Source organism: Aotus nancymaae, unplaced genomic scaffold (assembly GCF_030222135.1).
Source record: "Aotus nancymaae isolate 86718 unplaced genomic scaffold, 86718_ANA_hifiasm-v0.15.2.pri h1tg000011l, whole genome shotgun sequence".
In the NCBI taxonomy this organism is placed as follows: Eukaryota; Metazoa; Chordata; class Mammalia; order Primates; family Aotidae; genus Aotus; species Aotus nancymaae.
The window spans coordinates 79,323,930-79,434,767 of NW_026988422.1; the positions used below are offsets into that span (position 1 = coordinate 79,323,930).

At 50.5% G+C, this 110,838-nt stretch overlaps 2 protein-coding genes and 1 pseudogene across 2 annotated transcripts; 2 read left to right on the plus strand and 1 right to left on the minus strand.

Moving 5' to 3' along the window:
• The first annotated feature begins 6,266 nt into the window (after window positions 1–6,266).
• CUNH14orf132 (chromosome unknown C14orf132 homolog) lies at window positions 6,267–53,882 on the plus strand. The gene is made up of 2 exons (XM_064375198.1): window positions 6,267–6,446; window positions 51,830–53,882. Exons 1-2 carry the CDS (start codon window positions 6,420–6,422, stop codon window positions 52,052–52,054), a joined length of 252 nt encoding a protein of 83 aa, XP_064231268.1. The 5' UTR covers window positions 6,267–6,419; the 3' UTR covers window positions 52,055–53,882.
• A 577-nt stretch (window positions 53,883–54,459) lies between these two features.
• Window positions 54,460–66,677, plus strand: LOC135274207 (sphingosine-1-phosphate transporter SPNS2-like). The gene is given in 14 exon segments (XM_064374534.1): window positions 54,460–54,644; window positions 54,889–54,907; window positions 56,024–56,182; window positions 59,886–60,033; window positions 60,254–60,324; window positions 61,732–61,874; window positions 62,166–62,318; window positions 62,413–62,431; window positions 62,433–62,603; window positions 62,940–63,005; window positions 65,263–65,361; window positions 65,447–65,610; window positions 66,055–66,101; window positions 66,596–66,677. Coding segments are annotated over 13 exon segments (1,440 nt in total). The 3' UTR covers window positions 66,098–66,101; window positions 66,596–66,677.
• A 1,697-nt stretch (window positions 66,678–68,374) lies between these two features.
• On the minus strand, window positions 68,375–87,230 carry LOC105709157 (myb-binding protein 1A-like; annotated as a pseudogene).
• Between the last annotated feature and the right edge of the window lie 23,608 nt (window positions 87,231–110,838).

Genomic DNA, 110,838 nt, shown 5'->3' on the forward strand with positions numbered 1-110,838 from the left:
AAACTAAAAGACATTATGCTAAGTGAAATAAGCCAGACACAAGAAGAAAAATACTGTGTGATCTCTCTTACATACACAAACTTTTAAATGAGCACATAGAAACAGAGTAGAGCAGCGGTTACCAGGCACAGAGCCGGGAAATGGGAAGCTGCAGGTCAAAGGAGACAGAGTTGTACTTACGCAGCATGCGGAAGTCTAGAGAGCTGATGCACAGAAACAGGACTGTGGCTCCTCAGATCAAACCGTATACTGGACATTTGCCAAAAGAGTAGATTTTAGTTACTTTTACCATAAAGAAAGAAAGATCAACAGAAAGAAAAGAAAAGGTAACTCCATGCGATGATGATTGTTAATTTGCTTGACAGCTGTAATCATTTCACTACGTATGTGCAGATGAAGAGAAATATATCAAAATGTCATGCTGCACACTTAAATATATACAGTTAAAAGGTCAGAAACAATGAAATTAATAAATAAATTTTTTTAAATGAAGAAATGCCACGGACTGAGAGAAAATATTGCAGTATATGTATTTGACATAGTACTCGAATCCAAAACACATACAGAACTCTTAAAACTCAATAATAAAAAGACAAGTAATCCAATTTTTAAAAAATGGGTGAAAGATAAGAAAAGAAAGGAATGGTCAATAAACACATGATTCGATGCTCAGTGTCATCCATCTTCAGATAAATGCAAATTTAAGCCATAATAAAATACTGGTTTACACCTGTTAGAATGGCTAAATTAAAAGCAATGAAACTACCAAGCGTAGCAGAGAATGTGAGGCAATTGTAGTTCTCATATACGGTTGGGGGAATGTAAAATGTACAAACACTTTGTGAAACAGTTAGGCAGTTTCTTATACACAAACAACTAAGCAAACAAAATATCTATACAAATTCCGACACCCAAATGTTCATTGATGCTTTGTTCATAATAGCCAAAGACGGGAACAACCCAAATGCCCATCTGCAGAATTGATAGACAAGCTGTGCTATATCCACACATCAGAAAAGTATTCAGCAGTAAAAATGGAACTGCTGATACGGGCAACATGGGTGAGTCTCAAAATCATCATGCTGAGCAAAAAAAGTCAGACGAAGGAGAGAGTACAGTTGTATGATTCCATCTATAGACATTCTCCACAAAAGGATACACCAATGGCAAATAAGCATCTGAAGAGATGTCCCACATTGTGAGCCTTTCCTTAGGAAACTACAAAGTAAAACCACAATGAGATATCATGTCACACCTATCATAATGGCTAAAATCAAAAAGTTAGGACAATGCCCATATTAGTCAAAGTTCTCCAGAGAAACAGAACAGAAATGTTCTTATATATTCCTGGAGATATATAAGAGGAGGTTTATTACTAAGAGTTGGCCGAGAAGTCTCAGAATCTACCATCTGCAAACTGGAGACCCAGGAGAGCTGGTGGAGTAATTCAGTCCAAATCCGAAGGCCTGACAATTGGAGGAGCCCACGGTGCATATCTAAATCCCAGTCTGAGAGCAGGACAAGATGACATGAGATGTCCCAGCTCCAGCAGTGAGATAGGGGGAAGAAAAAAAAAGGCAAATGCCTTCTTCTCCCACCTTTTTGTTCTAAGCAGACCCTCAACTGAATGACGCTAATATGGTTTGGCTGTGTCCCCACCCAAATGTCACCTTGAATCGCAATAATCCCCATGTGTCAAGGACAGGGCCAGGTGAAGATAATTGAATCATGGGGGTGGTTCCCCCATGTTATTCTCATGGTAGTGGGTAAGTCTCATGAGATCTGATGATTTTGCAAATGGGAGTTCCCCTGCACACGCCTTCTTGCCTGCTGCCTTGTAAGATGAAACTTTGCTTCTCTTTTGCCGTCTTCCATGATTGTGAAGCCTCCGCAGTCATGTGGAACTGTGAGTCCATTAAACCTCTTTTCTTTATAAATTACCCAGTCTCTGGTATGTCTTTATTAGCAGCGAGAGAACAGACTAATACAGACACCCACCCATCTTGGGGAGGCCAATTTACTGTGCTGAGTCCACTGATTCAAATGCTTACCTTATCCAGAAGCACCTTCAGGGACACACCCATAAATAATGCTTTATCTGGGCACCCGAGAGAAACTGATTCATAAAATTAACTATCACAACACCAAATACTGGCAGGAATATGGAAAAACCCCTCCTACATTGCTGGTAGAAATGTAAAATGTTACAGCCACTGTGAAAAACAGTTTGGCAGTTTCTTTGAAATGAAAACTGTAACTACCATATGATCCTGGGCCTTTATCCCAGAGAAGTGAAGACATGTTTATACAAAAAGCCATACACCATGTGTGTAGCAGCTTTATTCACAAAAGCCAAAAGCTAGAAACAACCAGGATGTCCTTGGACAGCTGAATAGGTAAACAAACTATGATAATGATACATCCATAACATAGAATAACACCCAGCAATGAAAAGGAACAAACAATTATTGATACAGGTAACAATCTGGATGGACCTTCAGGAAACTATGTTGTGTGAAAACTGCTGAGCTCAAAAGAGTATAAACTGTATGTTTTTTTTTTTTTTTTTTTTTGAGACTGAGTTTTGCTCTTGTTGCCCAGGCTGGAGTGCAATGGCTCAATCTCAGCTCACTGCAACCTCCACCTCCTGGCTTCAAGTGATTCTCCTGCCTCAGCCTCCCAAGTAGCTGAGAGGCACCCGCCACCACACCCGGCTAATTTTTTGTATTTTTAGTAGAGATGAGATTTTACCATGTTGGCCGGGCTGGTTTTGAACTCCTGACTTTAGATGATCCACCCACCTCGGCCTCCCAAAGTGCTGGGATTACAGGTGTGAGCCACTGTGCCTGGCCCACTGTATGATTCTTTCATAACATTCTTACAATAACAAAATTATAGAAAGGGAGGGCAGATGAGTGGTTGCCCTGGTTAAAGAGTGGATGGGGCAGGGAGGAAGTAAGTATCCTTGTAAAAGAGCAAAGTGAGGGATGCTTGTGGTAATGGAAACGTTCTGTATCTTCATATCAACATCAACAGCTTTGGGCTGACAGTGTACTCTAATTTTGCAAGATGTTACCATTAGAAGAAACTGGGCAAAGTATACATGAGATCTCTGTATTATTTCCTACAACTGCATATGAAACTATAACCATCTCAAAATAAAATCTTTAAGAAAGGAACCATGAAATGATTTCAGCAAAAGATTTGTGAGATCTTTATATAGAAATGTTAAAGAAAAGTTAAGCATATAAAGAGATGTGCCATGTTCTTAAAGAGAAATATTTGTTATGTGTAAGATGTCAATTATCCCCAAAAAGAGTTAATAGAATTGTGTTCAAGTCCAGGTTATTTGCAGGGGACTGACGAGGTCACCCTAAAATGTATCCAGAGAGCAAAGAGCCAAAGGTATTAAGGAAACTCTTTAAAAAGAACGCCGTGAGGAAACTTGCTCTCTCATACATGAATTAGCACGAAACTAGAGTATCTAGATTAGAATAGCCTTAGTGTGAGACAGATGAACAATGGAACAGAACAACCTAGAAACAGACTTGTGTCTAGATGGACGCCTGACAAATTTCGTGTTGCATATCAATGGGAAAGAGCTGATCTAGTTAATATGGGCTGGGATAATTGAACATTAATATGAGAAAAATAAAATTGCTTCCTTACCCCCACCTCACCCACAAAATATCAGTTATACAAAACTAAACTGTGAAAAAAAAGTAGTTAAATGTTTACTAAAATACTACAGGAGAATATCTTTATGGTCTCAAGTTGGGAAAGGATTTATTAAACAAGTGCTAACTATAAAAGAAAATATTAATAAATTTTGACCAAATTAAAATTATTTACTTCGGTTCATGTGAATATATAATAGAGTAAAAAGAAATGTAAACATGAAAGATGATTTTAAAAACCTATAACTAGCAAGATGAGTGTCTAAAACATATACTTTTACAGAATCAATTAAAAAAACAAGCAAATTTTTGAAAGAAGCACAAAAGACCTGGTGAAAGGCATTTCTCATCAAAGGAAATGAAACTGGTCAATAGATGTATACAAGATGCTTAGTATCGTTAGTAATCAGAGAAATGAGGATCGAATCCGAACGAAACACTACTTCATCTTCATCATGTCATACTTGCAAAACTTAAAAAAATCCTAACAGTACAAAGTGTTGGTGAATTGTGGAGCACTAAGAACCCATGCCTACTGTAGGTAGGATAATAAACTGGGCCAAACCTCCTTGGAAATCGGAAATTGGAAAGCAATGGGCATGAATCAATAAAAGTACAGATGAGCTGACCACAAGACCCAACTGTTCCATTTCTAGCATATTCCATGAGGACCCCTTGCACCTGTGCATCTGAAGACAAGATCGAGAATGTTCATGGCAGCGTTTTGTTTTTTGCATTATTAGAAAATCTGGAGATGACCAATGTATCCATCAAAGGGCTAGTGCATCAGTAAAAACTGTGATAAAGTCATACAAATGGGACATTGCGTAGCACTGAAAAACAGTAGACATTGGCTACACAAACAATGCTGAGCAAAAAAAAAAAAAGAAGACACGGAAGAGCACATCAAAGAGCAATTTAATTTTTCTCTACAGGGTTAAAGCCGGTAAACTATAAAGGTGAAGCTACAAAGAAAAGCAAGAGAACTGACATGAGTGAATACTAAATGGGATGGAGGTGACCCTGGAAAGGGGGCAGGTAGGAGATGCCTTTGGAGAGCTACACCCCAGGACTTGAAGACTGTTTTTTACTGTTCCATTTTTTAACTCATGCAGAACTACATTATTTTTCAAATTGCACACACACAACATATACGCCCTTTTATTGTGAAGCGTGAGACTTTACAGTGAAAGTACATAATATTTCTTACAGCAGACGTGGAGCCCCGGACAGTCCTGGGCAGGCTGCTCTGCCATTGGCCACAGGAAGCATGGGACGAGGTAGATGGCTCCACTAGGCTGGGCAGTGGCGAGCACAGTACTGGCTAAAAACAGGGAGGGGAGGGAGGGCCAGGGAACTGGGAGGTTTAGAGACCAGAGGAGGAAGGGAGGAGGCAAGCATGATGGGAAAGGTGAAAAGAGAGAAGAAAGGAAAAAAAGGGGAGGAGGAAGGAGAGAAGGAAGAGGAGGAAGAAAAGGAGGGAGAAAGGAAGGGAAGGAAAAGAAAGGAAAGATATAAAGACTTACTGAGAGCCTTTTTTGGGTCAGTGAGGTTCTGGTCCCATTCCCACAGACACAGACCCTACTGGGCCCCCAGCTGCGGGGGACCTTGAACAAACCCCTCTACCTCCCTGTGCCACAGCTTCCTTGCCTGTGACAAAGTCTAGGAGTCCCAGACTGCCCCCGACACAGAGGCTCCTGATGACCATGAGTGAGAAGTGCCTGGGAGAGACAACACCCAAAGGGACCAGTCATACTCACTGAGACCCCTTAGACCACAGCTGGTTCTCCCAGTGAGCCCTTGGAGGACAAAGCGTCCACTTGTCACCAAGTCTAGGGTGTCCATACATCACCCGCCTCCCCCACGCACACAGAGCAATGGGACCCTGTGGGCATCTCTGTGGTTCCCCTCGCTTGCACTGTGGCATCTGCATGGTTTCGGATACTAGTTTGAGGAGAGGGCCAGGGAGTACCCGCCGTGCAGTCCTCGCAGACGCCACTCACAGCCTCGTCTCCATGGGATGATGAGCCATGTTAGGGCTCTCGATTACTGGGGACACCGAGTTCCCTATGTTGTTTAATTATTCAGTTCTGTACTCTCATTTCACAGATGAGGAAACTAGGCTCGAAGACACTTTGTTGCCCAAGATGCACAACAAAGCAGAGCTAGGATGGAACCTCGTTATGCCCAGTTGCCGACCGGGAGCACACCGGACTCTGGGAGGAGCGCTGGTGTGGAAAGCCGGGTCCCTCCGATCTTGGTCCTCAGGCACTGGTAACACGCCAGCCTCAAGACAGCGCTGCCCACAGCCCCGGGCGGCTGGGCTCAACTGCACGGGGAGGGGCGCCCACAGCGCAGGACTTGGGTCCCAGGCTGTTTCTTGCACCAACCAGCGGAGAGGCCTCGGGCCTCAGTTTCCCCATCCGCCCACGCAGGGAGGCCGTTGTGAGCCCTAGGGGTTTCTCACGGGCCCCGCCCCGGGGGTGGGGCCGGGAGTGATCACGTGGAGGGGCGCCCCGTCCCCCGAGCCCCGCCCCTCCTCGCCCGCCCCCGCTCTCGGGGTCCTCCGCCCAGTCTTCGTCCGGAGTCAGAAGCCCAGAGACAGCCGAGGGCGCCGTGGGGGCTCGGGACGCTCACGGCTCCCCAGATCCCCGCCAGCCGTGCAGGAGGCGGACCCTCCGCGGTAGCGGCAGCAGCGAGGACTCGAGCGCGGGCGGCAGCAGCGGCGGCGGCAGCGACACCATGGATCTCTCCTTTATGGCCGCGCAGGTAACTGGGCGCCCTCCCCACGCGCCCCAGGCCGCCAAGTTTGGGGAGGTTCTGGGCCACCGTGTCGCCCTCCACGCCGGGGCTGGACCGTGGCGCCCGCCCGCTATCCGCGTCCCGATCCTTTGTCCCGAGCGGGGCATCCTCACCTGGTGAGCGCGTCGGGGGAGGCGATCGCGGCTTTCCAGGGTGGGGCGGGAGGGGCGCCCCGCACCCCCGCGGCTCCAGCTGTTCCCACCGGGGCCCCTCTCGCCGGCGGGGAGGCTGTGAGGAGCCTGGGCAGCCCGAGTCACCTCCCTGCCCATCCCCCACTGCTGTCCCCCTTCTGGGGTCCCGGAGCCCTCCAAGGCCGGGGCAGCTCAGACACGCGGGAGCGCAGACTGGAGGACCGTCTCTCTCTTCCCCAGTGTTTTCCCGAGGCGCGGGTAATCTGTCTCTTGCTGGTGACCTCGGGCGTCCCCTCTGACGCCGCCTGAGGAAGGCGCTGAGACCCGCTTTGTGACCGTGATCCGCCAAGCGTCGAGGCTCCTCGGTCGTTTGTCCTGTTTTGCTTTGTGTAGAGTCTGATGGGCCACCAGTGCCCAGCGCGGCCAGAACCCTCCCCGATACAAACAGGTTCCCAATGGCCGGAAAGACAAATGACCTCTCACAGCTTGAATTTTGCTCCAGCAGAATCCCCTGGAGTTCTGGGCCTGGGTGATGATTCTGTTTCTGTGCCTTTACTCTCTTGAGCCAGAACAAAGACAAACCCCGGATTTCCCCATCAGTCTGTGGCCCTAGAGAAGACCCAGAGCTGGCTCCAGGGAGGGGCTGAGTTTGGCTTGGGAGACTAAGTCCCAATCTACCAAAGCCGCATCTTTCACCTTCTCTGGTTGTGTTGGTTGGTTATGGTGGGAGCAGAGGGGTCAGGGGACCACCGAGGGTACTTTCTGTCTCCAGGATGTGTGGCAGGGACCCCATCTGCTGCTGTGTTCTTTTACAGGGATTGAAGTTTGAGGGGACACTTTCTTTTTCCCCAAGCTTCACCTGTGGTGGAAGCCTGATTGAAAAGTGACAGCAAAATCCAGACTATGTGTGGCCAGTGAGTCTGCAAATGGAGGCATAAAAGATGCAGAAGCCCCAAGTTAGCTCTGGGGGTCTAGATCCTGGCTCCCCCACAGACTTAAGTTTTCCATGTTGCTAGTTGCTCTTCTGATCATCGCTGCCTCCCCTCTTTTTTTTTTTTTTTGCCTGATTTTACATCTCCTGTGCCTAAATCCATGCTTATAAATATTGTCATGTAAACATCGTTTTAGATAATGATGGTTTTAGCTACACGAAAACTAAGGAGGCTTTCAAGGAGCTGTGTCTGCCTTGCCTTCTGGATCCCACTGCACCTCCGGAATTTCCATGGTTACAAGATAAATTGATCCTCGGTAACCCTGGAGCTGACTGGAGCATCAGTGGCTGCCATAGCAACTAGACAAAATAAACATGAAGCTTTTTAACATCTACAGGCAGAATCTGCCCAGAGACCAGGTTCCTATTATTCTTTTTTTTGTTTACAATGCACATTCCACTTGGTCAATGTATTCTCCTTGACACGTGTTTGACGTTAGTTACATGCACAGTACTGTGCTGGCTGCAAGGAACAGAAACATGAAGTATCACACACATGAGAACAGATACTAAGGTTTGCTGGGCACCTACCACATGCCAGACACTTGGCACTTTGCATATTTTATCACAGCAAATCCTTACAAGTCCTTGGCAGAGACCCGGTTTTACAGGTCAGGACACTAAATGAGATTAAATAATTCGCCCAAGGATATGCCATTTGTAAGGAGGAGAACTGGATTTCAAATCTGGGCCTGAGTATCTGCAGAGCCGCTGGGTTTTCCACTGTATTGCTTCATCATGAGAAAGATACGATGTAAGGTACAGGACAAATCTATTTCAGAAAGATTTATCTCTTCTCCTCCCGCCAGGAAGTGGTCTTACCACTATGCCTTTCTAGTAGATTGCTTTCTGCTATTGATTCGTCCCATTTATCCCCGTAAGGATGGGAACTGTTACTTCCCTACCTGCAGCACTTGGCGGTGCTTGGCTGGAGCAAGTGCTCAGCCCCTGCTCCAGGTGTGCCCTGCGGCCACCAGGTGTGTGTGACAGTCACTGTCTCCCTGTGCAGTCTATCCCTAAGCAGTGGGCAGTTTGCAGAGAAACGTTGGTGCATCCATCCATTTACTTGCTCAGCAAATGTCTAGTACCTGCCTTGTGACAAGCTCCATGACAGGCACTGGGACAGGGATGCTGTGGGGCAAACTTGAATGGGACGTAGATTTTCTTTCTGTGTGTTTATAAAATCTTGGAGAAATGATGCACCTGGCCAAGAATCCAAAGTGGGGAATGGCTCAAGTGCTGGGTTGAAGAAGGTGCCCAGCACATAGTAGCTTCTCAAGTATTTGTTAGAGGATTGGATGAGGACAAGATGTGTGTTCACAAAAAGACATGAACAGGAAAAGACAGTGAGTTGGAAGTGTCAAATGCCAGTGCCACTGAACAGCTGTCATCATCAGGACTTGGAGAATGGGGGCTGTAGATGGATTAGAACTATAGGCAGATAACTCCTGGCGGGCCTGGAGTTAAGACTGTTCTAGGTGGAGAGGTATCGAGGTAGGAAAGCCCAGGAAGTATTCACAGAGTCCTTCAGAAAGCTAGAGGATAGGGATGCAGCAGGGCTGGGAGAGAGAGGCCAGGGCCACATTATAGAAGGTGTTGACTGCTGGGATGAGAAGTTTGCTGCAGTGAGAATCAGTAGGCAGTGGGAGCCATTGCAAGTTATTGAGCAAGGGAATGGGATATAGTTAAAGCAGTCCCTTGGGAAAACCCCAATCCATGCAGGGAATAGAAGCTGGAGGGATGCCTGGGGCTGGGAGTGCATGCTTTTGTGATTAACTAAGTCAGTGAAACCAGATCCGCGTGACTCCAAGCCCACGATTTTTCTTCCCCATGTTGTTAAATGGGATTCCTGTTATTGGCTTAAGAAGACCCAGAATGCATAAGCCATATTAGAAAGATTTTCCACTCAGAAGCTAAGCATTAAATAGATATCCTCCTTGGATGTACAGAGTAGACACCAGTTATCTGGCAAATCCTCTTACGCAGAAGTGCCCTCCTTGGTGAGGTACACATGGCTGTGTGAGGGTATAAGAGAGGCTGCAGGCACTGAGGGTGTGCTTGTGGGCCCCACCTTACCTCTGAGCCCTGGAGGCTCCCAGCTGCCCTCTCCCCAACCCTGGAAACACCCCAGCCCACTCCACACAGTCCCTGAGTCCCGGGAGACTCTGGAAGATGTGAGCAGTGAATAAGGGCATTCATTTTTCTACGGCCAGGGATGGTCAAGAGGACAGGACCACCTAGACGCCCGGTGGGCTGGGGACAAGGTGAGAATCACAGCCTTTCAGGACTGAGTCCAAAATCCCTGTGTTGTTGGTGGGGTCACCCAGGTTTAAAGACAGCCTCCATGCATTCCCTCACTCCCTCCTGGACACGCTTGCTGCCCACCACTTCAAGAGTGGGAATCTCATTCTCCTCCCCTTAAATCTGAGACTGGTCTTGGTGAAGAGAAAGTCTAGTGGCTTTCTTGGTAAAGAGAATGCAGTATTGGTGACATTCTGTGGCTAGGTCCTAAAAAGCCCTAGCTTCCACTTGGGCCTGCTGGGATGCTCACTTGCTCCAGGGGAAGCCCACATCATCTGAAAAGTGCAGTGACACTGAGGCCATCATGCTGGGGGAAGGGAGTGAACATTTCAGGAACCTTCTGTGTGCTGGGCCGACACTCATGACAGGGGAATGGGATGGACGACAGAGGCAGGAGGGCTCCTTCACTTGTTCTTACTGTAGACTCTCCTGTGAAAGCATGCCTCGGGTGTAAGAGCTTAACCTTATTTTTGTCTTGCACTGTCCCGTCCCGATAGTGAGTGGTTTCAACCCAGTGGTTCTCAAATGTTGTTGCCATCAGAATCACCTGGGAGCTTTCAAGAGTCCTGCTGTCCAGGTCGTACCTCCGATACTCCTGTAGGTTCTAGGGGCGGGGGCCGGGCACCAGCACTATCCTAGCATTTCTCAGCTGATCCCAGTGTTCCATTAAGGGTGAAACTCTGAGTGTAAGCCCACCCTATAGGATACATTCACCCTCCCACTGCCCCCTCCCTAGATGAAACAGATCCCTGGCTCTCTGGTCACCCTCAGGTCATTAAAAACTCATGTGGTCCCTGGAAGTCATCTAACACAGTATGGATTCAGCAACTTAAAATGTTTGGACCCAGAATGACATAGCCTTGGAACTTGCTTCAACACTAAGCTTCTCCCTCTCTCAAGACCACACCTGCCAGAGGTGGGAAGCCTGCATTTGAGGTGGGCGCCTTTATTATGCACATCATCGAGAAAGGGAGATTTGGATGGATAGCCAGTGAGGCTCAGCCGGCAAACAGAGGACCAGGAGTGGAGCCACATCCGCCGAAGCAGAGCCAGGTTTCCATGTCATCGCGGCACCTTGTACAGCCCTGCAAGAGCTGGAGGGACTGGGGACCCTCCATGGATCAGCTTCAGGGAATCACCCATCCTCTGATCCACCCAGGTAGTTGTGTTTGTATACATTTTAATTTTGTTATCATTACTCTTTTTTTATTTTGAGGCAGGGCCTTGCTCTGTTGCCCAGGATGGAGTGTGGTGGTGCGATCATGGTTCACTGCAGCCTTGATCTCCCAGGCTCAAGCAATCTGCCCGCCTCAACTGCCTGAGTCTCTGGGGCTACAGATGCATGCCACCATGGCTGGCTAGTTTTTTAAAAATTATTTTTAGTAGAAATGAGGTCTCACTGTGTTGCCCAGTCTGATTGAGAGCTCCCGGGCTCAAACAATCCTCCTGCCTTGGCCTCCCAAAGTGCTGGGATCACAGGCGTGAGCTATTGTGCCCAAACATGTACATTTTTAAACAAATTCTTGAAGCAGTCTCTATCAGTTTTCTAGGGCTATGATAACAAATTACTGCAAACTGGGTGGTTTAAAACAACAGAAATTCATTCTCTCATGATTCTGGAGGCTGAAAGTCCACAGTCCAGGTGTCAGCAGGGCCAAAGTGGTCTCTCTGAAGGTGCTGGGATGGCTGGAATCTGTTCCAGGCCTCTCTCATAGCATCACGGTGTTACCTGCAGCCCTTGGCATTCTTTGGCTTGTAGACACATTGCTGTGGTTTCTGCCTCCATCGTCACTTGGCATTCTCCCCGTGTGTTTCTCTGAGTCTCTTCTTATGAGGACACCAGCCATATTGGCTCAGGGCCTATCTGATGACCTTAACATGATTACATCCAACATTTGGAAGCAGAGTCTCTGCAGATGTAATCAAGTTAAGATTTTGACATGTTCAAAGGACCCAGGGGTTAGAACTTCATTCTACCTATTGAGAGGACACAATTCAACCCATAAGAGGTTCTGAAGACCCATAAAGCATAAGCATCTTGGCCCTCATATTAGCAGCTGTTGATCTTAGAGCAGCAGTGAACAGATCACTTATTTAAACCTCAGTTTCATCATCTGTGAAATGGGGACAAAACTGTGTCCTCGTGGAACTATTGATTTAGTCACTTAGAAAATGTTTCCTGTGTGTCAGGCCTTCCCTGCATGGAGTGCTGGGGGGAAGGCATGTGCCTCAGAGCCTTCCAAGTGATAGATAATAAGATGGGGTAAACACAGCGGCCCCAGGAGCCCAGAGGTCAGGGAAGCCTTCTGGGAGTTTTGACTTGAACTGAGTTTGAGAGACGCATGGCTGTTATGCAGACATAGGAGTGAGGGTGATTTGGGCAGAGGGAACTGTGTGCACAAAGGCAAGAGAGCTTGAAACAGTATCTCCTGTTGGGAGTGGGAGTTCCAAGTGGCCATTTGGAACAGAGAGGTCAGGTGGTGAGGGGCGGGCATATGAGGCCAGGAAACCCGGAACTAGCCAGATGACTTCATGGCGTGAAATGGGATGGAGTGGGGGCTCGATGCCCTGGCGAGCTCGGCCAGGCTGGCCTGGAGGAGGCTCTGGAGCTCTAGCCCCTTGCTCGTGCCATACAGAAGCACAGGCATAGGGCCACAGGTGCTTCTAAGAGAAAGCTGAAATTCTGATTTTCTTATGCACTCTGGGTTTTTAATGTTAACAACTAATTAGAAATTTCTAACAGACCTACCAATCATGGTGTGGACTGTTTCTGTTACTGCTTATGGCTTCATTCACTTAATGGCTTGACACAATCACTTATTGTGCTCACGATTTTGTGGAATCAGAACTGAGGAAGGGCTCGGCTAGACAGTTTGTTTATGCTCCGGTGGCATCAGCTGGTACAGCAGGCGCTGGAGTCTAGGCTTCCAGCATGTAGCTTCCTCAGAACTTGTCTGGTGGCTCCAGGCAACTTGACCACTCTCTCCTCTTGGGATTTCATCCTGCAAGGGCTTTTTCAGGCAACTTGGGCTTCCTCCCAGTATGGAGGTCTCAGGGTTGTTGCTCTTCTTGCATGGTGCTGGCTCCCCCGAGAAAGAGTGTTCCAGCAGTTCCAGGTTAAGCTGCAGGCTTCTTAGAACCTAGCCTAGAAGTCCCAGAATGTCATTAACCCTACATTTTTTTAGTCAAGATAGTCTCCAGGCGAGCCCAGATTTAAAGGGAGGGAGTCAGATTCCAGCTCTTGATGTAGCATGTGTCTGGGAGGGAGGGACAGAATGGATGGTCATTGTGCTTGGGGACTGTCTACTACCTGGACCAAACAGAACAGGTGTGTGATCTGGATTCATCCCAGGGCTGCTGGTGTATTATCTCTAGACTAAACAGGGCTGTGTAGACCTTGGGAAAACCTTAAAATACTGCCAAGCCCAGTAGAAAAGTTAGTTATTACTAAGGGGGTAGGCCATGACTTTATTAGGTTGAACCATGTGAAATTGCTGACATTTGACTGTTAACGATCATTTTATTTGGTTCAACTTCATATGATGCCCTTCCCCATAGCTAAGACAGTTTTAAGAGATAACAAAATCATCTCTCCAATCCGAAGAGATGTCTTGTGTGTCTTTTTTCCCCTCCGTAAAAAATAATTAAAAAGTCTGCTCGGGGAGATCCAAGTAAGCTTCCTGTGTTTGAGGAGCTGGGAATACGCTCACCTCTCTGTCTTTCACCTGTCTCTCGGAATCTGGCCCTTGCTAGTTGGGAGGATTCAGTCTCACCTGCATATTAACATCGTGTTAACACTGGGCCTGTCCTTCTGGGAGACAGCACACGTGTATCTAATCACAGCTGAGATGCTGCTCCCCTGCTAATTCCTCTTCTCTTCACCCACAGGACCTTGAGAGATGCACAGTTAATTTGCATTTTAATCATTTTTCACGGAGGGGAAAAAGACACAAAAGACACCTCTTCGGATTGGAGAGGTGGTTTTATTATCTCTTGAAACTCTTAGCTGTGGGGAAGGGCCTCATTCTGACAGATACACAAGAAACTAGCAGAAGTTGTCCGTCCCCAGAGGAACATATCACAGCCCAAAAAAGTAGAATTCCAGGGAGTTTGGCAGTCTGCTTCTTAGCAGTCAGTGAGTGCTTCTTTTTCTTCAAGCAAGAACTATCGTTAAAATACAAATTGTCTATTATCGTCAGTGTTTTTAATCGAAGGGCCTGTTTGGTGGTACTTCAGGTTTCCATTGCAAAGATTTAAATATTTTATCCTTCTAGTTAGACCCGCTTCAGGAGAGGCTATAGGGCTACATTCTATGCAGCGGTGTAATGAGCAGCTAAAGAAGAAGTAACATTCCAGTGATTTTTGTAGACCAAATTTCTAGTGTTTTAAGATTTCAGACATTTGGCTTGAAACAGTGGAATCTCACAGAACTAAGAGAACTGGGACATCTGCAGGTGGGTGGCAGGTCTCCAGTGAAATGCTTGAGTGTTCAGGGAGCACTTGCTGTGTGCCCTGTCCTGCTCAGGTCCTGTACCCCAGCTCTTTCTACATTGAGTGATGGAGACCCATCTGTGTTCACTCCCTCCTCACTGTGTCCTCTGAAGACACCCTTGTATCTTCCATCACAGCCACCATTCAACAGATGCCTTTGAGGTACCAGACAAGCACTGTGCTGAACAATACACAGAATCTCACTGAATCCTTACAATGATCCCACAGAATAGGCATGTTCAGATCCATTTTATAGGTGTGGAAACTGAGGCTTGGAGGGCACACAGCTGGGGATCAAACACAGATCTCTGTGTCACATCAGCCTATTATTACTATTATTATTTTTTTGAGATGGAGTCTCGCTCTGTTGCCCAGGCTGGAGTGCAATGGTGCGATCTCAGCTCACTGCAACCTCGGCCTCCCGGGTTCAAGCAATTCTCCTGTCTCAGCCTCCTGAGTAGCTGAGATTACAAGTGCATGCCACCATGCCAGGCTCATTTTTGCATTTTTAATAGAGACAGGGTTTCACTGAGTTGGTCAGGCTGCTCTTGAACTCCTGACCTCCGTTCGCCTTGGCCTCCCAAAATGTTGGGATTACAGGTGTGAGCTACTGTGCCCAGCCCAGCCTATTATTTTTAAGACCATTTTTAAAGAGAAGTTTTAGGTTCACAGAAAAATCAAGAGGAGGGTACAGAGATTTCTCATATGCCCCTCTGCCCCTATTCATGCACAGCCTCTTCCACCATGAGCATCCCCACCAGAGTGGTGCATTTGCCACAATCGATGAACTACATTGACACATCAGAATCCTCCAAAGTCCGTAGCTTACTTTAGCGTTCACTCTCTGTGTTGTACATTCTGTGGGCTTGGACAAACATATAGTGACGTGGATCCACGTTATAGTGTCATATACAGTGTTTTCACGGCCCTGAAAGTCCTCTGTGCTGCAGTTTTTCACCTCTCCCTCCCCTCAATCCCTAGCAATCACTGATCTTTTTACTGTCTCCACAGTTTTACCTTTTCTAGGCTATCACTCAGCATGTAGCCTTTTCAGATTGGCTCCTTTCACTTAGTAATATGCACTTGAGGCTTGATAGCTTTTTCCATTTTATGTTTTATTTTATTTTTTATTTTTTTGAGATGGAGTTTCACTCTGTCACCCAGACTGGAGTGCAGTGGCATGATCTCTGCTCACTGCAACCTCTGCCCCTGGGTTCAAGTGATTCTCCTGCTTCAGCCTCCCGAGTAGCCGGGATTACAGGCACCCGCCACCACTCCTGGCTAATTTTTGTGTTTTTAGTGGAGATGGGGTTTCAGGTTTCACCACGTTGGCCGGGCTGGTCTTGAACTCCTGATCTGCCTGCCTCGGCATCCCGAATTGCTGGGATTACAGGTGTGAGCCACTGTGCCCAGCCTGCTTTTTCCATTTTAGTGCTGATAATATTCTATTATCTGGCTGTACCACAGTTTGTTTATCCATTTGCCTATTGAAGAACATCTTGGTTGCTTCCAAGTTTTGACTGTTCTGTTTTTTTTTTTTTTTTTTTTGAGATGGAGTCTCACTCTGTCATCCAGTCTGGAGTGCAGTGGTATGATCTCATTGTTATTATTTGTTGAAAGTCAGTTTTTTAAAATGGTTTAAATGTAAGAAAAATTAAAGCAGCTGTATGGCTTTTCCCACTTCTGCATTACTAAAACAGTCTTTCAGACAGAAGGGAAATGATACCACATAGAAACACGGATCTGCACACAAAAAAATAAGGGGCACTGGATATAATAACGACATGGGAAAAGCCATACGGTTGCTTTATTTTTCTTACTATTTAAACCATTTTAAGAAACTGACTTTCGACAAATAATAACACCCATGTCATTCCTATATCCAGTAACCTTCGTTTTTTTTTTGGTGCAGATCCATGTTTCTATGTGGTATCATTTCCCTTCTGTCTGAAAGACTGTTTTAGTAATGCAGAAGTGCTGGTGATTCATTCTTTCATCTTTTGTATGGCTAGTGGGAGAAAGGCATTGCTTTTTAAAGTTTCTTTGAATGTATATATTGTATATGTATATATGTATATAGTATATATGTATGTATATGTATTATGTATATTCAAAGAATAGCAATGGTATATATGTATATATATTATATATATTCCAATAAATAATAGCAGAATATATATATATAGTTTTATATATATATATAGGTCTCTCTTCTCTCTCCTCTCCTTTGAGGCTAATACACATATATTAGGGCTCCTAAAGTTATCTCACAGCTCACTGATGCTCTCTTCATTTTTTTCAGTCTTTGTTTCTGTTTGTGTTTCATTTGGACAGTTACTGGTATGCATTCAAGTTCACAAGGTTTTCTCCTGCAATATCTAATCTGCTATTAATAAAGCCCTGCCCAGTGTCTATTTGATACTAGATGTTACAGTTTTCATCTCTAGAAGCTGATTTGGATCTTTTAAAAATATATGTCTTCCATTCTCTTCTTAACATGTTCATTGTTTCCTGTAGCTTTTTGAACATATGGAATACAGTTACAACTATTTTAATGTCCTCACTTACTAATTCTAAATACGTCAATTCTGGATTGGTTTTGATTGATTGCCTTTTCTCCTCACATGGTTCACATTTTCCTGCTGCTTTACATGTCTGATGATACCTGGTGGGATGCCAAACACTGTGACTTTTACTGTGGTGAATTTACTGTGGTGTATGCTAGATATTTTGTATCCCCATAAATAGTCTTGTGCTTTGTTCTGGGATGCAGTTCAGAAACTTGAGAACAGTTTGATCGAGCCATATTTCATCTAAGAGTAATTATTCCCCATCACTAAGGCAATGCTCTTCTGAGTATTCTGTCTACGCAGTGTCCAATAAATGATGAAATTTTCAAAATGGCTGATGGGAACAGGCAGTATTTCTGGTCCTGTATGGGTGCCAGACACTGCTTCCTGTAATTTTGGGGTGATTCTTTCCCTGCCTAGGGCAGTTTCTACACAAACATGCACTCACTGTGTCGTCTGTTGAATGTTGGAGTGGTCCCTCTCTGAAAGCCCAGGGCTCTCTCTCTGGGCAGCTGTCGTCTCTCCATACCCTGCCCTGTGGTCTCCAGCTGCCTCACTCTCCCAAGACTCTCATTTCCGTTCTTCAGCTTAGGGAGTCCATTGAGTCCTGCCTGAGTTTCCTGCTCCGTGGCCTGGAAACGTTCCACTGGCAGTAAACTGGAGCACCTGTATGGCTCACCTTGCTAATTTCCCGTCTCTCAAGGGTCACCGCCCTTCATTTGTCTGATGTCTGGTGTCTTGAAAACCATTTTCATGTATTTTATCTGGTTTTTCAGTTGTTTCAGTTGGGAGGGTAGATCTAGTCCCTATTACTCCATTTTGGCTGGAAGTGGAATTTTCTTAAGCCTGTGTTTTTAACAGCTATATTTCTACCCTTCCTCCTTTTCTCCCATTGTGGGAAAAGGAATGTTAGCACTTGAATCTAAATCTGGACCACTACCCCCACCTCCCAGCTATGGACCTCTGGTGCAGCCAGGACTTCTCTCTCTCCCTGTCTCCCAAATGCTGCAAAATGTGAGTAATATACATACATACTCTACAGGTCAGGTGGGCCTGGGGAACAACAGGTGAGGAAGCCAAATCCTGCATGGACCAGCCGAGCTCCTTTCCAGTCTGCCGTGGCCACTTGGAGTTCTTCCAGGTGTCCTGTGACAGGATGTTTCATGAGACATTGAGGGAGCCAGTCTGTGATTCAGGCGTGAGGTCTGCATACTAGGAGCCAGAGTTGGGCTATTCAGTGTGCAAGGATGGGTTCTTTGGGCCTCCATCCCAGATACCTGGACCCTGGGAAGCCTTGTTCTCCCGAAGGATGAAAGCGAGGGGAAATGGTGGGAGCAGGTTGCTCCAGCCTGAGGCCCACCCAGTCTGGCAGCCTCCTGTTTAGCCAAGAGCTGGAACATTGTTTATTTCCTCCAGACCTCGGGAGGATCCCTCATCCATCTCCTTGGCATGAAGCTCTGGAAGTTGATTAGAAATTTATTAAGACTTGGTTTCCAGTAGCTTTGGGGAACACTTGAGGGGGACTGACTAACGTTCCCTCCCAGGCACCCTGCAGCCCCGTCTCTCTGCACCGAGTCTTAGCAGCCCTTCCTGCATCTCCTGCCTTCTCTCTGACTTCCTGCCAATCCTTCTTCCCCACTGTGGAGGTTCCACCTGGGCCCTCCTGCGTATCCTAATAATCAAATCAATCAGGCAGGGCCAGCCATGCAGGCAGGCTGTGTTGAGGAGTGTGGGAAGCCAGAAAGAATTGATTGCCAGCCTTCATCGTCTTTGTCATCCTTGCCAACAGCATGAGAGCACCCATTGCATACAGAACGTCATTCTTAGGCACGAAGACCTGTGAGGCAGGAGCCCCACCCTCTGGTGAAAGAAGACAGATGCTGTAGCTGAATCTTGAGCACCTGCTAAGAGCCAGGCCCTGTGCTGCACGGCCAGCCTAGGAAGGCAACACATTCAGCAAGCCCGTTTTAGAGAAGAGGATACTGAGGCTCAGAGAGCCTTAGGGCCTTGCCCAGAGTCATCCAGGTGAGAAGAGGCTAAGCTGGGGTCAAGGCTAGATCTGAGCCCAAGGCTAGATCTGAGTCACAGCTGGTGGATTGTAGGGTGTTGGGGTGAGATAGAGGCAGATCTGAGCCCAGAGAGAGTGGTTCTATGTCACAACCCCTTCCAGCCTGGCTGTCTCTGCAGCTTGTGTGGGCAGAGTGGATTGTGGCTGAAGCCAGGTGTCCCACAGCTAAGACAGGCTGGTGCCAGAGGTGGGGTGTAGGGAGCCCACAGGAGGCCAAAAGAACTGAGAGGGGCATTGGAGGATGGGAAGCTTACTTTCTCTGAGGAGCCGTCCCTTCTTCTCTGCCCCTGCAGCTCTGAGCAGCTCACCAGCAGGGCATCCCTCCCTCCAAGGTTCCCTTGAGGGCCAAGGTTCTCATCTCATTTATGTCACGATTGTTGCTGCCCAGCCCAGGGCTAGACCCAGTAAATATTTCATAAACAAATCAAAGAAGAGCAGGGAATCAATAAAGGAACAAGAAAAAAAACTTGACAGAAAAGCGTGTCTTGCATCAGCTTGCCGGGCACCTCATCTTTGAGTCTGGATTATAACTTTCCCCAAGGCCAGCGGTCCCGACAGCACCAAGCCCCTGACTCTCGCCCACGTCCTCAAACTCTCCCTTCCCCAGCGCCCCTCTCTTGTCCCCCTGCCAAGTGTCTGCAGCATGCTGGACCCAGCGCTACAGGCATTCCCTGCAGCACTCCACTTCTTCCTCTGAACAGTCCCATGCTGTGAACCTGTGATCATTCATTTCACTCAGGAGGAGAGTGGAGGCCAGACAGGGTAAGATACTGGCTCAAGGTCTTACAGCACAGAGACAACGGGGCTTGCATCTGGAGAGGGCTGACTCCTCTAAACCTGTGGACTTCTCTGAGTTAAGGTGACCAAGCACCCCAGTTTTTGCAAGGCTGAGAGGCTTTCAAGATGAGACTTCCAGTGCTGAAACCAGTCCCAGGCCAACTGGTATGGCTGGTCACCCTACCCAGTGCCATCTGGGATTTAGAGGGGCTTTTTGGATCCCTTGGGGAGGACTGAAATGTTGTTTCAGAGTTTTGTGGGCCTCACTGTATTTTACTAATATTCTTTAGGGAGGGGAACATCACACACCGGGGGCCTGTCAGGTGGTGGGGGGGTAGGGAGGGATAGCAGGGGGTGGGGGGTTAGGGAGGGATGGCAGGGGGTGGTGGGTAGGGGAGGGATAGCATGGGGTGGGGGGTTAGGGAGGGATGGCAGGGGGTGGGGAGTTAGGGAGGGATAGCAGGGGGTGGGGGGTTAGGGAGGGATAGCATTAGGAGAAATACCTAATGTAGATGGCAGGGTGATGGATGCAGCAAACCACCATGGCACGTGTATAGCTGTGTAACAAACCTGCATATTCTGCACATGTACCACAGAACTTAAAGTATAATAACAAAAAGAATGAATGGGGATGGTTGAAACTGTTTCCAGAATCCACATCTTTCCCCGGCCCATTTAATTCTCAAGTATTAACAAGCACTGAGGTTGGGACAGACACTGTTCTAGGCACTGGAGACACTGGGGAACAAGCACCAAAGTCCTTGCTCTTGCTAATGGTGCCCTGTCCCGACAGCTGGTCACCTCCTATGAGAGATGACCAAGGAGTGAAGACAGCACAAACCCCCTGCTGGCCGCTCACCTCTGTGTCCCAGCAGCCACGTGGTAGGTGCCCAGTAAATGTTGACTTTGATGAATCCATCAGGAAGGCAGCAGAGGATGAGCAGAGCCTGAGCAGACCCTGGCCCCGGGAAGGGGACTCTCCGTGGGCTGGCCAGGCCCAGCATGGAGCAGGCAGGCCGCCTCCTCTTCTGTGGTCCTAGAAATCCCAGGCTGAGCCCTGACAGCAGCCGGTGGTCTTGTAGGAGGAGCAGAGCCCCACCTTCATGACGGCCCCGGCCTGTGCAGTCTCCAGCGGCCACCTGTCACCCAGAAGCCTCCCAGTGTTACAGGACAGTGTTAGCCAGGTCACACGGCTCACCCCGTCAGTCCCCAGCAGCCCACTGGGGGAGGTGCCAAGAGAGGAGGGATGTGGTTCCACCCACAGTCATGAGCCTTGGTGAGGGACCACTCAGGGAGTAGAGCCATAGCCCCCTGCAGAGCACGAGAGCCTCTGTCGCATCACTCTCTTTACCCATCTGTCTGCCTCGCCTCTGCACAGGAGACCCTCAGGGCTAATGGAGTAAGCTGTGCCTCTCTTGTAGCTCCAGGGCCTGGCCCGTGGAAGACCTTAACAAATGCCCACAGTAAGTTGGGGAACCTGATGGGAGTTCTGACTTGTCTGTTTGCACTCTTCTGAGACCCTGGCCAAACTGCGCATGTAGAACCACGGACCAGAATGTGCCAGAATCCCTTCCCAGCATCCCTTATGCAGTGTGAGCCACCCACTGTGTCTGTACCTTTAGCAACGGGAGGCTCACCACCTCGCCAAACAGTGACTGCCATGCGAGCCAGGTCTCCTGGGCTACAGCATGGCCCTGCCACAGCGCTGCCAGGTAAATCACATCATGCTCCCCAGCCATGGCATTCACAGTTGTGCAGTGCCCTGATGGTAGTTATGATAAGTTGCCACAAGTCTCAGGACTTTGCCTCTTAAGCGTGGTAATGTGGCACCTAGTAAGTGGTCAATAAATTTTAATTATTCACGATGATCTCCTCTCTTGAGCCAAAAACCTTCCTTTAACTCTGCCCGTTGGTCGTAGGAAGCGAGTCTGATCCTGCTTGTACCTGATCACCTGTGTAGTGATGGCACCAGGGCCATGAAGATCCCTGAGATGGGGAAGCAGGAGGCCTGAGTCCCCAGCCTGGCTCTGCCGCTCATGACTTGGGGCTGTTTGACTTGGAACAAGATGCTTAATTTCTTGGAGCCTCAGTTTCCCTTTCTGTTAAATGGGAACAGTAGTAATAGCTCATTGTGTGGGTGGGAAAATCAAATGAGATGGTGAATGAGAAAGAACAACTGTGCAGGGCAGCACAGACACGAGCAATTATTAACTTTGAACCAAAACTCTGTATCCTCCCTTTGTATCGTCCCCTTTTTGAACTAAACATAGCCATTTTCCTCAACTGTTTTCCCAAATGCATATTCTCTCTAAAAATCTTCACTAGGTCAAGCTCCAGCCTGTCAGTGTTCTTATAGAACAGTTTTCCCAGAATGAGACATGAAACTCCAGGAAAATCTATTACCTCCTTGGATCTAGCCCTGATACATTCATTAATACAGCCAGTGAGAGCCAAATCTTGCCTTGTCTAATGCAAACCCTTTGACTCATCCTGATCGGAGACCTCTCCTTCCTGAATACTGCTGTTCAGCCACGGCTCTCCTCCAGGATTTTTACAACTGATGTTTTTGAAGCTTAGCACACATATGTCAAGAACTGAGAGGGGTTTGCAATTTTACCTTGCCTTCAAGTTAGTCTTCCAAAATTTCAAAGATGCAGAGAGAAGACATGAGACAAAGGACATTAATACACTGCAGCAAGCAGCTTGGGCTTCGTGTTTACATCAGTGCTTCCCTCTCCGCAAGTCCTGTGGGGCGACGTGGAGCAGCGCGGGTGGGTTCTGTGCACACTGTCGGTTTGTGTGACAGCTGAGGAACCTCAAGCTTAGGAAACTCCACTCTTTTAAGGGAGACTGCTAGCACACCTGCCCAGCCTCTGCCTCAGAGGGAGAGATATAACTATCCCGGTCAGGAAACAGATGTGCCCTCTGCCCCAGAGGAGACATCGTCTCCTTTTTCAGGGCTGTTCACTTTACACACATCTTGAAAAGATAGTCCAGAACAGAGACTGTCAACTCCTCCACTCAAAAGGCATGCAGAAGAGGAGAAACCTGGAGAATTGCCTTCCAGCAATGCACGTATACGTATCCCTCACAAAGGCAGCTGTGTACATCTGGGCCTGCATCTCAGCTTGGCCACTGCTGAACTGTGTCACCTTGGGCAAACTCCTTAACCTCGCTGATCCTCCGTTTTCTGCAGCCTGTAAGAGGAGGTATAATTTCCATCTTCCAGACATGCTGTAAGGGAGTCTCTGAAGTAGTGTTCGTGAAGCCTCCTCACCATGCCTGGTATGGAAGAGACCCTGGAGAGGAGGCGGCGGGACCGAGGTCGCTGTGATTTGTAGCCCATCCTTCTCACCGCTTAAATCTTTCCTTCGCTATCCCTCCCTGGCCTAGTCCTCTGGCTCCTGTTTCTTCCCTGCCATGTGGGGAAGAATCACTTGAGTAGCTGGTGTTGCAAGGCCTGGAGCAGAGATCTCAGAACCTGGGGCACACCTGGGCTCTGGGACTGGGTGTTACTTTCTAAGCTAAGCCTCAGTGTCCCCCTCTGTTACAAGGAATCCACCCCCTGGGATTTAAGAAAGAATTAATGGAGATAATAAACATGAAATGTTTGGAATGTTCCTGCAAGAGACAGTGCTCAGTAGAATTATGATGCCATTTGGGTAGGTTGAGCCTCTGGAATGTGGTGTAGGCCATTCTAGCTGCTCCCCCGAGGGAACTGATTAGAAAAAGCAAAACCATTTGCAAGGCTTTTGTGGCTGGCTCAGCATGCTGCTGGCATGCAGCAGTGATTGGCTGTGCATCTGGCATTCACATGACGGGGCCCTCTGTGAGCTTCCTGCTTGGGGAATATAGAATGTCCAAGGTGCCCTGCAAAGGGGTCGGGTAGTCAGCTGTGCCTTTTTGGTCACACATATTGTATGACCCTAGGAAGAGGATAGTGGTGAGGAACCTCCCTCCACTCTCTGGGCTCCACTGAGGGACTCAACACAGCATGGTGGTCAAGGGTTTGAGATGCAGTCAGACAGACCTAGGTTCAAATCCCAAGTTTGAAACCAACTGGGCAACGCAAGCACATTACCCATCTTCCTGAGCTGTTTCCTCTTTGTAAAGTGGGGATAATGACCTCTCCTGTTTCATGGAGGTGTGAGGATTAGGTGAGGCCTGTGTGTGCAGAGGCTGGCCAGGAAATGGTGCCTACAATGACATTGCACTATTTTCTGTCTTTTGGTCTGCAAAATACAGGTTGAGTGGGGGGGGACCATAAGATCTCTTACTTCATAGAGAGATGGAAAAACTGGAACTGCAGTCAGAGAACCCTGGTCCGAATTCTTTATAGCGTCACACAATTGATCTGCACTTCACCTGTCAGTGGTGCCAGCTCCCCACACCTCCTTCTGTGATATACGGCAAAAACACTAGTCACCGTACCTGACACAGGACTTTGGTAAGTGCTCAAGGTCCCTCCCAGCTCCAAGGCTGTCAATCGCCAGGGTCACTGGCCTCAGAGTATGCTCCATCTAATCAGGGCTATAGCTAGTATGAAGGTAACTCAAACATCAGACACTTGATGGGGCCCACAACACGCACCTGCAGGATTCTGCTGTGGTTTGAATGTTTGTGTCTCCTGCAAAACTCATGTTGAAACTTAATCCTCAATGCAATGATATTATACTGGTCAGGAAACAAATGTGCTTTTAGGAAGTGATTGGGCATTGAGGGCTTAACCCTCATGAATGGATTAATGCCTTCTGAAAGGGCTTGAGGGGGTGAATGCACCCCTTCTGTGCCTTCCACTTTGCGAGGACACAGCATTGCTCACTCCAGAGGATGCAGCAGCAAGGCACAAAAGCCAAGAGGAGAGAAGCCCTCAGCAGACGCCAGACCTGCCAGCAGCTTGATCTCAGACTTCCCAGCCTGCAGAACAGTGAGAAATACAATTCTATTGTGTATAAATTGCCCGGTCTGTGGGATTTTGTTATAGCAGCACCAATGAGCTAAACTAAGACCGGTTCCAGTGGCTGGAGCTGCCCGTCGCTCTGTTCTGATGCTGAGGATTAGACCTCAGGGCATCTGCTGGAACGGTTGAGGCTGAAGGAGCTCGTGGAGCCCCGGCGGCACACAGGGTGAACCGGCCCAGCAGCAGGTTCCTTTTTGCCAAACATTGCAGGAGTGATGTCTTCTGCAAAAAAGAATCCATTTGGCCTCCTGCTGATGAATGATGTCTACTGGCCCTTGGAAGTAGAGTCCGTTTCTTATACCTTTAGTCAGGAAAATCACGTGGTGCTAGTAGACTTCCTGGGGGAGGATCCTGCAAGCCTCCTGTGTTCCACCTGGAAGGAAGCTTGCCTCCACCGCTGGACCCTTTGTGGAGAACAATCTGAAGGCACTGAAGCTCCTTCCGTCTCTTGGCTCCTATCACAGAGGTTGGAGAAGTTAACCTCCAGGTGCCATTGGTCCCTGGAGTCACCATAACCGTAACTGGCCATGCCCACCATGCTAACGCCTGCCTCGCTGTGTGCCAGGCTCTCTGCTGAATGCATTACATGGAGCAGCACAGCTAAGCCTCACACCACACTCTGAAGTAGAGATTTCAGTTCAGCCCAGTTTTTAGATGCAGCAACTGAGGCTCAGATTTGAACCGGCCACCTGGCTCCCACATGCTGTTTCTCGTGGCTCGCTCCCTTAGCTCAGGGTCTCCATTCTCCTCGCTGCCTGCACTTCGTGGGGCACATCCACCTCACTGGGTCACTCACACGTTTGTCTGTGTGCAACTTACCCACAAACACATCTTGTGGCTCCTAGAAATAACTGCCCACTGTGACCCAATGCTATTTCATTCCATCAGAAGAAAGGTCCTTAATGGCACCATTTCTACCTCCCCTCTTCCCTGACTCCCACTCTCAATTCACCTCTCTCTTCTTTTAAGAATCCTGTGGGCCGGGCGCGGTGGCTCACACCTGTAATCCCAGCACTTTGGGAGGCCAAGACGGGCAGATCACAAGGTCAAGAGATCGAGACCATCCTGGCCAACATGGTGAAACCTTGTCTCTACTTAAAAAATAGAAAAATTAGCTGAGCATGGTGGCGTGTGCCTGTAGTCCCAGCTGCTCGGGAGGCTGAGGCAGGAGAATTGCTTGAACCCGGGAGATGGAGGTTGCAGTGAGCTGAGATTGAGCCACTGCACTCCAGCCTGGTGCCTGGCAACAGAATGAGACTCTGTCTAAAAAAAAAAAAAAAAAAAAAAAAATCTTATAAATACTTGCTTATTTAAACATATGCACCATCTCAGGCCTCCCGGGGCAGGGCAGCGGGGGCGGGGGCGGTAATCATCTACCATCTTGCTGGAGACATCTTGAAAGGCTCCAATCCCTCACCCGTGGTGAGAACATTTCACACAAAGCAAGATTCATGAGAACAGTCTTTAATTGAAGTTAACACTGTGTTTTTTCCCACACAGCCAGACACTCAGGCATGTTTTGGGAGATTGAAAGTGATGTTGGAAAATGCGTCCATTAGTCTGTGCCCTCAAGCAGAAAGCAGCAGCCACCTGGGTTCATGGATCAGACAGGATGGATCTCAAACAGGGATCTGGAAGGATGGGCCTCCACAGATTCCGCTGCCTGGCCCAGCCCTCCCAGGTGCCTCCTCTGGCATGGCAGCAGTAGGGCTGCCACTGGCAGGGCTGGGAACCTCTGGGGGGCTGTCTCCTGTGCAGGCCCACAGGTTGCCCAAGCAGCTTCAATTCCCCAGTCCTGGCTCTGCCAGAGTCTGGTTGCATGTCCCGAGAAAGTCACGACTGAGCCTGTTTGCATATTTGAAGAAGGGCTCAAGATTACCTTTCCCAGACTGGGCGCAGTGGCTCACATCTATAATCCCAGCACTTGGGAGGCTGAGGCAGGCAGATTGCTTGAGCTCAGGAGTTCAAGACCAACCTGGGCAACACTGCACTCCAGCCTAGGCAACAGAATAAGACACTCTCAAAAAACAAACAAACAAAACCTGGCCCATGGGTTTATTTTGGACGTTGGATGTGGTAATTTGTGCAAACAGCTTTGCAAATATAACAGACAGTAATGACACAGCTTGACACATATTGAGCGCTCATGAAGGGCCAGGCACTGCTCTCAACACTTATCATCATTCCCAGTCTACAGATGAGGAAACTGAGGCCCCGGGGTTATGCCACCAAGCCACACAGGGAGCAAATGGCAGAGGGGGATTTGCAGGTTGTGTTTGGGCATCCTTACTGTCAGCCGCTTGCTGTGCTCACCTGTCACACAGCAGCATAGCTCATAGGATATTCTTTAACCTGGCAGCAGACTCTGCTGAGGGGGCCCTAGTTGAGTTGGTATTTCTTGACCCGGTAACATCCGTCCAAATTCCCATGTCACAGCTGCAGCCCTTGACCCCGCCTCTCCTCCTCCCTGGACCACTGCAGGTGTTCCTCATCTGGGGGTCTGTCTCCAGTTGCTTCCTGATCTGTTTCCTTTCTTCACCTTTGCCAGAGGGAGCTTTCTCCTGCTGAGGGTCTTTGGTGGCTTCCTCTGTCCATGGGATACAGTGCCAGGTCCTTGGGCCAACCCTTGTTCCCATGAGCACACCCTATCTCTAGGCCTGAGCCCCAAATGCACCTTCCTGGCACCCACACAAGCCAGGCTGAGACACACACGGCTCCCAATGGTGCTGCCCCAAACTCTCAGTGCCTTGTCCCTGGGATGCCCCCCTCCCCACCTTCACTGGATTCAGAACCCCCTTCCCACCATCCCAGGTGTCTGGGTCCTACACACTAAGACGCTGTCCTTTCTTTAAGTGGCCAGTGCTCTTCTGTAGCATTCCTGGGGACTTCTCCCTCCCTATCTGCTAGATAGTCATTTGTGCAGATGATTGGCTGGTTCTTGTGTGGCTCCCACAGCACAGGACATAGGGCTGGTGTGAAGTCGATTCTGCACAAATTGACTGGCAGAAGGAGGTGGGATTGGGGTCGCAGGCCCAGGTCTCTCCTGGCCCCCACACTGGCTGTGGGACCTCTGCAAAGGTGGCCCCCTACAGCCACCATCTCTGCAACAGTAAAATTGGGATGACAGCCATTCTATTGGCACAACAAACACTGACCAGCCAAGGGAGCTGCAACGTGCTTTGTGACACGTGGAGAGTTCCAGTGTCTGTTGCTTGAGTGGCTAAACAGAATGTTGAGTCTATTCAGCAGATTTTTCATCCACTGCACCCTCATTCTCATGCTACCAGCTGGGGACTCAGGGCTCAGCTCCCTAACAGAACAGTGTCCTTCCTCACTGCCTTTCTCCCTCGCCTCACCCATTCACTTGTCCTCCTCGGCCACCCCTAATTCCCACACCGCATGCCTGAAAGAGGCAGGAACTTCACCTCTATCCTTTGGCCAGAGGCTTCTTCTCGCCCACCCTGCCCATGCCAGGGACTCAGCCCAGCATCAGCAGATCCAGCAAACACATCTGTCTAAGGAGGAGTAAGTCCAACATCTCCCGTGCCGAACGATCAAGGAGCTGAGATGGGAAGGGTCTGGGTAAAGGGTTCCCTGAGCCCCCAGACACACCCTGCCCGTTTCCATTGTGGATTTGCTGTAGACCTTTGAATTGGAAGGAAAACAGTAAGCTCATAGTTCTCAAGTCTGCAAAACTTCTTTCCAGAACATGCACCCTCTTAAAATAATAAAAACAAGGACAGGGCCACCACCATCACCTCCTACTACTAATGCTATTAAAACTAAGAGCAACGGCAGCTTATTAACTTACGATTTACCTGATGCTAGGTTCTGTGCCCGATACCATGCACTGGGCCTCATCCTCAGGGCTTTTCTTCTGTCAGCTCAAGAAGTCCCCACAGCACCTCAAGGACGGAAATATTTTCATTACCCACATTTAGAGATAAGAAAGATAAGGCCCAGAGAAATGAGGGATTAGTCCACAGTCACACAGCTCCTTGGTAGCCAAGTCAGACATGGGGTACGGATGGCCCAGCTCTTTGTTCCTGCACCTTCTGTCTGTTGGAGTAGCTGGGGTTGGTATTATCTGTTGCCATTGGGCATGTGTATTCACACCCCTCATTTTAGTTCATAGGTTTATTTAAGGAGCTACCTGTGTGTGTGACAAACAGCAAATGTGGCTGCCTGGAGAGCCAACTGCCAGAGCTAGAGCTGTGTGTGATGAACGTCTGCAGTGGCAAATATGATTCACTGGGGTTCTGATTGTATGTGTTTAACTTACTGTATTTTCTTTTAAGTAGAACTAATTAGCCACCATGTAAGCAGCATGTAACAGATGATGCCTTTGAGTGGGCAATATTTAAAGAAATAAACATCTCAGGATGGGTGCAGTGGCTCACACCTGTAATCCCAACACTTTGGGAGGCTCAGGCAGGAGGATGGCTTGAGGCCAGGAGTTGGAGACCAGCCAGGGCAACATAGTGAGAACCTTGTCTTTATAAAACATAAAAAGTTAGCTGGGTGTAGTGGTGTACACCTATGGTTTTAGCTACTTGAGAGGCTGAGGTGGGAGGATTGCTTGAGCCCAGGAGTTCAAGGCTACAGTAAGCCAAGATCACACAACTGCATTCAACCTGGGTGGCAGAGTAAGACCCTGTCTCTAAAAATAAATAAATAAATACATAAATAAATAAACATCTCACCATAATTCCACAGCTTTCTTACAAACCCTCAACAGAAAAATTATTCTAATACTTTGTCTTCTATCTCAGTCACCCCATTCCCCCTTAATGAGGAGTTAACCAAACTTCCTCAGGATAAACTCAGCTAGTCCAGTTTTTGGCACATTTGAAGTCAAAAGTCCTTGCAGGCAGCATTTCCTGTCTGTTCATGGCTTTTCTCCAGCAAGTCGCTCCATGGATTGCGTCCCTGCCATGTGCCTATGTCATTTCTGAACCTTCCATAGTCTGCCCTTCGGGGTGTTGAACCACAGGTCAGGTAAAGAAAATGGGCTTGGAGTGAAGGAGTGGATCTGTGGCCATGCTACCAGTTGGAGAGAAAGACTGACTTTGCACCCCACCCTGAACCCCCAGTCCTCTTTCAACCTCAATCACGAGATGAGCATCACCATCTCTGAATGCTCCCCATTAATCAAGAAAGAAAGCAGAAAAGACCAATGGATCTTTGTGTTTTCCTTTCATTAATCTACTTCTATTTCCCCTGCCTCTTGCAAAAGCTGACATGGAGATTGCGGCCCTCCGCTTGTGTCTTTCTGTTAATGATTTGAAACACCAGCACTGTCTGTTTCAATTGGAAAGGAGGCATTCTCTGCCTCTTAAGAAAAAGTCCTCCTGCCCAGCTCCCTGCTCGCGGCTGCTAACGCTCACATCCTCACAATTCTACCGCTCTGAGCTGCATCTGTGTCAGACCCCCTAGGGAATAGTCTAGATGCTTTTGCTAAACATTTTGGCAACTGGACTCAGGTTTTCCAGCAGAGGATTAAAGTACTGTCTTCACTCCTGGGCTTGCAGGTACGTTCTTTCTTGGCCTTCGGAGTGCCCTTACATACCCTTAGGATGAATCTAATCTTGTTTCTGAGATGATTTTTTTCTCCAACAGACAGGTTACCTGTGGAGCATAATATAGACTTGATTTTGCCCAGACAAGCCACTGAGCATTTATTGAGTGCCTGCTGTGTGCAAAACACCGAGGATCAAAGAGACACCACAGACCCTCTTTGCCCAGAATCACAAAAAGAGTGGGTGTCAGTACTTTATCACAGAAAAAATTTTTTCATCTGGTGCTCGTAAAGAGTTTGGGAGGTGGATGAGACTGGGATCGTCTTGTCTGTTTGAAAGCTGGGTAAGCAGAGGCCAGGGAGCTGTGAAGCAGCATTGACTAGCAGCTGGGGCAGGTCTCAGGTCTCCTTACTCCTGTCCAAGCCCCATCCCCACGTCCCCCATGGTGGTTGGTCGCCCTCAGGAACAGAGGGTGAATAGGATGGATGTTCCTTATAAGAAGTGACCTCTCAAAAAGTGCTGTCCACCTGAGGAACAGGGCTGTGGCATCCTTTTTTTTTTTAAGACAGTATCTCGCTGTCACCCAGGCTGGAGTGCAGTGGCACAATCTTGGCTCACTGCAACCTCCACCTTCTGGGTTCAAGCAGTTCTCCTGCCTCAGCCTCCCTAGTAGCTGGGACAACAGGTAAACGCCACTATGCCTGGCTAATTCTTGTATTTTTAGTGGAGATGAGGGTTTCACAATGTTGGCCAGGCTGGTCTCAAACTCTTGACCTCAGGTGATCCATCTGCCTCAGCCTCTCAAAATGCTGGCATTACAGGTGTGAGCCACCATGCCTGGCCATATGGCATTCTTTTGAGGAACAACAAAAGTCACGTCCCTACATTGGCTTAGGCAAGGATTTCATGACCAACAACCGAAAAGCAAATGCAATAAAAACAAAGATAAATAGCTGGGACCTAATTAAACTAAAGAGCTTTTTCATGGCAAAAGGAACAATCAGCAGAGTAAACAGACAAGCCACAGAGTGGGAGAAAATCTTCACAATCTGTACATCTGACAAAGGACTAATATCCGGAATCTACAATGAACTCAAACAAATCAGTAAGAAACAAGCAAGCAATCCCATCAAAAAGTGGGCTGAGGATATGAATAGGCAATTCTCAAAAGAAGATATAGAAATGGCCAACAAGCACGTGAAAACGCTCAACATCACTAATTATCAGGGAAATGCAAATCAAAACCACAATTATTCAAATCAAATACCACCTGATTCTTGCAAGAATGGCCATAATCATATAATCAAAAAACAGTAGTTGTTGATGTAAGGTTTGTTCTTGGGTTCTTGCCGAGTTTAAAAGGAAGAAACTGAGACCAATACAAGAAGATCCAATGTGAAGGAATTTATTCAGGCTCCTGGGTGAGGTTCTGCAGTCCGACAGGAGGGGCCGGAGAAGTCTCACGGACTCCTCTCAGACGTGGGGTTTTATAGGGAGTGAAGGAGCTCGATTGGTTGTGGGAGAGCAGTACTACTATTGGGTAAGGTTACAAGCCTTTGTTTGCATACAGGACTTGGCTGCTATTGGTTAGAATTACTCGGCTGCTATTGGCTAGAAAAACTCGGCTGCTATTGGCTAAAATCACAAGATCCTGCTTGCATACTGGGTTCTTTAAGGGAAAGCCAGGCTGTGCGAGAAGGGGAAAAGGGAACAACCCGAGCATGTCCGAGCTTACGGAAAAAAGGTGGGGGGATGTGCGTCCGAGCTCCCGGCGAGGCAACCGGCCTTACAGTTGGCATGGATGCGGTGAGCAGGGAACATTTCTATGCTGCTGGTGGGAATGGAAATGAGTACAACCACTACAGGAAACAGTATGGAGATTCCTTAAAGAACTAAAAGTAGAACTACCATTTGATCCAGCAATCCCACTGCTGGGTATCTACCCAGAGGAAAAGAAGTCATTATACGAAAAAGATACTTGCATACAAATGTTTATAGCAGCACAATTCACAATTGCAAAATCGTGGAACCAACCCAAATGCCCATCAACCGATGAGTGGATAAAGAAACTGTGGCGCATATATATATATAGATACAGATATATAGATATATATGATGGAATACTAGACAGTCATAAAAAGGAATGAATTAACAGCATTTGCAGCAACCTAGATGAGATTGGAGACTATTATTCTAAGTGAAGTAACTCAGGAATGGAAAACCAACATAGTGTGTTCTCACCGATATGTGGGAGCTAAGCTATGAGGATGCAAAGGCATAAGAATGATACAATGTACTTTGGGGACTTCGGGGGAAGAGTGGAAAAGGGACTACAGATTGGTGCAGTGTATACTGCTTGGATGGTGGGTGCGCCAAAATCCCGCAAATCACCACTAAAGAACTTACTCATGTAACCAAATGCCCCCTGTACCCCAAAAACTTATGGAAAAATAAAATAAATAAATAAAATTTTAAAAGTCACACCCTGATCTTTATTTGCTTTCCTGGCATTTTGCATTTTCCGTGCTGGGATTCCATTCAGGCCAGCTCCGTTGAACGGGCTCGCTGGTTGGCAGGGATGTTGCACACATATGGCGCCACCTCCCTTAGCTCCTCTGGCCCTGTCTTTCTCCTTACCCGGTGTGCTTTCTTCCTCCCGTACACAGGTAGGGAGTTTTGACGTGACTTCCTGGACGTCATGTGTAGTGTGGGGGGAGTATTTCTCTTGCTTCTGACCCAGCTGGGTGTACTGACTGAGCCTGCAGGGTTCTGAGCCTGATTGTGTTGGCACAGGACAGCCACCTGTGGGCCTTCCTCTTCTGCTCATACAGAAGCCCCTGGGAAGAGGCTGCAGTGCGTTCCCCTGAGAGCTACACTGGTTGGCAGATACTCTAGTGTCTTATAGCGTTCCCTTGGAGATTCCGACGTGCACCTCCAGTGGAGAATTTGGCCTTCTGTTGCTGTTGTTTCATGCCATTATTACTACTGAAGGCAATTTTGCCGTATAGAGGAGAGGAAGTTTAAAAATAAACCAAAAGGACCCACTTAGGGAGGTGAACACGCTGGGCTTGCCATTGCCCCAGCCCCCCACTTTACTCCAGGATGCGTGTGCTCACTGAGAGAGAATGATGCTCAATTTCACTTTTATTCCTTTTGTCCTGTCCTCTTAGCCTTCGTCACCGCACCCGCCCCCAACCTCCCCACCCCCTGCCTTTGCCTTTCTCTCTTTCTTCCTCCAAAATAAGGATTACATAGTTTTTCTCTTGTTATCTCTGGCTTCCAACCTGACCCTCTGGCATGTAGTAGGTGCTCAGTAAAATGTCTGTTTAGCCAATGAATGAGATAACAATTGAACAAACAAATTCCCCACCCATCCTTCTAAGGCCCGGAGACTTTCTCTGCTCAGTGGAAAGGAATTTAATCTGATTAGGAGGCTGCTGGCCCACATAGGGGACACCCATTTGGTTCCAATAACACTGCTGAATCACTTCAAAGATGCTATCGAGTTAATTGGGGTAGAATAAATACTAATTTATGACAACATTTGCCAGCTGTTCCCTAAGGGAAAAATTTAAAATTTCCCATCATCCTCTTTGCTTTGCTTGATGGCTGAGATTCAGTGAGACTGACCCGACCTTCTCATAGCTGAACCAACAGAGGCACAGCCTTCTCCCCCTTATCCTACCTCAGGAAGCCATAGCCAGGTGGAGGAGCTCCTCAGGTACAGCCAGGGAGATGGGACATCTCAAACTGGCCTTGGCTCTTTCTCTTTGAGGTTCTTAGCCATCCTGCTCTGTGCCTCTCTGGGGCTTGTCCCCGTGCCCTGAGTTCTCACCATGGATGGTAGGATGTGTGTGGAGGACAAGATCCCCAGGGCCCTGGACCACACCATCTGAGCCTTGCTGTCCCCACAGGGCAAGTGCCCCCTCCATTATTGCTGATCTAAGATGATGTGCTCTGATGAGACAGCGTTTTCTCCCCCTGCGTTGTGCTGAGTTACTATGGCAACACTTTCAGAAGAGGTGAATTTGCTTTTTCCTCTAAATTCTGTAATGCTCTCAGACTTTCCAAAAATATCTTTATTTCCCTGGGTCCTACTGTGGGTCTAGGCTTGTCGAACACACAGAAAATTGGGGCATCTCCTCCACTATGTATATACCACTTCGAGTAGCTCAATGCACGGCAATTGACTAAGTAAACTTTTTTTTAGTAAAAAAATGTTTTTAGCATCTGCTCTGTCAGTAGATGTGCTAGGCACTGGGATTCAAAGAGAACTTAGACTCAACTCATATCCTTAAAGAGCTCACAATCCCTAAGAAAAATAGACAAGTATACAGCTAACTACAATGTAAAATAAGTACGCATGTATCTATAAGGTGATGTGGCATAACACAAGATATTGTAACAGTGTTAATACAATGTACTATAATACATGTAATGTCATAAATATAGTATAATGTAACAAATATTTTGTCAGTTCTAGGAATAAATTAATGTAGGACCCTAGTAGAGAAAGCTGTTAATTCAGCCTGGAGTGAAGAGAGTTAGGAGTCATAGATCTAGATTTTGATTCCTGATCAATTACATGTGAGCTGTGCCAGTTCAAGGAAGTGAACATCCCTCTCTGAGCCATCTCATGCTGAGCTGTTGTGAAAATTAGGGGGCACCAGCCAGTCCCAGTTACAGCAACCACTCCCAGAGCAGCTGTTACTCCAAAGATACTGCGTCTCCCTGCCCAGATGCTGGGGTGCCCAGAGGGGCTCAGGGGAAAAATTGAGCACAGACGGAGGGACCTGCAGGCAGTGGAGGGGCAGGCCAGCACTTCCGTCAAAGGCAGTTGAGCCAGCAGCGAGGCGGCCGCATGAGCTCACCTGGCATGTCAGTTCATGGGGAGATAGGAAAGCCAGTGTGGCGAATGCATGGGGACTGGATCTGAAGCCATTGCCATCCCTGGGCTCTGGGTGGGATCCCTTTTGAGAGCTTCTGCTGAACCAGAAAGATAGCACAGTGGTAAAGTGCTCACAGGGGAGGCACCACAACAAACATGAACATTGCTCTAAAAATTAGCGTGCGCTCGGTTCAGGTCCCAGTGTCATTGTGCCTGGTCACATTTGGAGTGCTGTAGGTGTGCCCTCTACCTTCCCTGCCAGCTTAGGTGCCCTTTGAGGGAAGAAAACAGCCCTCTTTTTCTTGTACAATGTTAGCACATGGAAGTGGCCACATAGGGGTTCCAGAGGGTTGTGTCTTCTTTACCATGTGTGCCTGTGTCCTCGCCTGTCAAACAAGGGTGACGATAGTACCCACCTCATAGGGTTGCAATAATAAAACCCAATCATGCCTATAAAGTGCTCAGCTCATACCTGGCATAGAGCAGACTCTCAATAAATATTAGCTTTCATTTTTATTTCATCTACCTCACTGTAAATTGAAGACTCTCCAGCATGGAAACATTAGCCAAGGAGAGTGGCAGGTACTGATATCCAGTAGCAAATCTTGCCCTTAACTGCAGCCTGAATAGGCAAACAGCCCAAAAAAGGTTAGTAGCTCCCTGTGCATTGGAAACCTGAATGAAAGGGCAAAATTATGGGTTTTTTTTTGCAAAACAGCCAGATTTGGAGAACAATTCTCTGCAGGATGTCACCCCAATGTGTTGCAGGGCTGGATGAGTTTAATGAGAAAGCCTTCGGGGTTTGGGGATTGGAGGAGGCCTGGGCGCCATTCCCAGGTGTGTGATGTGAGTGATCTTAGGCAGGGTGCTCCGTGCCCCATCCAGCGGGCATTCACTGCAGATGCATGGGAGCTGGTTCCAGCCTTCAACCTCCCTGTCTGTAGAGAGAGGCAGACCCAACCAGCTGATACCCTCTACAGGGAGTAGAAAAGGATTTCTTACTTCCAGATGAGACCAAAGCAGGGACGGACTCTTTGGAGCTCTCTATTTCCACCTCCATCGGGAGGAGCACACGGACCATGTAGGGAGCAGCAGCTGCTTAATACCCCTGGGAGAACAGCATGGCCACATTCATCAGCCAAAGCCTGTGCACCTGGCTTCTCTGCCAAGTTCTGCCCATTAGCTGGCACCTGGAGCACATGCTGTGCTCCAGCCTCCGTGCCAAGCACCAGGGGACTGTGATGGTTCGTTTAAGGTGTCAACTTGGCTGCGCCCTGGGATGGCCAGATTGGGTGTGTCCATGATGGTGTTTCTGAATGAGGTTAGCATTTGAATCCATGGACCCAGCAAAGTAGATGGCCCTCCCCAATGTGGGTGGCATTAACCAGCCCACTGAGGGAGAAGGAAAACGGAATTCGTCCCTTTTACGTCCTGCCTGCTTCATCGGGGACATTGTCTTCTGCTCTTGGATTGGGTTTTACCCTCTTGGTTCCTCTGGTTCTCAGGCCTTTGGAATTAAGAATGAATTATTTCACCAGCTTCCCTGGGTCTCCAGCTTGGGGATGGCACATGGTGGGATTTCTCAGCCTCCATAATCGCATAAGCCAATTCTTCATAATAAATCTCTTCATATATATATATGAAGATTTGGTAGAGACTATTGATTTCTATAATCCTGGAATCTTGCAAAATATACGGTGATACTCAGGCAGTTCGAATTCAAGTTCTGGTTCTTTGGAAACATCTAAACCATCAAAGCATCATTTTTAATACCTGTGTCATGGGAAGACACCACCTCCACCTCCCTGTGAAGCACACCGTGATTAGCCAGGGCATGCATGCGATGTGCACCAAGCAGGCAGCCCAGTTTGGAGCTGGGGCAGTCAGCCTGGGCAGACAGGTGGCTTTTGAAGTCTTCAGCCTCCTCCACTGGCCTCAAAGACTCAGAGACTGATACATGCCCGTGGCCTTCCATGAGTTGCTTGTGCAATGGAGTTGAAGGCCTTGATGATGTGGGGTTGCACACCACAAAATCCTGCTTTTTTGTTAAGTTTTAAAGAAACTCAATGTGTATTGTTTTAGAGAGGATGGCTTTCTACTGTGAGATCCCTTCTTCCCAGCAAACACCAACCAACCCTTATTTTTTAAGGCTGCAAGTTTATTTTTATGCTCTTGGCACAGACATCTCATTGAGGAGAAGGCTTCAACTTTGTGCTTGTTAGCATTTCCACATAACAGGGGAGGCCTCAGTAAACTTACAATCATGGCGGAGGGGGAAGTAAGCATGTTTTTCTTCATGTGATGGCAGGAAGGAGAAGTGCTGAGAACAAGAAGGGAAAGTCACTTGATAAAGCCATCAGATGGTGTGAGAACTCACTCACTATCACAAGAACAGCAGCAGGGGGTTAACTGCCCCTGTGATCCAATTACCTCCCACCAGATCCCTCCTACAACACATGGGGATTTGAGGAGCTACGATTCCAGATGAGATTTGGGTGGGGACACAGTCAAACCGTATCACTCTCCCTCTGTTGCCCATGTCTCCCTCCAAGCCTTCATCACCGGGGTCTTTCTCCTATAGTGAAATGCCCTGAGCAAGCCCCTGTCTCTTCTCTGCCTTCCCCGGATTTAGTGGCATAAACTCAAGCATTCTGATTGCCATCATCACTGCTGCTGTTGCCCCAATTAAGCCATGAATACACACACTGCCCATCGGGGATCCCCAGTCTTTGACCAGCTTGCTACAGTCCCAGCCTCTCTCCTGATGGGGTTCCAGGTGGCAGCCTGTGGACCCAGCCTGTTGCCACCCTGAGGGATGGTGCCACTCAACCTTGGGAAGCTGAGCCCTGCTCTGTGGTGATGAGAATCCCAGGTGTCTCAGCAGGAGACTGGCCCCAGGGGGAGTGTGGACAGCTGCAGAGAGGTGGGACACACAGGCTGCCCTGCCAGGGCTGGTGGACGTCCACCCTGCCTTGTGCCTTTCTAGCCCTGGACCTTCGTCACACAGGACTTTTGCTAAAATCAACCAGCTCGAGCGTCAGCAAAGCTCCAGGGCATTCATGGGAGAGCCATGTGAATGTAGCCTCACAGAGAGGTGGAGGGAGGCCTGGTGTGAAGGGAGAAGCTCTTTTTGGAGGTGCCTCTGACTCAGATTCCACTCTGGTCATGCAGGGCTCAAGAGAGCCCCTAGGTTGGAACGGCCATTAGGTTTAAGGTGGGGGACGTGAATGAAAAGGCCTGGGACTCCGGGAGCCATGCTCACGCTGTTGGAGAATCCTGAGCACTTCCTCAGGAAAGTTGTCACATGCTCTGCAGGTCCTCTGCAGGCCTGTCAAAATGCCACAGTGACCTCTGCTGTGGGCTGAGGTCCACTGAGTCTTGATTTGCCAAACTTCTTTGTCATATATGCAGTAACATCTCAGCACTGTAGAAAGAGCTTGTGACATGGAGGCAGACATGAGTTGGGGTCCAGCCTGGCTCTGGGCACTTGGGCCTCAGCTAAGTCTGTGCAGTGGGAAAGCTACCACCACCTCCCAGAGGCCCTGAGGACTGCATGGAATGATGAATGCCAGGCTTGCCACAGTGCCGGGCTCAGAGCAAACGCCAGTCTCCTTACCAGGTGTACTTTTGATTTACTTGCTAATATGTATACCAGAAAATCAATTTTTGGGGGGATGATATGTTTCTCTAACTTTTAACTGATGCACAGAATCCTATGACCATGAGCACAATCAAAATGTAGAACTTTCCATCACCCCAAAATACCTCCTCCTGCTGTCCCTTGCGGTCAACCACCCCCTACCCTACACACCCCTGTGTCTGCTGTTGTCCACCCCATTGTTTTTTGCCTCATCCAGAATACCATCTAAATGGCCTTTCCCATACGGCTTCATTCAGCATAACCAAATGCATTTGAGATTCACTCATGTTGTTGTGGACATCAATAACTTGTTCATCTTTATCGCCGAGTGGTATTCTATTGTGTGAATGGATGAGAGTTCACCCATTTACCAGTTGAAAGACATTTTCATTGTTACCAGTGTGGGCACTTATGAATAAAGCTATTGTAAACATTTGCACACAGGTTTTTGGTGAACATAAGTCTTTATTCCTCTTGGGTAAATATGTAGAAGTGGGATTTCCGGGTCATATGATAAACATATGTTTAATTTTGTAAGAACTGGCTGAACTGTTTTCTTTAAATGGCTGCATCATTGCTTCCCACAGCAAGGTACAGGAGTTCCTTTTGCTCCACTTTCTCACCAGAACTTAGTAAAAACAATTTTGTTAGTAAAAAAAAAAGTTTAGCCATTGTGATAGATGTGTAGAGTTACCTCGTGGTGGTTTTAATTTACATTTCCCTAATTAATGATCATGAACACCTTTTCAAGTGTTTATTTGCCCTCTGTATATATTTCTTGTTCAGTGACATATCTCCTATTTAGCTGTTCGGATCTTTTACCTATTTTTAAAAGTGGATTGTTTTCCAACACCATTAAAAAGTGGGCAAAAGACATGAGCAGGCACTTCTCAAAAGAAGACATTTCGTGGCCAACAAACATATGAAAAAAAAGTTCAACATCACTGATCATTAGAGAAATGCAAATCAAAACCACAGTGAGATACCATCTCATGTCAGTCAGAATGGTGATTATTAAAAAGTTAAGAAACAACAGATGCTGACATGTGGTAAAGAGAAAGAACGCTTTTACACTGTTGCTGGGAGTGTAAATTAGCTCAACCATGTGGAAGACAGTGTGGCAGTTCCTCAAAGATCCAGAAGCAGAAATACCATTTGACCCAGCAATCCCATTATTGGGCCTATACCCAAAGGAATATATAACAAATTATTCTATTATAAAGATACCTGCATGTGTATGTTCATTGCAGCCCTATTCACAATAGCAAAGACATGGAATCAACCCAAATGCCCATCAATGACAGACTGGATAAAGGAAATGTGGTACATATACACCATGGAATACTACACAGGCATAAAAAGGAATGAGATCATGTCCTTTGCAGGGACATGGTTGGAGCTGGATGTTGTTATCCTCAGCAACCTAACAGAAACAGAAAACCAGACATTGAATGTTCTCGCTTATAAGTGGGAGCTGAACAATGAGAGCACATGGACACATGGGCGGAACAAAACACTGGGGCCTGTTAGGAAGGGTGGGAGGAGGGAGAGCATCAGGAAGAATAGCTAACGGAGGCTGGGCATAATACCTAGGTAACGGGTGGATCTATGCAGCAAACCACATGGCACGTGTTAACCTATGTAACAAACCTGCACATCCTGCACATGGACTCCAGAACTTAAAATAGAAGTTGAAGTAACAAAAAGTGGGTTGTTTTCTTACTGCTGAGTTTTCAGCATTCTTTATATATTCTACTTATAAGTTCTTTGTCAGATAGATGCTGTGTAAACATTTTCTTCGAGCCTGTGGCTTGTCTTTTCATTCTCTTGATGGTGTTTTTCATGGAGAAAACATTTTTAATTTTAATAAAATCTGGTTTGCAGTGTTTTCTTGTATCGGTTATGCTTTTGATGTTGGATCTAATAACTCTGCCTAACACAAGGTTAAAGACATTTTTCTCTTAGGTATTTTTGTAAAGGTATTATAGTTTTATGATTTCTTCTAGGTCTAAGATCCATTTTGAATTTTTCGTATAAGGCATGAGTTTTGTTTTTGTTGCTGCTGCTGTTTTGTAATTTTTGTGTAAGAGATTGTGTTCCAAGTTCACATTTCCATCTCTATATCATTGCATATTGACGTTCACTTGTCCCAGCGCCATTTGTTGAAAAGATCATCCTTTCTCCATTGAATTGCCTTTGCAATTTTTTCAAAAATTAATTGGGCATATCATGCACATCTAATTTCTGGACCCTCCATTTAATGTATGTATCCATCCTTTTGCTAACACTACACTGTCTTGATAACCGTAGATTTATAATAAGTCTTGAAATACAGTAGCATGAGTTCACCAAATTTGTTTTCTTCTTCAAAAGTGTTTTAACTATGCTTAGTCTTTGCCTTTGCAAATAAATGTTTGAATCAGCTTGCTGGCATCGACAAACATTCTTGCTGGGATGGCATTGAGGTTCTACATCAATCTGGGGAGAATTCACATCTTAGCAATATAGAGTCTTTGAGTCATGACCATAGTATTTCTCTCCATGTATTTACATCGTCTTCGTTATCTCATCAGTATGTTGTTTTTGGCATTTGGATCCTACACATATTTTGTTAGATCTACACTAAGTATTTTATTTTTTGGTGGTGTTGTAAATGGTGCTTTTTGGTTTAAGTTCATATCATTTGTTGCTTGAGTGTAGAAATACAACTCATCTTTTAATATTTACCTTGTGTTCTATGACCTTTCAAAATTCAGTTATTAGTCATATGATTTTTTGGAAATTCCTTGAGATTTTCTATATAGACAGTCATGTCTTCTGCAGTTAGAGGTAGTTTTATGTCTTCTTTATATATAAGGCATCTATGTAGATATAACTTTTATTTCTTTTTCCTGCTTTATTGTATGGGCAAAAATTTTCAGTGTGATTTTGAATGGGAGTGGTGAGATTAGACACCTTCTCATATTCCCTAGATGGTAGGGGGGAAGCATTCACTCTTTCACCATTAGGTACGATGTTAGCTATAGGTTGTTTGGTTTTGTTTTCTAGATATTCTTCATCAGATCCAGGAAGTTCCTTTCTATTTCTAGTTGACTAAGAGTTTTTAATCATGAGTGGATGTTTACTTTTGTCAATTTTCTGCATCTATTGATATGACTGTTTTGTTTCGTCATAGTTCTATCAGTGTGGCTTGAATTATATGGATAGATTTTTTTTTAATGTTGAATGTTTGAATGCTTTGCATTATCTTGTTTATATATTGCTGGATTCAATTTGCCAATATCTCGTTGACTGCTTTTGGTCTGTGTTCACTTGAGATATTGATCCACAGTTTTCTGTTCCTATAATGTCTTTGCTTTTGTTAGCAGAGTAATGCTGCCTCATTAAGATGATTTGGGAAGTGTTCCATAAAATGAGTTGGAAGTGTTCCTTCCTCTTATATTTTTGGAACAGAATGTCTACAATTGGTATTTTTCTCCCTTATATTTTTGGTAAATTCTTCAATAAAATCATTTGGTGATTTTTTCCCAGAAGATTTTTAACGAAAAATTTAATTTGTTTAATAGCTATAAGGACTGTGTGGTTTATCTTTTTTTCTTGAGAAAGTTTTGGTAGTTTGTGGTTTTAAAGGAACTGATTCATTTCGCCTACATTGTCAAACCTATGGGTATGCAGTTGTTTTTAATCATCTCAGTCATTCCTTATTGTCTGCCTTTTGATGTCAGTGAAGTCTGTAGCAAGATCCCTTTTCCATTTCTGACATTGGTAATTTGTGTTTTCTCTCTTCTTGCTCAGTCTGGTGAGAGGTTTATCAATGTTATTGATCTTTTAAAAGAACTGGTTTGTAGAGTCATTGATTCTTCTCTTTTGTTTCTGTTTTTTAATTTTTTTGAGTGTTGTTCTTCTCTCTATCATTTCTTTCCTTCTGTATGCTTTCGGTTTAATTTAATCTCCTCCTCTTTCTAAGTTCTTAAGGTATAGTTTAGATCAGGGATGTCCAACCTGTTGGCTTCCTTGGGCCACACTGGAAACATTGGAAGAAGAAGAATTGCCTTGGGCCACACATAAAATACGCTAACGATAGCTGATGAAGAAAAAAAAAAAAAAAAAAAAAAAACAGAAGAAAATCTCGTAATGTTGTTGGGCCCCATTCAAAGCCATCCTGGGCTACATGCAGCCCGTGGGCCATGGTTTGGACAAGCTTGGTTTAGATTATTGAATGGAGACTTTCTTCTTTTCTCATATAAACAATTAGGACTATAAATTTTTCTCTAAGCACTGCTTTAGTTATATCAATGCATGCTGATAACTTGTATTTTCAGTTTTATTCAGTTCAGAATATTTGCTAGCTTCCCTCGAGACCTCCCTCTTGACCCATGGATTATTTAGAAGTGTGTGGTTTAGCTTCCAAGTTTTGGGAGATTTTCCCAATATCTTTCTGTTATTGACTCCTAGTTTAATTCCAATATGATCAGAGAGCACATTTCATAGGATTTTGATTCCTTTAAACTTGTGAAGGTTTGCTTTATGACCCAGGATATAGTCTGTCTTGGTGATGATTTCATGTGCCCTTGAGAAGAATGTGCATTCTGTTGCCAGGTAGAAGGTTCAATACATGTCAATTAGATCCTGTTGGTTGATGGCATGTTCAGGTCTTTTGTGTCCTTGTTGATTTCCTATTTCTTTCTATACCAAGAGAGAAGTGCTGAGGTGTGATAATTTTGAATTGGATTCTGGGAGTTTTGGATATTATGTTGTGAGATGCTGGGGGCTATGGGCTGAGTTGTTACCCCCTCACCATTCCTACATTGAAGCCCTAACCCCCAATACCTTAGATGTGACTGTATTTGGAGATGGTGTCTTTAAAGGTGGTGATTAAGTTCAAATGAGGTCACTAGAGTATGTTCTAGTTCAGTATGATTGAGGTTCTTATCAGAATAGGAAATTGGGACACAGACATGCACAGAGGGAAGACTATGTGAAGACAAGGGGAGAAAGTGGCCACCTGCAAGCCAAGGAGAGAGGCCTCAGAAGAAACCAGCCCTGCCGACGCCTTGATCTTGGATGTCCACCCTCCAGGACAGTGGGGAACTAACTCTCTGTTGCTTAAGCCACCCAGTCTTGGGTATTTTGTTACGGCAGCCAGAGAAAACTAGTACGCTGCATCATGTTAAAAATGTTAGAACATTGCTTTGTTTTAGCAGGCTGGGTCTGGCCTGAAAATTCTCTGTCACCTTCTGTAAGCAGTGGTTGCATGTCGTTCAGACTATAAAGCCTTTGCAGTGCCGTTTGGGTCTGTCTTGTAGGTGCATCTCTCAGGGGTCAGTCTCGACATGGCAGGCGTTTGTGCCGTAGTTCAGCTATCAGAGCCTTTACAGTGCCTCTTTGAATCTCTTCCGTGCATGCAGTTTGGGGTGACCCAAAATGTGTACAGGTTCACATAACCTTTCGGCTTCCCTGGGCCACATTGGAAGAAAAGAATTGCCTTGAGCCACACATAAAATACACTAACAACAGCTAATGAGCTAATCCCTCTGGGATTTCCCTGACACTGTCTGCCTAACCCTCTGGCTGCAAAGCCGGCGTTTCTGCCTGCTGCAGCCTCCTGTCCTGCTGCACAGGTCTCACCACAGGGGCACCCTGTGGGCAAAGCAGTAAGAGAAAATGGAAGAGATTAAGGGAGCCCCCACACTCTTCAGACCTTGGGGGACCTTCCCCAGGTTCCTCTGGCCAGCAGGAAGGGTTTTCTCTTGTGTTTAGGTCACTGTCACTGCTGCCATCACGACCGTGGCAACACAGCTCAGCAACTGACACTGTCTTGAGAGGCAGGGCCAGGAGAGGAAAAAAAGAAAACAAGCAAAAACTGGGAACTCCCCTCAAACTGTCAGCTCACAAGAGCCTGGCTTCTCGATCTTCTGTCCAGAGAGAGGGGGTTTCTCCTAGAGCTTTTGTGCTCAGTCCTGGGAGATAAAAAAGGCCAAAACCCCAGTAAGCTCACGATGCCCATCTTTCTCCAGATTTGTCTTCTCTCCCCGAGCCAGCTGCTGCTGCCTACTTGTCAGGGTCCTCCGCCGTTGCTTGTTGGCACCTGCCTAGGGTTCTGAGCTGTAATCTGCAGTGGGCTCACTCTATCTGCGCCTTTTATCATGTTCATCTATTGTCATAATGGTCCTGTGGGTCCCAGGCTGGAGTTCTCATGTTGAGACAGGAACAGACCTGGCAACAGAAGTGACCCAGTCCAGCAGGCAGACTGGGCTGGCACCAGGATCTCACATTCCCCTTTGGGGCCTCTTCAGGCACCGCCCATCCCTTCAGTAAGACCTGCCTGCCTGTTCATGGTCCTGCAGTCCCGCCCGTCCCAGGTCAGGAGGCCACTGTACCATTCAGAGCTCAGCCTCTCAGCAGTTCCTGCTGATTCCCAATGTGCCGGGTCCCCCAGAGAGCCTGGGCCACAGATGGTGTGTTCTGAAGAGACAAAACTGAAGGCGTGGTTCCTTGGGCAAATTCTGAAATTGCTGCTATTTTTTAGATTAGCCACACATAGAGTTGTCAGATGCAGCAAATAAAGAACACATAGTTAAATTTCATTGTCAGATAAACAACAAATAATTATTTAGGATAAGTATATCCCATGCCATATATGGGATATACTTATGCTAATATGTGGGATATACTTATGCTAAAAGTTTTGGTGTTGTTTATTTGAAATTCAGATTTAACTGGGCAACTTATATTTTGTTTGAGAATTTTATTGAAGGTTTATATGGCAATATTTGCCACACAGGCACTCACTTTAGGCCCGTCTATAGTCTACAACTGAATTCAGCCTTCTTAGTATTAGGCAGGGACTTCTGACCTTAGCTATCACCCCAGCCAAGCCGCTTCCCAGTATGTAAGGCTCCAAGATGAGGCAGGGCTGGAGCAGGGCCAGATCTCAGGTCTCCAGACCCAGAGCAATGTGGGAGCAGCACAGCCCACTGGAGACATAGCTGTCTTTACCCGCAGACAAATTTAACTCTAAAATTCACAGCCCAGGAGCATCAGATTTTAGCTGTTCTGGGCCAGGGTGCTGCAGGACGGATGAGGTCAAGCTGGGCACTGAGACTGCACTTAAGGGAGGAGGGTCTGGTGGCCCCCGTATCAGAAGCCATCACAATCACACTTCCGTTGGTTCATGTTTCCCTGTCCTCTGAAAGGCCTGCCAGGGTCGCCTCTGATAATCATGCTTTAAAGATTTCCTTCTGAAAGCGTTTTCCGTTCCTTTCTTTGTAGAGGTGCAGCTTAGGGGAGAATTATATTACTGTCTCTTCCTTACAGGAACAGGTGGAGACCTAAAGGCCTCCTCACTCCTTGGAGCAGCTCTGCTCTGGGAGCAGGGTGGAGACTGTCTGGAAGGCAGGGCCCTCTGAGGCTTCTGGGAGAGACTGTCTCATTGTTCATGATGGCCCAACCACCTGGGACCCCCCCACACACTGCACTCAGCCACCACATGCCACATGGTGCCCCAACACTGCGGGGCAGGGATCCCGAGCCTGGGACACCCTCCTGAATTCAGAGAACACTTAGTCCCACGGCCACGATCAATTGTAACCATCACGTGTGTGGTGCGCTCCGATGCTCAATGCACTGCTCTTAATTTCAAGGCAAAAACACCAAAAAATAACAGACACTCATATACCCACTGACCAGAATAGGCCATTTATAATATTTTATCATGTTTGCCTTGTCTTGCCTTATAAGAAATGACTGCAGATGAAATCAGTCTCCTTTGTCCCATCTCCCCCTTTCCCAGAGGTAGCCACCATCATGAATCTGGCTTCACAATCCATGTTGGTACTTTTACTAACTTATGTATAAATCCATGCATAATACATGATAATACTATGCACGCATGTTTTTGATCAGGAATGCTATCTGAGTTTATTCTGTGGCATGCCTTTTTCCCCAAGAAAGCATTTTCATCCAGTGCTAAGAACCTCCCAGCAGCCCCCTTCTATAACGCTGTCTTTATCATTTTCCCTGTTTTTAACTGAGAAACCGCAGCCTCAGAGGTGGTTAAGAAATGGACCTAGATGACACCACGAGGCAGTGTTGGCCCTGGGGCCAAATCTCATCATGCCCTCAGGATTCTTGACTGATAGTCCTAGAATTCATTCATTCACCAAATATTTTTTGAGTGCCGCTCCGGTCCAGGCACTGGGGATACTGTGATACCGTGGAAGATCCTGCCTTCTGAAAGGTGTAGGCAGAAAATACAGCCTTCTCTCTTCAATAAGCCAACAGTGTTTTTTGTTTTCTTTTTTGAGACAGGGTCTCTGGTGCCCAGACTGGAATGCGGTGGCGCCATCCTACCCCACTGCAGCCTTCATTTCCTGGGTTCAGGCGATCCTCCCACATCAGCCTCCCTAGCAGCTGGGACCACAAGTGTGCACCCCCACATCCAGATAGTTTTTTTTTATTTTTTGTAGAGATGGAGTCTCACTATGTTACTCAGACTAATCTTGAGCTCGTAGCCTCAATCCTCCCACCATGGCCTCCCAAAGCACTGGGATTACAGGCATGAGCCACTGCGCCCAGCCAACTTTTTTTTTTAATCTTGATGTGAATATCTCCTCTGATAGGGAAAGAAGCCCCTCATCACCCCCCAGGTCACCCTGTGTTGTGCTGCTTGCTGGTGTCTAACTCGGCGAGAGGAGACCGTTTTCTTGTTCTGCCCCCTTAAGCCACTCTCTCTTCTGCACGGTAGCTTTTCTAGGGTTTAAGGTTAAGGGTCACACCCCCAAATCTGCTCTGAGTCGAAACCTCATCCAAGAATGCCGTTCTCTTGAAGGCCGGGTGGCCACCCCTGCCTGCTGGTGTAAGAAGCCGAGTTGCTCGTTTCCAGCAGTGGCGTGCTGCACCAGACGGGCATCTTTAAAAGTGGCTAAAATAGACCGGAGCTGGTTGGGCGGGCTTTGAGAGTGACATTCTCTCGCCGCCTGCTTCCAAGATGACCTCAGCCAACACCCCTCATTCTGACCACAAGCCAGCTCCTGATCAAATTTTTGAAACTTCCAAATGATGGAATTGAGACTGAATTTTTTTTCAAGTCATGGAACCCTGCTGTTTTAAGTTATTTTTGTGTCTAACTCAGCACTTTCAATTTAGAACCTATTTTACAAAGGAAAAAAAAATATCGAAACAAAATAAAACCAACAAACCTGAGACAGACGGATGGAGCAACAGGGCTGACCAGCTTTGGAGCGCCTCTCAGCCACCTGTCTCAGCATACACGGGGGGCGCGGGCGGCCCTCTGCTGGCAACTGAACATGAGTATCTGGTTATCTATCACACAAAAAGCACATGAGCAGAAATGCCGTGTTCCTGATTTCCTCACTTTGGCTTAAGCAGCTGGGTAAGAGATGAATATAATACCCTCCTACAAGGACAACAGAGGGAAGGAATACTGGTAACTGTTGTGTAACTGTCTTGGGCCATGCTTTATTATATATGATCTTATTCACTGCTTGCAGCGATCTCACTGGTTGGACTGCACTGACTTCATTACTTACAGAAGGGAAATTGAGGCAAGTGGGTAAGTAATTCACCCAACGTCCACCATATGTGGCAAAGTAGGATTTACCTCCGAGCTTTCTGACACCAGAACCCCCCTCATTTCCCATGCTCCGAAACAGCAGAATCCGTCCAACACTGACCATCCTCTCTAGCAGTTCTGAGCTCCTACCACGGGTGCAGGGCAAAGGGGACTCCCCATGAGGCCTGTCCCACAGCTGGGAGTCCCACGATTGGGGTATATGCAGTACCGCCTGCGGGGAGCCCTCCTGCTGATTTCAAATTCATTAATTACACATGCTTTTACTTGTGGCTTTTTGTTTGTTAAGAATGGGGCTGAGGGAGTTTGTGATGAGTAGACCATATCCTTGCCTTCAAGAGTTCTCTGTCCAGTGGGAGGTGGACATCCAGTTACGCACACCATCCTGACTCCTTTCTGGAACAGAAGTCTGGGGGTATGGTCAGCAGAATGATGTCCCCTCCAAGGATGTCCACGTCCTAACTCCTAGAACTTGTGGATGGGTTGCCATTTGTGGCCAAACTTTGCAGGTGTGATTAAGGATTTTGAGATGGGCAGAGTGGCCTGGATTAGCCAGGGGAGCTCAGTGTCATCACAAGTGCCCTTCTAAGAGCGAGGCTGGAAGGTGAGAGAGAGATTGGAAGGTGCACACTGCTGGCTTTGAAGATGGAGGAAGGAGCCATGAGCCCAGGAATGTGGGCGGCCTCTAGAAGCTGGGAAAGTCGAGAAAACAGATTGTCCCCTAGAGCCTCCAGAAGAAGTACAGCTCTGCCAACACCTCAATTTTAGTCTAGGGAGATCTCTGAAACTGTATGATAAGTTGGTGTTGTTTTCAGCCACTGTGCTTGTCTTGTGGTAATTAGTCACAGCAGAAAGAGGAAACTGACGCGCAAAGGCATTAAATAAATATCTGAAGGGAGTCAGAGGAATGAGGGGTGCAGAGGCAGGAGGGCACTGCCCTGACCCGGTTGGCGGGAGGGCCCATGTGGGCCCCACAAAAGGCTCTGTCCAGATTCCCTTCCTCTTTACCCAGTGATTTGGATGAAAATGCTCGTCACATTCACATGTGCCCTAAAGAGAGGAGAGAGACGGGACGTATGCCCAGAGAGCTCCACAGGGTGGGAGAGTGGGTCAGATCCCACGTGTGGAGTCCAGGGAGGCATCTGTCTGAGCACTCAGCGGCATGGTCCTGGCAAGGGAGGAGCGACATGCAATGAGTGGGAAGGGACAGGAACACTGGTTAATTCTGGGGAGTCTGCCAGGGGCCACCGGGGAATGTGGGGACAGAACAAGCCCCCGCAGCCTCACCATGCCCTAGAGGAAGGAAGCACTACTTCCCACCCTGAGCCTGCTTTCTAAGAGGCCACCAGGCGGCTTTATCTTGGTCTGGGAGCCCTTCTGTTGTGGACAGGCCGGGCAAGGGCACCGACGATGTCGCCTAGGCAAGGGGAAGCTGTCCATTAGCTGGTATGTGCCTGATTCACCTGCACCCCATCCACCTGCAATTCTTTTATTTCCACTTGTAATTATATTTTTAGCATAAAAAACTGTTGTTATATTCTTGTTTGCATTGGTCATTATATTTAATTTAAATATGTTAATGGAATATGTTATACATATAAGAAGTACTTATATAAAAATGTATCCCTTGAGGGGTGAACCCAGTGTGGTAACCTGCAGCCCCTGTGATGAAACTGTGCCTGGTCTTCTGTGAGCCCCACAGCAGTCCCTCCCAGTCACTGCACTCCCAAGGTCAACAACTGCCCTCTTCCATCCCTCAAGGACAGCACCATGTTAGGAATACAGGTGCCAAGTGCCTTCTGGCAGAAGCCCATTGGAAGCAGATGCTCAGGGAACACCTGGTGACCTGGTAATGGTCATCCTTTAAGAAGAGCCTTGTGAGACTCAAGGTGGGCCAGGGAGCTTCTGAACAGCAGCTGCCCAGGCACCTGTGTGCCTCCCATGTTCCAGGAGCCTGAGCCTGGAGCCCATGGGGCTGCATGCAGAGCAGGGAGTGCCTGGACTCACAGTCAGACGCTCCTGGCTCTCAACCCTGACACCACCACAGATTAATACTATGGCCTTGACCTCTGCTTATCCATCTATAAAATGGAGTTACAGTAGTAGCCTCCGCCGGGACAGTTGAGTGATTGAGAGTGTTTTACTATCTCCAGCACAGCCCCTGACCATAGCAGGAGCTCCACAGAGTGGGGCAGGGAAGGGCCTCCTCTTCACTGCTGTGTCCAGGATCGCCCCCTCCCTTGGAGCACCCCACCTCCCACCTGAAGTCTGCGCAGCAGAGAACCTTTAGAAACAGAAATAAGAAGTTCTGATCCATGGATGCAAACATTCTGGCATCCCGTGTGCAGTGATGTGCAGCGTGGGCGGTGGGAATTAGGGTCACTCTTCTGGGATATTTGTTCCTGTCCACCAGAAGGTGTACACTGTTCATACTCATTGACTCAGAAATGTTGGCGGCTTTACCTTAGTCTGGGAGCCCTTCTGTTAGAAATAACAATGTGTGTACAAGGGCGCATGTACATGCTAATGGATGTACGAGGATGTTCGTCAGTGCATGATTTTTCATAGGAAAAGTGGAAATTGCTAAATCCCAACTCAAGGAGAATGGTTAAATTTTGGTTTATGTTCATGATAGAATAATACACAACTATTAAAATGGAATTTTGATGGCCATTTTAATAGAGGGATTAAAAAACAAATTTAAATGTGTTTCTCTCTCTCTGTCTCTTTCTCTCTCACACACACACATAGAAGAAAAAAGATTGGAAAGAAAAATCATCAAAATGTTAGCAATGATTATGTGGTGGGATCATGATTCTCATTTTTTATCCTGTTTTATATTTTCTTAGTGTTCTATGCTAAGCGTATACTATTTTTAAAATTAGAAGAGGGGCTGGGTGTGGTGGCTCACGCCTGTACTCCCAGCACTTTGGGAGGCCGAGGAGGGTGGATCACCTGAGGTCAGGAGTATAAGACCAGCCTGACCAACATAGTGAAACCCCTTCTCTACTAAAAATAAAATACACACACACACACACACACACACACACACAAGGAATGAAGGCATTTTACAACTTTGCAACTCATATTGTCGTGGAGGAGCCTGGCATGGGGGGAGGGGAATGGCTGGAGGGGTTGCTGTGAGTGCTGGTGAGTCACCAGCTAGCTGTTGGGTGAGTTCCTTGATGCTTTCACAGTAGTGTGGGCATGAGAACGTCTGCCTCAAAAGGATGCTGTGCACACTAAGTTTTATAGATTACCATATGCACCATCCATTATAAAATCACAAAAGCAAAGCCCCATTTTGCAGGTCAGTAGAAGTGGTACCTTCGTGTGGGGTTGTTTAACCAGGCCACTTTCGTTTTGGAGGGTACATCTGCCTAAGCGTGGCCCTGGGTAATTCTCTCTCTCCTTCTTCGCAGCTGCCCATGATGGGAGGAGCTTTCATGGACTCACCCAATGAGGACTTCAGCACCGAGTACTCCCTGTTTAATTCCTCTGCCAATGTCCACGTGGCCTCCAACGGCCAGGGCCAGCCGGAAGATCCTCCTCGATCCTCCAACGACGCCGTCTTGCTGTGGATTGCCATCATAGCCACGCTGGGGAACATCGTGGTGGTGGGCGTGGTGTACGCCTTCACCTTCTGAGGGTGGCGCACTCTGCACCACCATGGGGTGAGGCTTGGCATGTGGCTCTGTCTTGCTGTTGGCCTTTAGCTGCTCCCATGTTCTAGAACCAGGAGTTCTGACCAGGGGCAGCGGCCGTCCTTCTGGAATTTCCCCCTGGCAGCCCTGATTTCAAATATCCCACGTTGTGGTCAAACTGAGTCAGAAAACATGGAAGTATGGGCCTCCTGCTCCTAGAGGCATGACGGGGCAAGGCCTTCAGAAGGCAGATTTGGGGACTCTTGAAACTACATTCCAAGAACAGGAGACCAGATGGAGCAGCTAGTTAGGTTTAAAACATAGACATGGTTTGATGATCGCTTTCTGGTGGTAAATAATCACTTGTGTGTCTTGTTTTTATTCAAACTTATCAAACTTAGGGCATGGGGTGCTGGGGCAAGAGCAGCCCTCAGAGTTTCAGCATTCCCCACCCAATTCTGGTTTCGCATTCAGCCCCTTGGCCATCCGATAGGGCCATTGGATGGTCCTAATTTGACTTTGAAACAGCACCTTTGTCATGAGACACCCAGCCCTTTCCAAGACCCAAGTGCATCAGGAGACCCAGGAATGGGGGGGTTTACTGGTAATAGGGTGGGGTTTCTGGGGGTGTCAGCGGTGGTTTTTACCTGCTGGTCGGACTTTTTCTTCTTTTTAAGAAGAGGAGAGGATGTCTTTAAGAGCTAGATCTGCCCGGCCATGGACTCTTCAGGCCACCCATGTGAAGATGCTCTTTCTTCTCTGAGGAATTGTGGAATTTTAGAGATGAACAAGGTTCGTGTCCACTGAATGATTCAATGGAGGGGTCAGAAAGTGGGGTAATTCACCTGCGGTAGTTCGTGGAGGAGTCAGAACCGAAAGATGCGTCTTCACTCCCAGCTCACTGCTCTCTCTGCCCCAACTAAGCACTTCCCTGAGGAGGTTCCTGAGAAGCTGCCCTCAGGAGAATGTCCAGGCATCTTGAAGCGGGGTGCAGGATTGGCAGGCCGCTCAGATACCCATCTTTTACGCTCAGTTTGGATACCGTGCATTCTCCTCCAGCTGTGAGTGCTTCTGCCCAAGCCATTTCTTTAAATTCTTAAAAATCAGCATCTGGGGGGCCTGGCAGACAAGGAAGCTTCCAAGTAAAAAACCATAGAGAAGGGCCCACTTTCTCTCTTCCTTAGGAAGTCCTATTGCACAGGACTCACCCCCACCCCCCACACCTTCCCAAGGCAGCCTTCCCATGCAGATGGATCCGGAAAGGTCCCAGAAAGGGGCTTACTCCCCTCTAGGCCCAGAGAGGTTTTCTCCTCACTTTCTACACTGCAAAAACAGAAAAATCACATCAGTAACCCCCTCTGTGATAGAGAAACTTACAAAGCTGGTTAGGAAGCCCTGTGTATATTTAGGGACAATTACAAAAAAGCTGGACTTGCCACTATGGTCTCAGGAGAAATGAGTGTTCTTGATGACAGGCAAAGGGACATCTTAGTTGTCTAGAAGCGGCACTCTTCTCTGGAAGCCGCCATGATAATAGGATTACTAACCTGGCTCCACACGATGCCTGCTCATGGCTGCCGGTTCTTACTGGTCACATCTGTCACTGCTGCCATATATCATACACCAGCTTCAGCTTAAGAGGACGTCACAAGTGCAAAGAAACTGACCTTGGCAATGAGAGAGAAGGGACATGGACCATCTCCCTGGAACTCCTGGAATCACTGACAGGGCGGAGGGTGGGCTGGGTAGTTAGCCATGGTGTGCCTGGGTGTTTCCAGCAAGTCTCTGTCCATCAAACCCCAGGTCTGCCCCATAAGCAAGGTCTTTAATGGATGTCTCCATGAAAAAGCCCAGGGAGAGAAGCCCAGAGTCAAGGCAGGGTTGCTTGATGTCTTCATGGAGTCACTCTTGCCCACATATTCAAATCTTCCCTTCTGACCCCACATCCCTAGGAGGCCTGGCCCTTGTAAAGATGCAGGAGGCAGCTCTCTGGCCTCCAGTGGCCCATGGAGATGGCAGTTGGGAGAGAGGGTTCTCTGTTTGCTCCAGTGAAGGGAGGAGAAGGCAGGAGAAAAGAATGGCTTCTAGTGCTGAAGACGACTCCAGCATCCCAGGCACTGGGTGCTTCTGGCTGCAGGAGTTTTCCCTATGGAGGCCCCTCAGCCTCCACCCCCGACCTAAATGTCAGTTACATTCAGTATTCAAGCCTCTCTCCCTCTTCAGTGTCAGAGCAGTAGATGATCCAGGGTACTGGAGACTCGTCCACTCTGCGTTGCACAGATGACAGTGACTTCCTCGGGGTCGCTCTATCTTGGTCTCCTATGGTTTCTTTATCAACGTCTTACCACCATCTCTCAAATAACAGTGAGGATAGATATGCCCGTTAGTGTCTGATTAAGGAGCAAAGGATGGATTTCCAGCCAGAGCGAGCTGTGCTCTCCCTTCTGCCTCGGCGGGGGTCCATCTTAGCAGTTCGGAAAGGGGAAAAAGACGCCGGTCCTCACTGCTCGAGTATCGTGTCCAGGTGCCACTGGACTTGCGTGCACATTAACTCCTTACCACCACCACACAGCATCATTGTCCCAGTGCACGGGTAAGGAACTAGAGGCTCCGAGGAGTGAAGTCACCTTCCTGAGCTTACAAGCATGAAAGTGACGAGCTGGGATTTGAACCTGGGAAGTTGGGCTCTAAAACCAGGCTCCTTCTGCCACATCATACTGCCTTCTGCGACTGGGTGGCACCTCCAGGGCACATTTACACCAGGCCTTGAATCTGCAGAGTCTGCTTCTCAGGATGCCACATCATGGTGTGACCTGGGCCAGCTCTGGCTTCCACAGGTTCCTGACCGTCGTCAGAGTAGAACACTCTCAATGTCCCGCCCAGTGCTCTCTCTGCCCGGACTTCAGGGGTGCTGGTCCCCGAGACCTGCCCCTTCTTTAAGGTTCTACTCAAGTCTCCTTGGAAGGCCCCAGTGAAGTTCCCAGAGATCTGTTTTCTTGAGATACAAACAGAAGGGGACCCCCCAACTTGGCCAACACCCAGAAGCCCAACAGAAGCACTCACACATAGAAAGAGGCTCACTGCAGCCGGAACTGCAGAGTCAGAGTCCTGGGACCATCCTGTTCTGCAAGGTGACCCCAGGCTCCCCAGGGCAGGGGAGAGGGATTCCCCTCGCTCAGACTTTAGCTGGGACCTCTGTTCTGGCTTCTCCCTGGGTGGGGTTGACCCCAGAGCCCACCTAGATTTGACGAGTCAGTGCTGAGAAAAGGCTTGCCTGTTAAATAGCTGCACCTCAGAGAAAGGGTCCTGCATTTTCTGGAATGTTCTCTGTGATCATCCCTCTGTGTGCCCCTCCATTGCTCCTCTGCAAGCAATTAGGTGTCCTTCACCTGTGTTTGCGTGTGGGACACTTTTGATTCAAAAGAACAACTTAGGCTGCTCACAGCGACTCATGCCTGTAATCCCGGCACTTTGGGAGGCCAAAGTGGGCAGGAACAAGAGTTCGAGACCAGCCTGGCCAGCATGACAAAACCCCATCTCTACTATAAATACAACAATTAGCCAGACGTGGTGGCGTGTGCCTATAATCCCAGCTACTCAGGAGGCTGAGGCAGGAGAATTGATTGAATCAGGAGGTGGGGGCTGCAGTGAGCTGAGATCGTTCCACTGCACTCCAGCCTGGGCAATAGAACGAGACTCTGTCTCAAAAAAAAAAAAAGAGCAACTTGCTGCTTTGTGAGGTTGTGAGTGGCTGCCACTGGAGGTCTTTGAGAAGAGGCCAGATGCCGCTGTGGCCAGGCCTGTCTTAAGAGGACTTGTGCCTCCAGGGACCCAGGCAGGATGATGGTGCAGCTCTTCCTACTCCGAGCCAACGCTGTCCTTCCCCTTTCCCGTGAAACCAAGGTCAAGAGGCAAATAAGACTCCCAGCTCCACTCCACCCCTGAGAGAGAAATGATTCTCTCTCCTTTCAGATCCCCCAGGATCTGAGGGAGAAAGGATGGGAGGAGGGGCGGCAGCACTTCGCTGGAAAGGCAGCAGACACTTTTCTAGCCCGGGCTGAGCTGGAAGTCTTGGAGGCCCGCCAGGCCACGCTGGCGTATCCTGGGGTGGGTCCCTGGAGACTGAAGAAGGTTGGTCAGTCTGCCTGTTGTCAGCACTGCTGCCTGAGCCCTGCAAGACTAACGGCACTTTCCTTCTTCAGAAGCATGACCCGCCTTCGTCACCAGCAGTAGTATTATTACCAGTTATTGTTCCCACTGCTGCCAGTTTTGCCCGTCTTCTTGTTGCTCTATTTGTATCTCATTTACTTCTCAAATTGCCCCTGGGGACAGGAATGAGGATGCAGAGAGATGCACATTAATTATTGTCGCATTTTTCTGTGAAAAAAACTGAGGCCAGGGCTGATTGCTCGTAGCTAAGAAGCTGTGATTCAGACCCAGTTCTTCGGCTCCAGAGGCACCCTGCATCCATGTACCCCAGGGTCCCCCTGGGATGGACCATCCCGGGATATGGGACCTCAGAGGCTGGGGCTGAGGTTTGGTTTGGTCCTCAAGAGCTTGTAGCCAGGTTGCCACAGTCAAGTGTAAGTCCAGGAAAGGCGCAGGCAGCAGTGCACATGGATTTGTCTGTTTCAGAACCTCAGACTGGTAAGAGGCTATAGAGAGCGTCTAATCGGGACCTTTATTTTTTCGGGGAGAGCAGCTGAGGCCACGTGGAAAATTCGTGGAGAGCTGACAAGTTTCTGGGCGCCTGGCCCAGAAGTCCGTGGTCCAGCACGTTGTGCATTTGGTGGGAAGCAAAGGGCTTTCCCGGGATTACCTGCCCCGGTTCCGAGGTGAGTTGTGCTCACTGCAGCTGCCACCGGCCCCCTTTGCTGCTTCCTGGCAGATTCCCAGTGATTGTCCCTGAGCAAGTCCTAGGGTTCGGCTGAGCTGCTGTGACAGGGAGGTCCAGGGAGCTCCACTCAGGGGGCCAAAGGGACCAGTCGGAGCCTGTATGTTCTATGTTCACCTGCTCCAACCCCTCCCCTCCTGGCCTACTCCATGGGCCCCTGACCTTTGTCACTCAGTGAGAAGGATGGAGGAGAAGGTGGTTGAACTGAGTACTGAGAACACAGAGGGACAGAGTCTGCAGCTTCCAAGCAGGAAAAGCGACCTCTCTGAAAGATCTGGATAACCAGAATTATCACAGCACCCATGTACTCCCAGTGCGTCCTTCTGAGATCAAACCTTGAGCATTTACTGGGTTTCTTTTTGAGGAGGAGGGAAAGTAACAAAGGACAAAGCAGTGCAAACCATCCTGACTGCAGACGAGGAAAGACTCCCCCGGAGCGAGAAAACAGTTACTGCCAGAAGCAGAATGGAAGAGCCAAAACGTACACAAAATTGACTACATAAATTTTGAAATGTAAGCGTATAGCGTGTTCTGAGTCACTGTACAAGTCATGCATTTATTATCAAGATGGAAAATGAAAGCAGAGAACGACATGGACACTGGTCCTTGGAGAGGCTGCACGGGTGATGCTGTCCCCGGGGGGACCAGACACTGGTCTTTTTGACCGTGGCAGCAGCCTTGTGCCTGCCCAGACATCTCCATGCAGACATTTGGCAAAGCAGTCAACTGGTCTTAGGTCCTTTTTCAAGCTGGTTTCCTGCCTCTCCAAGAGGAGGTTTGAGCTCCAATCTGCCTTGGAAATAAATCCCGACAGATATGCACAGCATATTTGCAGGCCCCGGTTATTGGGGGAACCAGAGCCCGTTCCACACTGAGCCCCTGTCCACGTGGCTAAGCAGCTCCCCTGTATCCTCTGTCTCACTTGGTGTCTTACTGCCAGTTTCTTTAAGAACCAGAGCATCACCACGTTTGCCGTTCAATGCATTGTCCCAACAAGGCAGATGGTTCTGATAAGGGCTCAGTAACGATGGCAGGAAGGGAGCTTCCAGCCTTTTACCTTGAAGAAACTGAGTCTGTGAGAGGCTTGGGAGTGTTGCCAGGTGGAGCTTTTCAGGAGAGAGGGGTCTCGAGCCCAGAATACCTAACTAACTATGGAGTTTTCACTGGGAGACTTAGTGGTGGCTTCCATGAGGCCAGTGGTTCTCAAGGAAGGGCTGGGGGCCATCAGCAATGTCTGGAGACATTTTTTATTCTCACAGCTCGGTGGGGATGGCTACCGGCATCTCATGGGTGGAGGCCAGGGATGCCACCAAACATCCTACAATGCACAGGGCAGCCCCGCACAAATAAGAATCATCCAGCCCCCAATGCCAATAGTGCCAAGGTTGGGGGACCTTGTGCTGAGCCATCCTATCTCTGATTTCAACACTATGCGTGCTTTTCACTTTTGTGAGTCATTGAATAAATCAAAGCTTTTCTGAGCAACATCAGAGATCCTGGTCACTGCCCTGAAACTCCAGAATGTCATATGAGTCTCTTGGAAATCCATGTGACTCTGTTTCCACCATCTTGGGCATTTGTGGGGACCCCCAGACTGGAGGGAGAAAACCCAGCAAAGTGGATGGGAGTGTGGGGCTGAACTTCTCCACCCTTAACTTTGTGTCTCTGGGACCTCCAGGGACCTGGCCCCTCACCAATGCATCTGAGGAGCACGTTTAGGGAAAAGCTTAGGATTGGGGTGGGAGAGGGAGTGCTGAGTAGCAACTTTTGAGCAAATCTGCATCTTCTCTTATTCCCGACCCTTTTCCACGTTCCCAGCCCTATTTCCACCAGTTGAAGGCATACTAATATTATTTATGCTATTTAAACGTTTGAAGAAAGCTTATTCTTGTAACTTGCTGCTCTCCAGATACCAGTTCTTCATGCCGAGGGCATCGGAAATGTTTCTGTGTCTTACTGATGTTTTCATGATCAACCTTGTAAATGTAAGCAGTTGACTTCATAAAAAGGTATTTTAACCATTCTTGGAGTCCTTTGCTACCAAAGCCTGTTTCTCCATGCGATCACTGACTTTTCTACAGCGAAGACTCTTTCTTAATGTAGGATTTCAATGTGCTCTTTTGATTAAAAATATCTAACCTTATGTAAAAACGTAGCTGTGAAATCTCACTTTGTTAGCATTGTTGCTGTTGTCATTTTCTATTATGATAATTGAAAAGAGAAAAGAAGAAAACATAAACTCCTCTGTGTGTGGTTCTCATCTGTGCTTTATGTAAAACAGACGGTCTACTCAGCTTTAAAAGCCTCAGCCCCAGCATTACCTCCATTCTGATGCTTTTCCTGCCCCACCGAGGCAGAGCAGGGCCCATCAAAGGGTCATGCCACCAGCAGCTGGCAGGGCCCCACCCTTCCCCACTGAGCCAGGCTTTGCCCTTTGATATGTGCAGGGGGAGGGGCTCTGGGCCCCCTGGGCTTCCGTGCCCACTCTCGACTCACACTGGGCCCTCAGTGCTGCCAGAGTTGGCCCAGTCACCCGGCTTGGGAAAGGGACAGAGTGAAGTGTGGTGGCTTGAGGCTCCCGAAGTGCAGTCAGAACCAGGGAGCAGGTCTCCTAGTTGGTGGAGAGTGGACGCCTAGGTTTGTGTCCCCAGAGCTTATGGGGGCAGAGGGGTCTGCCTGGGCCATACCACTCTCAAGCTGGGATCGTCTTGTCCCATCCCAGCCTGGGCCAGCCAGGCCCCGTCAGACCCACTGTACAGAGGGGCAAACTGAGGCCCGGAGTGGCCAAGGTCGTTTTTACAAAGGTGCAGCCCACCAGCACCCTCACCCTTCTCTCCCCTGGCTCCTGGGCCTGGCCGGGGGGAGGGAGCAAGTGGGAGGCAGAGATGAGAGGCAGAGAGTGGGTAGCCGGTCCCCAGCATCCGCCGCCCCTCCCCACAGTACTTCTGGCTGCTGGTCCTGTCCCAGGGGCTGGTGGGCATCGGCGAGGCCAGCTACTCCACCATCGCGCCCACCATCATCGGCGACCTCTTCACCAAGAACACTTGCACGCTCATGCTGTCCGTCTTCTACTTCGCCATCCCGCTGGGCAGGGGAGAGCCGAGACACCAGGGTCTGGCTGAGGATCTGGGAAAGGTTCCCTGCACCCTTAGGGAACTCCACAGGTGGATGGTCAGCCTTTGAGAAACACCTGGACCTGCTCCCTGGCCAGCTGGCTGGATGGTGAGGGTGGGCAGCCCCCTTGCAGACCAGCGGACACTCCCTGTCCCCAGCCCATCTCTGCTCAGCCTGACGTGTGTCTCTTCTCTGTAGTGGCCTGGGCTACATCACTGGCTCCAGCGTGAAGCAGGCAGCCGGAGACTGGCACTGGGCCTTGCGGGTAAGGCCTACGTCCCTTCCCTCCACAAGGACACCCTCCAGTCCAGACCTCGCCCCAGGGTTGCCCAGAGATGAAGCCCAGGCTAGGACGTAGGCCTCCAGGATTCCTCCCCAGCTGCCTGGACCCTGAAATCCCTGCCCTTCCATTAGTGCAGATCGAGGTCAGAATGCTCAGGCGTGCAGGGAGCCAGACACAGTCCCACCACCCTCAGGGCCTCCAGGCTGAGGGTTGGAATCTCCCGCCTGGGAGTCCCAGGTTGAGAACCAAGGATTCTCCCACCATGTCAGGAAATTCCAGGTCCATGGTGGTGCTTCCTGCTTTGAGTCCTGGCGCTGTGCTAGGGTAAGGCTCGGACAAGACCTCTGCGTGGAGGCCCCAGGGTCTGGAGTCACTTTCTGTCTCACTGGGTTTGGGGCAAGTTACCAAGGCCCCAGGACAGTGCAATCGGAGGAAACAGAGGCCCCCAGTCTCTCGGAGGAGCGGAAGCTTATGACCAAGTGTTTTTTCCTAAAAGCAGGAAGAAAGCAGCCTCCGTGGAATTTCTTAATGGGGGGGGCAAGAGGGAGGTGGCATGCAGAGGAACTCCGCAACCCAGGGGCTCCCAGTCCCAGGGGCGCGAGGGGAGACTGTTTTGAGGGGCCGGTGGGATGGAATCCAGGCTGCCAGGATGCCAACCTCCCATCTGGAGAGAAACCTGGGGCCTTGGAGGTACTCTTCTGGAAAATAGGCTGGACAAAGGGAAGACCCAAAAGGGCCGGTGAGCCTCTTCTTGTGGGGCCTGTATGGGCCACCCCCCTAAATGCCAGCCCACCTGGTCTGTCAGTCAGATGCTCCATGCCCAGACAGCACCTTCCCAGTGCCCTGTGGCTGAGGAACCTGTGTTGGGAACCTGCCTCAGGAATTCTCTCCTCCCTCAAAGTCATCATCCCATCTGGCTATCTACTTCTCTCATTCGTCCATCTGTCTGTCCATCCATTCATCCATTCATCCATCCATCCATCCATCTGTCCATACATCCATATATCGATTCATCCCTCCATCCCTCCCTCCCTCCCTCCATCCCTCCTTCCATTCTCCATCCATCTCTTCAGCCATCTCTCCTCCTCTGTCCATCCGCACACTGCTCCTCTTACCCACCGCTTCTTCTTCCTCCAGTCTGTCTGACTTCCCTGCACCTTCCCCGCTCCGGTCCTGCCCCTGGTCTGGAAGGTCCATCTCAAGCCCCCAGCTCCTTGACTGACCTCAGCCCCAGCTTTTCTCAGCAGCCCAGTTAGGAAGGCTGGGCAGACCCCAGCTCAGAGGAGAAGGTTGTGGCCTGGAGAAGGCGCGGTTTGCCTGAGACCCCCCTTCTGCAGCAGAGACGAGGCTGGCCAGGCCCTGGTGTCCTAACTTCCTGCTCCCTGACAGGTGTCCTCTGTCCTGGGCATGATCACAGGAACGCTCATCCTTATCCTGGTCCCGGCCACCAAGAGAGGCCATGCCCACCAGCTTGGGGACCAGCTCAAGGCCCGGACCTCATGGCTCCGAGATATGAAGGCCCTGATCCGAAAGTGAGTACGGCTGGGAAGGGCCTGGCGGGCAGGGGGAGGAGTGCTGAGGTGAGGGGCTCTCCCTGCAGGGCAGCCCCCCACACCCTCAGCCGGACACCCGCCAGCTCTGCTGTCTCAGTGCTGGGAGGGACGTTTGGCCCCAAGAAACTATTATTCCTGCAGCCTGAACCCTCACCCCTGGGGCCTGTAAGACGAGGCATTTGGGGCATTCTGTCCCCTCAATGCACGGGGCTGCCCGTGGGCGCCAGAGGAGGTCCCTCAGCTCAGCGCCACTGCTTGGCCTCTCCCCAGCTGCAGCTACGTCTTCTCCTCGCTGGCCACGTCGGCTGTCTCCTTCACCACAGGGGCCCTGGGCATGTGGATCCCACTCTACCTGCACCACACACAAGTCATGCAGAAGACGGCGGAGTTGTGCAGCAGCCCACCCTGCGGGGCCAAGGACAGGTGGGGCCCCTTGGGATGGGACCTCGGACAGGAGGGGCCCTCAGCCTGAGCCCTGACCCCCCTCAACTCATGCCCCCATTCTCTGTCCCCACAGCCTCATCTTCGGGGCCATCCCCTTTCTTTACAGGCTTCCTGGACGTGGTCACGGGTGCGGGAGCCACGCACTGGTGCTGCCTGAGGACCCAGCGGGCCGACCCCCTGGTGTGTGCTGTGAGCATGCTGGGCTCTGCCATCTTCATCTGCCTGATCTTCGTGGCTGCCAAGAGCAGCATCGTAGGGGCCTATGTGAGTGCGTTGTGGGGAGGGGTGCTGGGGGAGCTGGGCCTGGACCACGGGAGGGTCTGGAATGGGAAATTCCGTCTGACTTGTGGGATGGTCCCTTCCCTCGGGAGGCTCCTGTTCTCTGGCTGCCCGTGCGCATCCCTGGCCTGTTGGGGCCTCTGGGTGCCTCGGGGCAGTGGGCATGGCTTGAAGTCTCTGGACGGTCCATGAATGGATGTGGGCCTGGGGGGCGGGGTGAGGTTTTGTGGGCTCCCTGCCAGCAGCCAGTGTGTAGGGAGCAGCCTGTGGCCGCTGCAGGGGGAGGGTCCCCTGATGATTGCTTTGCTCTCTCCTGGGCAGATCTGTATCTTCGTCAGGGAGACACTGCTGTTTTCCAACTGGGCCATCACCGCCGACATCCTCATGGTGAGCCAGGCAGGCCGAGGTCACCTTGTGCAGCTGACCCAGGCCTCGACCTCACAGGGGCGGCTGGGAAGGGCGGAAGAGCTTGTAGCGGGTGGGCAGGAAGGCAGGCCTGCCAGGAAGGTGAAGCCAAAGGCAGGGAAGGGATCAGAGTTTGGGGTCTGCGTCAGAACAAGGCCAAGAAGCAGAGGGCTGGGCAGGCAGAGCGAAATGTGGGGACTGGGTGGGGAGGGGTGTCTCGAGGCTCAGGTTAGTGTCTGGGAGGCTGGCAGTGCCAGGCTGGCACCGAGGTACTGCTGCTTGCCAGCACTACTTCCCCCGGGTCTGAGTGTTCATGGGCTCTGCCCCTCCCTGCTCAGCCTGGGAGCTCGAGGCTCAGGTTAGTGTCTGGGAGGCTGGCAGTGCCAGGCTGGCACTGTGGTACTGCTGCTTGCCAGCACTCCTTCCCCCGGGTCTGAGTGTTCATGGGCTCTGCCCCTCCTTGCTCAGCCTGGCTCCCAGGCGCCCCTGCCCGAGTGCCTGTGGCTGGGGCCGGCGGACAGAGGTCATCTTCACGGGGCCAACAATGGGCTCCAGACCAGCTGGCCGGGGACAAAGGGCTGTCTGAGCAGCCAGCAGGGGTTTGTGTCCCTGGGCGGGGACGGGAGCACCCTGGGAGGAGCCAGGAGGGGACTAAGAACTCGTGGTCATCTGGGGGTAGCAGGGGTGTGACACTTGGTCCCGTGCCCAGGGATCAGCCTGGCCAGGGTCAGCAGAGGACAGGGGAGTGTGTCTGGGAGGTGTCAGGGCAGGTTCTGGGGCAGACAGAGGAATGACTCATGAGTGGGCCTTCAGGGTGCTCGTGGTCGGGTGCCCAGCATGGGACAGCCCAGGAGATGAGTCTGCCAGGCACCGCAGCCCCTGCTGGCTCCTGTGCTTTGGGAAGCCTGTCTTGCCCACCCTGAGCCTGGGCTGTCTCTCTCTGTCCCTCTGAGTCCATGGGCTGGGGTAGTGGTGGGGAGGTCTGATGCGGCTTTGAGCCTCAGCACGGAGCCAGGCAGTGGCAGGGGTGGGCTGGGGTCGCTGCCCAGGCCCAACGTGAAGGGAGGAGTGAGTCTGTGCAGATCAAGTGCCCTTGGTGCTGGCCAGGACCCCTCCTCCCCTGCCTCCACCACCCCCGGGGGAGCCCCTGATGGCTGCCGGCAGGGTCAGGGTCCCAGGGAAATTGTGTCCCCGTTTATTCAGTGTCTGTTTACTCCTGCTGGAAACGGGGCCACTCCATTTAACCAGATTCAGGCTTTTTTCCACCCGCCCCCATCTCTCCTGCAACGGTGTGCCCATGGGTGCTGGCTGCTGATGCCCACTAAGGCTGGCACTCCGAAGAGGTGAGGCAGCTGGAGCTCAGGGCACAGGGGCTCAGGGCACCCACAGAGCTGGCTGTGCCTGTCCCGACCCCTCCCCAGCCCCTCCTGACTCTGGCCTGCCCAGCTTTGACGTGAGCCTCCTGTGGCTCGGGCCTGCTTGGTCTGATGGGGGCCTGCCTGGCATTCAGTGCTGAGGTGCCCATGGGTGTGAGCAGAGGCTCTTCCAGCCAGGGGCCTGCCTCACCAGCTCCCGTCCCAGGCGTCAGGCCTTACTTGGTCCTCAGGGAGGGGAACCAAGATGGGTCTTTAGCTTGATGGGAGTGAGGACAAACGGCCCCAGCTGGGGTTTGGGTTCTGCTGGAACGTGTGCCTCTCTGGGCCTCAGTGTCCCCGTGACTATGGGCCAAGGGCAGAAGCCATGGCAGCCTGGTCTCAGGAACAGAGCGAGAGTCAAGCGGGGGAGGTGGCAGTGCGGTCATTCCCGACGGCCCGGGTCCTGTGAGGCCCGGAGGGCTCTGGGCTAATGGCCTCTAGTGACTGGCACCTGGGCAGCCCCCAAATTACCTTCCCTTGGCTACAAGTAGCTGGGAGGGAGGTGAAGATTCCCATTTCTGAGGGGCGTCCTGGGGGCACATCAGGTTTGAGGCCAATGACGCTTGCGGTCTGGGGCAGGTGGCACTGGTCTGGGCTGGAGGTGGGGAAGCCCCTGGGGCTGAGGGGGTGACTGAAGCTGTGTGTGGGTGGAGGGGCCCAGGGAGGAGAGGGGTGGCTGACGGGAAAGAGCAGCCAGGCTGGCGAGGAGGAGGGCAGAGTCCAAGGGAGAGAGGAGTGAGTCTGAGGGTGTGGGGCTTCGGAGGTGCCAGGCCCTGGGCTGGGGCCAGCTCCTGGGGCCGCTGACCTGCCCGCCTCTCCCACAGCACGTGGTCATCCCCAGCCGGTGTGCCACGGCTGTGGCCTTGCAGAGCTTCACCTCCCACCTGCTGGGGGACGCCGGGAGCCCCTACCTCATTGGCTTTGTGAGTCGCCCTGGGCGGGGGCTGGCCTGGGGAGGCTGGGGGCTTCGGGGGCTGTGCCCTGACACCCACCCCCACATCCTCGCAGATCTCAGACCTGATCTGCCAGAGCACCAAGGACTCCCTGCTCTGGGAGTTCCTGAGCCTGGGCTATGCGCTCATGCTCTGCCCCTTCGTCGTGGTGCTGGGGGGCATGTTCTTCCTCGCCATGGTGCTCTTCTTCCTCAGCGACCGTGCCGAGGCTGAGCAGCAGTGAGTGGGGCTGAGGGGAGGCCTGCTGGGGAGCCCTGCTCGGGGGTGGCGGAGGGGAGACCTGGGTGCACCCAGTGGGTGGCCTTGTTGCTGGGGTCCAGCCCCCGGGCCTCCCCACACCTGTGGGGCTCAGTGCCAGCATTGGCCTGGAGCTGTGGGGGGCCACAAGGGTGTCTGGTGGGTCCAGGCTTGGACTTGGTGGTTTTTGAAGCTGGGACCCCTCCCCATTCCTTTTCCTCTCACCTTCTGACTTCTTTCTCCTTTCCTCTTTCCTCCTCTCTCTCCTCTCCCCACCCCTGGGCTCTCCCACCTCCCCCTGGGGCTGACGAGGTCCCTGCCCAGCACCTCCGGTCAGCTGGCCCCCACAACGTGATGTGCCAGAGCAGTGCCCGGGCCCAGCCCCTGCTGACGCACCACCCTGACCCCCGCCCGTTGCTCCCCCAGGGTGAACCAGCTGGTGATGCCGCCCAAATCTGTGAAAGTCTGAGGTGGTGAGTGCAGGCAGAGAGGCCCTCGGGAAGGGGGAAGGCCAGGGCTAGGTGACAGGGAGCACTCTTCCTCCCGAGTCCCCTCCTGCCCGAGCACCTCCCACCAACCCTGGGCTTGGACTCTGATGTTGCCAGAATTCACTGATGGAGCCATGGGTCAGGGCTCCTGCTTCCAGTAAATAGCTCTCCCTTCCTTCCTTCCTTCCTTCCTTCCTTCCTTCCTTCCTTCCTTCCTTCCTTCCAAGGGCTGGGTGGGGCCTGACCAGAACTCCCCACTCTATCCCGACTTCCGCCCTCCCGGGGCCTCCCGGATGTACAAGGGTCTGGCTCCTCGGACCTTCCCTGTGGGAGCTAGAGCTTCCCAGCAGCACGAGAACCAGGGTCACAGCCCCAAGCCCAGGGGGAGGCCTGCTGCTCCAACGGCAAGTGGAGGAGGGAGGGCGGCCTGGCAGGGGGCCCCACTGACCCCGTTTCTGACCTGATGCCCCTTTCCCCAGGTGCCACTGGGACAATGAAGAACCCACACTCCCACCTAGTCTGGAAGGTGTCCTACAGCATCTGGGACTGCCTGGGCTGCCCACCGGCTTTCTGTGTGATGCACAGCTAGGCGCCCACCCGCTCTGGCCGGGGCCTGCTCAGTAGCCCTGACTTCAGGAAGAGGCGGTGTCCTCAGTCACTCTGGAAGGCTGTGTGTGTTGGAGCCGCGGGGTTGGACAGATTCCCGGCCCTAGGTTTGGGCTGCCGGGCCCCTGGGGCCAAGGAAGAAGGCAGCCCGAAGTGGGTGTCCAGCGAGAGCCTGGCCTGCCACCAGCCTATGTGATCCTGGGCAAGCCCCTGCCCTCCCTAGAATGAAGGGCCAGGGGGCTGGACTTTCCCAGGCAACTTGCTGGGCAAAGCACAATCCGCAGCTTTGAAGACTCACCAGGCCCTGGGCCATACAGAGAGGGAACGGCCCATGCCTCGGGTGGGCAGTCCCAGCTTTGAGGCCCAGGCGAGGGCCAGCATGCAGGACCACTGCTTCTCAGCTGGCCTCTGACCTTGGGGACATCGGACTCAACCTGGCAGATGAAGCTAGGCACCCCCTGGCCAGGCTGGTCTCTCTCGAGGCCACTGTCTCACTATCTTGGGTTGGCCACTGGCCTGGAGGTCCCAGGCGGGGACTGTTCTGACAAGCTGGTATCACCAGGGGTGAAGGCCCTGGCCGCAGCATTGCACCACTGGGCCCCAGGCTCGTGGTCTTGGGGGTTCACACACCAGCCCACCTCTGCAGGGCTCCTGGTGGCCCCGGGAATATTTCTGCTGTCTAGCCCTTACCTGCTACCACCCCAAGCCAGGAACCTACTCCCTCCAGAGGCTGGGCTCAGCCTTAGCCAGGGCCAGGGCCCAGGAGACCATTCCCAGAATCCACGGGGCAGCTGCCAGGGCTCCGCTGCTGGAGGAAGCAGCTCTCCACAACGCTTCCTGCATGGGCTGAGGCACTGGGAGAGGCCAGCCCCTATCACACAAATGACCCCTGGGGTCAGGCCTTCACCCTGGCTTTGATCACCCCACTCACGCCTGTGTGCACACCAGGATGCAGCTGCCAACGTCACACCAGCCCCAAACCCCTTTGGGGGAGCTTAGCCCCTGTGTCACACTCTCCCTGCACATTTGCTGCCATCAAGGTGGTGCTGGTGTGGGGGGCCCCTGTGGCCAGTAGGAGACCCCCAGCTGGCTTGGACAGTGCTCTTCCCACCCCTTAGTTACTGGCTGGCTGTGGCTTCAGTGGGTGTAAGCTAGTGGAATACCCACCCACTGAGCTCTGGGGTCCCCGGGGAGGCCTGACGAGGGTGGGGTGGGGGTAGTACCCCCGAAGCCCGGCCTGGGCCCTAGCGATGTTTTCTTATTGTACAAGAACCAGGTCCAAGTGTTGCCTCCTCTTCCTTCCCGAAGCCAAACTGCTCCTTTATTTTTTAGAGCTGCTTGCTGATTGTGAATCTCAGAGTCTTAAGAGAGAAGCCAAATATATTCCTCTTGTAAATGAAGAAATAAACCTATTTAAATTACCCCCTTGTGGCTTCCTCAGCGAAAAAGCCTGGGGCGGCGGGTGCGAGAGATGGTCCCACCTGTACCCAGCCTGCAGCTAGCATGTCACCCTGTACCCACCCAGGAGAACCCCAGAGCCCTGGACCCAGCCCACAGGGCCCTGAAGCCACAGTCCCAGCCTAGAACCAGGGGGGTCTCTGCATCCTAGGACCCCTGCAGGAACAGCTTGGGTTGTGCTTACCAGAGCAGGATGCCTGGGCAGGCAGTGACACCCTCCCTGGGGACAAAGACTTAGAAGTAGCTTGCATATTCAAATCATGGTGGAAAAACAGGAGTCTTGGGCAGATGGAGGCTGAGGGTGGCCTGCACTCAGGGCTTCCCCGCCTTCCTCAGCTGCGCTTTCTTCTTCTTGGCCCTACTCTGGAGCAGGCTGGGGCTCCTGATGACCAAAGGCGGCCTTGCGTTTTTCCGTGCCAGTGTGGATGGTGGTGATTTGTCCAAGACTCCGTTTTTGGGAAGAACCTCGTGGTGCTGCTTTTGGCCTGCAGGCTTCGTGGGGGACCCGGGAGCTCCATTCACCTGGGACAGCTTCTGGTTTTTCTTCTGCAGTTTTGGGGACTTGGCAGGGGTGCCAAGGTGGGGGCGCCAGGGGCTGGGCCCTTGGTGGTAGGCATCCCATTGGCCCGGGCCGGAACCTTGGCCTTCATCCTGTTCCTCTTCCTGCCCGTGCCGGGGGGCTGGCTCCCGCTGGTGGCTGCAGGTATGCCATCCTCCGATGTGTGTTTCTTGCACTCCTTTGTCTCTGGCAAGAATCCCTTTTTCTTCTGCTTCCTGCTGATGGGGCCCTAGGTGGTGCTGGGGATCTCCTTGGTATCCTTCTTCTCCAACTTGGGTTGCCTGAAGGGGAGTGAGCAGGTAAGAAGGTGCCCAGTGAGGGCAGTGGCCACCTCCACCTGGGTCCCGTGGGGCCCCAGAGGCCCAGGACTCCCACATCTGAGTGTGCGCAGCAGTGAGGGCGATCCTAGCCCCGCCCAAGTGTGCATCTCCTGCCCAGAACCTACTGGACTCCCCAGGGTTTTCATGGCCTGCCAGTAGAGGTCGAGCAGGCGGCTGGAGCCGGTGGAGTGCGCCCCCTGCCGCAGGCCCTGCTGCTGTCCCTGCTGCTGCCCCTGCAGCATGCCCAGGAGCACCGCCAGGTCCAAGATCAGCTTCTGCAGAGGGTGGGAAGGCAGAGCGGTGGTGGCCACAGGGGGCAGGCTTCTCTGGGGCTCCCGGTGGTCTTCCCACCCTGGCCCTGCTGCTGTCTCACCAGCAAACCCTGCACTCTCCTGGGCCTCAGCCTCTCTTTCTGCCTGTTGTTAAGGCGTCCGTGTCTCTCTCACCATTGGAGGAAACAGGTGCCCAGGTGTTGGTTCTCCTCCTCCCCACAGCCACAGGCCTGGTCTCAGACTCTCCGCCGTGGCCCTGGCACACTCACCTCCAGGAGGGCCATCCCCGCCACTCCATCACTGTGAGGCTGCCAACGCCCTTGCCCCCATCCTCCCTGCACGTCCTGAATGGGTTACTGTTGGAATCCGCTGGCTTCCAGGAGCCCCGCTCTCCTGGCTTCCTTGCTATCACCCAGTTTTGCAAGGCCCCATCCTGGGCCCCACCTCTGCCCTCTGGCGCAGCCTTGGCAAGCTCTCCCTCCATAAGGGCTGACTGGCACCTATGCTGAGGCCTCCCAAACCTTGCTCTCTGGGCCAGACTAGGGGACCGAGATGGCCACGTACAGCTGCCTCCCGGCCCTGCCCTGTGGCTGCCCAACATGTCACACTCCGCCCGCCCATACCCTGCACCAGGCCTCCCTAACGTATGTCCACCCTGAGTCTTCTCCCACCCTTCACTGTCTCCAGCCCTGCCAACCCCTTCTCAGCTTTCTCACCGGACAGGGCAGTGCCACACCCTTGCACCCCGCCCTGCAGGAAGGGGTGGCACAGTCCCTTCCCTAGTCACTCGCCCATCCACGGCTCTGTAACTACCCAAATGACAGCCCAGAGCCCCGACCAAGGCACTGAGAACCTTCCCCACATGACCCCCGTCCCCGAGGTCCGGCCCGGGGAATGTCATTGCTGCCCGGGAGGCCCCGAGGCCCCCAGGAGGAACCTTACACTGCCCCGGGCCGGGCCCCACCTCACCTCGTGTTTGCAGGTCCTGAAGACAGTATTGAGCAGCTCCAGGGAGGACAGCGCCTGCTGGTGCTCCGCCTTGGTCTGCGCCTCCCCCAGTGTGCGCAGGTTCTGGGGAGGAGTGGCCAGGCTGAGGCACTCCGGAGAGCTGTCAAAGCCTTTGTTTCCCAGCAGGGACTAAAGCCCAGAGGCAGGGACCATCTCCTGGGACAATCCCAATTCCCAGTCCCCCCACCCCCCACACTCCAGAAGGCTCAGGCTCCAATCCTGGCTGGTACTCTCCCAGAGAACCGATCCCAAGCAGGCAGGAAGGAGGGGCGTCCCCCAGCTGTTACCTCCGTGACATTTGTCTGAACCTGGCCGATCAGCTGCTTCGACTCGGGGTCCTGGAAGCACGACCTCACCTCCTGCATGGACAGGGTCTTCTGGAGCAGCAGGCAGGCTTGTACCTATGGTTGACTGAAGGCGGGTGCCTGGAGCCTTAGCATATCGGGTGCAAGAGCCTGAGGGGTGTGAAGGGGCCTGCCAGGCATGGGTGTGGGCGGCGTGCGAGGTCGCCTGTTGCTCTGGGCTCCGTGACCACCTGCTCTCATGCCTTCGTGCACAGGTGGGGGCACCGAGGCCACCCAGCTGGACAGAGGTGAGACCACAGGTGGGACAATTCCTACCCATTCCTGGCTAATGCCATCTTCATTCAGTCTGCCCCCAGCAGCCCTGGCGCCTGAGCAGACACTACTGGGGTGTCCTGTGTGGCCAGATGGGCAGCGGTGGCTGCGGGAGTAAGGCTGGCCCTGCCCCCTCAGAGCCTCTGTGCTCATGGTGTGGCAGGGACGGCTGCGCCTGTGTTCACCAGGGCAGCGCTCTGAGGCCCCAGAAGCGGGTTAAGCAGGTTAATTCACACAGGCCCTGGGCTGGGAGCCGGGAAGTCTCTAACCTGCTGGCAGGGCTGCCCTGGGCCTGTGATGCACTGGACCAGGACGGGGAGCAGGCTTCTTACAGAGCACCTGGCGGGGAGGGGAGGGCTGTGAGGCGCGGGTGGGGCTGAGCAGGGACCCTAAGTGGGTAAGGTGGGCCCCGACACTCACCGGGTACCGGGAGAAGAGGCTGAGGAACATGGGGACCGTGAGGGGGCTATGGCACTTGGTCAGGAAGGAACTCAGTGCTGACGAGTAGACGCACATTGCGAGGTTCAAGTCCAGAGAGCCGGCAGCCTAGGCCATGTGAGAGAACTGGCTGAGTCCAGGAGAGGGCCTCTGGGATGGGAGCGGAGACTGGGCAAGCTTCGGACAGCGGAGGGTTGGGTCCTGGGGAAGTGTGAAGTGCGTGGGCTCCTCCTGAGCCAGGCCCTGCTCACTACGGGCCCTCGGGTGCTGAGCTGGGGTCGGTGCCAACCTCCAGCTCCCCCTGCATCTCCTGCACGCGCCCCTCAGCAGTACCACCCTTCAAGACCTGGAGCAGGTAGAGGGAGGCATTGAAGTGGTAGAGGGCGGTGGAGGAGTCAGGCTGGAGGCCAGCCTGCTCCACCATCCGTGCCACCTGGCCATGCAGGGCCTCGACGCGGTCACCCAAGTCATGGCTGTAGCGACGGCCAAGGCGCAGGTGGTGCCTGCGGGTGGTGAGGACAAGAGCTGGTCAGAACACTCTCGGTCCACCCCGCTCTGCCAAGCAGCGCCAAGCAAGTCCCACTTTACAGGTGAGGAAACAGACCTGGAAGACAGACGTGACCGAGGCCACCGAGGAAGGCAGGGCTGCCTGCAGGTTGCTTGGGAGCTATGTGGGCTCTGCGTGCTTGGGAGAGGGGGCACCCCAGGGGAGAACAGAACAGCTCCCTGAGGGGGTCTGCACCAGGGCCAACCACCCACCTGGCGCACCTCTCCTGTCCATACTCATCCCTCATGGGGCGGTGGCCTCCAGGCCTTTTGTAAAGCGAGGCGAGGGTTCTGTGCTCAGAACCCTATGTGGCCCTGCAGGGCCGGGACAGAGTGGGGATGAGGGGCAGGATGCTCAATGAGCGACACTGTCCATGCACGCTGGCAGAACTGTCTGAGAAGCTGTGGCCTGGGGCTGAGTGGAGGATGACCGCCAGTCACGCCCCCCGCCCTGCAGACCATCCACACAGTGCCCAGGAGCCCAGGCCTTCAACTACCCAGCACCTGAGCCCTGAAGGCAGGTCTGCACCTGGCGCCTGCCTGGCTCTCCCGGGCCTGCCATCGCCTCCCTGCTGGGCCTGCCTCCAGTCCAGCCCTGCCCAAAGCTTTCTTCATGCTGCCAGCCACTTCCAAAAAAGGAAACCAGACCCACAGCCTTCCCCACGCCGATGCTTCTGCTGAAAATGCCACTGTGGTCCCAGCCCCACGAGGGTCAGGGCCTGCTAGGGTACAGGGGCCTGTGGCCTCAGGCCTTGCCTGACCTCCCAGCTGGTGGTCTGACTGCCTCCCATCGGGATGCTCTTTCCCCTTTCTGCACTCCCTAAGGCCTCCCAGCCTGACAAACTCCCAGGTACACTGCACCTCCAAGGACTGGGTGGGTGTCCCCTGCCACAGGTGCTGCCATTGTCCCCACCCACCCCCCACACAGCCCCACTGGAGACTGTCAAGGGTTAGGATGGACCCCAGCTCCAGGGCACCGCTCGCACATATCAGGAGAACACAGGGATGGACCAAGGACCGTGTTAGTCACTGAGTGACACGTGACCTAGGGCTGAGCGGTGAGCCTGCAGGCTAGGGCCCAGGCTGGAAGCTTGGCTCTCTCCTTCCTGTACAGAAAGCAAGCCAGGAGTTCTGCCTGGGGGCTGGGGGCTGGGGACTGCTGGTCGCACCTGCCTGCCCTGCCCCCGTGCTCACGTGAAGATGAGCGCCGTCTTGTGCAGGAGGTCATGCTCCTGCTTGGACCTGCTGCTGCGCAGGCTGCACCGGATGATGCTCCAGCCGCAGCTCCAGCAGCTCCAGGACCAGGACGTTCTTGGGCTGCTTGGTCACCAGCACCTCCACCAGGTCCAGCACCTGCGGCCAGGAGAGCTGGTCAGCAAGGCGGGGGCGGGGAATACGGGGGCGGTGATGGAGGCGGTGGGGGCACCGGCCCCCAGGCTCACCTGAATCTGGAAGTCGCGCCGTAGCGCCTTCTCCTTCTGCAGCTTGCTCTTGTCGTCTCGCCGGGCCTGGATCCGCAGCTTCTGCTCAGCAAACGGGCTGGCGAGGCTCTGGTCCAGGGCCATCATGGCCTCGTCCCACAGCTCCTCCTCGTCCTCACTCTCCTCTCCACCCTGAGGGACAGAGGCCCAGCAGTCAGCCTGGCACACAACACGGGGACTCACGAGCCCTCCCCGGCCCCGCTCACCCGTACCTTCCCAGCCTGCAGCACACTCATCAGCTTCTCCAGGAAGCCCTGGTCCACGTCCCCGTTGCGCTCCTCCTCCTCGCTCTCCTCCCCCTCAGTCCGGTCTTCGCTATCCGAGCTTCTGTTCTCTTTGCCGTCCTTGATCTTGTCCTGTGGGTGGGGGCAGGCTCGTCACACACCTCCCGATCTTCCCACTCCCGCCACCCCACCTGACCCGTGCTGGTGGCACCTCTGCAGCCTTCAGCCACCGCTTGTCAGACTCATCCGTCACCACCACATGGTCATCCTCATTCTCACTGGTCTCGGGGTTCAGCACCTGGGGAGGAGACCCAGCCACTGACCCATCTGAGGCCCCCACCCTCCTGACCAGGCCCTGCCCGGCCTTGGCCAAATGTCCTCATTTCAGGGAAGAAAACAGAGCCTAAGAGAGGTGGCCACACCCTGCAAGGCCAGGACAGGGCCTCGTCGTGACCCCTCCCACCAGGCGCAGGCTGGCAGGAGGGAGGTTGGGAGGCCGCAGGGCTGAAGCTCTCCCCCACTTGGTGCAGCTCGACGCGCAGTGAGCCCCAGCCCAAGGTGCATTCCCAAAGGTCCCAACTCACATACAGAATCAGCTGTAGGGCACGTGGGGTCAGGTGGGAGCCGACGTGGCCGAACACACTCCGGGCCACTTGGCACATGAGGTGGCTGGGCTGGGCCAGCAGGGCCAGCAGGATCTCCACCAGCACCTCTACCCATGGGGGCTCCTGGGGGTCTGCAAGCCGGGGGATGGAGCCCAGGCACGGGACTGTTGGCCTCACTGTGCCACTCCAGTCCCTCTCGTGCCCAAGGATGCACCGTGTCCCAGGAGCAAGGACCCACCAATGGCCTTGGTGCGGCTCCCGCGGCGCCTCGCTCCCAGGCTCTTTCTGATGCAGGTCTGGATGTCCCCCAGCAGGTCACACCTCTCTGTAGGGGACTGGGGACAGGGTAGGACACACACTGGGGACAGCCCTTCTGAGCCACGCAAGGGGCTGGCCAAAAGGAAGCAGTGGCACCAGAAGCCTTCAACAGCCCAGCCACTGGCCCGCTCCGGCCAGCCACCCTGCAATCCAGAATGGAAGACCCCAGCTGGACCCCAGAATACCGAGGGCTGAGGGCCTTTTTACACCTAATAGGCAGTTACAGGATCTGAAAACCTGCAGGGACAGACAAGGAGGCCAGCTCCCACTTTGACACTCAAGACAGGCAGAGCTGATAAGGATGGTCAGGGTCCCAGAGCAGCCAGCAAACCCCAGCCCCCAATTCGTACTTCCAAATTATTTCCTCCATGCTTGGCTTGGCATGAGACAGAATTGAAAATCATTCGTTTCAACGAATTTAATTATATCTGAACTCATCTGACAGGACAGCCCCAGACTCCAGGGACTGAAGTGGCAGAGTGTGTGTGTGTGTGTGTGTAGGGCATCTCCACAACTGTGTGATCTTTGGTACTGAAAAGGCAGACTTTCCCCTCACAATGCAGCGGGCAGCTTCAATGTTTAGGCCAGGGTGGGGAAAGCAGCCCAAAGCCCTGGTCACTGCCCTCAGCTCCAGGCTGTGTGCCACACAGGTCCCTGTCCTCCGGGCTGCACCTTTTAAATTTATTCATTTTTTCTGAGACGGAGTCTTGCTCTGTCGCTCAGGCTGGAGTGCAGTGGTGCAATCTCAGCTCACTGCAACTTCCGCCTCCCAGGTTCAAGCAATTCTCCTGCCTCAGCCTCCCGAGTAACTGGGATTACAGGCTCCTGTCACCACGACTGGCTAATTTTTGTATTTTAGTAGAGACAGGATTTCAGCATGATGGCCAGGCTGGTCTCAAACTCCTGACCTCAGGTGACTCGCCTGCCTCGGCCTCCCAAACAGCTGGGATGACAGGTATGAGCCCCCGCACCCGGCCACAGCTGCACCTTTCATCTGAGGGTTGGCACAGCAAACTGCAGCCTCCTCTGTGCAAGGCAAGACCAGAGACCCCAAGGTTGCAGGCTCCACGTGTGTCCTGGAATCAGCAAGGCCATCATGGGTAAACTTTACCCACACAGCTCATCCACAGGCTGGGCTCGGAATAACAAAAGCTGGCAAGTAAAACCACCACAGCCAAGTGGCCAGACTGGCAAGTGACAGACCCATCTACTCAGGCTACGTAAGATCAGCAGCCTCGGTAAGAGCCTCCCATGTTGTGAGAAGAAAACTCTCTAAGAATCAGGGTAAGGGCAGACGCAGTGGCTCACGCCTGTAATCCCAGCACTTTGGGAGGCCAAGGCGGGCAGATCACCTGAGGTCAGGAGTTCAAAACCAGCCTGGCCAACATGGCGAAACCCTGTCACTACTAAAAATACAAAAATTAGCCAGGCGCGCTGGCAGGCACCTGTAATCCCAGGTACTCGGGAGGCTGAGGCAGGAAAATCGCTTGAACCTGAGAGGCGGTGCTTGCAGTGAGCCAAGATCATGCCACTGCACTCCAGCCTGGGCAACAGAGCAAGACTCCATCTCAAAAAACAGACAGCCAGGCGCGGTGGCTCACACCTATAATCCCAGCACTTTGGGAGGCCTAGGCGGGTGGATCACGAGGTCAAGAGATCGAGACCATCCTGGCCAACATGGTGAAACCCCGTCTCTACTAAAAGTACAAAAAAATTAGCTGGGCGTGGTGGCGCGCACCTGTAGTCCCAGCTACTGGGGAGGCTGAGGCAGGAGAATTGCTTGAACCCGGGAGGTGGAGGTTGCAGTGAGCTGAGGTCCTGCCACTGCACTCCAGCCTGGTGCCTGGTGACGGAGTGAGACTCTGTCTGAAAAAAAAAAAAACAAAAAAACAGACAAACAAAAAAGGAATCAGGGTACTGAGTGTTGAATGTGGTCAGGTCTTCCCAATGGGAAGAACTTACAGGGAGACCCCATGGCCAGAAGGTGTTCCCACAGCCGGAGGGTACAGTGCAAGCTACTCTGCCTCTGAGTCTCAGTTTCCCCATGTCAAACATGGAGAAGCAGAGTCTGCCTCAAGTTCCGGGGATTAAGAAGGCCTGCCTAGAAAGCTCAGGACACCAGCTGGTGCCTGCCAAGGGGCCAGAGTGATGTTTCCTTGGGTGATAATTCCACCCGTGACGAGGCTGGCTAGGGAAACCTCCCAACGTAACTCCCCAAGCCTTTCCTGGTTCCCCCCATAGCCCTCATAGCTGCAGGACCCCAGGGTCACGGCCCCTCTGTCCCAGGCCACAGTACCTCAAAGACGTGGATACCCATGAGCAGCAGAAGGTGCTGGAAGGCAGCAGCCCTGGGCTCTGAGGAGGGGGCCTCCAGCTCCTTCAGAGTCTGTAGCATCCTGTGGGGAGCCAGGCAGATCCTCAGGCCCTGGCTGCCATCAGACCACAGTGTCCTGCCCACCCCCTGGAAATCCCACCCGCTCACCGGTCCCAGGCCTGGTGCTGCTGCGCAGTGATTCAGCAGCAGGTCTGCGAACTGCACCAGGTGGTAGGTCCAGGGCTGCCCGCCCCGGGTCTGCTCCGGTGCCAGCTTGAACTGCGTGCTGAGGGTCTGCAGCAGACTGGGCGAGGGGCAGGGCTTGGTCACCAGACCGATGAGTGAATACAGCCGCCTCCCTCCACCCTCCCCAGGGCTTGGTCTCCCACCTCTCCAGGACCTGCTACAACTCCCTGGGCCTCGGCCGTTGTCCCCAGCCTAGGGGAACTGCAGGGAGCAGGCGTCCTCAAGGCCTTCCCACCTTTGGACCTCTCCTGAGCCGCCCCAGGCTCACCTGAAGAAGGCGCTGCTGACGGCCTCTTGGGCTGGCTTTCCAAAGGGAGGGAGAGCTGCTGCCTTGTCTCCGGGATCTGGGATGTGGGCTTCTTTGTGATGAAGAACGAGTGGAACAAACAAAACCTGGGGCGGGCAGGAGAGCAGCCGGCGCTGTTCAAGGCCATTTGTTTCCACGGGCTCCCCTCCCCTGGTGGCACCACACAGGGTTCCAGGCAAGGAGGAGGAGGGGAGGCCTTCTGTCCCATTCTGCTCTGGGTACAGTTCTCAGGGCCCTCACGGGCAAGGCGGGAGGTGGCTGGGCCAGGAAGGGCTGGATCCCCAGCTGAACACAGCTCAACCCGAGCTGGGGAGAGAGAATCAGTGACCCTCTCAAGGAACCAAGAGACGTGAGGCTGTGAGGTCACGGCCGAGTCGCGCCACTACTCCTGCAAACACGGGGCCAGTGCAGCCCCCTCCTGCAACCGGGCATGCTGAGGGTGAGGTGAGCACCCGGCTCTGCTCGGGTACAGATGAGGCAGGTGTGGGGCAGGCTTCCCCGACGGCACCCATGGGCAAAGGCTCCCTGCTGGGCATGCACAGCACACCCGAACCTCTTAGGCGCCTGCAGCTGGGGTGCCTCCTGGGCCCCTTCCCTACAGGCTCCTGAGGAATTCCCAAGTCCCCTTGTACATGCTCCCCACTGATGACTCAACCCAAAGGCTTCTGGCTCCAGAGGACACAAATCAGGACGAGGGGCTCAATTCCTCAACCACCCGCCTGCCGGAAGCTCCAGCACCTCTTGTCCCTGGCCACCTGCTCCGTCAAGGCCTCCTCCATCTCCAGGTGCAGGCTGTCCAAAAGGCTCACCAGTCGAAGGATGATCCATTACCACAGCCGGAACACAGCTCGCTCAGACCTGGGGCGCAGGGGCGAGGTCATGTGAGCCACTTAGAACTGGCAAAAGCGGGCTGCGCCCAGTAGCTCACACCTGTAATCCCAGCACTTTCGGAGGCCGAGGCAGGTGGATTGCTTGTGGTCAGGAGTTCGAGACCAGCCTGGCCAACATGATAAAACCCCATCTCCACAAAAAATACAAAAATTAAGGCTGGGTGCGGTGGCTCATGCCTGTAATCCCAGCACTTTGGGAGGCTGAGGTGGGTGGATCACCTGATGTTGAGACTTCAAAACCAGCCTGATCAACATGGAGAATCCCCATCTCTACTAAAAATACAAAAATTAGCTGGGCATGGTGGCACACGCCTATAATTTCAGCTACTTGGGAGGCTGAGGCAGGAGAATCACTTGAACCCGGGAGGCAGAGGTTGCAGTGAGCTGAGATCGTGCCATTGTACTCCAGCCTGGGCAACAAGAGCGAAAGTCCATCTCAAAAAACAAAAATTAGCTGGGCATGGTGGTGGGTGCCTGTAGTCCCAGCTACGGGAGAGGCTGAGGCAGAGACTCGCTTGATCGCTTGAACCCGGGAGGCAGAATTTGCAGTGAGCTAAGATTACATGCCACTGCACTCCAGCTTAGGCCACAGAGTGAGACTCTATCCAAAAAAAAAAAAAAGAAAGAACTGGCAAAATATAGGACATTCCTTTAACTGATCTCAGAGACAGAAAACCAAGCTCTCCCCCTCCCAATTGCCAGTGCAGGACCTCACAAGGAAACTGAGGCCTTGTGTTTGAGAGCTATGGTGCTTCCCCTCTCTCTGCTCATGGTTTAGAGCCAGGACACTGTGGGCGGGGGGGCCGGGGTCACTACACTCTGCAGGTCAGGGAAGCTAACTCCTGAAGGAGGGGTCCTTCGCACGGTCCACTCACACGTGCAGTGACGCATCCTGAGCTTTCTTCTGGTTGTTGGTGCTGAAGTCAATCAAGGAATCCAGGTCCGGCTAGAGAAGCATGCCCTGCAGCCAGGCCACATAGCCCTGCAGGGCCCGAGGACTCAGGAACCGTATGACCCACCAGAAGGTAGGCACCACTGGGAGGCCGTGGTTGGTGGCAGAGGAGAAGGCCACCAGCACGGCCAGCTGCTGCTCAGGGTCATCCCTGCATCCCTCTAGGAAGGTGCCCACGTATTCCTCCATCTCCAGGGCAAACTTGAACTGGTTTGGGAGCTGTAAGAGTTAGGCACGGTGCTGAGCCCACGTGCTTGCTGCCTTTAGGGTTAAACCAAGGCCCAGGGTCTCCCCTTGCACACAGCAGGGCCGAGCCTGAGCTTGCTGCATTCCTGGTCACCCCAGTGCTTCTGTCTGGCGTCAAGGCCTCCCCGGGTCCGACTTCCCCAGCTTCAGTGCCTCTGGCCCCAGAAGGCCCCTCTTGCCACATTGCTGGGTGGGGATGGCCTGTTTTCCTGGCTCAACGCACAGGCAGAGCGGTAGTTAAGAGACTAGGCTGACCCGGGTTCAAGGCCTATGTTGCCAATTCCTAGCCATGTCATCTTTGGGACCGAACCCAACCACCTCTCACGCGCTTCCAGGACCCGTGCTCCGTGTTTTTGTCTGGCAGCTTAGCATTTTAGCAACGCTTTGCACTTGGCCATTACTGCCATTGTGTAGGTGAGTAAAGTGAGACACAAAAATGCCTAGAATAAAACTCCTCAGGGTCAGAGGGCTCCCAGAGGGACCACGTCCGGCCTCATAGCCCAAGCTCTTTTCATTTTAATTTTCTCCAGTTGTGCCCCTGGAGTGCAGTGCCGTGATCATGGCTCACTGCAGCCTTGAAATCCTGGGTTCACGGGATCCTCCCACCTCAGCCTCCCGAGTAACTGGGACTACAGGTGCACGCCACCATCTAACCCAGGCTCTTAACCACTGCCTGATGCTTCAAGTCTGCCCCTCACCCAGAATGACAGCTCTCGGAAACTTGCTGCAAAGATAAAATGAGCTGCTGAGAACAGTAAACCCAGCAGCGCTGACTGGGCACCAGGCACACTGGTGCTCAAACACAGTCATGACGACGGTTCTCATCACCGCAACATAGGCGGGGGTGGAGGGAGGTCTGAACAGCCCGCTGGTTACCCACACCCAAGAGGGGGCTCGCTCCTTTTCAAAACTGTCAGAGGGAAGCTGGGCGCAGTGGCTCCCATCTGTAATCCCGGCGCTTTGGGAGGCCGTGTCGGGTGGATCACCTGAAGTCAGGGGTTTGAGACCAGCCTGGCCAACATGGCAAAACCCTGTCTCTACTGAAAATACAAAAATTAGCTGGGCGTGGAGGTGGGCAACTGTAATCCCAGCTACTCAGAAGGCTGAGGCACGATAATTGCTTGAACCCAGGAGGCGGCAGAGGTTGCAGTGAGCAGAGACTGCATCATTGCCCTCCAGCCTGGGCGACGAGAGAAAACTCCAACTCAAAACAATCTGTCAGAGGGGAAGGGGTTCAGGCAGCTCACTACCCAGACAGCAGAGATGCCCAGGTCTCTGGCCAGGTCCCTGAGGTGCCCTCTCCCCTTCTTGGCAAGGAGAGCCCCTGCCTAGCCTTTCCGGCAGCATCGGGCTGCACGGGCGGTGCCCACCTTGGCCGTGCACGTGTGCTCCCCGTAATGGTGGATCACATCTCCCCGCATCACCAGCTGCAGCTGCTCCTTGGTGAGCAAGGGCAGGGCGGCGCCCAGCAGGCGGAAACACAGGTAGCTAAGAGGGGGTGTGGGACAGAGCATGGTCAGAGCCCTTGGCCCCCCTGCAGGGACCTCAGGACTGGTGGCCCAGCCCCACTTCACACAAAGGGAAGGGGGCTGAGAGAGGCCACGTGCCACACACACCTGGCTGGCCAGAACTGCAGCTTCAGCAGCCCCTGTTCCACCACCCACTTCCAGAACCGCAGAAACTTGTCTTCCTTGAGTGCCAGGCAGAGCAGCTCCAGAGTGACGGCGGGCAGCTTACGCTCCTTCTTCACGGAGGAGGCTGCCATCTTCAGCACGTTCACCAGCCTGTGGGGGACAGGAGACTCAGGAATGCTTGCTCACCGGCAAGGGCCAGGGTGCCAAGAGCAGCCGGGGCACCCCCAGGCCACACGGCCAATCTGGGCTTGGTCAGATGCAGTCCCATGGCCCCAGGGAGGGCAAATCCACCCACCTCCCTCACACCTGGGAACATTCTCATCAGAAAATAGGTTGACGGATCCCACCAGCTTCTTGAGCCTAGAGGGCACCTCCTGCTGGGCCAGGAGGAAGAGCTGCAGCTGTGCAGGGCAGCTGAGCATCGCATCCAAGTCGGTGCTGAGGACCTCCGGCAGCATCTCCTGCAACGTGGCCTCCGAGACCTAAGGGCGGAGAGGTAAGAAATGGCGGCTTCCTCTGCAGGGTGAGCCCAGTGCGGCCTCTTTTACCTGCCAGGCTCCTGACACAGGGCCACCTGGCCAGGCACGAGAGTCATCAGAGGCCATTTGCTAAAAAACTCAAATTCCCAGGCAGCTGGGTTTTTGACAAGCATCCCGCTGATGCTAACTGGCCCGGAGCTATCTGCCTTTTTTTTTTTTTGAGACAGAGTCTTGCTTTGCCACCGCAGGCTAAATGTAGTGGTGTGATCTCAGCTCACTGTAACCTCCACCTCCCCAGTTCCAGCGATTCCCCTACCTCAGCTGGGATTACAGGTGTGCACCTACAAGCCTGGCTAATTTTTGTATTTTTAGTAGAGATGGGGTTTCACCATATTGGCCAGTAAAATTAAAAAAAAAAGAAAATGTCAAAATCGACTGGCAATAGTCATGCCATTAAAAACCATTGAATTGTGCACTTTACATGGGTGAGTTGGATGGCATATAACTTTACATCCCAATAAAGCTGTTAATCAAAGAGCCTGTGGGGACAGAGTTCACGACCTCTAATCAATGCCATTCATGGACCTTGCAGGCAGACAAGCTGTTCAGGACAAGGACCCCAGCAGCTCCATCCCCAGCATTCGCCCTGCCCCAGGCTCTGCACTCAGTGCTCACACACGTTGTTTTGAGGAACTCCTACAACAGCCCAATGAAGTACTGAGGAGATGGAGGCACAAGGCCACACTAGATCATGGAACACCACCTCAGAAGCTGCCCAGGCAGATGACTGCAGAGGCCAGCACCAGCTGCCTCCCTACCTTGCGGTACCAGGCACCCTCCTCTGCTTTGGCAACTCGCTGGTTCACGTAGAACACACGGGGGATGCTCAGCCTGATGCAGTGCAAGTCACTGCCAATGAGTGCCCACAGCCTGAACAGGCCGGGTTGGCCGGTCTCGCTAATCTGAAAGGCCAGGTGGACAGATAGCACATCACAGGACACACTGGAACACACAGACAGGGCCACCTCTCAGGTAGCTTCCAGCCCCCAGCACAGGGCCTTAGGCCTCCCTACGATGGGCAGGAAACTCCAGGCCCGCTCTAACCCTCCCATCCAGGACCCCAGGGCCCAGCTGGACACCCCATCCCTGGGGTTCAGCAGAACCACTGTCCTCCCCCTTGAATCAAGGTCTACACCTGCACAATCTGCCATGGAAGGTCCAGGATGCTACGGGCAGTTCTTCGCAAGAAGCTCCCCAGCCCAGTGGCAGGCCCACCTTGGATGGCCCCAGGCCTCAGGACGCCCTCTGCTGACTCCAGACGCTGCCTCTTACTGCGGGCAAGGCGCTGCCAGGCCTGCAGCTGCCACTTCTTCTTGTGGAACTGGAGCCAGACAAGCCACTCTTCCTGGGACAGACGGTGAGCACAGCCAACGTGCAAGCAGTGAGACACAAATGCCTGTAGCAACTTTCTCAAAAGCAGCCTCCCTAGGGGTCAGGACATGTCTCAGGCTCCCTGGGCTGTGCAGCAGAGCCCTCAGAGACAGATTGTGTCACAGCCGTGCACCTTACCTGGGTGGTTCCCAGGATGAGAGGCTGCCCCATGATCTCCTGCCAGGGCACAGTTGGCGTGAGGTCCTGGGATTCCTCTTGGCTCTCCCAAAGGACTCGCTTCCTCTTCACAGCAACATGGGCTGGTGGGTGAGGTGGCTTCACCAGGTCGAAGTCCTCCATGTCAGGAGCACTTGGCCTCGGACTGTCTCCTGGGGCCTGGGCCATCATGACCTGGAAAGACCCAATGAAACCTTAAGTCTCAGGATCTTGGGGCTGGGCACGGTGGCTCACACCTCATCCAAGCACTTTGGGAGGCCAAGGCAGGAGAATTGCTTGGGGCCAGGAATTTGGGACCAGCCTGGGTAAAATAGCAAGACCCTGCCTCTACAAAATAGATTACAAATTAGCCAGGTGTGGTAGCGTGCCTGTAGTCCCAGCTACTTGGGAAGCTGAGACAGGAGGATCACTTGAACCCAGGAGCTGGAGGCTGCAGTGAGCTATGATCACACCACTGCACTCCAGCCCGGGCAAGAGTGAGACGTTGCCTCATAAAAACAAAAATCTCAGGACCTCATCCCCATAAATTCTACTTCTGAAAATCTAATATATCACCTGAAATGGGAAGTTCATTTACACAAGTTTATTTAATTTTTAATTGTGAAGGCCAGGTGTGGTGACTCATGCCTGTAATCCCAGCACTTTGAGAGGCCGAGGTGGGAGGAGCACTTGAGCCCAGGAGTTTGAGACTAGCCTGGCCAACATGGTGAAACTCCTTCTCTACAAAAATAGAAAAATTAGCCGGGTGTGGTAGTGTGTGCCTGTGGTCCCAGCTACTTGGGAGGCTGAGATGGGAGGATCACTTGAGCCCAGGAGGTGGAGGTTGGAGTGAGCCGAGGTTACACCACTGCATTCGAGGCTGGGTGACAGAGTGAGACCCTGCTTCAAAAAAAATAAAAATGAAAAGATCAAACAAAAAAATAAATGTCTCTGAAGACTACAAATAAGTAAATGTTTGCATTTTCCCATGTTTGCTCCAGAATGCTCTTTTTATAAGAAAGAAAATATTGCAAATAATTCTATCTGCACCTACACCCTCATCCCTGACACATCTTTAGATTTTTACCACGTGTTGACAGACACATGCCACAGCTGTAAGTTTTAACCTAACCAAAATTGTAACATGCAGTACACACCTGAGTATACAACTGGTTCCCTTTTTTATTTTTATTTTTTTTATTTTTTTTGAGATGGCGTCTCGCTCTGCCACCCACGCTGGAGTGCAGTGGTGCAATCTCAGCTCACTGCAACCTTCACCTCCTGGGTTCAGGGTATCCTCCTGCCTAAGCCTCCCAAGTAGCTGAGACTACAGGCACATGCCACCACACCTGGCTAATTTTTGCATTTTGAGTAGAGATGGGGTTTCACCATGTTAGCCAGGATGGTCTCGATCTCCTGACCTTGTGATCCACCCACCTCAGCCTCCCAAAGTGCTGGGATTACAAGGGTGAGCCACCACACCCTTCCTATTTTTATTTTTATTTATTTTTTTTGAGACAGAGTCTCACTCTGTTGCCCAGCCTGGAGTGTAATGGCAGGATCTCCTCTCACTGCAACCTCTGCCTCCCGGGTTCAAGCAATTCTCTTGCCTCCACCACCTGAGAAGCTAGGATTACAAGTGCCTGCCACCAAGCCCAGCTAATTTGTTGTGGTATTTTTAGTAGAATGCGGTTTCACCATGTTGGCCAGGTTGGTCTTGAACTCCTGACCTCAAGTGATCCACCCATCTTGGCCTCCCAAAGTGCTGGGATTACAGGTGTGAGCCACTGCGCCCAGCCATTTTTTTTAAAGACATGGGGATCTCCCCCTGTCACCCAGGCTGAAGTGCAGTGGTATCATCTTGGCTCATTGCAGCCACAACTTCCAGGCTCAAGTAATCCTCCCACCTCAGCCTCCCAAGTAGCTAGGAGTACAGGCATGCACAACCATGCCTAATTTTGTTGTGTAGATTTTTTTTTTTTTTTTTTTTTTTTTTTTTTTTTTTTGAGGCGGAGTTTCGCTCTTGTTACCCAGGCTGGAGTGCAATGGCGCGATCACAGCTCACCGCAACCTCCGCCTCCTGGGTTCAGGCAATTCTCCTGCCTCAGCCTCCTGAGTAGCTGGGATTACAGGCACGCGCCACCGTGCCCAGCTAATTTTTTTGTATTAGTAGAGACGGGGTTTCACCATGTTGACCAGGACGGTCTCGATCTCTTGACCTCGTGATCCACCCGCCTCGGCCTCCCAAAGTGCTGGGATTACAGGCTTGAGCCACCGCGCCCGGCCAGATTTTTTTTTTTTTTTTTTTTGGTAGAGATGAGGACGCATCCCCTCGGACGCACCCCCTCCCTCGCAGGGAGCTCGGACGCACCCCCTCCCTCGCGGGGAGCTCGGACGCACCCCCTTCCCTCGCGGGGAGCTCGGACACCCCCCCTCCCTCACGGGGGAGCTCGGACACCCCCCCTCCCTCACGGGGGAGCTCGGACACACCCCCTCCCTTGCCGGGAGCTGCGACGTCACAGAGGCGTGCCTCCGGCGACGTCACAGAGGCGGACCGTTGGCGACTTCACGCGGAGGTGTGTCGTCCAGTAGCTGGGTTGTCTTCTCAGCAGAGCGGAGCCTGGTAACCTCCACCTCCCGCTGCGTCCTGTGTGCTGCTGGCTGGAGAAGGGTAGGTAACAAACTCCGACCCAGCATAGTGTTTATGTGGGTCAAAAATAGAAAAACTGTGTCCGGACGCTGGGGAGGTGGGAAGTTTCCTTCAGGCCAGGAGTTCAAGGGCAGCCTGGCAAAGTGGTGTGACCCCATTTCTGTAGTCCCACCTCAGCCTCCCAGCTACTTGAATCCCAAGGTTCAAGGCTGCAATGAGCTGTGATCCTACCACAGCACTCCAGCCTGCGAGACTGAGGTAAACCCTGTCTTAAAAACTAAAAAAAACCTGTTCAAGCGTGCGACATTGGGGGACTGCTTAAAGGAAAATTGAGGCTGCCTGGGCCCTGTAATCCCAGCACTTTGGGAGGCCGAGGCAGGAGGATGGCTTGGAATCAGGAGAGTGAGACCTGCCTGAGCAACATGACAAAACCCCGTCTCTACAAAAGATACAAAAATTAGCCAGGCACAGTGTCTGCCTGACCTAATATTTTGTATTTTTTTGTAGAGGTGGTGGGGGGGGAGTCTTGCCCCCATGTTGCCCAGGCCGGTCTCGAACTCCTGAGTACAAGCCATCTTCTCACTTTGGCCTTGAGAGTTGTTGGGATTCAAGGTGTGAGCCACGGCGCCCCACTTGGGTTAGGCTATTTAATAACAAAGTCCGTGGCTCGGCTTGTCGGCTCACACCTGTAATTCCAGCACTTTGGGAGGCCAAGGCAGGTGGATCACCTGAGGTCGGGAGTTCGAGATCAGTGTAGCCAACATGATGAAACCCAGTTTTTACAAAAATTAGCTGCATGTGGTGGCACATGCCTGTAGTCCCAGCTACTCGGGAGGCTGAGATGGGAGAATTGTTTGAACCCAGGAGGCAGAGGTTGCAGTTAGTCGAGATCACATCAGTGAACCCTAGCCTTGGTGACAGAGCGAGACTCCAGAGTTTGAGACCAGCCTGGGCAATGTAGTGAAAAAAAGACAGGTGTAACTGTGTCCACCTGTGGCCCCAGCCACTTAGGATGCTGAGGCAGGGGGATCACCTGAGGCCAGGAGCAGGTCTGCAGTGAGTTAGGATCATCCCACTGCTCTCCATCCTGAGCAAAAGAATGAGACCATGTCGCTAGATAGCTAGCTAGATAATTGATACGTAGTTTTCTATCAGACTTTTTTCCTACATTTGAGCATATTTTTCTAAAGTAGCTTTCAACACACCAGCATTTTACAGTGTTATTAGTTGTTAATGTGATTCTGTTTTTCTGAAATACAGTGTTCTTTACGAAAGCAGTTTTGTCTGTCAAAGCACACCGGTAGGTCCTCAAGTGAATTTGGCTGATGTTGGTGACCTTGGTACCATTTTCTCCCATTGATTGGAACAGTCAGTCATTTCAGGTCACTGTTACCCTTGGAGGAAGAGCACAAAGGCAACAAGGAAGGGCACTGGTATCCAGGCCCTTCTAGAAGCATTTCACCTTCCCTTAAGGTTTCCCTTGATGAACATGGAAGTACTGTATGTAGAATTGACTGTTCCAGCATCTTTGTATATTAGGCCAAATTTATCTATCTTCCCTTTATGAGAGGCGCCCTGGTAGGCTAGGGGAGTTACACATGAAGTCTGATCTCAGCTTCACTGTCCAGACATGCAACATGGTCCAATCAAATAACATTCTCTGAGCCTGTTTCTCTTTTACTTATTTATTTTTTATTTTTTAGAGACGGGGTCTTGCTCTTTTGCAGTGGTGTCATCTTGAATCACTGCAACCTCCACCTCTTGGGTTCAAGCAATTCTCCTGCCTCAGCCTCCTGAGTAGCTTGGACTACAGGCACGTGCCACCACATCCAGCTAATTTTTGTATTTTTAGTAGAGATGGGGTTTCACCATTTTAGCAAGGATCGTCTTGATCTCTTGACCTCATGATCCACCTGTCTTAGCCTCCCAAAATGCTGTGATTACAGGTGTGAGCCACCACACTTGCCCTGAGCTCATTTTTTTAACTGTAAAATAAGAATAACAATTATACTAATCTAAAAAGACAGCTTATTGTATTGTCTTTTATTTTCTGTGAAACTGTCTTGAACACAGTAGTTATTTTCTTTGCCATGCCACATTTGTTTTTGTTTTGTCTTTGTTTTTCTTTTAGATGGAGTCTGTTTTTTTTTGTTTTGTTTTGTTTTTGTTTTTTTGAGATGGAGTCTCGCTGTTGTAGCCCAGGCTGGAGTGCAGTGGCATGATCTTGGCTCATCCTGTATCATACCCACAGAGAGACCCTATTTTTCTCCAGGGCCTGGGGAGCAGCCAGGTTCCATGAGTTAAATGCAGACCTGAACCATACCGAGCTGGGATTTAAGTACACACTCTTCTCTTCTGAAAAGTAGCTAAGGATTCCTTCCACCTTGGTGTGGTGGAGAGTGTGGCAGAGCCAGACCAGACAGGGACTGATCACCTGGAAAAGCATGCTATCAAAGGCCTTGGTGAGTGCTGAGTGCCATGGCTCACACCTGTAATCCCAGCACTTTGGGAAGCTGAGACAGGTGGATCACTTGAGGCCAGGAGTTTGAGTAGAGCCTGGGCAACATGGCAAAACCACGTCTCTACTAAAAACACAAAAATTAGCCAGGTGTGGTGGCACTTGCCTCTAATCTCAGCTACTCAGGAGGCTGAGACAGGAGAATGGCTTGATCCAGGCAGGCAGAGTTTGCAGGGAGCCAAGATCACGCCACTGCACTCTAGCTTGGGCAACAGAGTGAGACTCCATCTCAAAAAAAAAAAAAAAGAAAGAAAAAGAAAAAACCCTGAAGAAGAAATGTCTAATTCTGGGGGTTGGGTGGGGGACTGCTGACAGAACTGGAAACTTTCTTCAGGTGGGGTTGTTTGTTTGTTTTGAGATGGAGTCTGGCTCTCTCACCCAGGCTGGAGTGCAGTGGCACAATTTTGGCTCACTACAACCTCCGCCTCCCCCTCTTCAGGTTCAAACAGTTCCCATGTCTTAGCCTCCTAAGTAGCTGAGATTACAGGCATGTGCCACCACACCAGCTAGTTTTTTTGCAGAGATGGCGTTTCACCATGTTGACCAGGCTGGTCTCAAACTTCTGACCTCAAGTGATCTACCACTTTGATCTCCCAAAATGCTGGGATTACAGGCCTGAACCACTGCACCCAGCCCCTTCAGGTGGGTTTTGAGGCTTCACTATACGATACTAGTTTCCTGTTTCTGCTACAACAAATTACCACACAATTAGGGCTTAAAACAACATAGATGTAGCTGGGCGTGGTGGCTCACACCTGTAATCCAGCACTTTGGGAGGGTGAGGTGGGCGGATCACCTGAGGTTGGGAGTTCGAGACCAGCCTGACCAACATGGAGAAACTCCATCTCTACTAAAAATACAAAAATAGCTGGGCATGGTAGTGCATGGCTGTAATCCCAGCTACTCAGGAGGCTGAGGCAGGAGAATTGCTTCAACCTGGAAGGCGGACGTTGCAGTGAGCCGAGATCGTGCCATCGCATTCCAGCCTGGGTAAAAAGAGTGCAACTCTGTCTCAAAAAAAAAAAAAAAAAAAAAAAAAAAAAGCAACACAGATGTATTCCCTTACAGTTCTGAAGGCCAGAATTCTAAAGTCAGTCCCACTGACTCAAGGTGGGAGCAGGGCAGGTATCTTCTGAGGCTCTGTAGGAGAATGAGTTTCCTGGCCCTGGAGGCGTCCTGCACTCCCAGCTGTGCTGCCCTTCTTGAATGACTCGAGGTTCCTGCTTCCATCACTACACTTCCCATCACTCTCCATCACCTGCTCTGCTCTGATAAGGATCTGGGTGAGTACATCAACCCCACTGTGACAAGCCAGAATAATCTTCCTTGCCAAAAATCCTTAACTTCATTATATCTGCAAAGTCCCTTTTACCATATGAGGTCATGTTCACCGGTTCCTGGGATTAGGTTATGAGCATCTTGGGGGGTCACTGTCAGTCAATTACAGGTATGCTGCAAAACTATTACACCTTCCTGCTGTTTCAGTGATTGGTAGAAAAAGGGTTGGGATTTTTGCTTTGGGCTTCCTCTTAAACTTGTTTCTTTCTTTTTTGAGATGGAGTCTTGCTCTTTTGCACAGGCTGGCTGCAGTCTCCGTTCCCTGCAACATTTGTCTCCTGGGTTCAAGTGATTCTTCTACCTCAACCTCTTGAGTAGCTGGGACTACAGGTGCCTGCCACCATGTCTGGCTAAGTTTTGTATTTTTGGAGGAGATGGGGAAATGGAGGGGGTAGTGGAAGGTGGGGAAGGGGACAGAAGTTTCTGCTAGGTTGCCCTCAACTCAAAGCGATCCACTTAACTCTGCTCCCTAAGTGCTAGGATTACAGGCCTGCATCACCTCGCTGGCTGCTGTAAAGTCTTATTTCCACACAGCTGAGACACGTTTTAGGAAGTTTGCTAAAAGCCCCTTGGAGACATTCTCATTGTGGCCTCCTTGTTGTCTTATTTAATTTGATTGATCTTTTCTGCCCTCCTCCTTTTCAGAAATTAAAAGGATAAAAAGAGGTACTAGACTTTAAAACTTCTCTTACAGTGTCCAATTAAACTAATTATAAGAACCACCAAAAAAGGGAAAAATTTTTTCAAAGGCAGTAAAATGATATGGACTGTTGAGATGTAAAATACAGGAAATAAGTCATCATATGTTAATGTTGCTCTGATATAGGGACATATTATTGACAATCAACCTTTGCTCAATTTTCAGAGAAATGGAATGATCGTATCACTGATCTATGTAAACACATGGAAGAATTATCTGAAAGAAAATATGGTATGTCTAAACTGGAAAAGTCCTGTAATACTTTGTTCATGAGTGTTTACACGGTGGAGTCACTGTTCATCTTGTAGTGTCTGTCTAAATATTAGAAACATTCTTTGTTTCTAGATTATTGCAAAGCTAAGGAAAAGTTGTATCTCTTAAATTATCGGTTAGCATTTCTTTTAAACTTTCAGCATGGATATTGGGGATTTACTTACATATTTATTGCAAAGCCCTGGATCTTGGGGATTGAATTAATATTGTTTTTCTTTTTAACTGTTTCTCTTTATCTGCTTTGTTAAATTCGGTATTAGGTCGGGCATAGTGGCTCATGCCAAGGCGGGCAGATCATGAGGTCAGCTTGGCCAAGTCTCTTATCCTGTCTGAGCCTTAGTATGCTCTTTTGTGGTTGTGAGAACTGAAGATCTCTCTCGAAGATTTGATAACATGCTACAGTGCTTCACATAATACCAGGTATATAAATACACAATAAATGCATCTTCCTTATGTTTTTATTTACTTATTTATTTATTTTTTGAGACAGAATCTTGCTCTGTTGCACAAACTGGACTGCAGTGGCATGAGATCTTGGCTCACTGCCACCTCTGCCTCATGGTTTCAAGCAATTCTTCTGCCTCAGCCTCCCAAGTAGCGGGGATTATAGGCGTGCACCACCATGCTTAGCTAACTTGTGTATTTTTAGTAGAGACAGGGTTTCACCATGTTGGCCAGAGTGGTTTTGAACTCCTGACCTCAAGTGATCCACCTGGCTTGGCCTCCCAAAGTGCTGGAATTTCAGGTGTGAGCCACTACACCTGGCCTATGTTTTTATGATATTGTTAATTTAGTGCTATTCTGAGTAAAAATCATTTGCTATTAAAGTTTTATGAATTCACTGTTTTATAAATTGACTGACAATTTTTATAAATGTCAGTGCTTTTAGAAGTTGAAACTGATTATGTTGTGGGGCTTTTGTTGTGATGGTGGTTTATTAGATTATTTTGTTTAAAGACAACAAGGTTCATCTGTTGTGAAATTATAAAATGTGAAATTATAAAAACAATCTTCACATTTTATAATTTTAAAGCAATATTAATGGTAATTGCCTTAGGGAAAGTTATTTTTTTGTAATATGAAAGTATGATATTCAAGTTTAGTGTACAGCAAAGGATATGAAATCTAAGCACTAATGTGCTGTATAGTGCACTTGAAACATTAGTACAAATATCAGTGTTTAGCATAGACCTTAACACATAATGATAGCAAAGAAATGGAGCTGTTTTGATGGGAGACTGTTGGTTATGTTTGATTTTAATACTCCCCATGCCCTCGACTTGCTCTTTCACTCAGGCTGGAGTGCAGTGGTGTGATCTCAGCTGACCAAAACTTCCACTTCTCAGGTTGAATCGATCCTCTTGCCTCAGCCTCCCTAGTAGCTAGGACTACAGGTGAGTGCCACCATGCCTGACTACTTTTTTTATTTTTAGTAGAGATGGGGTTTCACCGTGTTGGCCAGGCTGGTCTCGGACTCCTGACCTCAGGTGATCCAGCCACCTTGGCCTACCACAGTGCTGGGGTTACAGGTGTGAGCCACCCCCTCTTGGGTAGCTCTTGACTTTTTTTTTTTTTGAGATGGAGTTTTGCTCCTGTTGCCCAGGCTGTAGGGCAATAGCTCAACCTCAACTCACTGCAACCTCTGCTTCCTGGGTTCAAGCTATTCTTCTGCCTCAGCCTCCAGAGTAGCTGGGATTACAGGCATATGCCACAGTTAATTTTATATTTTCTTAGAGATGGGTTTTTTTCATGTTGGTCAGGCTAGTCTGGAATGGTCTACCTCAGGTGATTTACCTGCCTCAGCTTCCCAAAATGTTGGGATTACAGGCATGAGCCACCATGCCCAGCCCAGCTCTTGACTTTTTATAGCTGTTATCTTAGTTGAATCTTGAGTAAATAAATGCTAGCTTAAAAGTTGCAGTTCAGGGAATCTTCTGTTTCCGTTATTAAAAAAATTATTTTTATAAGTCCAATAAGGTTACACTGATATTTCTGTTTTGAAAATATTACCTCTTCCATTTAGTACTGTATGTATTAAATAATATTAGCTGGTATGTTTTTCTCACTTTATAATGTGGTTCAGATTTCTCTAGAAAGTCTGGCTGTATCTACATTGCCTTAATGTAATGGGATCTACCTATCTTTTCTTTTCTTTTCTTTTTGAGCTGGAGTTTTGCTCTTGTCACCCATGCTAGAGTGCAATGGGGTGATCTTAGCTCACTGCAACCTCTGCCTCCTGGGTTTAGGTGATTCTCCTATCTCAGCTTCCCAAGTAGCTAAGATTACAAGCACTCACCACCACAACTGGCTAATTTTGGTATTTTTCATAGAGATGCGGTTTTGCCACGTTGGCCAGCCTGGTCTCCAATTCCTGACCTCAGGCGATTCACCTGCCTTGGCCTCCCAAGTGCTAGGATTACAGGGGTAAGTCACCCTGCCTGGCTGTAGTGGGATATTTCACTGCGAACTTTGATGAATAGAATATTAGCATTTTTGGTGTTATTTTTATTTTCCTCACACTGTTTTTCTTTGGACTGAATTACAATAACAGAAGTAAAGATGAAATTATAAAAGTTAAAGACCAATGCCTGGCTCAGTGACTCATGCCTGTAATCCCAGCACTTTGGGAGGCCAAGGTGGGTGGATCACGAGGTCAGGAGATCGAGACCATCCTGGCAAACATGGTGAAATTCCGTCTCTACTAAAAGTATAAAAATTAGCTGAGCATGGTAGCGGGCACGTGTAGTCCCAGCTACTCAGGAGGCTTAGGCAGGAGAATCACTTGAACCCGGGACACGGAGGTTGCAGTGAGCTGAGATTGTGCTGCTTCACTTCAGCCTGGTGACAGAGTGAGACTCCATCTGAAAAATAAAAAGTTAAAGAGCAATACAGATTGTGTTTAAATGATCTCCCTTTTTCTTTTTGTCCTGATAGCTCAAACAGCAAAAGCCAATGGTCTGTTGATGATCCTATACCCCTTTTCTCCAGTCTCATGTTGAAGATCTTTATGTAGAAGGAATGTTTTTTCCTTTGTGAGACAGAGTTTTCACTCTTGTTGCCTTGGCTGGAGTGTAGTCGCATGATCTCAGCTCACTTCAACCTCTGCCTCCTGGGTTCAAGCAATTCTCCTGCCTCAGTCTCCATATGGGCCAGGTTGGCCTCAAAATCCTGACCTTGTGATACACCTTCCTTGGCCTCCCAAAGTGCTGGGATTACAGGCATGAGCCACTGTGCCCAGCCTGTTTTATGTATTTTTCATCTTCCCCTTTTTAATTTATCTGGGTCCAACTTTGAGTCAGTCATGCCAGTGTTAGCTTTTGAAACATGAACACCGCCCACACCTGACTGGCATGCAACTTACATTTTCTTTTACAATGTTGTGCTACTTTTGCTGAAGAAAAGAGTATCCATGTCTTGCTTTTAGGCCTGAGATTTTCAAAGCATATGTGGGAATATATGATTGTTTTTGTAGATATGTAGAGGAAGATAGCCTTGAATACAATGCAATATTAAAGGATTCCATTTAAGATTTTGTAGTGTGCTTCAAAGAGCTGTGTGTTGCCAAGTTGCCACTTTAATTGTGAGGACACATGCTCCATGAAGCAACTTATGAGACAATTTGCAATTATTTTTTTTGTTACTCTTTAGAAACCTCAACTGAAGATTTAGTTGTGCTCAAGCATTCAGATTGCCTTTTCTTAATTTTTTTCTGAGAGGGAGTCTTTCTCTGTCACCCAGGCTATGTAGTGCAGTGATGCGATCTCAGCTCACTGCAACCTCCCCCTCTTGGGTGCAAGCAATTCTCCAGCTCAGCCTCCTGAGTAGCTGCGATTCCAGGTGCCTGCCACCACACCCAGGTAAGGTTTGTATTTTTAGTGGAGATGGGGTTTTACCATGTTGGCCTGGTTGGTCTCAAACTTTTGACCTTGTGATCTGTCTGCCTCAGCTTTCCAAAGTGTTGGAATTACAGGCAGGAGTTACTGTGCCCAGCCTGTCTTTTCTTTTCAAAACCACCCTTGGTGATTAAATATTAAATGTGTACTAATGGATATTACTTTGCTAAATACTGCCTAGTGAATATTAAATATTCTCACCTTTCAGACATGAACTTATGAATTCAATAACTGAAGATTTGCAGCTTGATAAACCAGCTTCAGGAGGCACGTCTTCAGTCTTAAGTCAGATGAGAAGATTATGTGCAATAATTATTTAATAATTAACATTGATTTCTTTAATGGTACCTTCCACATTAAATAATATGTCTCTAACTATTAATTGTTTTCCAGGATAAGAGAATTCATGTTTTCCAGGATAAGAGAATACTCTCTAAAACAGTCAACTTATTTTCTTTGTATTAACCCATTATAAATACATGTAGATACTGGATTAATGGGTAGACAGCAGTAAAATAACAATCTTTGTCCTACTTCTCAGATGCAAGATTTATTTGGCACAGTGCATTGAACAGTTTATTGTCCAAGTCTATGCCAGTCAACTGAACAAGCATTCATCAAATGCTCGTGATACCCAGAACATAAGAAGGTTTCCTTTTAGCGTATGGAGCCATGCATATCATGTCTTCATTGTTAGATGTGTTTTCTCACTAGTTTTGGCTCTGGCGAGGTGTGGGGACAAAACAGAATGGAATTAAACTGTTTAGATTTACTAAAATGGGAGGATTGCCAGCAAGATCATGTCCCTAGTCTCCCCATAGCAAATGTCGCCTGCTAGCTGTTTATTTATTTATTTATTGAGATGGAGTTGTGCTGGGTTGCCCATGCTGGAGTGCAGTGGCATGATCTCAGCTTGCTGTATCCTCCCACCTTCTGGGTTCAAGCAAATCTTCCTACTTCATGTTTCAAGTAGCTGGGATTACAGGCACCTGCCACCATGGCTGCCTAATTTTTGTATTTGTGGTAGGGATGGGGGTTTCACCATGTTGGCCAGGCTGGTCTTGAACTCCTGACCTCAGGTGATCTGCCTGCTTTAGCCTCCCAAAGTGCTAGGATTACAGGTGTGAGCCACTTTGCCTGGCCTGGTAACTGTTCTTGAGCACACTGAGTTCTGCTTTTTTCCAGCTTTAATGAATGTCTGGTTCTTCCTTTTTTTGTTCAGTGTTAGCATTGTTTCAGTAATAAGTACATTCTGGAATCTTAGAAATAGTTTCAGTCACAGGAAAGAAAAAATACTGCCTATTTTATAATAATAGTATTTCGGCCGGGCATGGTGGCTCACACCTGTAATTAAGGTGTGTAACACTTTGAAGGCCAAGGTGGTTGGATCACCTGAGGTCGGGAGTTCAAGACCAGCCTGACCAACATGGCGAAACTCCGTCTTAAAACAATAATAATAATAATAATATTTAACATCCCAAGTTAGTAAACCCATTACATTGAGAAAACTCGTATTTTTGTGATTTCGACAGTAAAGGAAGAATGATGTGCCAGAATCACCAAATTAAGAAAGACAGTGGATCAGCTTTTCTGCAAAAAAATTTGGTAAGCCTTTTTTTCTCCTTTAAAGTATATTACTGAGTAATGTCTTTTGTTTTGTTTTGTTTTGTTTTCTTTCTATGGAGTCTTGCTCTGTCACCCAGGCTGGAGTACAGTGGCTCTCTGCAGCCTCCACCTCCCGGATTCAAGTAATTTTCTTGCCTCACTCTCCCGAGTAGCTGAGATTACAGGCGCACACCACCATGTATAGCTAATTTTTATACTTTTTTGGTAGAGATGGATTTCACCATGTTGGCCAGGCTTGTCTTGAACTCCTCATTCTGTGATTCCCACATTTTGGCCTCCCAAAGTGCTGGCATTGCAGATGTGAGCCACCACACCTGGTGGTAATATTTTTTTATAATGTTTTATCTTAGGAAAGTAAATACAATGAGTAGGACTCAGCTCCAGTTTTCTCTTACTGGTTTTTTTTTGTTTTTTTTTTTTTTTTTGGTGATGGAGTTTCAGTGTTGTTGCTCAGGCTGGAGTGCAGAGTGGCACTGTCTTGGCTCACTGCAACCTTCACCTCCCAGGTTCAAGCAATTGTCTTGCCTCAGCCTTTCAAATAGCTGGGATTGTAGGCACCTGCCACCATGCCTGGCTAATATTTGTATTTTTAGTAGAGTTGGGGTTTCATCATTTGGGCCATGCTAGCCTAAAACTTCTGACCTGAGTTGATTCCCCCTCCTCCCAACATGTTGGGATTACAGGCATGAGCCACTACACCTGGACTCTCTGACTTTTTTTTTTTATTATTTAGATAGAGTCTCATTCTGTCACCCAGGCTGGAGTGCAGTGGCAGGATCTCAGTTCACTGCAAACTCTGCCTCCCAGTTTCAAGTGATTCTCCTGCCTCAGCCTCCCGACTAGCTGGGATTATAGGCGTGACCACCACGCTTGGCTAATTTTATATTTTCAGTAGAGACAGGGCTTTGCCTTGTTGGTCAGGCTGGTCTCAAACTCCTAACCTCAGGTGGTTCAGCTGCCTCAGCATCCCAAAGTGCTGGGATTACAGATGTGAGCCACCATGCTTAGCCATCCTACAGTTTTTAATATGCATAGATTATGGAAATTTTAATCCTACATAAGAGGAGAGAGTCGGGTAATGGAACCACATATGCTTTTTACTGAGTAGATTTTTCTGTACAGTCAAAGGTTTTCTGCAGGAGGATTGACACCATTGGGAAGCCTCTTTTCTTTGGACTTTACCTGTGCCTGGGTGCCACTCTGTAGTAACAGAGAGAGCTTTGTCAGTAGCCACCACCGGGCATTTGAAGGTACGACCTCAGCCAACCTTTCTTTTCTATCGTGTTCCTTAAATACTTCATCAACACTTCAAAATACTTAGTTTTAATTTTTTATTCAACACCTTTTGCCACCCAGAGTTGCTCCTCTGCCCCATTTTAATTCTGCTTCTCAGCAGAATTCTAGGTTATTGTTCTCTGTCCCCCCATTTTTTATAAAAATGTTCAAATCTTGTGGACTCTTTCTTGGCTCCTCTCTGTCTCATTTTCAGTCTCTTGAGGCCCCTGCCCTCATCCTCTCTACACTGGAGAGTGCCAGCTGGCAGCTTCATCCTAAGCCCTCTTTCTTTCTTTCTTTCTTTCTTTCTTTCTTTCTTTCTTTCTTTTTTTTTTTTTGAGATAGAATCTTCCTCTTGTCACCCAGGCTGGAGTGCAGTGGCACAGTCTTGGCTCACTGCAACCTCTGCCTCCCTGGTTCAAGTGATTCTCCTGCCTCAGCCTCCTGAGTAGCTGGGATTACAGATGTCTGCCACTATGCCTGGCTAATTTTTCTATTTTTTTAGTAGAGGTGAGGTTTCACCATGTTGGCCAGGCTGGTCTCGAACTCCTGACCTTGTGATCCACCTGCCTTGGCCTCCCAAAGTGCTCAGATTACAGGCACGAGCCACTTTGCCCAGCCTCTTTCTCTCTTCGTACTGTGTCTTACTTACAGATAATCCCACCCTGCCCACCTCTTGAAAGTATTATATTGTCTGTGTCTTTGAGACTCTCATTCCTGGCCCTGAAGATGCTCCTCATACCAGACCTCTATATTTACCTATCTGCTTGACCCCTCCTCAGGCTTCTTGTGTCCCAGGCAAAGTCCCCATTTCCCTCTCCATGAGCTCCTCTCAGGGTCTACCAGCTGCCCAAGCCAGATGCCCAGGAGTTACCCTGAGGTATGATTGTCTCCCTTCCCGTATCCAGCCTAGCAAGACCTGCTGACTCTGCCCAAACACAAAGCCCAGGTTCTACCCCATCCTCCTTCACTGCCCTCCAATGCTCAGTTAGAGCCATGCCACAGAGCAGCCAGGTCAGGCTCATTGAAAGTAGGAGGTGGAGCCTGTCATTCTCTGGACTGTCATCTGTAGTGGCTTCCACTGTACTTGGAGTAAACCTCACAGCCCCTGATTGGATCTGCAGGGGCATGGGTGAGCTGCTCTCTGCCATTCCTCTGCTTTTTCCACATGCCCTCTGTTGATTGCTTGCTCTGTGCCAGCCACTCTGGTCATTTGTGTGCCTCTCTTCCTCTCAGGTCACAGCCTCCTGGCACTGTTGCACTGAGGGCTGGTGTTTGTGGAATGCTGTTAGTTGAGGGCTTTCTGTGCTTCTCCTTTCTATTAGCATCACAGTTGAAATGTCACCATGCTGGAGAGGTCTTCACTGAGCACCGTCTCACCTCAGCCTCGAGGCTCACTGACTCATCCTCCTTTCATTTTTCACAGAGCGTTGCTGGCTGACTTTTTCCTCCTGCTTCAGCACAGTGGCCCTGACAGCCCAGATCATACCTGTCTTGTTTACTTCTCAAGCAGGTTCTCAAGTGATTCTCCTGCCTCAGCCTCCCAAGTAGCTGGGATCACAGGTGTGCACCAGCACACCCAGCTAATTTTATTTTTTATTTGTAGTAGAGATGGGGGTTCCACCATGTTGGTCAGGCTGCTCTGAAACTCCTGACCTAAGGTGATCCACCTACCTTGGCCTCCCAGAGTGCTGGGATTACAGGTGTGAGCCACTGTGCCTGGCCAGGAATGGATTATTTGTATGCTTCCCCTTTTGAGACGTTGCCATGGCATTTGCAAACTGTCATGGTGTTGGTGGGAGTGTAGTAGCAGTGAGGATGACCAGAGGCCACTCTCGTCACTATCTTGGTTTTGGCTGGCCGCTTTGCTGCAACCCATTTTATCAGCAAGGTCTTTATGAACTGTATCTTGTGCTGACCTCCTTCCTCACCCTGTGACTTAGAATGCCTTAACTATCTGAGAATGCAACTCAGTAGGTCTCAGCCTCATTGTACCCAGCTCCTATTTTAGATGGAGTTGCTGTGGTTCAAATGCCTCTGACAGTATTGCTGCTTTCTTTATGGTCCCCGAAAGGGGAAAGGAAATCTTAGGATTTTCATTGCTGTGAACCACTGCAAGTATTGAGGAAATAATCACTACTTCCAACCTCATAATCCTGAAGTCATTTGGTACCTGTGAGTCAGGTGTTGGAAACTGGGCAGTGTGGAAGACAGTGCCCTGCCCCATGCGTTCTGGAGCATTTAATCTGGTGGGGAAATCTGTAGTAAGTAGGAGATATTTACTAGGTAAGAAAGTGTTGTGGTCTGGGAAAGAATTAAGTGGAATAAGGGGGATGATGAGGCAGAGGGTGCGATTGGGACAGCCTTGGTGATGCGTGATGAGCACATTCTGCAGTTGGTCTCACCTCTTTCTAAAACTTGCAGTTTTCACTCTCAACCCCAACAAAGCGTTCTTTTTTGTTTTATAGAAAGTTTGTCAGAATTAGGTTTATATATTTTCTTGTTGAAGTAACAGAATAATTTGATTTAACATCACTCTCTAGTATGACTGAAAGCCTCTAATCTTTACTGTTATTTTTTTTATTTTATTTTATTTTATTTTATTTTTATTGCATTTTGGGTTTTGGGGTACATGTGAAAAACATGCAAGGTTGTTGCATAGGTACATATGTGGCAGTGTGATTTGCTGCCTTCCTCCCCTTCACCTATATCTGGCATTTCTCCCCATGCTATCTCTCCCCAACTCCCCACCCCCCTCTATCCCCCCCTGTCCCCCCCAACAGACCCCAGTGTATAGTGCTCCCCTCCCTGTGTCCATGTGTTCTCATTGTTCAACACCCACCTATGAGTGAGAACATGTGGTGTTTGATTTTCTGTTCTTGTGTCAGTTTGCTGAGAACGATGGTTTCCAGGTTCATCCATGTCCCTACAAAGGACGCAAACTCATCGTTTTTGATGGCTGCATAATATTCCATGGTGTATATGTGCCACATTTTTCCTGTCCAGTCTATCATCGATGGGCATTTGGGTTGGTTCCAGGTCTTTGCTATTGTAAACTGTGCTGCTGTTATTTATTTATGGGCATATTTCTTTTTACAGCTATGGTAATTATTTCACTTTGTGTGATTTCTCAAAAACACGTGTTTCTTATGTCAAAGAGCTCCTACACTAGATCCCTTCAGATTTGATGCTAATAACATGAAGTAAGAATTTAAGACAAGTCTTTAGATGTTAGAGGAAAGCCAATCTAATAGCAAAGAAATTAATTAATTAATTTCAAGTTGACATTCAAGTTGAGTTGTGGAGGTGGGGGAGGCAGTTTGGTAAATGAGTTCGGAAGTAAGGAGAAAGGTCTGGCAATAGATATAATTTTGGATTTTGTAGTAGTGTTTTGATAGCAGTTGTTGATAGCACCAAAATAAATTATCAGTGAGCTCCCTGACAGCTCCCTGACTTTTCTTTTTAAAGAAACAGGGTCGTGTTATGTTTTCTGGGCTGGGCTAGAACTCCTGGGCTCAAGTTATCCTCCTGTCTCCGTCTCCTAAGTCGTATCTAGGGCTACAGCCATGGGCCACCATGCCCAGGTTTGAGCCACTCTCAGCCATCGTGTTGCAAAATATTTAAATGTTACATTCAGAGGTGCATGGGAGATCTGTATATAAATAGCATCACGTAAATTGCTTGAATGTTTCTCTTTAGAGTTCTGTTTGGATGTGGCTTAACAGCAGGGATTAGTAAATTCGGTTTTACTTTTTTTTTCTTTCTGTCTCCCGCTGGCCTTGACAGGCCCTGCTACTGCCTGACATTGGCCACTCCAGGCCCAGCTCTGGACTCCCCACAGCCTACCCAGCACCAGCTGCTGCCTGCTGGTGGCTTCCCCAGGCCAAGATCCTGCCTGCCTTCCTGCCTGCATCCCGGCTGCATCCACAGGCCCAGGGCCTCCCTCACATTGGCCCATTGGGGCCAAGCTTGTGCCTGTGGCAAACCTCTCTGGACCAAGCTCTCACCTCGTGCTGGCCTCAAGTCTAGGCCCAGGTCCTCCCTCGCAGCAGCCTTCCTCAGCCCAGCTCACATATCACGGGCTCTCCCGGACTAGCTACTGCCTCTCGGCGGCCTGTCCACGTCCGAAGCTTCTTCTCTGGTCCTGGCCTCTGCAGGCCCGGCTCCTGCCTGTGCCAGGCCCCCTCCGGGCCCAGCCTCTGCCTTTCAGTGGACCCTTCTGGCCCAGCTCATGCCATCATGGTGGCCTCTGCTCAGGCCCAGCTCCTGCCACAGAGGCCCTGCCCCCGGCCTCCCTATGGCCCCATTGGGCCAAGCCAGTGCATCCCAGCGGCCCTTACGGGCCCAGCATTGGCCTTCTGGCATCCTCCCCGGACCCAGAACGTCTTCAGGTAGGCCTCTCGGGTCCCAGCTCCTCCTCTCAGTGGCGTCTACAGGCCCAACTTCCGAATTTGCCTTGTAGCAACCTATGTGGACTCGGCTCCTGCCCAGCTTTTGGACCTTTGTAGGCCCAAAAGCTCAGGCACTCAACTCAGGCTGTCCAGGCCCACCCAGCTCATGCCTCACGCTGGCCTCTTCAGGCTCGGCTCCTGCCCTCCCAGGGCGTCTCCAGGCCCCAGACGTTCCCAAGTCAGCTTCTGCCGGCCCGGCTCCTGCTGCCTCCTCCCGCTGGCCTTGGGAGGCCCAAGCATTGGGTCCTGAAGTCCGCCTCTGCAAGCCCAGCTCCTGCCCTCCTGACAGCCCCCTCAACATAGGCACAATATGTCGTCACATGGGCGCAATAGGTCGTCACGTGGGCTCCTCCAGGACCAGCTCCTGTCTCCCAGCGGCCCCATGGGGCCCAGCTCCTGTGTCTCACCAGCCTTCCAGGAAGCCCAGCCTATGCCTCCCTATTGACGGACTCCCCAGGCTGGGATCGTCCTCCTGGCCGCGTCTATGGGCCCACATTTTGCCTCCCAGCAGCCTCTTTTGACTCGTCTCCTGGCCAATTACCGGCAGCCTTTCATCTGTTGTCCCGAAGCTTCCTCAGGTGGGGCCTTCTGGGTGTCCCTTCTGCCTCTCAGTGGCCTCGACAGGCCCAGCTACCTCCTGACAGTGGCCTCTCCAGGCCCAGCTCTGGCCTCCCCACAACTTCCCCAGCATCAGCCACTGCCTGTCAGTGGCTTCCCCAGGCCAAAATCCTGCCTGCCTCCCGGCTGCGTCCACAGGCCCAGCGCCTCCCTCACACTAGCCAGTTGAGGCCCACCTCGTGCATCTGACAGACGTCTCTGGACCCAGCTCTCACCTGGCACTGACATTGAGTCTGTGCCCAGGTCCTCCATTACACCAGCCTTTCTCAGCCCACCTCACCTCTCATGGACTCTCTCGGGCCAGCTCCTGCCTCCCAGCGGACTCCCCAGGCCCATCTCCTGCCTGCGCTAGGCCCCTCCAGGCCCAGTGTCTGCCGCTCAGTGGACCCTCCAGACCCAGTTCGTGGCCTCACCGTGACCTCTGCTCAGCCAAGGTCCTGCCTCTGTGGCAGCCTGTATCCACAGGCCCTGCCTCTGGCCTCCCCGTGGGCCCCTCAGGCCAAGCTGGTGCCTCCCGGCGGTGCTCCCGGGCCCAGCATTGGCCTTCTGGCATCCTCTCCGTGTCCAGAACATCTTCAGGTTGGCTTCTTGGGGCCCAGCTCCTCCTCCCGGTGGCATTTACAGGCCCACCTTCCAGCCTCGCCTCGCAGCAACCTCTGTGGACTCAGCTCCTACCCAGCTCCCGGCAGCCTTTGTAGGCCCGAAAGCTCAGGCCCTCAACTCAGGCTCCCCAGACCCACCCAGCTCATGCCGCAGGCTGGCCTGTCCAGCCTCGGCTCCTGCCCTCCCAGGGTGCCTCCAGGTCCCAAACGTCCCTGAGTCAGCTTCTGCTGGTCTGGTTCTGGCCTTCTGCTGGCCTCAGCAGGCCCAAGCATTGGGTCCTGAAGTTGGCCTCTCCAGACCCAGCTCCTGCCCTCCTGGTGTCTCCTCCCCATGGGAGCAAAACGTCATCAGGTTGGACCCTCCAGGGCCAGCTCCTGCCTCCCAACGGCCCCCTGGGGCCTAGCTCCTGCCTCCTGTCGGCCTCTCCAGGACGTCCAGCCGATGCCTCCCTAGGCCCGCATCCTCTTCCTGGCCGCATCTAAGGGCCAATGTTTTATGTTTTGCCTCCCAGCAGCCTCTTTTTTTTTTTTTTTTTTTTGAGATGGAGTTTCGCTCTTGTTACCCAGGCTGAAGTGCAATGGCGCGATCTCAGCTCACTGCAACCTCTGTCTCCTGGGTTCAGGCAATTCTCCTGCCTCAGCCTCCTGAGTAGCTGGGATTACAGGCATGTGCCATCATGCCCAGCTAATTTTTTGTATTTTTTTTTTTTTTTGAGACGGAGTTTCGCTCTTGTTACCCAGGCTGGAGTGCAATGGTGCAATCTAGGCTCACCGCAACCTCCATCTCCTGGGTTCAGGCAATTCTCCTGCCTCAGCCTCCTGAGTAGCTGGGATTACAGGCATGTGCCATCATGCCCAGCTAATTTTTTGTATTTTTTTTTTTTTTTTGAGATGGAGTTTCGCTCTTGTTAACCAGACTGGAGTGCAATGGCGCAATCTCGGCTCACCGCAACCTCCGCCTCCTGGGTTCAGGCAATTCTTCTGCCTCAGCCTCCTGAGTAGCTGGGATTACAGGCATGTGCCATCGTGCCCAGCTAATTTTTTGTATTTTTTTTTTTTTTGAGACAGAGTTTCGCTCTTGTTACCCAGGCCGGAGTGCAATGGCGCCATCTCGGCTCACCGTAACCTCTGCCTCCTGGGTTCAGGCGATTCTTCTGCCTCAGCCTCCTGAGTAGCTGGGATTACAGGCACACGCCACCATGCCCAGCTAATTTTTTTGTATTTTTGGTAGAGACGGGGTTTCACCATGTTGAACAGGATGGTCTCAATCTCTTGACCTAGTGATCCACCCGCCTCGGCCTCCCAAAGTGCTGGGATTACAGGCATGAGCCACCGCGCCCAGCCCCCAGGAGCCGAGCCAAAAGAGGCTGCTGGGAGGCAAAACATGGGCCCGTAGACGTGGCCAGGAGGAGGTTCCGGGTCTTGGGAAGCAGCCAGTAGGGAGGCAGAGGCTGGACCTCCTGGAGACATAGACAGGAGGCAGGAGCTGCCGGGAGGTAGAACCTGGCCCTGGAGCGGCCCACGAGATGACGTATTGCGCCCATGTTGGGGGGGCCACTGGGAGGGAAAAAGCTGCACCTGCAGAGATGGACTTCAGGACCCAATGCTGGGCCTCCCAAGGCCAGCGGGACTGGGCCTCCGGGCCCAACTCGGGACTCCCCACAGTCTCCCTAGCACCAGCTGCTGCCTGCTGGCAGCTTCCCCTTGTCAAGATCCTGCCTGGCTGCCTGGCTGCATCCCAGCTGCGTCCACAGGCCCAGCGCCTCTTCACACTGGCCAGTTGAGGCCCAGCTCGTGCCTCTGGCAGATGTCTCTGGACCTAGCTATCTCCTGGCACTGGCCTCAAGTCTGGGCCCAGGTCCTTCCTTGTACCAGCCTTTCTCGGCCCAGCTCGCCTCTCATGGACTCTCCCGGGCCAGTTCTTGACTCTCGGTGGCCTGTCCAGGCCTGAAGCTTCCTGTCCAGGCCCAGCCTCCCCAGGTCGGGCTCCTGCCTGTGCTAGGCCCCTCGGGCCAACATGGTGAAACTCTGGCTGTACTGAATATTCCAAAATTATCCAGGCATCGTGGTGGGTGCCTGTAACCCCAGCTACTCAAGAGGCTGAGGAACAAAAACCACTTAAGCCTAGGAGGCAGAGTTTGCAGTGAGCCGAGATTGTACCATTCCACTCCAGCCTGGGTAACAGAGTGAGGCTCTATCTCACAAAAAAAAGGTGATAATTAATTCAAAACTCTTTTTGTGCAAATAGGTGGTTAGATGAATAGATAAATTGATGAAAAATAACTCCATATTTTGTTTGTGTTTAGTTTAAATATATATAAGTTTCATTCACGTGATACAACAGAAGCTGAAGAAACTAAAGTAAGGTGGGAGAATTTCTGAACTTCAGATAAATGCCTGTGTGCAAGTGATATCTTTTCATTGAAAGTTCATTAAAATTATGAAAAAGTTAAATGTGTCGTGATTCTTTTTAATCTGCAGTTTCTATCTTCACCCACAGCTGCTGTATTTTTGAAATAGGTTTGATAGTTTCTTTTTAACGCTTGTATGCTTGGATGACATCATTCTTGGGAGAATATTCTTGATTCATTTTTCTTTAGTTCTTTAAGTTCTGACTCTATCGTCATCTGATTCTGGCTGGGGCTATGGGAAGGTCTGAGGCTGGCTGGAGGTTCTTCTCACATGTTTGTGTGTTATATTTTCCTCCCAACAGGCCAGTGGAGTACTTTTTTTTATCATTGAAGTTCAGTAGCTTAGCCAGGGTTGGCTCTAGGTCAAAACTAATTCTGTATTAGTTTTTCCAGGTATATGGTGTGCCCTTTGATACTGATTATGTACTCCTCTATCTCTGCATTCCTTCCTTTCCTTCTTTCTTTTTCACTTTTTCTCCTTTCCCTCCCTCCCTTGTTCCCTGCCTCCTTCCATTCCTTCCCTCCTTCCTCCCTCCCTCCCTCCCTCCCTTCCTTCCCTCCCTCCCTTCCTCCTTCCCTTACTCCCTCCATTCTTACATTTCTTCCTTTCTTTCAAGACAATGCCTTGCTCTGTCACCCAGGTTCTAGAACAAAGTGGTGTAATCATAGCTCACTGCAGCCTTAAGCTCCTGGGCTTAAAAAATCTTCCTGCCTCAGCCTCCCTCATAGCTATAACTACAGGTATGCACCACCACACCTGGCTAATTTTTGTTACTTTTCTAGAGATGGGGTTTTGCTATGTTGCCCAGGCTTTTCTGGAACTCCTGGCCTCACACTATTCTCCCAATTTAGCCTGCTAAAGCACTGGGATTAAAGGTGTGAGCCACATGCCCAGGCCTGTTTTTTGTTTTTTTTTTAGGTTCTCTAACTCAGGGTCACCTATTGACAACCCAGTGTTAGACTACTATCTCTAATTTTCATAATTTTTTCAGTTGCTTTAATGTAGTTCTTTTATTCTCTGATTCACTTTGATTTTTTTTGTTTTTTAGATGGAGTGTCACTCTATCACCCAGCCTGGAGTGCAGTGGTGCAATCTCAGCTCACTGCAACCCTTGCCTCCCAAGTTCAAGCGATTCTCCTGCCTCAGCCTCCCAAAGTAGCTGGGATTGCAGGTGTGCACCACCACATCCTGCTAATTTTTGTATTTTTAGTAAGGACAGGTTTCACCATGTTTGCCAGTCTGGTCTCAAACTCCTGACCTTAGGTGATCTGCCCACCTTGGCCTCCCAAATTGCTAGGGTTACAGGCATGAGCCACCACACCCGGCTGCCACATTTTCTTGATTCTTTTTTCTGTTGATGGAAGGAAACTTAGGTTGATTCCATCTCTTCACTATTGTGAATAGTTGTCTGCAAATTTTTTTGCACTTGTCATGGAGAGATAGAATTCAGTTTCTCTTCCCTTGAAAATGAGCTTAGACCCCTGCTTCTGTAAGTAGAATACAGTAGAAGTGCTGCTCTTGACCTGCCAAAGTTAGGTCTTAAAAGATGATACTGTTTCCACTTGGCTCTCCTTCCTGGGAGGTGTGCACTTAGAACCCATTCACCATTTTGTGAGAAAGCCCAGGCCAGGTAGGGAGGTTATGTGTGGGTATTCCACCAGGTAGCCCCAGCTAAGCCCTGGCTGACAGCATGCATTAACCAGGAGATATTTGAGCAAGGACACCTTTGACACTATTCTAACTCCATACTGTTTGAAGGCAACCGCATCCTGAGCCAGAACTGCCCGGGTGAGTCTAGTCAGCCTCCAGAAGTGTGAGAAGACTAATAAACATCATTGTAAATTTATACCTTGGGTGGTTTTTGTTTTTTTCTTGTTTGTTTGTCTGTTTGTTTGTTTTCTGAGACAGTCTCACTCTCTCACTTTGTCCCCTGGGCTGGAGTGCAGTGGCATGATCTTAGCTCACTGCAACCTCTGCCTCTGGAGTTCAAGTGATTCTCCTGTCTCAGCCTCCTGAGTAGCTAGGATTACAGGTGTGTGCTACCACACCTGGCTAAGTTCTGTATTTTAATAAAGACAGGGTTCATAATGTTGGCCCAGCTGGTCTCGAACTCCTGACCTTGTGATCCACCTGCCTTGGCCTCCCAAAGTGCTGGGATTACAGGTGTGAGCCACCATGCCAGGCTGGTATGTTACACAGCAATAGATAGCAAATGCACAACGTCATCTTCCAATATAAATATTAAGTCACTTCTCCACTTGACAGCATTTAATGGTTTAGAATTGGGTGTAAAATAAAGACAAAACCCAATCCTGAATCCATCTGATGAGGGATTAAAAACCAAAGTATATAAGGAGTTCAGGGGAAAAACTAAATAGGAAAAAAAGCTCTAATAATCTGATTTAAAATGTGCAAAAGATCAGAATAGGCATTTCTCAAAAGAAGACGTATAAATGGCAAATGGGTATATGAGAAGGTCCTCAACATCATTGATCATCAGAGAAATGCAAATTAAAAGTACAATGAGCTATCATCCCACCCCAGTTAAAATGGCTTATATCCAAAAGACAGGCAGTAACAAATGCTAATGAGAGTGTGGAGAAAAGGGAACCCTGGTACACTGTTGGTGGGAATGTAGATTAGTGCAACCACCATGGAGAATGGTTTGGAGGGTCCTCAAAAAACTAAAAAGAGAGCTTATTTATGACATAGGAATCCTACTGCTGGGTATATACCCAAAAGAAAGAAAATCAGCATATCAAAGAAATATCTACATTTCTATATTGATTGCAGTACTATTCACAATAGGCAAGATTTGGAAGCAATCTAAGTGTCCATCAACAGGTGAATGGATAAGGAAAATATGGTACATATACACAATGGAATATTATTCAGCCATTAAAAAGAATAGAATCTGTTATTTGCAACAACAAGTGTAGAACCGGAGATCACTATGTTAACTAAAATAAGCCAGACACAGAAAGACTAATTTTGCATGCTCCCAGTCACTTGTGGTGCTAAAAATAAAAACAACTGAACTCATGGAGATAGAGAGTAGATTGATGGTTACCAGAGGCTGGGGAGGGTAGTGGGCTGGAGGGAGTGCACAGGAATAATTAATGGGTACAAAACTACAGTTAGAAAGAATAAGATGTAGTAGTTGATAGAGTGATAATGGTAAACAACAATTTATTGTATATTATAAAATAACTAAAAGAGGCCAGGCATGGTGGCTTATGCCTGTAATCCCAGCACTTTGGGAGGCCAAGGCAGGAAGATCAGGAGTTTGAGATCAGCCTAACCAACATGGAGAAACACCGTCTCTACGAATAAAAAAAAAAACAATTAGCTGGGGGCAGTGTCAATCACGGTCATGTCAACTGTTCTGAATCCATATCCCATCACAGCCCTTCAGGGGCCTTGAGCTGTGGCCATGCCAGCCACATGGGCACACACGCTTCCCAGACTTTGCACGTGTCCATGTCTTCCACTAAGAGCACCATCTCCTCTCTTGTGAATCCTGAAATCCTCCTTCTGCAAATCTCAACTCGAAGGCTGCTTCCTCCAGAAGCCTTCCCAGACCACTCTGTCCTCACGCCAGAATTCATGTTCCCACTTGGGCTCATGCTGGTTTGGGTCCCAGGAGGCGCCGAGGGTTATGGGGCTTGTCCACGGACAGGGAGCCCAAAGGGTGGAGACCAGGGCCCAAGAGTCCCATGTGCAGCAGTGTCCCTGGCTCTGCAAAGCCCCAGCCCTGCCCATCCCCCAGTAGGGGGAAGGGCCACTGCTTCGGGGAGGATGACACCAGCCTGGCCGCAAGCAGAGGGGCCGGAGCTCCCTGCCTCTCCCAGCTCCACGGCCCTGGGCCGGTGCCTGCAGACATGGTTATGCTTGTGTGTACAGCAGGTTCGCGGAGCAGGCTGGACTTGGGGAAAGTGAACCAGGCACGGGCTCTGTGGTCCTCCCACTAGTTTGGCTGCATCCCCCACCCATGGCCAGAGCCCATCGCTTCTCCAGTCACATGCAGGAGCTAACCAGGCTGGTCCCATTGAAATCATTGAAATCAAAACTTTAGCCCTGCTTCCAAATAAACTTCTTCTTCTTCTTTTTTTTTTTTTTTGACACTGAGTGTCTCTGTCGCCGAGGCTGGAATGCAGTGGCATGATCTCAGCTCACTGCAACTTCTGCCTCCTGGGTTCCAGTGATTCTCCTGCTTCAGCCTCCTGAGTAGCTGGAATTACAGGTGCGAGCCACCATACCTGGCTAATTTTTGTATTTTATTTTATTTTTTGAGATGGAGTTTTGCATTGTTGCCCAGGCTGGAGTGCAGGGGCATGATCTCGGCTCAGTGCAACCTCTGCCTCCAGGGTTCAAGTGATTCTCCTGCCTCAGCCTACTGAGTAGCTGGGATCACAGGCACGCGCCACTTCACCCGGCTAATTTTCGTATTTTTAGTAGAGACAGGATTTCACCATGTTGGTCAGGCTGGTCTCGAATTCCTGACCTCGTGATCCGCCCGCCTCGGCCTCCCAAAGTGCTGGGATTACAGGCATGAGCCACCGTGCCCGGCCCCAAATGAAGCTTCTTTCCACGACCAGAAACTTGCCTTGGGAAGTGGGGGGTTGTAGTCTCGTCTTGTTCTCCTTGTTCCATCTTCTACCAGCATCCCGACACCACGCGTCCCCTCGAGATTCTGTCCCATCCAGAGATGAGCAGGCAAGGAAGGACGGCTCAGAACGGCCGAGCATCGCCTGTGTCGGGAGCTGTTTTTGCTGCCTGTTAGTGCCTTCCCTGTGGCAGATGCCCAGAGGCAGGGTGGGGTGGCACTTTTGTGGGTGTTTTGGGGCCTCTGGCCCTGGTTTCTGCTTTGCCCAATTCCTCCTTGCAGGGTCGCCTTTCCAGCCTGACCTTCTTGCCGGGGCAGAAGATCCTGCAAGCGGTTCCCTCTCATGAGCATCTGTCTCCCTCCATGGTGTCCATCTGACCCCTGGAAGAGGTCAGGAAGGGAAGCCTCCCCCACTGCCACCCTATCCCCCGCCATGACACTGCAGACTGCTCCATCTGGCATCTCCCTGGGGGGAGTCAGGCCCCAGGATCCGTCTCCCCGAATGCCAGATGACGTGCATCTGGGTATCCTGAAGATGCCTTCTGTGCACGCCCCTCAGGTGCCCTGGTACAGGAGGCTTGGCATTTAGCTGGTGTCCAGCCAGGGGGAAAAGGCCAGCTTCCTTTCTGGAAAGCACTGCCCTCTGTGGGGGG

Coding starts and splice junctions, on each gene's coding strand:
- CUNH14orf132 (XM_064375198.1), top strand. CDS start 6,420: ATGGATCTCTCCTTTATGGCCGCGCAG. Junction 6,447..51,829: donor TCTCCTTTATGGCCGCGCAG/GTAACTGGGCGC, acceptor CCTTCTTCGCAG/CTGCCCATGATGGGAGGAGC.